Below are 144179 nucleotides of genomic sequence, written 5' to 3'. Positions count from 1 at the left end.
CTTTTAAATATATGGGTTCAATAGTGTTGGCTGACAAGCAATTTTTAAAGAAAACATACACAGAATTTAGTTCAGCACTATAAGGGCTTATATATTTTGTCATGAGTATGTTTCATGATGCACACCAAAATATTTGTTTAATGTACTTCAATTCATATTAGCTTGCCAGAATAATATTAACATTATACTAAACTTTCAAATGTTTCCTTTGTAGGTAAAATTAGAATCTATGGCAACCATTTAAAATATTTTAAAAATTAACTTATTTTTCTACCACTTACCTAAGAGCTATTTGAAATTTAAAATAAAGTATTATAATAATATCTAAGCAACCCCAACTAAATGCCCATTGTTATTTCACAGAGAAAGATAAGATACCAATAGTATGAGAGACAGAAACCACCCACATTAACATCTCGGATATATTGTTTGCTCTCTGAATAGAACACTTAGGCATGCAACTTTTTGATACTATAACTGCAATTGTGTACAGACCCCCTCCACATTGCTCTGAAAATGAACTTTTGTTTTATGTAGATGTAGGTGAATTAGAATGAACAAAGGCCCACAGTTTGAGGCTCTAACAATTAACTCAAAATGGGTTTTTCTTCTCTTAGGACACCTAATGTAAATGTTTTATAGCCAACAGTTTAAGGCAGACTTGGCATCTTTCAGTTGTGTCCCTTTGGAAAGTAGCAAGTACTCTTTGAATACTTCTGTGAAGGGACCTGAGACAAACAGGAAGAAGCCCAAACCTCTTCCTGGTCTCCTGAGGCCCAGTATCATCTGTGAAGGGGACCAATTTCTTCTCACACTCACTACTTTAGTATCTATTGCATTTCGAGGTTTGGCCCACTTGCTTAAGGATTGGACCCATCAAGATTTATCTGATGGAGATGGAAAACTGCCCCAGATCCTTAAACAGATCTCTTATAGGAAAGGAGGTCTTAGACCCTTCTTAGAAGGACTGATGAAAAGATGCTGGTTACTAAGTAGGTTGAAGTCTAGATCCCTGAGCCTGGGCACAGAAGAAACATCAAAGACCATTCCTCCCCATCCCTGCAAGGAGTGTGTGTATGTGCAACATACACACCATGGTATTTATTCTGAAATCCATGAATAGCTCTACTGAGAACTTCACAGCAGTATAACTCCCCTGTGTCTTCCACAGCTGTAATGATTTGGTCACAGCCCAGAATACCCACACTTATACTTTGTCTGACATCATTTCTTTCTCTATACTTACCTTAGCTCACAATGTCCTTATCCACCCCTTAAACATTGATTTGATGAATTTTCCAATTTCCAACCAGATGTATGGTATCCTGTGTCATCCAGGTCACTGAGCATTTCCTCCCAACCATCTTAGCTTCACTTGGGTTTAGTTTACTCCTGCAAGGAATGGCTCTTCAACAGCGGTTATGTTAAGTGCAGCTTGATTTATTCATCACCCAGTCATTGAAAATAATTTGTTAGTAAGAGTTATTGGTTGTAAACAACAACAACAAAAAATACATTCTGGCAAACTTAAGCAGAAAAGAATTTACTGGGAGACTAAGAGGAGTCTATGAACACAGTGGAATAAAAAAGACCAGGTTGGAATGGGCTGGTCATAGAATCCAGAACAGCCCAGAAGCTGTAAGAAGAGTCACACAAGCTGGTCCCACCCACAGTGCCACCCCCACTGGAACACTGCCCTCTGAAAGCGCCATCGTTCCTGTACCACTGCCTTGGGGATCAAAGCTTCTTGGTTTCTGTGAGAGGGAGAGGAAAGCCAAAAACTGCCCTGCCCTCAGAGGGAGAAAGATTATTCCCATAAGAAAACTGGGATTTTATAAGAATGTAGGATAACACTGGACTTTCAAAACCCTGTATATGTCTCCCATAAATAAAATGTACATTGGGCATAATGGTGCCTGTGTGTAATCCCAGCCACTCATGAGAATGAGCCAGGAAGATCACAAATTTTAGAGCAGTCTGGGCAACTCAGCAAGACTCTGTCTCACAGTAAAAAAAAAGAAAATGGCTGGAAATGTAGCTCAGTAGTAGAGCACCCGTGAGTTTAATCCCCAGTAAAGCAAAAAGAATTAATAATATATATGTGTATGTGTATGTGTACATATACACATAATAAGTAGGGTTTATTTAAATTGCAACATATTCTTTAATTAGTCCTTTATAGTTTTTCTAAAATTGGGATAATATTGTATTGGTATTTTTATTATAGTCAACTTTTTTCACTTGACAATGTATTGTAATTAATTTTGCATCCTTCATTATCTGAACCATGATTTTATTTTGTAACAGGATGGTATTCCTCCTCTGTACTTATTTTAAATCACTTTAAGATTTTCTATTCTACTTTTTACCACTGTAAATAATGCTGGGCTGAATTATACTTCTTTTTTCTTTTCTCTTTTGTTCAAATACCTTGAAACCTTCCCATATATAAGGAACTAAGCTAAAGTGCTTTATGTGCACTTTTTCATTAATTCCTATCAATATTCCCATGAGGTAAATGCAATTATTGTCTTCATTTTACAGATGAGGAACATCCTGCCTGTGAATAACTTGCCTAAGATCAGCTGCAGGGCTGGGGAGATAGCTCAGTTGGTAGAGTGCTTGCCTTGTAAGCACAAGGCCCTGGGTTCGATCTCTAGCACCCCCCCCCAAAAAAAAATGATCAGCTGCAGACAGTCGCTAGTTAACCCAAAGTCACACAGCTAGCAGATGGCAGAACTGGATCTAGTCTCAACTGAGGCTGGCCTGACTCCACTGCTCAGGCTGTGAGTCTCTTAGATATCTTCTCAAGCAGAAATCACTGGGTGAGAGAGGGGGATATAGCTCAGTTGGTGGAGTGCTTGCCTCGCAAGCAAAAGGCCCTGGGTTCAATCCCCAGCATGGCAACAAATAAAAATAGAAATAAAAATCACTGGGTGATCCATGAACATTTCCTTAGGATAAGTCTGGAGTAGTGAAAATTGAGGGAGTAAAGGCTTTTGATACACACTGTGACTGTGAACCTGCCTTCTAGAAGGTCTGCACTAATTTACACCAACACCCAGAAATCTATTCAAAGTACCTGTTTGCTATGTGATCTTCAGAAACACTTTGCCAAACTAGATATCGAAAAAAGGTATGTTTCTTGATTTAAAAGTTTTTCATGTTTTATATGATAATACAAACTGCCTTTTATGATTGCCTTCTATGTCCACCATGGAAGGGCAGAGATTATTGTATGTTTTGTTCACTGCTGCTTTCCCAGAATCTGTCTGGCAGATTATGTGGTATACAGTAATCACTCAATAAAAATTTGGTGGCTAAATGGATCAATAAGTGAATGTGCTGGGCACTAGGTTAGCACTTCACACAGATGATCTAATTTAGTCCTCACAACACCTGGATGTGTTAGCTAGTATGAACACCATGCATTCAGGTCTGACTGTCAGGTTTAACTCCTCAAGTAGGCCTGCCCATCTCTCTCGGTTTTCATTAGAGTCCTCCCCATTCCAATAAAAATTCTCTGTACAACAAATAGCCTGTATCTTCAATGTCAAATCAGCCCAAATACATCTCCAAATTTGGTAAAAATTTCTCCATCCATTTTCCCATAATATCATAGCAGACAAGCTATCTTAGTTCATACTATGCTGCTCTAACAAAATACCACAGACTGCGTAATTTATAAACAATAGGATTTTGTTTGGTGCACATTACTGGAGACTAGAAATTCCAGATTGAGTGGCCACATCTGGTGAGGGCCTTCTTGCTGTCATAATATGTTGGAAGTTAACTCATGGTCAGAGAGCAAATTAAAGAGAAAGAGTGGGCACCAAACTCACTTTTACAACCACTCCCTCATAACAACTTTAACTCATTTGTGAACTCTTCATTAGCCCCACCTCCCAACATTCAGGCATTTTAAGTTTTCAACACATGAACCTTGGGGAATGTATTCAAACCACAGCACAAGCCCTTTTTGTTGGTGGTGAGGTGGGATTTTATGTTATGGTTGTTGTTTTGTTTTATGATACTGGGGATAAAATCCAAGGGTGCTCTACCACTAAGCTATATTCCAGTCTTTTTAAGTTTTTAATGTCAAGACAGGATCTTACTAAGTTGCTCAGGATGGCCTCAAACTTACAATTGATCCTCCTTACTCAGTCTACCAAATCACCTGTAATTACATGTGCCATGGTGCTGGAAAGCCCTTTAAGAATTATTCAAAAGGAGCTTCATTTGTAAATTTAGCTTTGTGACTGTGCTTATGCCTTTGATACTTAAACAACAGTTTTTGCTCCTCAATGAGAAAAGCATGCTTCATCTTGTCATGGCCACATTTAGGGCAGATGGAGACACCATTGGCCCTGCTGACATATGGTTTTGTTTTGGACAACCTCATGAGAACTTCAAGTCTCATGACATTGTTACTGAAAGCTTGGTCTTTGTCCCTGATGACAGTCCAATAACAAGAACAGGGTTAAAGAAAAAGGAAAAAGAAGTTTTATTGCTTTGTAAACAAAGAAGACTCCTGTCCCAGAGGCTGTGAATCTGCTCATCAAGGGGAACTGGGAGAAGGGTTAAAGAGGGGATTCAAAAGCTGTGTTCCATATGTTTATGTGTGAAGTTGTCATTCACTTGTTGATTTGGGAGATCCTCATTCCTGAGATCTTCTTGTGCCCTCCCCACGTCTGAATTACTTCTTTTGTGTAGTGGGTATATGCTCAAGGATGGGTAACTTTGCCTAGGATGGGGAAAAAGGTAATCCTGTTTCTCTTCAGATTGGGGGAAGGAGGAGGGAAAGAGAAAAAGAAGCATGTCCTTCTAAAAATAAGTCACACTGGAAGAGTAGCAAGAGATATATTTAAAGCATAAAATGGACCACTACTACAACATGGGCCCTCAGGCTCAGCCTGGGCGCACACCACATCATGGAGGTTAGTGTTGTCCCACTCTCTGTGGTATAAAGGTACAATTCTATTACTAGTTATTCAGGTCAACCTAGTTTTGTTAGCAGCTGTATAGTAAGATAGCCATGATGGTATATCAAACCTGTAATGTAATATAAAGGTGCTCTCTTACCCGTTAGGCTGAATTTATTTCCCTGCCTCCCAACTTCTTGTCACTCCCCTAAGCCCTTTCCACTGCAGCCATTTCCCTGTCTCCCAACTACTATCAGTCTGTGAACATCCTAGCTAGTTATTGGTTCATCAGTCAGCTTGCAAGTATCCTTGTCCGTTATTGGTCTCCTGTTAGCCTGGCGGAATTGAACTGCTTAAGGATAGATTAACTGCCATCTTTTCTTATGCTTTCTCTCTCCTACTAGCTTTCATACTATCTCCTTGCTTTTCCACTCTCTCTAGCACTCACCCTTTCTCTTTTCCTCTCATTTTCTCTCTTACCCTGCAGGGAGACACTTTGTTTCCTTAATAAACTCCTTATGTGATTTCCCATGTCCGGCGTGATTTTTGTGGGTTTCTTACAAAATTCTGGACTATTTTGAATGGCTCTAGACATCATCCTCAGAAGGGGAAAAAAAACAAAACTTAATTTTATTTATAAAGTTGGAAAGAACTCTATATATCAACACTGGCTTTGATCTTTTGTTATATATTTTGCAAATATCTTCCATTATTTTTATTTACTTTTACTTATGGCATTTTTAAACTTGTAGATGTTTTATCTGTTCATAGCAAAATCTATTAGTCTTGCCCTGGATGGTTTCATTCTTTGATATTTTCTTTCCTACTTCAAGTGGGCTAATAAGCATGTAACTGTGCTCCATTTCAACTTTTGAATATAGACTTCACTCCTCAGGCTTATTTTAAAAGGGACATGTTTTCCTTTTCCTCTTCTTCCTCTCCCATTCCCTACCTGGGGGTGGAAAACAAGATTACCTTTTTCCATTCTAGGCAAGTTATCTGTCCTTGAGCACATACCTACCACAGGAAGGAGAAGTCACTGGAAGATGTAGGGAAGGGAGTAGCTCCCAAATTAACAAGTGAATTTCAGCACACCATCAGGGCACTCCTGGGACCCTCTACCATGGCACACCTGGAATGGTAGCCTTTGACAAGCTTCTTTAAAAGTCCTGTTTTCCCTGATGGGGAGAACCACATCTTCTGGGACTGGAGTCCCCTGTGCTTCTCATTTGCTAGCAAAGTAATAAACTTTCTTTTTCCTTTTTCTCAAAACCATGTCTTCATTATTAAATTGGCATGAATTGGCATCAGGGACAAGGACTGAATTTTTGGTAACAAGTACACAAAGTATACATTTGTTTGGGGAATCACCTGGATCTAGAATACACACCTTTATTTTGAGCATATATGAAGATGCAACAACAAATCCCATCAATATACACAACTATAATGTACCAATAAAAATGTGAAAAAATGAATACAAACCTTGACTTCCCAATGTAAAATTGACGTGGTTTATGAAAGCACTCCATTTCCGCACTTCACCAGATAAGCTTTGCAATAGCTCCTGAGTGATGGAATCCACTCTGGCCGGGGACATCAAACTTGGCTCCTGTAGGCTGCTCTGAGGCTCTCTACAGAGCATCTTCTATACAGATACTACCTTAGTCTCTTGCAGCCAAGAACTCTGGGTTTTACCTAGCACTATAGGTAATAAGGACATATTTATGTGCATCTTCATGCAGTTTTTGCTTATGACTTCAAAGAACTATCAATGAAAATAAAAGAGCTTCAAAAGAGTCCTCCAGTTTGGCAAGGTAGTGCACATGTGTAATCCCAGTTACTCAGGAGGCTGAGGGAAGAGGATCACAAGTTTGAGGACAGCCTGGACAGCTGCATGAAATTCTGAACCAAAATAACATCTGAAAAGGGGCAGTGGATGTAGCTCATAGATAATGATAGTAGACCTGGACTCAATCCTTGGTCAAAAAAAAAAAAAAAAAAGGAAGAAAGGAAGAAAAAAAGAAAGAGCCCTGTACTGTAGTAGAAAACATATCAAGAAGGAAAACTAAATTAAAGACTCCAGCTAAAGCTGGAATTCTCTATGTACAGGAGAGAGAATTGGTTAAGATGAAGGAATCTTAATGTATAAGTGAATTAACTGGCAATGAGTATTTACTGAATTGCCAATGAATTCAAAGTAAAAGAAAAAAATCTCTGCTTCCAGTCCCTTGCAAGAAAACCTGGAGCCTACAGAAGGTTGGAGGCATATTTAAAGGCCTTCCTTGAGTTCTACATTGAGCCCACAATCCTGTCTGGACACAGTTATATCCTAGAGAAGTGGTAGCAAAAGTAATATTGCTTCCTGTACTGTATACTTATCAAAAGCACCGTCAGGTCTTGTTGAAGGGCACCACTGTCATATCAGAAGATATAAAGTGACAACAGCAGTGTGAGGGGTGTATGGTGATGAGGTGGAAGAGTAATTAGTTCCTAATTAAACTTTTCTGAAATATGAGGACAATTATCATAGAAAAATTCCACTCACATTACATGTAAGTTAAAAATGCTCCAGGGTATCAATTAATTTCTGAAATAGCAGCCAGGTATGAGCACTTTGGTTGAGGTTAACCAGCATTTCTAATACCCACTCAGGTTTTGGAAGTTACAACTTGAGTTTTATATGAAACTACATCATTCTACTATTTACACTCACATGCTATGATTTATAAATATAAAAATACTTCATTTCATTGTCAAGTTGCTGTCAAAAAAAAGAGAAGAGATTTTAAAGGAAATTGGTTTTAATTCAGGGTTTTCTTATGCAGGATGCAGTCCTCTTTCTTTTTCCCTTGGAGGCTTTTTAAACTCTTCATTAGGAAGCTGTAGTCATGTAACCCACGACCATGGAGACATAAGCAGATTGCAAAGACAAAATCACGTTTTCCTTAAATGGACCTTTACTTCCTGGCCATATGTTTCAGATCTTTAAAGAATTAGTCAGAGTAAACTTGGGACATGAGTCTTAGTTTCAAATTACACTTGAAAAGCCTCATTTGAACCAGTAAAAATTAGAGAAACCATTCTAAACACAGCCATCATGTAGGCTATATTTACCTTGCTACAAATTGCCATAATTGGTATGTCTTTATTTAAAAATTATATTTAGTAAGATGTGATGTAGCTAGTTGGTAATGACTTTACTCAGGGATTAAAATAACACCCAATAATTTCACCTAGGGAGGAAAACTTATATTTTATCACAGTCAATAGAGAAAATATTCAACCTTTGATGCAAGTGATTTCTGACATTTTAACAGATTTGTCTGGTCTTGTATGGATTTATCTGTTTTGGGTCATTTCTACATAAAAATTTATCAAAAAGTAATCAGAAAAGTTTGAGGAAATAGGTTTAACCGTATTAAACATTACAACATTGTATATATGTATTGAAACATCACATCATACCTCATAAATAAATATGATTTTATGTATCAGTTAAAATATATTAGGTTTGAATTTTAAAAACTATAAATATTACCTTACTGTACATGGTTATTTCCAGAGGATTAAAAATATGGTAGCTGACTTTCCCAGGAGTAAACATTTGATGGTGAATATTTGCTGGGCATGGTGGTGCATGCTTATAATCCCAGAAATTCAGGAGGCTGAGGCAGGAATATTGCAAGTTTGAGGCCAGTCTCAGCAATTTAGCAAGGCCCTAAGCAACTCAGTGACACCCTGTCTCAAAATAAAAAACTAAAAAGGGCTGGAGATATAGCTGAGTGGTAAACCACCCTTGGGTCCAATACCTAATACCTCACCCCCCAACAGTGTGAACAGTATTAATAAAGTCAGAAAAGTTAAAAGCATCCAAGACACAATGCAGTCTCTATGACCCAATATCAGAAGTGATATACCATTGTTTTTGCCACATTCTTCTCTTTAGCAGTCCAACTCATATTGAAAAGGAGAGAATTATACAAAGGCATGAACACCAGAGGGCATGCACCATAAGTAGTCATTTTATAAAGTGCCTGCCACAACTGGAAGTCAGTCTAAGACAGCTTTACATAGAGAAAGAAACTCGTTTCTTTCTTTCCTTCCTTCTCTCTTTCTTTCCCCCTCCCCTTCGGAGCACCATCTAGTTGGGGAAGTAACTCCTTTATTCTTGGCTTATGTAGTCCAGGGAGGCTCACTCCCCACCAACAAACACCCAGTCCTGGCTCCTGGAATAGGCAACTGTGGTATCCCAGTAACAATACTTCAACTTTCTGGCTGTTATGGTTTAGATGTGAGATGTCCCCAAAAGCTCACATATGAGACAATGTAAGAAGGTTCAGAGGAGAAATTATTGAGTTTTGAGAGTATTAACCTAATCAGTGAATTAATCCCTGTTGGGATTTACTGAGTGGTAACTGGATGCAAGTAGGGTGTGACTGAAAGAGGCAGGAATTGGGGCATGGCTTTGAGGTATATATATTTGTATCTGGGGAGTGGAGTCTCTCTTTCTGCTTCCTAATGATGGTGCACTGAGCTGCTTCCCTCTGTTACACTCTTCTGCCATGATGTTCAGTGTTCAGACTCACCTAGAGCCCTGAGGAATGGAGCTGGCCTTCTATGGAGTAGAACCTCTAAAACTCTGAACCCTCAATAAAATTTTCCTCCTCTATAATTGTTCTGGTTGGATTTTTTAGTCACAGCAGCAGAAAAGATGACTAAAACACTGGTCAAAGTAAGTAAGGGATGAGTTATTCAGACTCTTTTTGTCAGGAATTAATATGGGGCAGGGAGGATCTCCCAATATCACAGGAGCTATGGAACATAGAAACTGGAATTTCTTCCATTTTCCAAACTTGGCACATAGGCAATCTTTGCTCTTAGATTGAAATCAACATGAAATGAAAAGTTGAAAGATGGAGAGTGAGTGAACTACACCGATTTATTATGTCTTTTGCCTACCTGTGCCCAGTTGTACCTGAAGCTAATCTTACCTTTTTTTTAATCCTTAAATTACTTTTCATTTTTATCACTTAAAACAAAAGTAATCCTTTTAATATATCCAGGTGTTAGAAATATAATACTAATATATCCAGATATTAGGAATATATCCTCAAATATTCTAGTTAATAAAACCATCAGAACAAGGCCTTTTATGAAATTATATAAATATGTTGAGTATATTTATATTTTTTCAGCCTTATCAGTTTAACACTTAAAAAACTAAACTGCATAGATTTCCTACTGTGTAAATAACTTCCTTAAATTTACTTTTCTCAAGATTCATAATAATTTTTTTGTTCCATTTAAGTTACTCAAAAGCAGGGAGAAATGTTGTCTTAATTAAGTCCTCCCCAAATGCAACACACTATGGAATTACAAGGTAGAGCCTCAATAACCATCTGATGAATGAATGAGGAAACGGATCTTCTAAATATAATTTAGGTTACTTTTCTCTAAGTTCAGCACCTTATTTTGCCTACATGAACATCAATTTAATTTTTTCTGCCTGTTCACATAGTGTCATACTAACTGACTCTGGGTTATTCCTGTATACTTGGGCTTTTTCATAACTGGAACTTGGTATCATTATGCCTTCCCTTTTCTAAATAATTCATAAAAATCCTAAACAAGAATAGTCACAGGGAAGGTCAGAGTTGACATGCCTCCCTCCAAGAAGCCCTTTCATTCTAAACCATTGTTTCTTGTCTCTGAGCAACTTCCCCAGGCATGACACCAGTCCCCATCCTACCATGATGTTTCAATCTTGAAAACAGTCTTTTGTGTGGAAATTTATAAAAGGTTTTCTGAAACTCTACATAGATACCATTCATAAGCCTTTGTCTGTATGCACATGAGCCTCCTAAAAGGTCTTTAAAAGATGGATGAATCCAATTTCCTCTTCTAAGACCATACATTCTCTTCTAGTTCCTTCCTCGATTCACCTGCAGTATTGGCACAAAATTTATCATTTTGGGGGGAAAATTGTTCAGCCCTTCCCTGCTGATCTGCTTTGACTGGGTCTTTAATCAGTAGAATAATGTACAGAATCAGTAGAATAATGTAAGATCATGATTACCAAATCCAATCCTGAAAAAGACTAATAACTATAGTTAAGTCAGTATTCTGAAGTTAGAAACAGAGAAATACAGACTCAGATGTGGTACATATTAACAGAAAAAAGAAAGTAAGGTTAGAAGTATATAAAGTTGGTGGTTGCTAATCAAGGTTCTGGAATGTTTTTAGTTCTTTAGGAGTTTGATACTGTTATGAATTTTCTTTTTCTTTAAATTCTCCCATCCTTTGATTTCATAAACATTATGTTCTCTCATCCTGTCTTTGAAGACATTCCTTTCTGGATTCTTTCCCTGGATCCTCTTACTTTTGTCTCTCTAATGTGGCTTTTGTCCAGGCACCATCCTTGACTTTATTTTTGTCTCCATTGTCATATGCCCTCACTGTCAATTTTACATACTCCCTAGGTGGTACCTAGAGATGGAGAGAACAAATGTACATTTGGGGTACATGTATGTTCTATGAACTTCAGATACCTAGTGAACATTTCTACATCAATAAGCCAGAGACACCCCCAATGTATAACTGTGTTCCAAACTAAATGCATTTCTCTATACAAGTTAAATCCTTTTATTTTATGTGAAAAAAAAAAAACTTTATCTCATGGAATTTGAGGAGCAGATTAACAGCACTGGGTTCTGGAAAAGCTGGAACCAAGACCTAGAAAGTTCAATGATTTATCTTTCCAGAATACATGTCTACTATCCTCTGTTTGTCTGGTCTATTTCCCCCTATTACAGACTAATGACTTCTACTTCTCAGTCTTCATGGTAAGAAAACAAAGATTTTTATGTTTCTCCTTCAAGCTCCCACAGCAAAGCTAGTTGATTCTCTCTGGGTCCTAAATTCAAAATCCCAAGGAAGAAATTCACTGAACCATCTATGGTCAGGATGTCTACCCAGAGACCAATGTGCTATGGTTTGATGAGTGTCTCTCAAAGGTCCATATGTGTTAAAGGCTTGACTTCCCAATCTTGGACTTAACCCTCCAAAATTGTGAACTATAAATCTTTTTGGTATGAGTATCCTGTCTCAGGAATTTCATTGTAATGATACAAAGCTGACAAATGAACAATGTGACTTGAAGTTGTCCCATAACTCACTAATACTCTCTTTGTTTTATTTTCAAGATTTTTTTCTCTGTTCATTTTGGATTTTTTCATTGCTATGTGTTCAACATTACTATTAGTTTCTTCTGCTATGTCTAATCTGTTGCTATGGGTCTCTAAAAATAAAAAAAGTAAAGGGCTGAGAATGTGGGTCAGTGGTTTAGTGCTCCTGAGTTCAATCCTCTGGTATAAAAAAAATGAAAGAAAGGAAAATTGTAAGGTGAAATATTGTATATAATAACTTTAAAATAGAGGATAATCTCTACTATTTCAGAATATTTCATAAGTGGTTACCTGCAGAACTTGCCTAATATTCTGTATTGCAACTTCTGATATTCTATTTCTTTGAAACAAGTATGTCATTAGCAAATCATTAGGCATGAGACTGTGGTTGTCGGGGTTTCTAGAGCCCCCAGCCTTAGGCATGGTCAAGATGGCGCCTGACGCTGAGCCAAAAGCGGCCAGCTATACAGTAAACAACCAGCGAATTCCAATGATTGGCTAGTTAACGATGTGACTAGAGCATGCCCCCCTCGTGTACCCATCCTGTGCCTGCAGCTGTCTGCGTTTATCTCGTGTACTCTCCCCTGATTGGTTGAAGTGTATATAAGCCTGGTGGGTGGGAGAGTAGGGGGCGGAAGCTGAGGAAGGGACGGAAGAAGTGGAAGAAGCGGCGGTGGCGGCAGCGGCAGCAGCAGCGGCAGAGGCTGGAGCTGAGCTGGAAGCAGGGAGTACGCGGGAGTGGAAGAAGCTGGGAGAAGGGAAGCTGGGAGTGCGCAGAAGCTAGGGGTAAGAGAAGCGTAGGAGAGGAACTGTGCACAATAAACTTCCAAAGCTTCAGACATTTGTCGTGTCTCTCTCTGCGGCCAGAGGGGACGCGATATGTGGTGATCTTGAACAAACTACTTATGTGGGTGGCCTTTCTTTTAGTACAGTTCTAGATTGTTTGGGCCTATGTTTGTACAGTTTGCTTTGGTTACTTGTGCTGAGGATGAAATCTTTTCAAATCTTTTCAGTGTGTCACAGATTTTGAAAAATGGCTTATGTACTTATAGTCATGCTGAGCAGAATTCAACTATAAACTGCCAAGCAAACATCCTCATCATTTGATTTTCATGTAGTGAAACACTTCCCTCACTCAAAACAAAGTCACAGCACAATGTCTAGCAGTGCATTATATCATGTGTAAGATCAATAACCTGCTCAGGGGAAACTGATGTCAAACTTTTACTTTAAGTTTGCCAGGAGTTAGATCTCTGAGATTCCACTATGCATCCTTTGTGGACTGCATATGTTCTCTTATGCTAAAATGTCTCCCCACAAACCATCTCTGGAACACTTTGTTTATGCAGCTTGTGCTACAACCTACTTGAGGACTCAATGCTTTCCTTTTTTTGACTTATGTAAGAATTGAAGCTGGGCACAGTGACAGGTGCCTGTATTCTCAGCTACTTGAGAGGTTGAGGCAGGAGGATCACTTGAGCCCAGGAATTTGAACTCAGCGAGGGTAACATATCAAGATACAATCTCAAAAAAAAAGGGGGGGGTGGGGTTGGGGTGCAGCTCAGTGGTAGAGTACATGCATAGCATGCATACAGCTCTGGGTTTAACCCCCAGTAGACACACACACACACACACACACACACACACACACACACACATTAACAGCAGAAAAACTCCAAAACACAGGGGTGCATGTGTCATGTCTATGTGTGCATAAGCAAATGAATGTATTTATATTATCTACACTCATACCACTCAGAGAGTCATTACAGCCTTTTGGTGCATGTCTTTTCGAGAATATACCTTCTATTCTTTAAACTGGAATCTGCTCCACCCCATGTCTTTCCAAGTCAATTAATATCTTTTCTAATTCCCCAAAGAAGGTCTTAAAATGTAAAATATAATCTTTCATAAACATTACTTTTTGTCATGTTTCCCCCCACTCTGTTCTATCTACCTTTTAATAAAGAATTTTTGAAGACATAATGCCTAACCCAAACAAATTATTGTCAATTGCTAGGATTTCAGCTATAATGGAGATAAACATTTTGAGTGTTTCTAAGATGCCACACACTGTTTCACTCATGCATAAGGTTAGCCCTGTCATATTAGGAACAACATTGATAGTGTCACAACATAGGAAGAGGAGGACTGGAAGAGATCATTAAAAAGGTTCCAAATGTGATGTTTCAGTGGTCTTCTACCAGTGAGCTATATCCCCAGCCTATTTTATATTTTGACACAGGGTTGTGTTAAGTTGCCAAGGTCAGCCTCACACTTGGGATCTTCTTTCCTCAGCTTTCTAAGTAGCTGGATTAGGCATGTGCCACGGTGCCTGCCTTTGCTTCATTGCATTTTGTATTTGTATCTTGATTAAGCCAATTTCTTTCCCCATTTTTATTGAAAACAATCACATTCTGAAGTAGTCTGATTTAGTCTATATGTCAGTCAGCTTTTCCATTGCTGTGACAAAAAACACCTGAGACAAACAGCCAGGCATGTTAACTCACACCTGTAATCCCAGTGATTTGGGAGGCTAAGGAAGAAAGATTGCAAATTGGTGACCAGCCTCAGCAATTGAGCAACATTCTGTCACAAAACAAAAATTGAAAAGGCTGGGGCAGTAGCCCAGTCATAGAGTACTTGTCTAGCATGCATGACACTCTCAGGTCAATCCCTGGTACCAAACAAAATTAATATTCCTTGATAATGACAGTCTTGTTTTCTTAACCATGAAGTGTGCATGCTTAAGGGGTCACACATGGATCCTGAATCTACAATGACTAGTCATGTGATCTTGTTTATCCACTCAAGGGAACTTTCATTCTTTTCTTTTCTGTACTGGGGATAGAACCCAAAGATGCTTTACTGCTTAGCCACAACCCCAGCCTTATTTATTTATTTATTTATTTATTTAGAGACAGGATGTCACTAAGTTGCTGAGGCTGTCCTTGAACTTGTGATTATCCTGCCTCTACCTTCTGGGTGGCTAGGAATTACAGGTATGCATCACAGTACCTGGCTTTCAGTTTATTCATCTGCCAAATGAAGATTATATTTGAATCTACTTTAGATGTGTTTTTAACACCAACTGATCCGTTCTTTTATTTCATTTTCACACATCGTTTTGGTGATTCTATTCCACCACATTATACTAAGTGAAGTAAGATAATTTGAGGATTAATTAACATAAAATATAATAGGGCACACACAGCTGTCTCAGTTTTCCATTTATAAATTCTTCTTGTTAGTATAAGTGAAATTTGACCTGTATGCAATTCATATCTGTTAATATAAGTGAAAAGTCAAGGATTCTTGAGAAGAGAATGATTCTAATAAATTTATTTTTATTTTATTTTTTGGTATTCAGGTTTGAACTGAAGGGCACTTGACCACTGAGCCACATCCCCGGTCCTATTTTATATTTTATTTAGAGACAGTGTTTCACTGAATTGCTTAGGATCTTGCATTTGCTGAGACTGGCTTTGAACTTGTGATCCTCCTGCCTTAGCCTCTTAATCTGCTAGGATTACAGGAGAGTGCCACTACACCTGGCTGATTTTAATAAATTCTTAACTTTATCCCCACATTAAAAATCTATTTTTTGGGTGCATCTCACAGATATATTTATTCATACCATGAAGCAAACAGATGTCATGCAAATGGACAGCAACATTCCAGTCTAGCAAAGTTTCCCAACTGACATAACTTGCTTAAATTGATAGGTACAGTGACATCTTATTTCATATGCACTCCAAGTAAGCAGGTGCAATACGCAAACATTTCAAAGCTTTAATTCTTCTCTCAGTACTCCTAATATTACAAATGAATAAACTCATTAGCCAACTTACTGCACATTTTCTGGTAAATTGGGATACAGCATGACATCATGGGGTTCCAAATTTATTTATTTTTCAGTGGCAGATCAAACCCAGGGTCTAACACCTGTAGGAAAACATTCCACCTGTAAGCTATAACCCCAGCAGGATTCAAACTTTTCATTTTCCTGTTACTGAAATGGAACTCATGGTTGCTTTGTCACTGAGATTACATTCTCAATGCTTTGTATTTTTTATTTTGAGACAGGTTCTTGCTATGTTGTTGAGGCTGGTCTCAAACTTTCAATACTGTAAAAGATAGATTATATCAGAAAGGTCATAGAAGGAAACCCTCGACTAGGTGAAAGTTTTTGTAATAGGAATTCATAATGTCATTTACAATTTAAAATACCTCTGTTTGATTCCTCAGTTTTTAAAGATTTTTGGAGTATGAATTGCAAATATACTATGAAATATTTTAAAAGTTGCCTCAAGGAATGTTGAAATAAAGCAATTCTTGTGCACTTATTTTATCATGGAAAAAATCTAAATAGCATCTTCTAATTTAAAAAATACTTTCCCTGATTAGAAATTATACAGATTCTTTTTCTACTTGTAATAAACTTTGAGCTCCCACATACCCTAGGTCCAGGATCCTTAACAAATTACTTAACCTGCCTTTGCTTCAGTTTCTTTATCAGTTGAAACAGGATAATAATACCCTAAAAATCTATCTTTGATTCATGATTTTTTTTCTGTATGAATCACATCAACAACAATAACAAGTACTTACACATATTTATCTCTGGCAGGCACTATTTTAAGGAAATCACTTAATCCTCAAACTTAAATGTTGGTAATTTTATTATCTCTATATTAAAGGTCAGACTACATTCAACTAATAAGCAATAGAGCTTGGATAAGAGCAAGATAGTCTGGAACTAAGGTTGTTCTTAGAAGACTGAGTGTAAAACAGCAACAGCAACAAAAACAAACAGGACTAAGAACTCTATCCCCTTGGATTTTTCTTTCTTTCTTCCTTTTATGTGGGGTGTTGGGGTGAACTGAACTCAGGAGTACTTTACCTCTAAGCTACATCCCCAGTCCTTTCTATATTTTATTTTCTGACAAGGTCTTGCTCTGTTGTGTGTTTCAAACTTGTGATCCACCGACCTCAAGTTCCAAAGCAGCTGGGATTACAGGTATGCACTACTGTACCCAGTTTCCCTTGAATTTTCTTTCTCTATTTTTTGGTACCAGGTATTTAACTCAGGGTGCTTAAACACTGAGCCACATCCCCAGCCCTTTATTTATATTTTATTTAGAGACAGGGTCTCACTAGTTTGCTTAGGACCTTGCTAAATTGTTTAGACTGGTTTTGAACTCATGATCTTCTGCCTCACCCTCCCCAGCTGCTGGGATTACAGGCATGTGCCACTACACCTGGCCTGAATTTTCTTAATGTCTTTTGGGTATTAAAATCAGGATTTCCCATTATCACCATGAAGTTGAATAATAACATCTCAATTCAGTTACTCTCTGGCAATTGAGATAGTTAAGTAGGCTTTGAGTTGCAGCAAAGTTAGCAAAATATACTCAATCTAGAAGAGTGTGTTGCATTCTATTTAAAAATAAGGTTTGCTGGGCATGGTGGTACATACCTTTAATCCCCATGGCTCAGGAGACTGAGGCAGGAGAACCTTGAGTTCAAAACCAGCCTCAGAAATTTAGGGAGGTCTCAAGCAACTCAGTGAGACCCCCTCTCAAAATAAAAGGTTAAAAGGGGTGGGGTGTGGCTCATTGGTTACTACCCCTGAGTTCAATTTCCAGTACCAAAATAAAGATTTAGAAGGTGGGATATTAGCAAGATGATGGAATAGGGCTTCCTAGTTCCTGTTCTCTCATGGAGACACTTACTTCGCAACAATGAAACAGTTCAAAATGCCTCTGTGAAAATTCCACAAATCAGTCAAGAGTTTGCAGCACAGAATCAAGTGCCAACTCAAAAAAGAGCTCCAGGAAAATGTGTTGCAGTTTGGCAGCTTTAACTTTTCAATGCAATGTAGTATGATTGGAAGGAAATTCCCAACTCCTGGCTATTTCCTCAGAGGAAAATAAAAAAGTCAAATATACATCTAATATTATGGGCCTTCCCAAGTGAATGGTGTCTCTTTTCTTGGCTCAAAACCCTGAGTTGCAGCAGAATAGTTTGGCTGTGGTGTGGGAAGCCATCCTTATCTAGCAGAATCAGACAGTTCCCTGCCTAATTCCCCTAAGAGAATGGCTCCCCTAACTCCACCGTATCCTGTCCATCACATTAGAAGCTCCTCCTTGCGTTGGCCCGCTTTACCTCTGAGTCTATAAATAAAAGCTTTGGCCTCTAATAAACTCCATTTGTAAGAGGCCAGAGCTGGTATGGCCAGACCAGTCATGTCCCCTCTCATTTAAAAGGAATATTAGCTCTTGTGTGTTTATTAAGTTAATAAGTTTATGGATAATTGATTGATGAAGAGCCAACATAATAAGCAGTTAACCCTTATTATGGGGTGCAACTTAAGAACAGACCAATCACCACTGAGAAGTTCGAATTTGAGAGTCTATTAAGCAGCCAGCTTGAGTGTCTCACACAATGCCCAAAAATGGTTTTTTGGGAGAACAGCCCTGACCATAGTTTTGTAGGGGTTTTTATACCAAAAATAACATCAATCGTAAGTGTCTGTTGCTATGATTTGAAATTACAAACTAACATCATGAGATCATCAACAGAGGGGAAGTGAGTCAAAACAACCCTTACCTAGGTACAAACTAAAGAATGGTTACTAACATCCACACAAGTCACCATTCACATGGTGCATTGTTCAGGAGCAATTGGAATCAAAAGAGAGCAAGTTTCATTACATAAGAATTGCCATTTTGTATTGCTAAACATGTCATGCTAAGTAACTGATGATGGGCACAGAGGTGGGGTGCTCTCATGGGAGAAGCTTATTTGTTACATAACATGGAGTGTCAGTTCAAAGTGGAGTCTGTTTAGTCATTTTCCTTATTGTTTGGCCTAAACATTCTCATGGAGCCAGATCTGTCAGCCCATCACAACCCTTTTCTCATCTACATAGGACATGGCTGAGAGACCCCCATATTTGGTGCCTGAACAGCAACTATTGGAGAGGATTTTAGAAGAAAAAAGAAATGTAAGGTGTTGGCCCCTTTCCCATGGGAAGCATGCACATATGAATAAGTTTAGTAGTAAAAAGGAAAGGGAATTTAATTGTGTGAGGTTAAGCCTGAGGAATTCGCTCTCTCTAGAGAGAGAAATAAAAATAAATTCAGCTCTATTCAATACTTAGAGTGAAAATTCAATGGGAAGAACACAACTCCTACAGTCCTTGAAATGTAAATGGAGACCTGATCACTTTATATACTCCAGACTCCATCAGACAGGGCTGCCTGCCTCTGTGTGACCTGTATGAAACGGAGAACAAACTTGGTTGAGATAGGTGCAAAAGTTTAGAATCCTGGGAAGAAAAGATCCTAATCAGGAATTCAGAGAAAAACTCTAACTTAAGAAGGGGAAATTACTTGTCAAGTTTCCTAGTTTAAATATGTTTGTTCCCTCCATAGCCCTCAGCCCTCCAGAAACAGCATGCTCCATGATTCTGGGTGGGTAGGATGGGAAAGCCTACTAAAGAACATGGCTGCTCAGGCAGAGGCCCTCATGGTCAGGCCACCAAGATGAAAGGAGAAATAGCAGGGAATTGGAAGCACAATGGCACAGGGTATAGCATTAAAAAAAAATGCCTAGGAGCACAATTGAAAATGCAGAGAGTTTGGACTATAATAGAAACTTGCTTTTATTTGAACCAAGATGTTGATTTATGGAGTTGAGGAGGTTTAATCACAGGGCTTAGAAATGTTATTAAGAATTTTAATCTAAGAGTCAGAAATATTCATCCTTGTGGATCTCTTTCTGTTCTGGGAACATATTTACAATGTTCCCAAAGAAAACTAGAAAACATTGAAGAAAGAAATTGAGGAAGATCTTAGAAGATAGAAATATCTCCCATGTTCTTGGATAGGCAGATTTAATATTGTCAAAATGGCCAAACTACCTAAAGTGCTACACAGATTCAATGCAATTCTAATTAAAATCCCAATGATGTACCTTACAGAAATAGAGCAAGCAATCATGAAATTCATCTGGAAGAATAAGAAACCCAGAATAGCTAAAGCAATCCTTAGCAAGAAGAATGAAACAGGGGGTATCACAATACCAGAACTTCAACTAAACTACAAAGCAATAGTAACAAAAATGACATGGTATTAACACCAAAATAGACAGGAAGATCAATGGTACAGAATAGAGGACACGGACACAAACCCAAATAAATACAATTTTCTCATATTAGACAAAAGTGCCAAATATGCAATGGAGAAAGATGCCATCTTCAAAAAATGGTGCTGGGAAAACTGGAAATCCATATGCAACACAATGAAACTAAACCCCTATCCCTCACCCTGCACAAAAATCAACTCACAATGGATCAAGGACCTTGAAAATAGACCAGAGACCCTGCATCTTATAGAAGAAAAAGTAGGTCCAAATCTTCAACTTGTTGACTTAGGATCAGACTTCCTTAACAGGACTCCCATAGCACAAGAAATAAAAGCAAGAATCAATAACTGGGATAGATTCAAACTAAATAGCTTTCTCTCAGCAAAGGAAACTATCAGCAATGAGAAGAGAGAGCCTAGAGAGTGGGAGAAAATCTTTCCCACTCATACTTCAGATAGAGCACTAATTTCCAGAATATATAAAGAACTCAAAAATCTCTACATGAAGAATACAAATAGCCCAATCAACAAATGGTCTAAGGATATGAACAGATGCTTCACAGAAGAAGATCTACAAGCAATCAACAAACATATGAAAAAGTGTTCACCATCTTATTAATAAGAGAAATGCAAATCAAAACTACACTAAGATTCCATCTCACCCCAATTAGAATGGTGATTATCAAGGATACAAGCAACAATAGGTATTGGAGAGGATGTGGGGCAAAAGATACACACATACATTGCTGGTGGGGCTGCAAATTAGTGCAGCCACTGTGGAAAGCAGTGTGGAGATTCCTTAGGAATCTTGGAAAGAACCCACCGTTTGACCCAGCTATCCCACTCCTCGGCCTATACCCAAAGGACTTAAAATCAGCATACTACAGAGATACAGCCACATCAATGTTCATAGCTGCTGAATTCACAATAGCCAGATTGTGGAACCAACCTAGATGTCCTTCAATAGATGAATGGATAAAGAATCAGTGATATACAAACAATGGAATATTATTCAGCTATAAAGAATAATAAAATTATGGCATTTGCAGGCAAATGGATGAAATTGGAGAATATCATGCTAAGTGAGATAAACAAATCTCAAAAAAACAAAGGACAAATGATCTTGCTGATAAGGGGATGATGACACATACTGGGGGTAGGAGGGGGGCAAGAATGGAGAAACAAGGGACTGTATAGAGGGAAAAGAGGAGTGGGAGTGGTGGGAGGAAGGAAAGAATAACAGAATGAATCAAATATCATTACCCTATGTAAATGTATGATTACACAAATGGTATGCTCTTACTCCATGTACAAACAGAAACAACATGTATCCCATTTGTTTACAAAAAATAAAAAAAAAAAAAAATGTTCCCAGAACATTTTCCAGTAGTTAAGCAGTACTCCATGGACAAAGAGATACTGAAGGCTGGGGGAAAAATCTCTATTCAGAAGACTGGATAACAAAGTCAAAGGAAGATGAGTTAGCACAGATCTATGTAATTTGCTTTGAACTGTTCTGCTCTAGTTGAAGCCAGAATTGAGGACAGGCAGTTAGTGTAGAATAGAGAATCTGGTCAAATCAAGAAATGGAGGTCATCAGAATCTGGGAAGTTGGAGAATGCCCCTGGGAGATTGGAATGTCAGTGTTTCCAGAACCCTTTTGATCAACGAAGTTACCTACCTAAATACCCCTCCCAAAATGTTGCAGGCAGGGAATTGCTAAAGAATCTCTCCTGGACCCCTATCTGACTTTCCATTTGGCCCTTACCCCTGCAATCAACTTCTCACCTTTTTTCCATGTCACTGGCATCTCCTGGGTCTAGTTGTGGAGACAGGAAGGAGAGAGATAAAGGGGGAGAGAACATAACAAAGGAGACCCTAAACTATGGGAGATGTAGGGCGTGCTCACTTCTTGGTATTCTAAATCATTCAGTCAGCCCCAAACATTTGGAGAAAATTACAAAATTGGCATATGAACATGATCAATCCTTAGATGATCTCCTCCAGTTTGCATCTTCCTTTTTTTTTTTTTAATTAACGAGATCAAGAGGAAAAGAAAGAAAGGGAACATAAAGACAAGAAAAAGGGTTTATTAAACGTCATTCAAAACTTCAAATGACAGAAACTTTTAATGCCTTGCAACAGCCCATGCAATTCATCCATTTTAGGAGTTCAAGTCAACTACCTAGTCCAAAACCTTAGAATAATTAATGAAGCAGTAACTTCCCTCCACATGGTAGTTCTTAATCCAGGTACTCTGTTATCTGAAATTCCAGCTGCTGCTTGGTTTACTCTATTAGATTAAAAAGATGCCTTTTTCTATGTACCCTAGACTCTTAATTGCAATATCTGTTTGCCTTTGAGAAACCAGATAGTGGATCTCAACTAACCTGGACAGTGTTGCCTCAAGGATTTGGAGCTACTCCTCACCTGTTCAGACAAGCCCCAGTTAAGGATGTAAAAAACTTTAGAGATAAAACATCTGTAATTGTTCTCCAATATGTAGATGATATCCTTTACGTGCTACCACATAGGAGAAATATCAAGGCCATTACAGAGCTCCTAAACTTCTTAGCTGATAGGGATTATAAGATTTCAAAGGCTTAATTATGCCATCGACAGGTTCAGTACTTAGAATTGCAACTGTCTCAAGGAACCCACAAGCTAGGACAGGAAAAATAACCACCATAGGACAATATCCTCTACCACAGACCATAAAGCAAATCAGAGGCTTCCTAGGGAAAACTGGATACTGCAGGATTTGGATTTCTGGGTATGGGGAATTATCTAAATCTCTTTACAGTCTCCTTAAAAAACTCTACACCATGGAACAACTGCCCTGATGTGAAACAAAAACATACTAAAGTTTTCTAAAATATCAAAAAAGGGCCTTACTTCAAGCCCCTGTTTTCAGCTTACCTATGGAACAAGATTTAACCTGTTTGTCCCTGAGAGGAAAATAACTCTAAAAATATTTACCCAAAACTACTGGATAGACAGCTATGGATGAACCAGGTCAATAGCCAATGGCATATCTCAGTAAGGAGTTTAGCATACTAGCTTCATTCTCAAAAGTAGTGAAAAATACAGTCTCATTATATTCTTTGACATCCAAACCTGTCCTGAAAATAAGAAATGGTTAAAATGCCCTCAGCATCAGGTTTTTGCTGGAACCAGTAATCTCTCTCTTAGCTCCTTGCAGAACTCAGTGAAGATTTACATTGATATGTAAATGGAAGAAGACTGCAGGCTCAGTAGGTGACTATTCTCAAACCCAATAAAAAGGGAACTCCCAGTAATCTAAACTAAACAGTAAATTGTATGATGCTTTACTAAAATAATTAATGACCATATCATTTTTCCAGGACTTCTTTTTCCCCTTCAATTCTATATTTTTTGAGCTCATGACTTTTTTTGATCAGTTCTATTTTTATTGACCTAGAGTTCTTGAACATCTGTTACACTGCAATGGAGATTCACCTATAAAAAGCCACAAGGCCTTTGCTTTTGTGTTATGTGTATATCATGTTGTGTGATATCATGTTGTCTGTCTATATATTTGTGTCCAAAAATCATGTACACATCAAAATTGACATAAAATGAGTGCTCATGAATTCAACTTTAAAAATGGATCCAGATACCTTTAATTCACATGATTTTAAGGTTCAATTTAAATTGGGTAAATAAATAAATGTCTTTAAAATTACTTAACACAAAAGTCTCTAGGTGGTCAAACTAATACAATGTTGCTCTCTATAAAATGGCTAATATCAACTGTTTCTAGAATGTTTCTTCAATGAGAAATAGACGGCAAATACTGTTCAAATACATATCTTGGTTTTTATAGTAAAATAAGTAAATTAGATTTGACATGTTTGGGATTACTCAAACGTGTTAGAGACATTTGGATAATTTACAAAAGTTAAAATGCTAACTATTAAATAACATTGAGTACTCTTAACTCCTTAAATTCCATGGGATAACATACTTAAACATTATTGGCATTTTCATAGCTTAATAAATAAAAAGGGTTTAAATTTGCTTTGTGTCATCACTAAATACAATGTTACAAAGAGTTGAGTCCTAACAGGTACAATTCTATATACAGAGGGATCCAAAAGTTTCAACTGTGTTTCAGATAGAGTACTATAAATAACATAAACTATTTCATCTCATCAAAATAGAGTAGTTTATCTAAAATAAAAAATTTTATAAGAGTTGTTTCAGCATGTGAACAACAAAGGGTCAACAGAGAGGAAAGAGAAAAATAAAAGGTTCTAGGTATGGAAATATATTTAGTAGAAGGAAAAAATATATCTGGGTAGGGAAGTCTTTGTGTGATAAAATACATGAGGGTCTAAGTAAGTGCTGAGAAAGTCTGTGTGTAAATAAAGGGAAAAATTCAATGAGTTCATGTGTAACTAAGTTGGTTATATATATGTGAGATAATCAGTTAAAGTTATTTAAAGATTTTCCTAAGGTCAAATACTAATGTACTGATATAAACCAATGTTTAATCCATATGTTAATATGACAAGGATATCTTTACAACACTAATTTACTCTTTACTCTTAACGTTGTGTCTGTTAACTTTTATTCTTTAGAACAATTAGTCTTAAAAATTAGAGTTTGTACAATAATGGTTAAACAACTGTTAGAGTATTATACTGTTATGAAGTGTAAATTTTTCTTTAAAAGGTAAACTTGGTTAATGTTAAATATGTTCATATCTTCCAGGTTTACAAGTCTTTAAAGCAGAAAATTTATCAAGTTGTTGTTCTCCATACTAAACTTATCTGTAATGGTAACTTTAAACTTATAAGAATAGTGAATTCTACTGGGGATTTATTTGTATCATTTAATGTTCTCTAATAGGACCTGTTATCAATAGGATATATGTAAAATTTTATGTTACCTTCAATGCTCCGATAAAAATGTAAATGTATTTCTAAAATTTAGATTGTGATTTGTTTAAAGGTTAATAATGTGAAACATGAAAGCATTTTGACACTTTGCTACACAAAAGGAAAGTTAAAAACTCTCTCAGTCTGTCCTTGATTCATGTTTTAGATGTAATGTCATTTTGTGTTGACTCATGCTCATGTAGACTCAGGAAACAATGTATGTAAACTTTGTAAAATGATGTTTAAAGAGGAGGAAGGGATCTGTCGGGGTTTTCAGGACCCCCAGCCTTGGGCATGGTCAAGATGGCGCCTGACGCTGAGCCAAGAGCGGCCAGCTATACAGTAAACAACCAGCGAATTCCAATGATTGGCTAGTTAACGATGTGACTAGAGCATGCCCCCCTCGTGTACCTATCCTATGCTTGCAGCTGTCCGCGTTTACCTCGTGTACTCTCCCCTGATTGGTTGAAGTGTATATAAGCCTGGTGGGTGGGAGAGTAGGGGAGGCAGAAGCGGAAGAAGCGGCGGAGGCGGAGGCTGAAGCTGAGCTGGAAGCTGAGAGTGCGCGGAAGCTGGGAGAAGCTGAGAGAAGAGAAGCTGAGAGTGCGCGGAAGCTAGGAGTAAGGGAAGTGTAGGAGAGGGACTGTACATAATAAACTTCCAAAGCTTCAGACGTTTGTCGTGTCTCTCTCTGCGGGCAGAGGGAGCGCGATAACTGGTGCCGAAACCCGGGACATGAAGGGAAGATGAAGGCCTTATTAAAGAAAACAAGGTAAGATATTTGAAAAAAAAATTTTTTATACAAGTTAAACCGGTTATAAAAAAGTTAAAGGGTATCAGGATACGCTATCAGCGGTCCTGGGGACACGCGGAGTGCGGTCCTGTTGAAAGGTATCGGGACACGCCATCAGCGGTCCTGACGCGTAGAACGCGGGTTAAAAGGTATCGGGATCCTGACGCGTAGAACGCGGGTCAAAAGGTATCGGGATGCGCCGTCGGCGGTCCTGACGCGTGGAACGTGGTCTAATTAAAGTGAAAGTAGAAACGCGTTTGAAGCGGTCCAATTAGGGTGTAGGTAGTACGTGAAAAGCCGCTATAAAAATTCTAATGCACACTTGATAGTTTTCCTTTCAGTAATCTCGTTGCTCCTGGCAGCTAGGCCACTGTTTGTTATTGTAACTGCCATAACTAAAGCTATTCAAATTAGTAACAATGGGGTCTGAGTGCAGTAACCCCTCAGGGAACTATTAAAAAACCATGAGACGCCATTATTCAGAATGCAGCAACCCCTCAGGGAGAAACACTGCGGAAGGACTAGAAAATAAGGAAACCACTGTATGATCATATGTTCAAACCCTAGTAGAAATAAGCCCAGGGTTTATAGAAGAAAGGCTGCTCAGTGTGCCACAAGGGGGATCTTCATGAACAGGGTCTAATAGTAACAGAAAAGAACGCTTAAAGAGAATGAAGTGAGGAAAAATTGAGTGGTGGTGACCTAGAAAATAATTGCTCAAAAAATCTAACAACAAGGGAAAAAAGGGAACTAAATCTAACATAAAGAACCCCCAAAAAGGAATAACCAAGTGGTAGTGAAAACTTAAGAACAAGGGGAAAAGATAGAAGAAACCTAAGCCTAATAAAAAGAGCTTCAAAATTTGTAGAACCTGCCCGTATTTGAGGAGCAAATGGAGATACCATCAACCATTGAAAAAACTTTAAAGAGGCAGTTAAGACTATTTGGAAACAGGTATGCAGAGCAGTGTTATCTGGAGGACAATGTCTAATTGGAGAGCTCGGTGGCAAGAAATAGCTGTTGAAACTGCTTGCAGAAACATAGTGGCAAGGTTTCCCGATAGAAATGTTGAGATGTTAATAGGAAAAAGATAAGAGATAACTATAGTAAAATCTGTTACACCTTATGCCCCAGGGCTATGTCCAAGATGCAGAAGAGGAAGTCATTGGAATAGTGCCTGTCAGCCTATTAGAGATAGGGAGGATAATTTCCTAGGGTTGAATCCTAAACTTCAAAAAAAATGGGAGACAGGGCCCTCCCCGGGGCCCGCAACAAATATACGGGGTAATTCAACAAGTTCCCCGACGGTGGTATCCTCCCACAGAGAAGGGGAGCGCAGAGCCACCTCAGGAAGTGCCGGATTGGACATCTGTGCCACCTCCAGACTCATACTAACCCCAGATATGGGGGTGCAGATGATTGATACTGATTGGCATGAAAAAATCCCACAGAACAGTGTAGGACTATTACTAGGTAGAGGTTCCTCAACACTAAAAGGACTTATAGTACACCCAGGGGTTATTGATCCTGATTTCACTGGACAAATAAAAGCCTTGGTCTCTTCTCCAAAAGGAATTACGGTCATCTCTCCAGGGGATCGCATTGCACAAATGCTTATATTGCCCAGTCGACATTCTTTGTGGCCCAGTAAAAATACAAATAAAAGACAAGGAGGTTTTGGATCAACAGGAACCACTTTAATAAACCTTACTATGGATATGGGACAGAGGCCCCTCCTAAAATTAAAAGTGGGAAATATGGAATTTACAGGTTTATTAGATACGGGAGCAGACAAAAGTATTATTAGTGCAATGGTCTGGCCAAAGCACTGGCCATTGATCACAGCAGCTCAGAGCTTGAGAGGCTTAGGAGTAGCAGAAAGCCCCAATCAAAGTGCTTCCTCATTATCGTGGAAAGATACAGAGGGACACACAGGAATATTTCAGCCATATGTCTGTAATGTTCCTATTAGCCTATGGGGACGAGACGTCCTGCAGCAAATGGATATGAAACTCACCACTGATCAGACTTACCAAGGGACTCCTGTAAGAAATATGTTACAAAATATGAACTATGATGATAAAAAAGGATTAGGAAGACATAGTCAAGGATCTACCCAACCACTGCCTTTACTTCCACCAAAAAATGATTCTCATGGATTGGGTTTTTCCTAGGGGCCACTGATAAACCATCAATCCCTATAATATGGAAAGATGATAAGCCTCGCTGGATTCCACAGTGGCCCCTAACAAAAGAGAAGCTAGAGGCAGCTCATAAGTTAGTACAAGAGCAGGTACAAGCAGGTCATTTACAACATTCTACCTCTCCTTGGAATACTCCAATATTCTTAACAAAGAAAAAATCAGGAAAATGGAGGTTATTACATGATTTAAGAGCCATAAACGAACAAATGTACCCTATGGGACCCATCCAATGTGGACTCCCTCTTGTCACTGCACTACCAAAAAATTGGCCTACTATTATTCTGGATTTAAAAGATTGCTTTTTCTCTATACCCTTACACAAAAATGATTGTTGGAGATTTGCTTTTACTTTGCCCTCTCTTAATCACACTCAGCCTGACCAGAGATTCGAATGGACCGTGTTGCCTCAAGGTATGGCTAACAGTCCTACTATATGTCAAATATACGTAGATAAAGCGTTAACAACTACTAGACAAAAGTTTAAGAGATTGTTGATTTATCATTATATGGATGACATACTTATTTGCCATCCAGAAAAAGAAGTTTTGTTAGAAGCATTACAATTTATAACTCAAGCATTAGAAAAGAGAGGACTAACGATAGCCCCTGAAAAATTACAATTAGAGGAGATCCAAGAATATCTGGGTACAAGGCTCACTGCTACTACAGTCAGACCAACAAGGTTGACCATCAGGACAGATCAATTGAATACCTTGAACGATTTTCAGAAACTCTTAGGTGACATTAACTGGATCAGATCCTATTTAAAATTATCCACAGGGGAATTAAAACCTTTATTCGATATATTAAAAGGTAATCCTGACTTGAATTCCCCTAGGAAACTTACTCCCGAAGCACGGATATCCTTACAGCTAGTAGAGAATAGACTTCAGCAGTGTTACGTTGATCGTTGTGATCCTACTCAACCATTAAGTTTAATCATAATCTCAGAGAAGCATACCCCTTTTGGCATAGTTTGGCAAGGAGGACCTCTGCAAAGTATAAATCTCCCTAGCTCTCCGGCTAAAACATTGCAATCATATCCCCAAGCTATTGCTCAGGTAATATTCAAGGGAATAGAATCTTGCATTACTGTTTTTGGAATCCATCCATCTATTATTATAACTCCTTATTCCACTCAGCAAATTAAATGGCTAATTAATAATGATGATGATTGTCAGTATTATATTGTTCCACTTCAGCTCAGTTCGATAACCATTATCCCCAACATCCCTGGATTCAATTCTGTAAAAATACTCCCATAGTTTTTCCAAAAGTGACTAGTGTCCAGCCTCTTAAAGACTGTGTAACCATTTTTACTGATGGCTCCAAAAATGGAGTAGGTGCAGTACTTATCAGTAAACAACTTCACACCATAATAGTTCCACCCAACTCCGCACAGGTTACTGAACTTGCAGCTGTAATATTAGCCTTTAAATTAGCAGATAATCAGCCATTCAATCTTCTATCTGATAGCTTATATATCGTTAATGCTTTACAGGTTCTTGAAACGGTACCTCATATTTCTTCCATGTCCACGGTAGCTTCTTATTTTACTACACTACAAAACCTTATCCTACAGCGTAAACATCTATTCTATGTAGGACATATTAGAGCTCATTCTAATTTACCAGGACCTTTGGCCAATGCTAATGACTTGGTAGATATGGCCACCAAATCGATCTTTGTTTTTTCCATAGAGGAACAAGCAAAACTCTTTCATGAAAAATTCCATGTAAATTCCACTACTTTGAGCAGAAAATTTCCTATATCTAAATGTATGGCTCGACAAATAGTAAAAAATTGTCAACATTGTGCTCCTTTAATCCCAGTACAATCCTTTGGAGTTAACCCCAGGGGACTGCTGCCTGGTCATATTTGGCAGATGGATGTAACCCATATTTCTGAATTTGGTACTGTTAAGTATGTACATGTGTCAGTAGACACTGCTTCAGGGGTCATTATGGCTTCCGCTCATTCTGGAGAAAAGGTAAAAGATGTCATTCAACACTGCCTACAAGCATTTGCTGGCTGGGGCATACCTAAAGTTATTAAAACAGATAATGGTCCTGCTTATACTTCCAAAAGCTTCCGGTTGTTTTTACAAACATTTAACATCCAATCAGTCACTGGCATCCCCTATAATCCTCAGGGACAGGGCATTGTGGAAAGAGCACATCTTACTTTAAAAAATTGTCTAAATAAACAAAAAGGGGGAATAGGAGCCTCCTACAAGTCTCCTAAAGATAAACTTAATTTAGTTCTTTTCATTCTAAATTTCTTAACTCTGGATAGGGACGGCCATTCTGCAGCTGATCGACATTATAATCCCCATAATACTCCTCAAGTATGGGCAAAATGGAAAGATATCCTGACAGGTTGTTGGAAAGGACCGGATCCAGTCCTTCGTTGGGTCCGAGGGTCTGTTTGTATTTTCCCACAGGATCAACAGACTCCAGTCTGGATTCCAGAAAGGCTAATCAGAGTTTTACAGCATGCAAGTGATGCTGCTCCTCCTCGCAGTGGCGAGTCTGAGCCTTCCTCCAATAACAAAAACTCAGACGGAAAGGCAAACCCGGAACCTATGGGCCATTGTTAGCCTGGCCATATTTTTCACTTCTAACTAACACATTTTTTATCCTTCCTTTTCTTGTTTTTCACCAATTCCTCTACAAGCCTGTCAATTCTACTGATGATTTTTCAGGTCGTGCTGCTTTTGGTGATAAGGATATCTCTAGCCTTTCTTTGCTTTAACAGGAGGAATTTCTGCACTTTGCTGTTGGAATCATACTACAAATCAGACCCAGAGTAGAGCAACTCGTTCTGCTGACCTTAGCTGTAATATTGCTTTTCCTCCCACATCAGCTTGTGTATTTCCTCCCTTTTATGTTTCTACCAACTAACATTTCTAATAACACCTCTTAACTGTTCACTAACCGTGTGCTATCTCTCACAATACTGGAATGGTTCTTTTGCCACCCGTGCAATTTGCACATTTCTATCTTCCTACCAGTCCTAGTTTCTGTTGCAGATGTAGAATTGCCAGTGCTATTGTCGAGAAACAGAAGAGGCTTTGACATTGCAACAGCCGTGATCATTGTCATCACAGTCTTTACAGTAGCAGCATTGACACAACCACAACAACGATCATTTGGCCGAGAATACAGCTGCAGCCTTACAGACCATAGAGACTCTATCAGAGAGTGGACTCACTATAAGAACAAGTGGATACCTTGCAAGAACTTTTTGGACTGGGATGCGTTTATTCCCTGAGAGCTGTTTGTGTTGCCCGTATTGTAACTCTACTGGGATGTATATTGTTTCTGTATTTAATATGGCTATATGGTTTTTCTTCTGTTTATAGATTTGTCAAACAGCGGGCAGGCTTAGGAGCTATCGTGGTACTCCTCTGCCTTGGCCTCCTTCTCTTCATTCGTTTTGGCATGCATCTACGAGCTAGCCAATAGAGAGATCAAATTATCTTTCATCAGGCCATGACCGCCCTAAAGGCCGACAGCCCCCCATTAGTATGGCTCTTGATGCTGGACCGGTAGTCAAAGACGGGTAATGAAGGAGGTGGCTGTGTACCAACCTAAGACAGGAGCTGCAGCATGCTCTGCAGGCTCTGATGACGGGTAAGGACATATGCTGACCACTCAGCCTAAGACAGACACGGTCCCGAGCCTTAGTTTAATAGTAAAGAAGGGGGATCTGTCGGGGTTTCCAGGACCCCCAGCCTTGGGCATGGTCAAGATGGCGTCTGACGCTGAGCCAAGAGCGGCCAGCTATACAGTAAACAACCAGCGAATTCCAATGATTGGCTAGTTAACGATGTGACTAGAGCATGCCCCCCTCGTGTACCTATCCTATGCTTGCAGCTGTCCGCGTTTACCTCGTGTACTCTCCCCTGATTGGTTGAAGTGTATATAAGCCTGGTGGGTGGGAGAGTAGAGAGGCAGAAGCGGAAGAAGGGCAGAAGCGGAAGAAGCGGCGGAGGCGGAGGCTGAAGCTGAGCTGGAAGCTGAGAGTGCGCGGAAGCTGGGAGAAGCTGAGAGAAGAGAAGCTGAGAGTGCGCGGAAGCTAGGAGTAAGGGAAGTGTAGGAGAGGGACTGTACATAATAAACTTCCAAAGCTTCAGACGTTTGTCGTGTCTCTCTCTGCGGGCAGAGGGAGCGCGATAGGGATCAGCTTCAGAACTAGAACACTTAGGATTAGTGAAGACCCACACCTTACCTGAAATAAGGCTCTGCCTCCCATCTTACTGCATGTTAGAATGCCTCCAAAATAAGCGAGACTTCAGTTTATTTAAAGTTATAATCAAAAGATTTTTTTGTCATTGTTGTAAAATTACTGTGATCAAATACAGGGGATATAACATATAGCTCAGCCAAAATTCAAGAAGGCTATTACACAAACTAAATGTTTTTACTGTTGCTAATTCCATTTTGTATTTCCTTTGTAACCACTATAACTGTTGCCTGATTAATGTTTTGCAGAAGTACTGCTTCAAGAGCAAACAACTTAAATTAATTTGAGATAATAAGGCATCACCTATAGGACAGATAATATAGACCCCAATTAAATAAAAGGGGGCAAATAACTGTAAAGTTATAGACATTGCAGTTAAAGCTCAATACTCTTACTTTATGACTGGTGAGAATGGCTTGCTGAATGTGTAAGATCAAACTTAGAGATGGAGACTAAAATAAAGGGACCAAGAAAACCAGTATTTGGCTCTTACCTTAAGAGCCAGCCTGAATCCAGGGAACAAGAGAACTTCTCTAAGGAGCTTTGTAAGCATGAGTCACACAACCTCCCAATCAGGGATATCGATGAGACCACTAGAGGATGAAAAGCCAATCAGTGCACCTGCTGCAGAGGAGGGTCATTAGATAAGAGAGCCATTCCTGATGCTTATGAGGGAAGCCACCTCATCAAGGAGACCCTACCTAGTGAATGGCACTAAAGGAGCTTAGAAACTGCTCTCAAGTTCCCCACAAGTGACCCCTGTGGGAACTCAGTTGACTTGCAGGAGACAGGAACAGGTCAATTCAACCTGCTTGGTCTTGAACACCTAGCAAAACAGTTAAAACCAAAACAGCCACTCAAGGGCATTTGAAAAAGAAATAATAGTTAAATGTAACTGAAGATGTATACTTGTGTTAGACACTAGAATAAGACTGGAAGCTATAAAAGAGAGAATATTCAACATGTTATTTCTCATTGTCTAGCAGCTTTTGCAATATTAGGCTGTCTATTACAGATCAAAACAGATAATGCTCCATCTTACACTAGTTCTTCTTTTCAACAATTTTGCCACCAATTTCATTTTCCTCAAAATCCTCAAGGTCAAGGCATTGTAGAATGAGCTCATTCATCTATTAAGTTACAATTAGAAAAACAAAAATGGGGAGATAAGACTGCAAAATAATCTTAATCACGCTTTATTTATTTTAAACCTTTTAAATTGTGATTCTGAAGGTCACATGGCAGCTGAGAGACATATGTCTTCTGCCATGACAGGTACATTGGGTCTAGTTTGGTGGAAAGATTTACAAACAGGACAATGGAAAGGACCAGATCCAGTAACAGTGGGGGTATAGGCCATGCTTGTATCTTTTCAGAAGGTGCATTCTGCCCTATTTGGGTACCTGAACATGCCATCAAACATGAAGGATCTGGAGCCAAGTTTCAAACTGTTGAAGATCAAATCAGAGAGATCAGTCCTGACCTCCAGGGAGAACAGGAAGTCAATGAGGAGATGGAAGAGGAAGAACCAAGTGAACCAAACAGTCCACCTGCCATCATGGGGACAAATGAGGAATCTGATTCAACAGACTGAAAGGATGATTGAACAACAAGGAGAAGTTAAATACCTAATCCCAATGATTGTGGCCATGTTAGCTCTATTGAACTGTCAGATTGCCATACCCTCAGAACCAAGAACCGGGACTTCAAAGCAGCTCTCAGAACGAAGATCCAGAACCTCAAAATAACTGCCCATAATTTACATTTTAAAACATTTTAGAAAGGTGAAGATGTGGGAAGCCATCCTTATCTAGCAGAATCAGATGGTTGCCTGTTTAGTTCCACTAAGAGAATGGCTCCCTGAACTCCACCCTATCCTGTGCATGACAGAAAAAGCTCCTCCTGGGCTTGGCCCCCTTTTCCTGTGTACCTATAAATCAAATAGAGATGGACTACTCCAGGTTGTAAGAGGTCAGACCTGGTATGGCCAGTCCCTTTATGCCAACTTTCATTTGAAAGGACTATTGGCTCTAGTGTGTTTATCGAGTAGATACGTTTATGGGTAATTGACTGATGAACAGGCAACATCACCCTCCAGCAGTCAATCCTTTTCTCATCCATGTGGGACATGGGTGAGAGACCTCCACACTGAGGGGCTTTGAAAACAAAGCTGAGCTCTATAGCATTCTATAGCACCAGGGAGACCAAAGTAGTGCAGAGAGGCACCCAAAGGAGGAAGAGATTTTATGATCAAGAAAACAAATGGGCAATCCTCTCTAATTGGGAAGTTACATGCACAAACTCAGAAAACATGCATACCAAGAAAACATTTAAGAGGGCCTAGAATCTCTAGGGCTAATTAGTGAAGATCTATTCCTGTATGAAGCCAGACTGTAAAGAAAAAGAGATGACTATTTTCCAAATGTCCAAAGGTTACCAAAAGATCACAAGCATACAAAGAAATAGGAACACATGGAAAATTAACAAAACAAAATAAATCTCCAGAAATTCAACCTAAGGAAATTATATCTATGATTTATCCAAATAAGAATTTTAAATAACTAACTTAAAGATACACAATGACTGCCAGGCATGGTGGCACATACCTGTAACATCAGCTAACTTGGGAACCTGAGGCAGGAGAATTGCAAGTTTGAGGTAATTCTGGGCAACTTAGACAGACCCGGACTCAAAATCAAAAATTTCAGAAGGGCTGAGGATGAGTTCAATGGTACAGTACCCTTGGTTTCAATTCCCAGTACCATAAAAAAGATAGCCAGTGACCTAAGGGAGAACAGAATATTAAACAAAGTCAGGAAAATAATTAAAATTATGATTATTAAAATTATTAAACAATTACAGTGTCAACAGAGAGAAAACAAAGAACCAAACAGAAATTCTGGAAATGAAGAATATAATAACTGAATTGAAAAATTCAGTATAAGGGCTCAAGAGCAAACTTATCAAGCAGAAAAATCAGTAAAGTTGAAAACAGATCACTTGAAATTATGAAATTGGAAGAGCAAAAAAGAAAAATTTAATAAATGAAAGTGAGTGGACCCTAAGGGACTTAGGGAACATAATTAGACAGACCAATGTATGCATTATTAGAATCAAGAAAGGAGAAGGAAAAGACAAAGGGGTAGAGAAGTTATATAAAGAAAAACATCCAAACTATTTATTCCCAAATTTAAGAAAAGACCATATAAATTCAAGAGACTTGATAAATTCCAAGAATGAACCCAAGTAGGGTCACATTGAGATACATTATAATAGAATTAAAAAATGTCATAGATGAAGATAATTTGAAAGCAGTAAAGAAAATGATTTGTTCATGCAATGGAGTGTCTATCAGATTATCAGATTATCAGAAACACTGTAGACTGGAAGGAAGTGAGATAATATATCCAAAGAACAGAAAGGAAAAAAAAAATAAGAAAACTGTATATGGCAAAATTATCTTATGAAAATGAAGATGAAATTAACTTTCCCATATAAAAATCTGAGGGAAGCATTACCATTAGAGTTGCCTTGTTAGAAAGGTGTAGAGTCTTTTAAACTGAAATGAAGGACTATAGAGTAACATGAAACCAAATGAAAATATAAAGCTTCCTGGTAATATATAGAATTCTATAATATTGTAATGTTGTACACAAATTGTATATAAATCACTTTTAATTCTCAAGTAGAATTCATAGAACAAAAGACTATAAAATAACTACAAATCTGTTGTATATATGTGTATATATATATAATATATATATAACATAAATACATGAATGTGTGACAACTACAGAAAGTGAATGGGGTAGAGATGTAAAGGAATAAAGTTTTTGTATGTGACTGAAGTGAAATGGCTGTTTAAATTGGTGTTTATACTGCATGGGGTTACAAAAAAAATAAAATTGGCTTTTGTGACATTAAAATGATTTCTGTAATCTGTTTATGTTTGGATATGAAGTATACCCAAAAGCAGGTGACATGTTTAGATTATGAAAGATGTGAACTAATCACTGAACCCATTTGATGTGTTAGTAATTTGAATGGATTACTGGGTGGTAACTGTAGGCAGGCGAGGTGTGCCTAGGGGATTATATATTTTGTTACTATCTCCTTTTGTTCTTTCTTTCTGTTTCCCAGCTGCCATAAACTGAGAGCTTTCCTTTCTACACCCTTCCACCATGATTTTCTACCTCACCTCAGGCCCAGAATAATGGATCAGCTAATGACGGACTAAATCTCTGAAACTGTGAGCCAAAGTAAACTTTTTCTCCACTGAGCTGTTCTTGTTGGATATTTTGGTCATAGTGATGAAAAAGCTGACCAATACATAATCCCAATGGTAACCCCAGAAAATATTTATAGGCATAAAAGGAAATGAGAGTCTTTTGATTTCTAATGAAAAATTTAAGAACCTTAAAAGTCATCACTCTAGCCTAAAAATGAATAAAATAGCTGAGAAAATTTGTTTTTTCCCAAGTTCTGGGGTTGAACTCAGAGAAACTGTACGACTGAGCTACACCTTTTTAATTTTTTTATTTTGGTATAGAGTTTCACTAAGTTGCCCTGGCTGGCCTCAACCTTATGCTCCTCCTGCCTCAGCCTCTCAGGTAGCTGGTGTTTCAGGCATATGCCACTGTGCCAGCCTGAGAAAACTAAATCAGTGAGTTTTAAATCTGTCAGAGTAATGAGGCTATCAGGCAAAATGGTGTCACCAAAACTGAAGTGACAGGGACATACAGAGAGGTACAACTTAATAGAACAAAATCATACAAACTCATGAGCAGAAACATTATCAGGAACCAAAGCTGGTGTAAGAAACCAGAAATATAATTATAATTGATCAGTTGAGGTCAAGAGATGCAATGTTGACCAGTCTGAGAGTTATAAACCCCACAGTGATCAAACCATAGAGGGGTCTCAGGTTTTTGTGAGTTCTATCTTCAGGAGCTCTACCAGGTTTTCACAGTGAATATAAGACTAAATAAATGACAAAAATGCTAACAACAAAAGTGTTTTAGTTCTTGCAAGGAGAGGGAAAAGGTAACCATTTACAATACATCAGAGCATTCTGTTCTTTACAAACCTGTGCTCAGGAGAAACTATTTTAGTTTCTGGGGTTTTATCAGACCCTAATTAACCTGGGAATGGGAAATACCTAATTCCAGGCAGCTCTAACCTTCCATGGTGTATAAAAGAAATATCCAGCTTGAGCCACCTCTAATCATCCTGTCTCACCATAGTGGATGGAGAACTCATAGAGGATAACATGGGGAGAAAACAGATGATCTTGGGTGTGAAAATGATTTTTAGACACAATACCAAAGGCATCTCTGAAATAAATTAGACTTCATTAAAAAAAAGTCTCCTCTGCAAAAGACAACATCCAGAAAAATATTTCAGTTGAGAAAAAATACTTGGAAAACATACATCTGATGAAGAATTACTATAGAAAATATTTTAAAAAACACTGCAAATTGAATAATAAGGAAATGAAACCAGGCATGGTGGCACCAGCATGTAATGCCAGTGACTCAGGAGGCTGAGACAGGAGGATTGCAAGTTCAGCAACATAAGGCAGTCTCAGCAACTTAAGGAGGCACCAAGCAACTTAGCAAGACCCTGCCTCAAAATAAAAAATAAAAAGTGCTGGGGATGTGACTAGTGATTAAGAGCCCTGGGTTTCATCTCTGGTACAGAAAAAAGGAAAGGAAGGGAGGGAGGGAACAACCCAATTAAAAATGGACTAAAAATATACAACTCACCAAAAGAGTTATACAGATAGAAAGTAGCCTATGACAAGATGTTGAACATCATATGTCATTAAGGAATTGCATATACAACAATGAATCTCACAGCATACCTTTGAATTGTCAAAATCCAAAATGTTGACACTACCAAATACTGGTGATTATGTAGAGGATCAGGGACTCCAAGTGTATATGGTTAGGTAAGTGTCCCTGAAGGCCCATGTGATAAAGACCTCGTCCCAGCCTGTGGTGCTGTTGGGAGAAGGTGAGGTCTAATAGAAGGAGGTTTTCCTCCCAGCTGCCATGAGGTGGGCCATTTTCTCAGTCATGCCTTCCCACCCTGATTCACTACTGCCTTGTCCCATGCACAAAAGCAAAGGAGAAAACTGAGCAAAAATTGAAACCTAAGAAACCAAGAGCCAAAAGAAAACTTTGCTCCTTATACATTGTTTAGCTCAGATATTTTGTCACAGTGACACAAAGCTGACTACCTTTGTCACTTTTATTCAACTGAGTACTAGAAGTCCTTGCCAGTGTGGGTGTAGTGATGCACACATGTAATCTCAGCCACTTGAGGGGCTGAGGCAGGAAGATCTCAAGTTTAAGTGCAGCCTCAGCAACTTAGTGATACCCTGTCTCAAAAAAAAAAAAAAAAAAAAAATAGAAAAGGGGATGTAGCTCAGTGCCCCAAGTTTATTCTTGTCTCATAGTTTTGGAGGTTCTAGTTCATGATTGGTTGGTCCTGTTGCTTTGGACCTTTGGTGAGTCAGCAGCACATCATGGTGGGAATATATGGCAAAACAAAACTGCTCACCTTATGGCCATGAAGCATATAGGAGAAAGGTAAAGGGAATAATCTCCTTCAGTGATCCCTCCTCCCCCTGATGACCTAAAAGTCTCAAACTAGTCCTCACCTCTCAAAGGTTCTTCCCACCTCCTGGGTACCAAATCTTTTATAAGAATATTTGGGGATTACTTATCCAAACCATAGCACTGTAAGAACTACCTTATCATTCCTTGTGTGTGGAAATGTCTCTTGGGGATAAATCCTAGAAGTGAAATTGGAGACTGAGTATACATGCATTTATAATTTTGATAGATACTGCCAAATTCCTGTTTCCCTAAAGCCTAGCCAAAGTAGTGATGCCAGATATCAAGTAATGCTTTTCCATTTAGAAATACAGAATAAAAAGTAGGTGACCTAATAAAGAATTGGGTAGAAAGTGCGACAAGTTTATTTGACAACCTACAAAGTTCATTTTCACTCAAACATACATTCAACAAAATTTCTTGTGCCTCTACCCTGTGCCAAGAGCTTTTAGGCATTTGGGATATACTCACAAACAAATCAGACTCACGTTCCTACCTGTATGTGGAACTTACATTTCAGTTCTACATTTTGGAACTTTCTGGTCTTCCTGAGAATCCAGTTAAATGTCAAAATCCTGAAAATGATCCGTTGAGATCCTGAGCACTGGTGCCAGACATATGCTACAAGTATTATTGAAAAACTAGAAGCACTGTTGCATATGATTTTGTAAGTCTCCATCAGGTCCTTTTAAACAACACACTGGTGAGAGAGCTCTTTTTATCTGACTCCATCTGCTGTTGGTAGTGATGGGTAGTGCCCATCAGCATACTGTGGGCATTGTGGTATCCTCTGAGATTCGGTTGTGAAATAGGAAATGGAGTTACAAGCAGATTTGCAAGTGTATGCAAACTGTTTGGTACTATCTCTTGCTGAAACTAAGGGCACCCAATTCAGGTTTGGGGAGTAGTCAAGACAAGGTTAGCAGCACATTCCTATCAGGGCACAGTTTCCTTTTTGCAGTCTGTCCTTGTTTAGGTTATAGAAAGAGATCACAAGAAGATTCCATGGACAATAGTTCAGAAACAGACGGCAGCAATCCTCTATTATGCTGAACAAGGGCATGGAAAAGTGAATATGTTAGAAACGAAGAAGAGATGGTAAGTCCAAAGGAATAGCAAAGTGCACTTACTATACTATAGTCTAGTCTCAGGGTTATTTTTAAAAAATTCTCATTTTAAGCATCTAAGAGGAGAATATCTTGAAAAGTTAGCACCCACTAGATTTAGAAGGCTGTTGGCTATAGCTGTCAAAGTCTTGTGAATACTCCAGTGGATTTTTTTCCCCTGTAATAATAGGGATTGAACCCAGGATCTACCACTGAGGTACATCCCCAGTCTTATCTCAGTGGATTTTTTTTTTTTGCATCCTTTGAAGGACAATTTGGGCCTGGTGCAAAGGCATATGCCTATCATCCCAGTTATATGTGTGTCTCTTTCTGTTCTTGTTGAAACACAGGGAAGAAATGGTTGAAATAAGGGAGGAAGAGGACTTGAAAGAGACATGATAAACCTGTGTAGGTATTTTTGAAACCTCTAAGAAAATCAGTGGGGTGTACTGTGCAATAGATACACAAAAATTTTATGTATACTGGTGATTGCCTGCTTAGTAGTTGAAAGTGCGTGGGATGAATATGGTTGAAGGAATATGGTGATAATTACAGCATAGATTTCAGTTAGAGGAGTGTTCTGATCAAAGAGTCTTACAGTCGAATAAGCAAGATCCTACCAAAATACTTGAGAGAATAAGATACTAGGATAAACAATCTTCAACTTCATTTAAAGAGGAGAATTCACATGTTGCAGAAATAGATGAAGAAATAATCAACTCAGTCTAAACCTTGTTTTAATAGAGCTTCTTTTAAAAAATAAAAATAGAATATTCACACATTTGCAGATGATTTTCACTTAGATCTAATTTTATAGAGCTATCCCATAATGATTTTTCTTTTAATCCATCATTTATTATCGGGGATTCCCCTGCCCGCAGGAAAGAACTCCCCGACAACATGGAGCTTTCCAAGATTCTTTATTGTTCTATTGTTCCCGCTCAGGGGAGCACACAAAGAATATATATAGTAAGGCAGCCAATCAGAAAGCTATACAGACAAGGCATGAGCTACATGCATGATCCCAATGTGTAAGTGTGTAGGGCACGAGCAGATCACGTGCTGCACACGAGAAACAGGAGCCAGTAGTTAAGTACTTCCTCATGCGGCGTCAGCACGACTCCTGCTTATCGCGTCATAAGTATGTGCCATGGACCATACGTTGGCAAACTGCCAGCTGCCATCCTGCTTAGCCTGGGGCTGGGGGTCCCGGGTACCCCGACAGCTCCCCCTTTTTATTATTTTTATAAGTGGCTTGGGACCGTGCCTGTCTTAGGTTGAGGGGTCAGCCCGTATCCTTACCCGTCATCAAAGACTGTAGATCATGCTACAGCTTCTGTCTTAGGTTGGTATACGGCCACCTCCTACATTACCCGTCTTTGACTACCGGTCCAGCATACTCAGCCATACATGAGGGGAACTGCCGGCCTCTAAGGCTGTCATGACTTGTTGAAGGATGATTCGATCTCTGTTGGGTGGCTCGTAATTGATAAATTAAGCGAATGAGATATAAAACACCTAAAATATTAGTCCTAGGGAGCCAAGGCCTGCCCATTGTTTTATAAAACCTAGAGCAGTAGAGAACCATTTGACCATTTCAGATACAGGTGCCACATTTACCCTGGTGGTATTGACTCTCATAATTTCAGCTCTTAGTTGAGAGGTTAAATTGTCAAACCCATATGACCAAGTACAAGTAAGATAGTGAGAAAGATTTCTAGACAACATAGCTGCATGGCTATCATTATAAAAAGTGATAGGGGTAACACACACTGCTCTTAAAGAGTAAATACACCCAAGTCCCAAAAGTTCTTGTAAAATGTCCACTTGTTCTTGCAGTAGGTCCACCCGTTGGTTAACCAGCAGAATTCCAGCTTTAAATGACCATTTAGAGTCTCTTGAGTTTGCAGGGCAGTGGCTGTATTTTCAGCTAGGTTATTGAGTTCTTTTGCTGTGGGTATTGATGTAGCTAATGAAACCGCTGCTGCAGTCATGGCTGTTGCAGAGAGTGCCACTGCAGTGATTATTGCTGTGGTGATGCCAAAATCTCTTTTGTTTTTGGATAGTAGAACTGGTAGTTCTGTATCTGTAACAGAGACTGGGACTGGTAGGAAGGTAGGAATATGCATTAAGACTGCCCATGAGAACCTAGAAGCATTCCAACATTGAGAGAGAAGTTTGGAGAATAGCAGCTTGATAAATACCCTGCTTTAAAACTTGTATACTTGGAAAATATGAATACATTTAATATACAAGGAGTGACCATTTCACAATTACCTTGACACTTTAATCTTACTAAATTTAGTTTTTAAAGAAAAATTTAGACTCTGTAACATAGTATAATACTCTTAACAGTTGTTTAACCATAATTGTATAAACCCCAATTTTTAAGACTAATTGTTTTAAAGAATAAAACTTAATAGACACAAAGTTAAGAGTAAATTAGTGTTTCTAAGAAATCCTTGTTATTTTACCATGTCATTTTACCATATAGATTAAACTTTGGCTTATATCAGAACATTAGTATTTCACCTTAGGAAAAACCTTAAATAGCTTTAGCTGTTTTACATACATACAACCAACTTAGTTACACACAGACTTGTTGAAACTTGTCCTTCACTTACACACAGACTTTTTTAGCACTTACTTAGACCCTCATGTATTTCATTATATAACACTTTCTTATACAGAAAGATTTTCTTCTTCACTATAGTTGTATTTTTAGAACCTTTTATTTTTCTCTTTTATGTGTTGACCCCTTTTGTTCACATTCTGAAACAAATCTTATGAAATTTCTGAATTTAGATAAATTACACCATTTTAACAAGATAAAATACTTTGTTGTTTATAGTACTCTAACTGAAACACAGTTGAAACCTTTAGAACCCTTTGTATATAGAATTGTACTTGTTAAGACATAACTCTTAGTAACCTTGTTTTTAGTCAAGATATTAGACAAGTGTCCTGAACAGTATTTGCTGTCTCTTTCCTGTTGAAGAAAAGTCCTAGAAACAATTGATATTAGACATTGTTTAACATCCACATTCCATTAGTTTGACCACCTAGAGACTTGCAAGTTATTTTTAAAGACATTTCACTTTTATTAGTTTACTCAATTTAAATTGAACCTTTTTAAATCACGTGAATAAAAGTATTTGATCCATTTTTAAATTTTAATTTTAGGAGCGCTCAGTTTTGATACAGACAAAACATGACATTAGACAGCACAACATACACATAACACAAAATCAAAGGCCTTGTAATTTATAGGTGAATCTCCATTGCAATGTAACAGATGTTCAAAAACTTTAGTTGAGTAAAAAATAGAACTGATCAAAAAGAAAAAAAAATCATTAACCTAGGTATGCAGGATCAAAATTATGAGCTCAAAAATCAGCATTAAGAAAAACAAAACAAAACAAGAATCCTGGAAAATGAGTTAGTTCTGTGTAGCAACCCAGAAGTTAAAACAGACACTTTTTTTTTTTTTCTTATCTTCAGGTTACCCCCCTTTCCCGCTGAGACCGCTGCAGTTTACATTCCAATGCAGGCTTCAGCAAGGCCAGGCAGGGGGGAGGGAGGATCACCCAGGACTTTTTAACTCTTTTTCTTCCTGGTTGAGAAATCAGGTTAGGTTTGAATGCAGAAAATCACAAAACATTATTTCTTTCTACTTTTGAGGAATGGAGCTGCTGAGATCTCTGCCTAGGGGGAGGACTGCTTCAAGGACACGGGTGTTCCCTCCCTAGGTGGCCATGGAGCTGCGTGGAAGGGATCAGGAGGGGGGCCTTTTTCTGTCTCTTGTGATAGTTTCTCTTGATCCAACAATCCCGCATTTAAAAACCAAGGGGCTTTGTCTTCTACAGTTTTTAAAAACTTCCTAGCTGAGGAAACCTTTAAAGGTGTTCCATTAGCCTTTAATAAAGCCTTTAATAGACCTTCCATGCGAACTCTAGACACCTCAGAACCCATGATTAATTTGCCCCCTTTCCAGTGCCACTTTCACTTTAATACTTTTAAGGTGGACCGCTTTTCGCTTAGTCCAGGGTGTAGCCGCCTTTCGCGTGCTACTTTCACTTTAATACTTTTAAGGTGGACCGCTTTCCGCTTAGTCCACCCCTAGCCGCGTTTCGCTTGGCTCTGTCTCCGGACTGCCTTTCGCTAGTCCGCTCCGAGCCGCGTTCCGCTTGGCTCTGTCTCCGAACTGCCTTTCGCTAGTCCGCTCCGAGCTGCGTTCCGCTTGGCTCTGTCTCCGGACTGCCTTTCGCTAGTCCGATTAGTTGCATATTGCGAACTTTGAGGCTGCCTCCCACGTCACTCACCCTTATCCGTCTCCCGGGTTTTGGCGCCACTTATCGGGGATTCCCCTGCCCCCAGGAAAGAACTCCCCGACAACATGGAGCTTTCCAAGATTCTTTATTGTTCTATTGTTCCCGCTCAGGGGAGCACACAAAGAATATATATAGTAAGGCAGCCAATCAGAAAGCTATACAGACAAGGCATGAGCTACATGCATGATCCCAATGTGTAAGTGTATGGGGCACGAGCAGATCACGTGCTGCACATGAGAAACAGGAGCCAGTAGTTAAGTACTTCCTCATGCGGCGTCAGCATGACTCCTGCTTATCGCGTCATAAGTATGTGCCATGGACCATACATTGGCAAACTGCCAGCCGCCATCCTGCTTAGCCTGGGGCTAGGGGTCCCGGGTACCCCGACAATTTATAATAAGGCTTTTCATTTTATCCAACTTTTTCTAGACTTAGGTTGTAATACCTAATTCCTGGTATGTGGCTTTCTAGACATTTATAATTTTCTTTTTTTTCCCTCTTTTCCCATTGGGGATTGAATCTGGAGTCTCATACTTGCCTGCTAGTCAGCCACTCTGCCTCTGAGCTACCTCCCTAGGCTTAGACGTTAATAATAATTTTAGTGGTTTCCTTTATGGGTTTTCAGCTTCAATACCCACTCCTTGTTTTTCTATTCCACTGTGTAGTCTGGCTTATTTGATCTGCCTTGTTATCTAACTGCCTTTCTCTACAGGTATCTTCTTTTTTAATTGTTTTTGGTCCTGGGAATTGAAGAACCCAAGGGCATTTTAGCACTGAACTACACCCCCAGCTCTTTTTATTTTGAAACAGGGTCTCACTAAGTTGCTTAGGGCCTTGCTAACTTGCTGAGGCTGACTTTGAACTCATGATCCTCCTGCCTCAGCTTCCCAAGCCTGTGGGATTACAGGTGTGAGCCACCAGGCCTTGCTGCAGATGTCTTTTAACATCTATAGATGTCTCTCTTACCCTTCCACTTCTCTTTGCTTTAACTAAAACTGCGATTGAATATCTCATGTTGAACATAGTGAAACTGACTTCCTTATTGTTCTTTCTAACTTGTCCTTTATACTTCCCTTTGTATTCATTATGAAAGATGTAAAGCCTGACAGTGAAAAAGCTTAAACATAGACTGGCCTTTAACCTGTTGTTGTTTACCAGCCCCAATGTCCCTCTCACACCAGCATGAAATCATATAGCTTACATTCTTCTTCGTGTTCTTTCCTTTTCTTCATTCTTATGGATACTCGTCCAGTTGATATGTCTAAACTACAGTAACCTGCATTACCTTCATATTCCCTTATTCATCTCTGTATCTTCAGATATTTCATGTTATTTTATTACTTTCCTGAAAAATGGCAAAGAAAAAACACGTCATCCAAAGATAAGTACAGTCATGTGTCTCTTAACAGCAGGATACATTGTAAGAGATCCTTCACTGGATGATTCCTCATTGTTTGGACCATCACATATTGTACTTACACAAACCTAGGTGGTCAGTCAGTTCATGCAGCCTCTTCATGCAACCCAGAGATACGGTAGTCAGGCTTTACGGTAGGTTTTTCAAAAATAATAAAAGGTGTGCACTCTACAATAAAAGTACAGCATATTAAACATAGGCAAGTAGCATAGTCATTGTTCTCACCAAGTATTATGTAGTGTACATAGTTAAATGTGCTAGACTTCTTATGCTGTTCACAGCGAGGTAAGTTTTTGTATACTGGCATTACCAAACATGCCTTGTGCTATGATATTTGGATGCTATGATAGATATATCTCAGCTCATTATAATCTTTTCTTTTATTTTTGGTGCTGGGTATCAAACCCAGGGCCTTGCACATACTAGGCAAGCACTCTACCACTGAATTATACCACCCCTATGATCGTTTGTTGTATTGGGGTTTGAACATTGAACTGCATCCCCAGCCCTTTTCCTTTTTTTTTGAGACAGGATCTTACTGTGGGGCTTCTCTAAGTTACTTAAGCTGACCTCGAACTTGGGATTCTTGTGTCTCAGCCTCCTGAGTCACTGGGATATCAGGCATGTGCCACCAACCCCAGCCCACCAGGATAAATTTATGGGACCATCATTGTATACATCAGGCTGTTTTTGAATGAAATAGCATTATGCAGTGCATGACTGTATTTCAGTAACCATTTTGAAAAGTTGTAATGAAAAATTTATGTCTTTCTTTCTGGATTTGTATATTTCCTAAAAATCGCTCAGGTTAAATGCTTTTGTCAAGAATACAAAATAGGTGACATTGTATGTGTTTTATTGTATCACTTTTGGGTGACTGTATCATCAGATTGTCCGACTGTATCAGATTGTCCCACTCTTGGTATTGCTAAGTTAGATCATTTGGTTAAGTTCAGAACTCTTCATTGTAAAAGCCAGTGTCTATATAACTAGTAAGTAATTGGGGAGGGGATGGATGTTGGATTCCTAATAATTTTATTGGGGATTTAATTGGTGTGCTAGGGATTGAACCGAGGACCACTCAAGGCAAGTGCTGTAGACACTGAGCCACACCCCCAGCTCTTCCAATAGCTTTTAACATGTTTTTATTCTCTTTGCCCTCTTAATACCATAGTCTTAAAATGTGTTCTGTCATCTTAACAGTTTATCAGAGCTGTTCCTCATAAAACCAGAAGTTTAAAAATATTTTCTCATCTGCCAGAATGAAACATGAAGAATAGAAATGAATTTGGAACAGTGGAAGTAAAGCAGGAGAGGTCAGTGGTAAAGCAGACCTCAATGACTCTTAGTGATTATACGTGTTTGGAAGGTGGTTCTAAACACAATTCAAAATATAAAATTGTTCTTTGTTCCTTTTAACTATTATAAAGAAGCTATTTTAAAACTTTGAGCTAATAATGCTTTGCTGCCTTTAAGGGATCTTGGTTAGAGTTAATAAGCTTTTTTATTTTATAGGTTTAAATGTAATGCTGGGTTTTTATATCTCCTTTTAAGGTAATTTTCATTATTTCTTTTGAAACTACATTATTGCATTATACTTGCTACTCAAGTAGTTTGAATAGGAAGTGAATTTTACTTATTGAAATTCTGCTACTAATTAATTTATTTACCAGCTGAGGTTATAGACTTTCCACATAAGAAAGTTATCCTCAGGATCTTTTCTGCACGTACAGTGTATAATAATACACCTGATACTTGAGTGTTGAGGGAAATTGGTGGGTTGTCCTGGAACCTGGGGTTTATACATTTTTTTTGTTAAATCTCAATTTGCTTTAGCTTTGGCATACTTGAGATTTGGGTTGAATATGTTAATTTCTTAGGGCTAATATAAAAAAAAAAGGTTGAATATTCCTTATTTGAAAGGAATCAGAAATGTATCAGATTTTGGATTTTTTTTTTTACTTTGTAATATTTGCATTTATATAATATCTTGGAGATGAGACCCAAGTCTAAATATGAAAATCATTTGTTTCAGGTATACTTAAACACATAGACTGACAGTAATTTCATATGACATTTTTAATATACCAGCAGGTTGACTGTGATCTATCACATGAGGACAGGTGTGGATTTTTTCCTTTGTTTTCTTCGTGTTGGTGCTCAGGAAGTTTCAGATTTTGGGATTAGGTATGCTCCATCTGTACTGCAAACAGGGTCACTTAACACAGCGAAATAATTCTCTCAAAGATCCAAAAGCTAGAAGTCCAAAAATCAGTGTTGGCAGAGTGTATGCCCTCCAAAGACCTCCTTACCCCTTATAGTGGTTCTTAGTTTCCACTCATTTCTTCCTCTGTTTTCACTTGGTCTTCTGTCTTTTCTCTATCTCCAAATCTTTTTTTCCTTATAAAGATACAGTTATTGGGTTTTGGGGCCCACCTTAATCAAGTATGACCACATACTAACTTTTATGTCTGCAGATCCCCTATTTCCAAATACAATTACATTTTCAGATCCTGGGGTTAGAATTTGAATGTATCTTTTTGGAGAACATAGTTCATCCCATAACAGTTGGGGGTTGAGATACTCAAGTTGTAGCAATATTGAAATGCTGTGCCGATTTTGAATCTTGAGACCTATGGTTCTATGAGATACCAAAATATTTTGGAATTGGTATGGAAATAAAAGTGAATGCTACATTTATCAAGCCAGTTGATGGCTATTTCTTTTCTTTTTTCTCTTTTTATGGCACTGGCTATTAAACCCAGGGTCACATGCATGTTAGGAAGCACTCTACCACTGAATTACATATTTTGAGACAGGGTCTCACCAAGTTGCCCAGGCTGGCCTCAAATTTTCATCCTCCTGCTTCAGCTGCTCAAGTAGCTGGGATTACAGGTGTGATATACCGTGCACCCACAGGGCCATTCCTAATAGACTTTGAATTAAAGGAGCAAAAAGATTTTTTAGCATTTACAAATAAAAAGACTGGTTATCTGTTAACCATTTGTGAGATGCAGTCTAAAATGGATTGTGGCCCTACTGAGTAGAAGTAAGAGAGAAATCAAGTAAACTGGCAGTTTCTTTTGGTGGTCTATTGTGTATGTTTTGCCTAGTAATAGCAGTACTGTTCTTTTAAAAATTTTTGTATTAGGAACATACAGTTTTTAATTGGGTAACTTAAAATTTTTAAAACTTACTAATAATGTTCTTAATATTTCTGAAAAATAAGTAAAATATTAATGTGGGGGATTGTTGAAGTCCAGGTCCACTTTCCAAAAATGTCTTGGGTGTTGTCTATAGTGAACCTAGCTCAGTGCCTGGCCATTGACAGATGCCTGAAACATATTAATTACTGTTAATTAGCGAACCTTTCTAGGAAAGCGAAGAAGGTCTGAGGTAGCCATGAAAATGAGGAAGGTTCTTTCCAACTCTGACTTTTGTTAGTGTTGTATTGGACTGGTTACTATGTTCACTGTAGCAGTCACTAGTTTTAGTTTGGGTCATGAATTACTCAAAAATTTATACTATAATTCAAATGAAAGTATTTTTAAAATGCAGGATAATACATATTATGTGTCATTTCTTTTCTGGGGACTTGAGATTTGAAGGTAATGTTCTTTCAGTTGACCTATAGTATGTGATGTTTGTGAATAAATAGCAAATCCAGATTACATTAAATCTTTTCTTCTCTTCTTCCATTTAAATAATATAGCTATATTAATGCAGCAAGTCCTAAAGCCATCATGTGGCATGCTATCCCTTTTGAGAGGTGAATAATATTGAATAAAAATGACTGACAGAAGTGGGAAGATGGTTCCAGGACAAGTGTATATTGGAGTGGAATATGATTATGAATATGAAGCCAAGGACCGAAAGATTGTGATGAAACAAGGGGAGCAGTACATCTTGGTGAAAAAGACCAATGATGGCTGGTGGCAAGTTAAACTGGATGAGAATTCCAAAACCTTTTATGTGCCAGCCCAGTATGTCACGGAGGTCACCCTCAAAGCTCTAATGCCACCTGTTAAAGCAGCTAGTTGGACTGCCAAATAATTCTTTGAAAATGATGCAGAGTCCACACCTTCAGAGATCGACAGAAAATGTGAACAAATTGCCTGAGCTTTCAAGGTTTGGAAAGCCATCATCGTCTGTTCAAGGAACAGGTCTTATTTGTGATGCCAATCAGAATTTTGGACCCAATTTTAATCCAGGTCAGGCTCTCAATCTAAGCCTGAACCTGACCTATAATAATGAAAAGTTTAACAGTGACTCACATTCTCCTAAAATTTGTAGCCAGAACAGGACATGCTTATTTGGTCACTTTCCTGGTCTGGAGTTCTTGGACATTGAGAAAACTAGCTTTTCCCAGGAACAGTCTTGTGATTCAGCAGGAGAAGGCTGGGAAAGAATCCATCAAGATTCTGAATCTGGAGATGAGCTTCGCAGCAGCTCCACTGAACAGGTAAGGGTAAGATTTAGAATGGAATGGTGGATCATGTTTCCCACTTTAATTAAAAACTAATTTTCTTTTTCTTTTATTTAAAATCTTTGTGTAAGATTTAGGACTTGTTTTCCTTTGTATTTTGAGAATACATGGATTCTGTCCTGATATAGAGTTAGAAAATATGTAAAATAATTTGTGCAGTTCATGAAGGGCCACTGTATGATTTTCATAATTCTTTGCCTTTCAGAACTAGAACTACTTTAAATTTGGAAAAAAAATTTTTTTCTCTCTATGGGTTAAGCATAAGGCAGAAGAGATTTACTTGTTTTACCCAGTGATGATTTTTATTTTTACCATTTTCTTGTATCTGGAGATCAAACCCAGGACTTCACATATTCTATGCAAGTGCTCTGCCATGGAGCCACATCTGTGGCCCTTTTTACTTCTGTTTTGAGACAAGGTCTTGTTTAGTTATGCAGATTGACCTTAAACTTGTGATCTTCTTGCTGCCTCAGCTTGCCAAGTAGCTGGGCTTGCAGTTGTACACCACCACATCTGGAAGGATGTTTCTTTCCTTTTTTTTTTTTTTTTGTTTTAATATTTGTTTGTTTTTGTTACTGGCCTTTGAACCCAGAGATGCTTAACCACTGAGCCACATTCCCTGCCCTTTCTGTTTTTAATTTTGAGACAGGGTCTCACTGAGTTGCTTAGGGCTCACTAAGTTGATGAGGCTGGCTTTGAACTTGTGATCCTCCTGCCTCAACTTTCTGAGTTGCTGGGATTACAGGCATGTGCCACCGTGCCTTTCTTGATATATCTTGGAAAAGAAAAAGTTTTACTGTTTTCTAGCTGTGCACATTTTGACTTGTTTCTACTAAATCTTCAGGCAATAGTAGATACACGAAGAAATGTCACTGGAGTATTAACCACTAACTGTTGCCTATTGCAACTTGTTTACTAACCTTGAATATCAAAAACTATAGAGCGCAGAAATGTTTACTCCCACTAATGTACTTTTGAGGATATTTAGACTTAAGTGTCTAAATATCCTCATTTGACTGCACTGAATTTTAGCCTATAAAAAAATTTCACGTGCTCGTGTGTTGATTTTTTAATTTTTTTCCCTCTCTTACGTAATTTTGTTTTGCAGTTAGGTCTGTGCCAGTTTATTTCTCCTGTGAAGTAAAACCATTTTTAAAAGCATATGCATGGAACTGGGGATGTGGCTTAGTGGTAGAGTGCTTGCTCAGCATGTTCAATCCCCAGCACTGCCAAGAAAATAAAAGCATATGTATGGCCGGGAGCGGTGGCGCATACCTGTAATCTCAGCTACTTGGGAGGTTGAGGCAAGAAGATCACAGGCTGGAGGCGAGTCTCAGCATCTGAGCAAGGCCTTATCTCAAACATTTAAAAAAATAAAAGGGAATGGGATTCATTCAGTGGTACAGTTCAATCTGCAGTACTTCCTCACTCCCAAGTATAGATGAAATTGAATCTTGGGTGCATTTGGGAGAGTCTAATTTTAAGTAAATTTTAAAAGTATTAAGTTTTAGGGATGAAGTTCAGTTGTAAGGGGATTCATCAAGTTAAGTCAGTGTATAATTAGGAGGTTGGTTTTAGTTGTTGTCTCATTGTCATGGAAGTACATTCTTTCTGTAGGTTTTAACTTTTGTAGTAAGAAAAGGGAAGATTCTCTAGAAAAAATTCTGGTGTTTGAGATCAGTTTATCATTGTGCATCTTAGTATTCTTTTCTTCAGTCATCATGTGACATTCTGACATAGAATATATAGTGTTTCCTGACATTTTTCTTTGCTAGCTCCTTGTCAAGCTAATGGACTTTGGGAGAGACATGTTTTCTCTTCCCCCCAGCTATCAGCATAGTTTGTCCATTATATTTATGTGCATGAACAATCCTGTGTTCTTTTTATTGTGATCATCTTAAGTTCACTGCACTGAAAATTCATGGTTCCCAGTCTCTCCTCAGCCACAGCACGGTTTAGAAATACTACTAGATTTCTCTGGCCAGCCTTGTTCCTAACTTGGAGACAATTGTTTGAAACCTTTTCCATTTTCTTTATTTCACTGATTCACTTGCTTTTTCCTTTGTTCTTACTAGATAACCTTGCCTTCTACTTCATAGCAAACAATAAAAGCTGTGATATCAGAACTTCTTCAGCTTTGGTGAGCACATTTTGCATAGTAGTTAATAGTGTTGGCCTTAGATTTGAATCTGGTTCCACATTACTTGCCATCCATGTGTTAATCAGGGGAAATTACTATTCTTTTTCTTTGTGGTGTTAGTGTGGAATTCAGGGTGTCACACACGTGAGGCCAGCATTCTTCCACTGATTTTCACCCCAACTCAGGGAAAAGTTACTTAACCTCTGTGTGACAATTAGCATCATCTTACAATGGGTATCACAGGGTTGTTGAGTACATAGTAAATGCATTCGGTATCTATTGATGCTTAATAAACTACCCCCAAAGATAGTGACTTAACACAGTAAACTTTCATTATCTCTCAGTTTCTATGGAGCAGTAAATCAGCAGCTTAGCTGGGTGGTTCCAAAGGCTTGGGGTTTCTCATGGGGTTGCTCTCATGTTATACAGGGTTGGCTGGGTTGGGGAAGCTGCTTCTGAAGATGGTTCAGTCCCATAGTTTGGGTATGCCTCTTCATGGCTGCTCTAGTGTTGTGACTGACTTTACCCAGAAGAAGCAATCAAAGAGAGAGAACCTGGCAGAAGCTGTGCTGTCTCTTAAGTCCTCATCTCGGAAATCTTGCCGTCATATCCTATTGGTTATGTAGTTCAGCCTCCTCCTCTGTTGGGGGAGACTCACAGGAATGTTAATACCAGGATTCAAAGATCATTGGGGGTCACCTTAAGAACTGCCTACCACAATAAGTATTCGATAAAATATACCTGCCATTCTGATACCTGGGATTGAATTCAGGGTCACATAACCACTGAGCTAGAGTCCCAGCCCTTTTTATTTATTTTTTTTATTTTTGAGAGAAGGTCTTGCTAAGTTACTTAGGACCTCTCTAAATTGTTGAGGTTTGCTTTGAACTCCTCCTGCCTCAGCCTCCTGAGCCACTGGGATTATAGGCTTTTCACCTTTATATCTGTAATCATCTTTCACTGCGTCTTATCAAAGGACCATATCTTCATATTTTCTTTGTACTTTTCAAAGTATTACACCCCATACAGCTCTAGACTCAGTGTTTGTGAAGACTTTTCCATCAATATTTAAATCTACTATCCTATATTCCATCTTAATAAAGCCCTTCTTCATCTCTACCTTCTGCTGAGCATCATTATGTTGCCTTTTTCTTTTTTGGCAACTTCTGAAAATAGTTCTGTGTGTTTGCTTCTTTGCGTATCCACATTTCCCACTATTCCATTACTCTTTCTAGCGTGTCTTCTGGCTCCACCATGCCACCCAGACTGCTTCAGCTACAGGTGATTATGATTTCACTGTTGATAATTGTATAGATAGTATAAACAAATTTTATATAATTAATTCCATTATCACAGTTAAAAGATTAATAGCCAAGTGGCAATTTTAATAATTTTTTAAGGTACTGCATTTAATCAAGTATGTAAATTGTACTAATCTCATATATATGATTTGATGAATATTTTACTTATGTAATACGTACTCTGTAATCAACCTCAACACCCTTGCCAGTCGATATTCCTACCCTAACCACTGGGTACCTGCTAGGAGATTTTCATTGTTTGAACTTCTGTCAATCACTATTGATTAGTCTTCCTAAATTAAGCTACTCATTTTGAGATAATTACAGATCCATAAGCAGTTATAAGAAATAATACTGAGTTCCCATGTCCCCTAGAGTTGCCTCCAGTAGTAACATCTTGGAAACTGTACTTAAATATCACAATGAGAATATTAATATTGGTCTAGTGAATATATTGAATGTTTTTACATCCTCAAATATTTCTTATATTACTCTTTTACAGCCATACCCACCCTAGTCCCAACTCATCTTTTCTTTGTTGTTGTTGTTTTTCTTCTTCTTTATTTATTTATATTTTTGGTACCAGGGATTGAACCCCAGGGTGCTGAACCCACTGAGTCACATCCCCAGCCCTTTTTATTTACTGTTTTAAATTTTGAGAGAGGATTTCACTAAGTTGCAGAGGCTGGCTTTGAACTTGAGATTCTCCTTCCTCAGTCTCCCCAGCCCAACTCATTTTTTTTACCCTGGCTACTACTAATTTGTTCACCATTTCAATACTTCTGTCATTACAAAAAATGGAATCATACGTGATTTAGTGTTTGTGACTTGGCTTTGTTATTCACTGTAATTCTCCGGAGATTGATCCAGGTTTGTATGTGTATCAACTTTCATTCTTTTTATTGCTGAGTAGTCTTCTGTGGTATGGATATACCATAGTTTGTTCAACTGTTTACCCATTTAAGAATATCTAGGGTTTCTTTTTTCCAGTTTTTGGTTTCATTAACAAAATTGTTCTTAACATTTTTGTACAGGTTGGTGTGTGAAGATAACTATTTCTCTGGGATAAATGCTGGTGAATATATTTGTATAGTAGTTTCATGTTTTTATTTCTAATTAATTAATTAATTTGTACAGGGGATTGAACCCAGGGGTTAACCACTGAATTGCATCCCCAACCCTTTTAATTTTTCATTTTGAGACAGGGTCTTGCTAAGTTGCTGAGGCTGGCCTCAAACTTGTGATCCTCCTGCCTGAGCCTCCCAAGTTGCTGGGATTACAGGGCTGCACCACCATGCCCAGCTTGTGTGTGCGGTGTTTCAGGAACCTACCGGATTGTTTTGCAGAGTGTCTCTACCATGTTACCTCAGCAGCAGGGATCTTTTTTGTCTCCATGCTCACCAGTATTTGGCAATGTCACTTTTTTTTTATTCCTAACCTGTAGTGATATTTCATTGTGATTTTAATTTACACTTCCCTAATGGCTATTGATGTGGACCTTTTTTTTTTTTTTTTTTTTTTTTTTGGTGCTGGACATTGAGCCCAAGCTCTGTGCATGCCAAGCATGTGCTCTATTACTGAGTCCCTCAGCTTCAGAAATCTTTTTATGTATGTGCATTTGCCATAAATAATGTATCCTTTTTATGGAAAGGTTTTTCATGTTTTTTGTCAATTTTCTAATTGGATTGTTTGATATTTTGGTGTGAAATTTTTAGCTCTTTATATGGTCTGAATACTAGTTATTTGTCAGATAAATAGATTTGCAGATATTTTCTCCCAGTGTATAGTTTGTCTTTTCATCGTCAGGAGGGTCTTTTGCAGAGCAAAAGTTTTTTATTTTGATGAATTCCAATTTATTAATTTTTTCTTTTATTACTCATGCTTTTATTTCATGTCTATGAACTCCTGGGGTAGCTGGTGTAGGCTTTTCTAGAGATCAGAACCAATGGGATGTGTTGTGTACATATTCGTATTTGTATTTATATATATCATGGGGGAGAGTGAATTAATTTAAGCATTTGGTTCATGTAAGTATAGAGACTTACAAGTATAGACTTCATGGAGTGGATCAGCAGGCTGGGACTCAGGAAAGAACAGATGTTGTACTTTAATTCCAAAGGCCATCTGCTGGCATAATTTCTCTTTGATTTTTGAGGAGGTCAGTCTTTTGTTCTATTATTCATGCCTTTTTCTCATTGAATGAGGTCTGCGTCCATTATGGGGATCGACCTGCTTTACTAAAAATTCCCCTTTTAAAATGTTAATCTTTTCTAAATATCAAGAGAAACATCCAGAATAACATTTGACCAAATATATGGTCCCCGTGGCCCCTCCAGATTGACACAAAATGAACTATCACAGAAGTCCTGACTTCTAAATCTTGTTTCCTTCTGTTTTGTTCTCTTAAAAGTTTATAGTTTATTGTTTACATTTGAATGTGTGATCTATTCCAATTTTATTTTTTGTATAAGATTTGAGACTTAGATCCAAGTTCTTTTGTTTTGTCTTATGGCTATCTAGTTATTACAGTAGCATTTGTTGAAAAAGTGGTTTTTCCATTTTCATTAGAAATCAAGTGGGCTGCCAGACCTGGTGGTGCATGCCTATAAGTGACTCAGGAAACTGAGGTAGTAGGATTGCAGGTTCCAAGGCCAGCCTGGGCAACTGAGACGCTGTCTCCCAAATAAAGAGAACTGGGGATGTAGCTTATTGGTAAAGCACCCATAGATTCAATCCCCAGTACCCCTGACCCCTCATAAAAAGTCAGGTGGGCATATTTGTATGAATCTATTTTTGGTTCCTGTGGATTGGCTTCATTCTACCAAGTCCTTTATAACAATGAGGACAATTATTGGAAAAAAGGACTAGAACAAATAGGCTGATCTAAAGACTGATGAAGGAGGTTATGAGGTGAGGTAATCCCATATAGCCTTAATTACATAATAATTAAGGTAGTTATATAGTAAGTCTAGAAATTGGGTATACTTGTCGCGTTCCTTCTGCCCACAGAGAGAAACACGACACCTCAGTTGTTCATCAGAGCTCTTTATCCTCAGATGATGATGATGATGAATGAATTTACAAGGCAGTTACAGTCATATTTATATGAATCATGAGACAATCAGGTTACAGAGTACAATAGTAAGATTACAGTATTACATATCAAAAGGTACATAGTGGGCACAGATACAAGAAGGTACAGAAGAACAATCAGTTATAGAATATGCGGGGAGAGCAAGATTATAATATAATACAATCAGAGTAATTAAAGAGCGCGTGCAAGCATGAGTCACTTTTGTCTAATCAAAGCAGTTCTTCTTGGCCCTGGCTTAATGCCGGGGCCGCTTTCTTAGATAGCATCCGCTGCTGGCTTAGTGCCGGGGCCAGTTCTTACGGTAGTATCAGTCATATGTTGCAAACCAGGCTGCCCCGGCTTAGTGCCAGTCCTTAATGTTGCAGTCTGTGTTGCCCCGGCTCAATGCCAGGGTACAGTCCTTGATGCAATCTATGTTGCCCCGGCTCAATGCCAGGGTACAGTCCTTGATGCAATCTATGTTGCCCCGGCTTAATGCCAGGGTACAATCCTTGATCAGTGTTAGCCAACTGGCTCAGCGCCGGGGCTCCTTCTACAAGCAATGTCAGCTGTCTGTAGCAATTCTTTGTCTCAGCATCAGGGCTACACTGATGTCCTGCATCAGGGCCACACTGAAATCCTCAAGCCAGGCTAGGCTAGGATGGGGTCTGCAGCCCCCGACAGCTCCCCCTTTCTTTTTATTAAAAAAGAAAAGGCTTGAGACCGTGCCTGTCTTAGGTTGAGGGGTCGAGCACATGTCCTTACCCGTCTTTGAATACTGTAGAGCATGCTACAGCACCCGTCTTTGAATACCGTAGAGCATGCTACAGCTTCTGTCTTAGGTTGGTACATGGCCACCTCCTACATTACCCGTTATCGGCTTCCGGTCTAGCACTGCAGGTAGGTTAGGTAACAGATGAAGATGGTGGACAAGGCGATGGTGTAGGTAAGCGTTATTGAAGGCACATAAGTAAAATCGGAGCTTTTCTTTGTGGCTGGAAAAAAGAAGAGGCAAGGCCGTACCTGCAGGAGAGACTGAAGCTGGAAAATAGTTATCAAAAGAAGATTAAACTTTGTGTTGGTGAATTATCATCATGGCCTGAATAGTGTCAAGTCTAAGTCTTATGAAATGGATTAATTTATTAAAAATACATGGCCCGAAAATCAGAATTAAGAGTAGGATGATAAGGGGGCCAGTTATAGTGGATAGGAGGGTGGTGAGCCAAGGAGATTTATAAAACCAATGCTCAAACCATCCTTGTTGGGATTCAAATTCTTTTTGTCTCTTAGCTAATCTTTTATTGACTTTTTTCATGGTTTCTCTGACTACTCCAGTATGGTCTGCATAGAAGCAACATTGTTCTTTTATAGCTACACAAAGGCCGCCTTCACGCAAGAAGAGTAAATCTAAGCCTCTTCTGTTTTGTAAAACAACCTCTGACAGGGAGGTCAGAGATTTTTCTAGTGCAGAAATAGATTTTGTCATAGCTGCTAAGTCTTCATTCATAGCCGTTTGCAGAAGTAACAATTGGTTCTCATGTACAAAGGCGGCAGTTCCAGTCCCTATGCCTGCAGCTATCCCACCTATGCCCAGAAGGAGGGCTATAGTCATACTAATAGGTTCCCTAGGGTATCGATTACGTCCTTCAAGTGACCCTAACACATAGTCGGATGTTAAATAGGAAATACTAGGCCATAATTGGATTAATACACAAAAATCGGGACTAAAGTTTAAAACTGTGGTAGATATGCAAGGAGTTAGTCCTGTACTACAAACCCAATAAGTTCCACTTGGGCCCCAAAGATAATGGTTATCTTTATTATTATTAGCTAAAGTAAAATTAATACTACATAAATGTGAGTGAGAAGGGGGTATATTCCCTATACAAAGTCCTTGTCCGGAGATTTTTGTGATGGTAAGCTTGGAGCTAGGTAAAATGGCACATTTAGGATCAGGTTTACTACTATAATTCCAAAAAATATTTATGGCAATTCCTTCATAATAAGGAGGACTGGAAGTAAGACACAACCAGCATTCTTTGGTTCGGTTAGGATATGTAGGTTAAGAGCATAGAAAGCACTATTGATTAGGTTAAATAAACGATTTTCAGAACTAAGAGTGGCAGGTGTAGTTTTGAGTGAAATATCAGTTTTAGGATAAATAGAAGGAGTGATAATTGGGGCAATTGGTTGTTTAAATAAATGAAGTATAGATTGAGAAGGATGTCTTTGATCTATTAGTACTGTATTAGGTCCTACAGCTACTGGAACAGTATTTTGTTGTAGTTTAATAGTGAACCAAAGGCCAAAATCATATCCGGGAGCATAAAATTGGAGACCCCAAGTTCTTCCTTTAAGCCAGTAGGGTAAATTATTTTCATTTTTTCCTTGATTAGAAAAGGAAATATTTAATGGATTGCAGAGAAAATTAGAGCCGCAAATGGTTTGTGATAATTTGGATGCATAACAATTATCTTTACCTGAAGGGGTAAAATTACGGTGTACCGTAATCCAATCCCAGGTGGACGAAGGGTTCCAATATGCGTCCCCTGTAGTTTCACACCCCCAGGCAGCACAGTAAAAGGACTCTACGTCCCCACATAATTTCTTTTGTTGGGGGTTTCGGCCATCTTTGGGGCAAACATAAAAGTCTGTGTTTCCAAGAAAGCATCTACGTTGTGGGTCTTGACACCCCCTATGGATCCACTCTTCTCCCAAATTATTACGGGGATAATTTTTTATCCTAATATTGGGATTTTTTATTTCTGGTGAATCCCAGGTGTCCACTCCAATAGTTAGTTGACATATGTCTGGGTGTAGAGTTGGCCACCATGTTCCGAGGGCATGTACACCCTCCACTGACCAGACTACTTTACCGGTCTGGGAATAAACTTGCCATGTGAGAGATATAGGGATGTGGGGATTAATTCCTGATGTCAGGAAGGGAAGTAGTAGATGTAGGATTACCCTCCGGAACAGTATCAGAGGTGTCATCTTCAGTGGAGGCTTGTGCAGGCACCGCGGTGATTCGTATCAGTCGTTCTGGGACCCACACTGGAACTTGTTGATCCTGTGGAAAAACACAAACAGACCCTCGGACCCTACGGAGAACAGGGTCTGGACCTTTCCATTGTCCAGTGAGGACATCTTTCCACTTGACCCATGGTTGAGGAGGGGAATTAGGAGAACTATGACGGTCAGCAGCTGAACGCCCATTGTCATCTGATGTTAAAAAATTTAAAATGAAGAGAACTATGTTAAGTTTATCCCTGGGGGATCTATAGGAGACTCCAATGCCTCCTTTTTTGTTTTAATAATTGATTTTTGAGAGTAAGGTGGGCGCGTTCAATGATACCTTGGCCTTGAGGGTTGTAGGGAATTCCAGTTACCAATTGTATGGCAAATGTATCAGCAAAATGTTTAAAACTTTTAGAGGTATAAGCAGGTCCATTATCTGTCTTAATAATTTTTGGAATGCCCCAACAAGCAAATGTTTGTAAACAATGTTGAATAACATTGTTTACTTTCTCTCCGGTTAAAGGAGAGGCCATAATAACTCCTGAATATGTGTCAATAGACACATGGACATACTTTAGATTCCCAAATTCAGGGATATGAGTGACATCCATTTGCCAAATATGATTAGGCAAAAGACCACGTGGATTTACTCCAAGTGATTGAACTGGAATAAGAGGTGCACAGTTTTGACAATTTTTGACTATTTGTCTAGCAATATCTTTTGAAATAGGAAATTTTCTGTGTAGGGTAGTGGAATTTACATGAAATTTATCATGGAAAAATTTGGCCTGTTCTGTAACAGAGAATACATAGGTTGCTTTAGTGGCTATATCAGCTAAGTTATTGCCTTTTGTTAAAGGTCCAGGCAGTTTGGTATGAGCTCTAATATGACCTACATAAAAGGGATGGGATCGCTCATGGATCAATTGTTGTAAGTTATTAAAATAGGAGGTAATGGTAGAGTGTTGAGAAATATAAGGCACTGTTTCTAACACAGCTAATGAATTTTTAACATAACAGCTATCAGTAAGTAAATTAAATGGTTTATCTTTTAATAATTTAAAAGCTAGTATAACTGCAGCTAATTCAGCAATTTGGGCAGAAGAGGCTGGAATAATAGTAGTATGTACTTCTTTATTAATTATTACAACTCCAGATCCATTTTTAGATCCATCAGTAAACACTATAACACCTTCTATTATGGGATTAACCTTCGTTATTTTTGGGAAAATAACAGGAGTGTTTAAACAAAATTGAATCCAGGGATGTTTAGGATAATGATTATCAAATTTTGCATTTGTAGTACATTGAAGTATAGCCCAGTCTGTATCATTATTAATCAACCATAGTAATTGTTTAACAGTATAGGGAGTAATAATAAACCTTGGATGTGTCCCAAACGTAGAAATACAGCTTTCTATGCCTTTAAATATTAGCTGGGACACAGCATTGGGGTAGGATTGAAGCACCTTAGAGGGAGAACTAGGTAAATTAAGGGTACATAAAGGACCCCCTTGCCAGATAATACCTGATGGACTGTGTGCTTCCAGAATGACAATAAATGACAGAGGTTGAGTTAAATCACAGCGAGATACCTGACAAGATTTTAGACGTTCTTGAACTAGCTGAATCGCCTGTCTGGCTTTAGGTGTGAGAACTCTTATAGAATTTAAGTTAGGATCTCCCTTGAGCAAATCAAAGAGAGGCTTTAGTTCTCCTGTAGATAGTTTCAGATAAGGCCTAATCCAATTGATGTCTCCCAATAACTTTTGAAAATCATTAAGCGTCTTTAAGTGATCTATTCTTATGGTAAGTTTTAAAGGTTGTACTGTAGTAGCTGATAATTTAGTTCCCAAATAGTCTTGTAAATTTCCTGTTTGTATTTTGTTTGGGGCAATAATTAGACTCCATGATGCCAATTCTTTGGTTATAAATATTAAAGATTCTTTTAAAAGGGCTATTTCTTTATGGCATAAGAGGATATCATCCATGTAATGATAAATTAAAAGTTGTTTAAATCTTTCTCGGGTAGATTTTAAAGCTTTATCCACATAAATTTGGCACAAGGTAGGACTATTAGCCATACCTTGGGGCAATACAACCCATTCAAATCTTTGATCAGGTTGAGCATGATTGATAGAGGGTAAGGTGAAAGCAAATCTCCAGCAATCATTTTATGTAAAGATATGGAGAAAAAACAATCTTTTATATCAATAATAATAGTAGGCCATCCTTTGGGCAGAGCAGAAACTAAAGGTAGGCTACATTGGATGGGCCCCATTGGGTACATCTGATCATTAATTGCTCTGAGATCATGAAGCAGTCTCCATTTCCCTGATTTCTTTTTAATAACAAAAATAGGTGTATTCCAAGGAGAGGTAGAAGGTTGGACATGACCAGCATCAAGCTGTTCTCTGACTAGATTTTGGGCAGCCTCTAATTTTTCTTTGGTCAGGGGCCACTGAGGTATCCATCGAGGCTTATCATCTTTCCAAATTATTGGAATTTTATCTGTTTCAGTGGCCCCTAGGAAAAACCCAGTCCTGTGGTATTAGTTTTTGGAATAGGTATACTTGGAGGGGAAGTATTACCTTGATTGTGCTTGCCTAATCCTTTTCCTTCTTTATACCCCATATGTTGTAACATATTTTTAATTGGGGTACCTTTATAGATTTGATCAGTAGTTAATTTAACATCCATTTGTTGTAAAATATCCCTTCCCCATAGGGAGATGGGTAAATTACATACATATGGCTGAAATATTCCAGAATGACCTTCATTATCTTTCCATTGTAAGGAAGCTGCACTCTGGTCGGGACTGGAAGCTACGCCCAGTCCTCTTAGGGTCTGGTTGGCTGTAACAAGTGGCCAGCCTTTTGGCCAGTCATTGGAAGAGATAATGCTTTTATCTGCTCCTGTATCTAATAATCCTGTAAATTCCTTTCCCCCTATGGTAAGTTTTAATAATGGACGGTCCCCAAGATTCATAGTGAAACAAGCAAAAGGATCCCCAGTAGATTTAAATTCTTGAGATCCCCTAATTTTATCGTTTCTGGACCATAGGGTGTGATTACTTGGTAGAATTAACATTTGAGCAATTTGATCTCCCGGAGATATTACTGTAATTCCTCTAGGAGATGAAACCATAATTTTTACTTTTCCCTCAAAATTAGAATCAATAACCCCTGGATGAACTATAAGTCCTTTTAGGGTAGGTGAACTTTTACCTAATAAAAGTTCAACCGAATTTTGTGGTATTTTGTCATTCCAATCTGAATCTATCATTTGAACTCCCATATCAGGAGTTAAGACCAGTCTGGAGGTGGCACAGATGTCCAGTCCTGCGTTCCCTTTAGTAGCTCTGGATTCCCTCCTTTCTCCGTAGGGGGGTACCATTGCCTTAGAACCTGTTGAATTACCCTGTAAATTTGTTGTGGGCCCCAGGGTAGGCCCTGCTTCCCGTTTTTTGTCAGTCTTGGGTTAGGTCCTAAATAATTACCATTTTTATCCTTAACTGATTGGCATACACTTGTCCAATGATTACCCTTTTTACATCTAGGACATAGCCCTGGTTTTAGATTTTTATTTGGAGTTTTATTTGGACAATTAGTTTTGTAATGTCCAAATTGTCCACAAAGAAAGCAAGTTCTGGAGGTTATTTTATATGATGGGTTGGTATTATAAGGTTTTTGTAACCCTTGTACAATGGCTGAAGCCAACACTTGTCCCTGAATAGTAGAATCATTTATATCTCTGCAAACCTTTAAATAGGCAGATAAATCTTTAGTTTTCCAGGGTCTAATGGCTTCCTTACACCATTTATTAGCTTGTTCATATGCTAATTGCTTGATCAAAGGCATAGCTTGATCAGCTTCCCCAAATATTCGACCAGCTGTTTGTATTAACCTGTCTACAAAATCTGCATATGGTTCATTAGAACCTTGTATTACTTTAGATAACTGACCTTGTAAATCCCCTGAGCCTTGAAGAGTTCTCCAGGCTCTTACTGCGGCAGTAGCAATTTGTTGATACACCGCGGGAGGATATTGAATTTGAGTCTGAATATCATCATATTGTCCTTGCCCTGTGAGCATTTCTATATTCCATGCAGGATTGCCTGCTGCTGCATTCCTTCTGGCTGTATCTAAACAAATCTCTTGGTGAGTTGTTTTCCACATTAAATATTGCCCACCAGTCAAAGTAGCCCTAGCTAAATTCTCCCAATCTCTAGGGATCAAGTTTGAAGATGAAATAGTCTCTACAAGTGACATAGTGAATGCAGCTTGAGGACCATAAGTACTAGCTGCTTCTTTTAATTGCTTTATTAATTTAAAATCTAATGGTTGATGATACCTCTGATTTTGTGGATTTTCAAATACAGGAAAACAAGAATTAGTATTGGGTTCATGTTTCCACCAAGGTTGCTTTGAGGGGTTTTCTGGGTAATATGGATTATATTCAGGAAGAGGTACCTTAGGAGGTTCCTCAGGTCCCGAGGGGGCAGGAGGAAAGAAATTGGGCTGTATATTAGAACCATAGGATGGTGGAACTAATTGTGGCACTTTAAAACTAAAGTCTTTAAGTGAAGGATACAATTTCTTACCACTAGGTGGTGCCGACTGTATATTGTCGGCTCTTGGTTTAGGTTCCTCATCTGATAGTTCCTCCCCTGACTCAGAATGGTTAGATTTAATGGGAGGAAAGGAACACAATGACCTTTGTTCTTTTACTTCCTCTAGGATATTATTTCCTTCATCTAGAGGGGGTTGAAATTTCTCTTTTTTCTTTGAAGTTAAACAGTCTTTTACAAGAGACCATATAGCTAAAGTGCCAGCAGGTAATTTTTCTTGTTGATCAATTTTAAATAATTCTTCACCCAATTGTTCCCATTGTGGGATATCTAATAATCCTGTATCTAAAAACCAAGGAGATATAATTTCTACTGTTTGTAAAAATTTCCTTGCCATTGAGGCTTTTAAAGGTGTACCATTAATTTTTAAAAGAGCATTTAAAGGCCCTTCCATACGAGCTCTAGACATTTCTGAACCCATATTCTAGTTGTTTTGTCTAATTGAATCGGTGCAAAGAAAAGAGACACCAGTTTTATAAATCAGTTTTATTGCGTCCTTCCTATTTTTTGTCCCTTTATTCTATAGCTATTATGGCCGCCTTTTGCGTGCCCTTGGACTTTTTAATAAGTCCTGATCACTTTTTTGCGATTGTAATCACTTATTATTACTTTTAATTGGACCGTTTTACACGTGTCCTTTTTTAATTATTATAATGTCCCTGGACTACCTTTTTCTGTTTAATTGCTTTGTGATGTAGTGTAATGTTCCCGGACCACCCTCCGTGTGTCCTAATTGTCGCGAACTTTCACTTTAATTGGACTACTTTTCGTATGTCCTGATAATTATAATGTAATGTTAAGGCTGCCTTTATTTCTTTATATCATTAATCTATAAAACTTATTATAACATTAATCTTAAAAATTTAATCTTAAAAACTATTTAAAACTTTAATCTTAAAACTTTATTATAACTTTAACCTTAAAAATATTTAATCTTAAAAACCTACTATATTAATCTTAAAAAACTTAAACTTAAAAACTTTATTATAACTTTAACCTTAAAATATTTATTCTTAAAAACTTACTATAATATTAATCTTAAAAAACTTAAACTTAAAAACTATTTTAAAAACTTTAACCTTAAAAACATTTAATCTTAAAAACTTATAATATTAGTTCTAAAAAACTTAATCTTAAAAACTTACCTAGGTAGTTGCTTCATTCCCGGGTTTCGGCACCAGAATGTCGTGTTCCTTCTGCCCGCAGAGAGAAACACGACACCTCAGTTGTTCATCAGAGCTCTTTATCCTCAGATGATGATGATGATGAATGAATTTACAAGGCAGTTACAGTCATATTTATATGAATCATGAGACAATCAGGTTACAGAGTACAATAGTAAGATTACAGTATTACATATCAAAAGGTACATAGTGGGCACAGATACAAGAAGGTACAGAAGAACAATCAGTTATAGAATATGCGGGGAGAGCAAGATTATAATATAATACAATCAGAGTAATTAAAGAGCGCGTGCAAGCATGAGTCACTTTTGTCTAATCAAAGCAGTTCTTCTTGGCCCTGGCTTAATGCCGGGGCCGCTTTCTTAGATAGCATCTGCTGCTGGCTTAGTGCCGGGGCCAGTTCTTACGGTAGTATCAGTCATATGTTGCAAACCAGGCTGCCCCGGCTTAGTGCCAGTCCTTAATGTTGCAGTCTGTGTTGCCCCGGCTCAATGCCAGGGTACAGTCCTTGATGCAATCTATGTTGCCCCGGCTCAATGCCAGGGTACAGTCCTTGATGCAATCTATGTTGCCCCGGCTTAATGCCAGGGTACAATCCTTGATCAGTGTTAGCCAACTGGCTCAGCGCCGGGGCTCCTTCTACAAGCAATGTCAGCTGTCTGTAGCAATTCTTTGTCTCAGCATCAGGGCTACACTGATGTCCTGCATCAGGGCCACACTGAAATCCTCAAGCCAGGCTAGGCTAGGATGGGGTCTGCAGCCCCCGACATATACTGATTTCTACCACTATTCCTTTTCATAATTGTTTTAGCAGTTGTAGTATCCTGATTTACATCCACCCCAAATATGAGATCCTGCTCCTTGGAACCTATCAATGTTACCTCAGTTGGAAAAGAGGTCTTTACAAGTGTGATTAAGTGAAGAATCTTAAGATGAAGAGATTATTCTGGTCACTTACATGTAGTCACTCAATGTCATCACAACAGAGAAAGTGATATGAAGATACAGCAGGGAGATATTTGAAGATAGTCTCCCTGAATACTAGAGTGATGTGTCTACAAGCCAAAGAATGCCAGTAGCCAGCAGAAGCTAGAAGAGACAAAGAAGGAATACTCTCCTAGGGCCTCTGGTGTACATATCAGAACCTGTTAATTGTACTCCAGTGAGATACAGCTTTAGGGCTGTGTAGATATAGCTCAGTTTGGTAGAGTGCCTTTCCTGCAAACACAAGGTCCTAGGTTCAATAACCAGTACCGCAAAAAGAAGAAAAAAAAAAAGAGAGAGAGATACAACTTTATTCCAAAGAACACAATGCTTAGTGCAGTTCTTTTTGTTTTTAATTTTCAGGATCATCCTCCTTTTGTCAATTATGAATAGGAGTGCTATAACAATTCATGTGTTTTAAGTTTTTTTTTTCCTTTTCTTTTTATGTGTGGGGGTACCGATGATTGAACCCATAGGCACTCTACCACTGAGCTGTATCCTCACCCCTTTTACTTTTATTTTGAGACAGGGTCTCACTAAGGCTTCAAACCTTGAATTCTGCTGCCTTAGCCTCCTGAGTAACTGGGATTACCGCTGTGTGTCTTCACATCTGACATGTGTAGGTTTTTGTGTGGGTGTGACTTTCAGATCAGTTAGCTAGATAACCTATGAGCATTTTTAATGCTCCTGAATTTATTTGTTCATTTAATACTACCTTCAATTGGGTACTGTATTATCATGAGAAATAAACAAGTATATTTTTCATTTCTGGAAACTTCTCCTGAGTGAGGATAAATTATATAATTATATAATATCATACATGGAAAGAATTTAAGAGCAATCCCAATGGATATGATTTAGAGTTTGCACTCAAGGTAAAGCTAATAGACAAGAACCCTCCCTAAGAGAGTCATATCTAAGAATCTATTGCTAAATCTCAGATCATGAAGATTTACTCCTATTCTTTTTCCTCTCAGTTTTGTAGTTTTAATTTAGGTTTTTGATCCATTTTGAATTAGCGTTGTATGTGTAGTGTGAAATGAGCATCCAATTTGTGTGTATGTGTTTGTGGCTCTCCAATTAGTCCAGCACCATTTGTTGAAAAGACTTACTTTCTTGAATGATGGTGGCACCCTGTTGAAAATCAGTTGATGATAGATGCATTGGTTTATTTCTGGTTTATATTTGGACTCTCAGTTCTAGTCCAGTGAAAAATTGATTACTTTTGTTTTGAAGTAAGTTTTAAAATTGTAAAGTGTTAGTCCTATTTTATTCTTTCTGTCTTTCTTTCTTTATTTATTTATTTTTGTTTTTGTTTTTGTTGTGTACCAGGGACTGAACTCAGGGGCACTTAACCTACTGAGCCAAATCCCCAGCCCATTTTTGTATTTTATTTAGAGACAGGGTCTCACTGAGTTGCTTAACTCCTTGCTAAATTGCTAAGGCTGGCTTTGACTGGTGATTCTCCTACCTCAGCGTTCTGAGCCATTGGGATTACAGGTGTGCACCACTGTATATGGCTGTATTTTATCCTTTTTCAAGAGTATGTTTATTTATTCTCAGTCCTTTGAATTCCATATGAACTTTAGAATTAGCTTTTCGATTTCTACAAAGAAACCAGCTAGAATTGTGTTAGGTATTGTTTTAAGTATATAGATCAATTGGGGAGTAAGGTTTCCTTAGCAGTTTTTAAATTTTTACATTCCAAGTGGTTGAACCTAGGATCTTTTGCATGTTAGGCGAGTGTCCTACCACTAAGCTGTAATCTCAGCTCCACCTTAACAATATTAACATTTCTTGCAGGGAAGGTCTGGTCTGGTAGCACTGAATTCCCTCATTTTTTTGGTCCAAATATTTCTGCCTCATTTAATGTATAATTTTGTAAATACAAAATTCTAGTTGGTGATTTTTTTCTTTCAACACACCTTTACACTTTTTCCTCCTTTCTCTTTGCTTGGTTTCTGATGAGAAGGTTGTTTAAATTCTCATCCTCATTCCTCTGTAAAGATGGCCCACCCTTCCTAGTTCTTTCAGAATCTTGTTTCATCTTTGGTTTTCTGCAGTTCAAGTGTTTTGTGCTGATGGTGATATAGTTTGGAGTGGGGTGATGTATAGTTTGGAAAGTTTGTACTGGCATATCATCAGGCTCACTGATTCTCCACCATGTCCAGTCTATTGCTCATAGCATCAAAGAAATTTTCTGTTTCTGTTACAGTGTTTTTATTTCTGGCATGTAGTTTTGATTCTTGGAATTAAAAAAAAATTCTCTGCTTATATTCTTCATTTGTTTTTGTATATTGTATCCTTTTTCCTTTATAAACTTAACCTGTTAATAAGTTCTTTAAAATTCCCTATCCTATAATTCCAGTATCTATTCTGTGTCCAGTTTCTGATGCTTGCTTTGTTCCTTCAAGTATTTTCCTACCTTTTTTTTTTAAATTTATTTTTATTGTAAACAAATGGGATACATGTTGTTTCTCTATTTGTACATGGAGTAAAAGAATGCCATTTGTATAATGATATATTTACATGGGTAATGGTGTTTGATTCATTCTGTTATTTTTTCCTTCCTCACCACCCCTCCATATTTTCCTACCTTTTGGCATGCCTTGTAATTGTGGTTGAAAGCCAGATGTGTTTTATCAGGTAACAGGAATTGAATTAAATAGACCTTTCATGTGAGATGTCAGGTTAATCTGGCTAAAGATTGGATTGGTTAATGTTTGCTGTAGTTGCAGATACCAGAATCTTTAAATTCCTTAAGTAACTGTGTTTTTGTCTCTGTTTTGGGGCTTCTCAAAGAGCTCCTACTTCTTAGGTGTTTCTTGGAGATCTTTCCCCTGTAATTGACTGTTGTTACCCTAAAGCCCTGTTGGTGTGATGATACAGAAGTGTGGGGGAGGGATAGTGTTCTGTCTGTGATTAAATTTCAAGTCTTTTAGTGTGTCCTTAGACTGTGAACTTCACAATGCTTCTTTCCTCCCCTTTCCATTCTGGAGAGAGGAAGTCTAGAGAGGACTGCAATCTGGGAAATGCCCTTTCTCTAGGTTGGGTAAGGCTTTGATAATATCTTACAGTGTGGAAAGCAGATCTTTGTTGTGAGAACTCTGAGCTTTTTTCACTTGGTTACTTTCCCTTCTGTCTGTTAGAGCTGTGGGAGTAGCTTTCTTGGCTCTTCATGGAAAGAATCAGGTGTGTTTTGGAAACAAAGTCCAGAAAATGTAGGGTCCCTCTTCAGATGGTTCCCAGAAGTTAGTTAGTTATTCTTACCCTAGTCTCTATTCAGTCTCCAGAGTTAACCAAAATTACTATTTAAATGTTCTTACTAGTTTGTTAGCTCTAGTCGTTTCTGCTTCAGATGGGTGAATGTCTGTGTCAGAATTTGCCCCACTTTTAAAATTTTGGGATAATGGTTTGCCATGAGACCTTTGTTCTCTGATGGATTCACAAATGATTGATTTTTAGTTTGTTCAGCTTTTGTCTTCATATTAGAATGTTGATGATTTCTAAGCTTTCTGCATGTCAGAGCTCAAGTTGGAAGTTCTGCAGTTGGTTTTTATTTTGTATCCTATTACCTGACCAAACTCAATTTATTGATTTCAGGGGAGTTTTGCTTTGTTTTCATTTTAATTCTTGGTGATTTTCCTTGTAGACAGTGATGTCGCCTGCAAATAGGGATAGCATTGTTTGTTTCTTTTTGTTCTATATGCTGTGTATTTCCTTTTTCTTTTTTCTTTATTGCACTTGCTGGAGCGTTCAGCACCATGTAATAGGAAAGTGTGAACACACATCCTTGTTTTGTTCCTGATTTTAATGGGAAAACATTGCCTTTCACCATTAAATATCCTTTTATGTATATTTTTTGTAGATCCCCTTCCTGAAGTTGAGGAAGTTTTCCTCTATTCCTGTGTTTTAAATATATAATATGTATTTTTTTCTAGTTATAGATGGACACAATACCTTTATTTTATTTATTTTTATGTAGGTGCTGAGGATCAAACCCAGCACCTCACAGATGCAAGAGGAGCACTCTGTCACGGAGCCACAATCCCAGCCCTTTTCCTGTTTTTGGAGAGTTTTTTTTTCCTTAAATCATGAGTAAATGTTGATTTTGTCAAATGGTATTTCTGCACCCATTGATATGATCGTGTATTTCTTTTTTTTAAAATTTAGCCTAAATGTGGTGGTTTAAATTGATTTTGAGCATTGAGCTTTCCTGGAATGTACTTCATTTGGTCATGGTCACATTAACGACCTAATTTGGTCATCCTTTTACGTTTTACTGAATTTCATTTTCTTTCTTTTTTCATTTTCTTTTGTATTTGTATTTAGGAGAAATGTTGATTTGCTTTGTTTTTTGTACTTATATGTTATTGATCCACCAGAGCACTAACAGGACACTAGCTTCACAGAATGAATGAGGAAACCAGGCATGATGGCACATGCCTATAAATCCAAGGGACTTGGTAGACTGAGGCAGGAGTATTGAAAGTTCAAAGCCAACGTCAGCAAGTTAGTAAATAGCCCTAAATGTCTTAGCAAATTCTGTCTCAAAATAAATAAAAAGGGCTGGGATGTGGCTCAGTGGTAAAGCACCTTGGGTTTAATCTCTGATATCAAAAAAGGGCTGTGGGAGAGAAGTGTTTCCTTATCTTCTGTTTTATGGGAGAAAATGTGTAGAAATGGTGGTACTTATTCTTTAAACTTTTGGTAGTGTTTTCCCATGAGTCCTTCTGGGCATGGATTTTTCTTTTTGAGAGTTGGACGTTTTTATTTATTTATTTTTTGCTGTGTTGGGGATTTAGCTCAGGTACTCATGTAGGTGTAGCACTCTTCACTGAGCTACAGCCTCAACCTTCTCCCTTTTTTTGGAACTGGGGATTGAACCCAGAGGCACTTTACCTTACCACTGAGCTACCTCTCTAGTCTTTTTAACTTTTGATTTTGAGTCAGGGTCTTGCTCAATTTCTTAGGGCCTCACTAAAGTTTGTGAGTCTGACCTGGAACTTGGAATCCTCCTGCCTCACCCTCCCAAGTTGCTGGGTTTACAGGTGTGCCAGCCCTTAGCTCCTTTTGAGAAGTTTTTATATCACCAGATTGCTTTCTTTGATAGTTATTGGGCTGTTCAAACAGTCTATTTCTTATTGTGGGAATTAAGATACTTCGGGTTTTTTTGTGGGGGGAGGGTAGGGGTAAGAGGAATTGAACTCAGGGGCACTCAACCACTGAACCATATCCCCAACCCTGTTTTGTATTTTGTTTAGAGACAGGTTCTCACTGAGTTGCTTAGTGCCTCCCTTTTGCAGAGGCTGGCTTTGAACTTGTTATCCTCTTTCCTCAGCCTCCCAAGCTGCTGGGATTACAGGTATACACCACCACACTTAGCTGACACTTTGGTTTTAAGGTATTGGTACATTTGATTGAAGTCATCAAATTTATGTAGAAAGAATTACTGGTTGTTAGTCTTTTCTTTTTCTTTCAATGTCTACAGTGTTTGTGATGACATTCTCTGTGCCCTTCCCCATATTTGTAATTTATATTTTTCTCTCTTTTTTTTTTTTTTTTTGGTCAGTGTTGCTAAAAGTTTGTCAATTTTATAAATTTTTTCAAATAGCCAATTTTTTTATTGATTTTCTTTATTTCTCTGTATTAGTTTCATTGATTTTTCTTCATTATTATGTTTCCTTCTGTTTGGCTGGAGTATTAGTCTTTTTGCCTGCCTCCCACCCTCCCCTCCAGGTTCTTGGGGTAGCTTAGATTTTTGGAAACCACCACTTCTTTTGAAACTCCCTTTTTTCTAATGTGAGCACTTATGTGCTATAAATTTCCCCCTCAGAAAAAGTTCAATATGCTGTAACTTCATTTTTATTGATTTTGGAGTATTTATTTGTTTATTTAGTTTTGTGGTACTGGGAGTTGAACCCAGGGACATTCTGCCAACTAGGCGACATACCCAGCCCTTTTAAAGTTAAATTTTTATGAAGACAGGGTCTTGATAAGTTACCCAGGCCGTCCTCAAATGTGGAATCCTCCTGCCTTAGGCTCCCAAGCACCTGGGATTATAGGCCTGTGTTAGTATGCCCAACTCAAATTCAGTGTATTTTAAAATTCCACTCAAGACTTCCTTTTTTGATGCGTGGAATTTTTTGAAATGCCTTATTTTATAGATAGTCCTACCTTTTTATTTAAATAATGTTTTCATGATACCTTTTCTCTGCATTTTTGCTTTATCCTGCTTACATTATCATATTATAAATGTATCTGGAGATTTTCTTTTTATCTACTTGCTATTGAGTTCTACTTTGATTTCATTGTGGTTGGAGAACAATCTATGATTTTAAAATTTTTAAATTTTTTGAGCATTGTTTAGGACTTGCTTTATCTTAGTATATGTTCTGTAGACTTGTAAAAATAATGTGTATGCTGAGGGAAAAGGTGTTTGTCTGTAATCCCAGAGACTCTGGAGGCTCAGGCAGGAGGATTAAAAATTCAAGACCAAACTGGGCAACTTAGTGAGATTTTCAGCAATTTAGTGAGACCTTGTCTCTAAATAACAACATTAGATGAACCGATGAAGTAGCTCAGTGACAAAATGCCTGGTATTGTTAAACGACAACAACAAAAAAGTTTAATTACATTTTTCTTGGGTATAGTGACTACAATTGAATGAGACCCTTTTGGTTGATGGTATTGTTGAGTTCTTTTATACCCTTGCTGGTTTTTAGATCTGCTTATTCTGTCACTTTGTTGAGAATTGTGTTGAAGTCTCTAAGTATAATTGTTTCTGAGTGTACTTCTGTCACAAGTTATATCCACTGTTGCTTTACATATTTTCAACTGTCATTTTTGGTGCACAAACATGTAAGATTGTATTTTCTTGGAGGATTGACCTCTTAATAAAATGACTACCTTTTTATTTCAGTAATGTTTTCATGATATCTTTTTCATTATTTTTACTTGTATCCTACCTATATTATCATATTTCAAGTGAATTTTATACCAGCATACTGTTGGCTTTTTAAAAAGATATTTTGTTTTAGTTGTAGGTGGACACAGTACCTTTATTTTATTTTTATGTAGTGCTAAAGATCGAATGCAGAGCCTTACGCATGCTAGGCGAGCATTCTACCACTGAGCCACAAGCCCAGCCCACTGTTGGCTTTTTCTTTTTAATATATTTTGCCAATCTTTGTCTTTTAAGTAGCATTTTTAGTGTGTTAAACTTCAGTAACTGGTATGTAACACTTAAAAGTCTACTATTTTACTTCTTGTTTTTTTTTTTTTTTCTTTTCTCCTTTTTTTTTCTTGTCGGACATTTTTCAGAATTCCCATTTGCAATCATCACATTTTTGATATTATAGTGTTTGCTCCAGGCATAATGATATATGCATAGCTTGGTCTGCTGGTGTCATTTTGCCAATTTAAGTGAACTATAGAATGACCTTACCTCCCTCTACTTTCTTTTACTGTCTAGCATTTACAGTTATTTTAGCCCTTCATAACGTTAGAGAACTTATGATAAAGTATAATAATTTTGATTCCACTATCATATATGATTTAGAAAACTCAAGAGGAGATGGGCCGTTTATGGTATGCACACATTTTTGTTTTCTGTGTTCTTTCCTTCTTCTTGCTGTTCCCCGGTTCCTCCTTCTGTTATTTCTTCTGCTTAGAGAAGTAGGATCCTTTAGCCAATTTTTTATAGCATACACAGTTTCTTCATTATCTGTCATGTGAGAATCTCTCTATTGTTTTCCTTTATTCTTGACCAATATTTTCACTGAATATAGAATTCTGAGTGACTTTTTTTTTTTTTTTCTATCAGCACTTTAAAAGTACTGTTCTAGTTCCTCTGGCTTCCCTAGTTTCTGAGGAGAAACCAGCTGTTGTTTAAATTGTTATTCCCTTATATGTAAGTCTTCTCTTTTAACGGCTTTCATGATACTTGTCTTTGGGTTTGAGAAGGTTGATTATGTGTTTTGGTGTGGATTTCACTTGATTTATCCTGTTTGAGGTTGGCCCAGTCTCTTGAATCTATAGGCTAGCCATTTATGTTTTACCAAATCTGGTAGGTTTCTGACATTTCTTCAAAAATTGCTCAGCCTTTTTCTCTTTTCTCCTTCTGGGATTATGATGGTATGAATGTTAGGTCATTGATTATAGTCCCATAGGTACCTGGAACTTATTTTTACCTTCACTCTGTTTTCTTTCTGTTGATGAGATTGGGTGATTTCTATTAATAATTCATCTGTTTCCTCACTCTATTCTGATATTCAGTGTACGTACTGAGGTGGGTTTCTTTTGGGGTGTCGGGGATACTTGGAAATGAACCCAGAGGCGCTTACTACTGAGCTACGTCCCCAGCCCCTCTCCCCTTTTTTAAGACAGGGTCTCACTAAGTTGTTTAGGACCTCTCCAAGTTGCTGAGGCTGACCTCAAACTTGCAATCCTCCTGCTTCAGCCATTGGAGCCCATGGAATTACAGGCATGTGTCATTATGCCCAGGCCCACCTATTGAGTTTTTGTGTGTTAAATATTTTTGGTGGTGCTGGGGATGGAACCCAGGGCCTTGCACATGCTAGGTAAGTGCTCTACCACTGAGTCACATTTCAGTCCCTTTGAATTTTTTTTTTTTTTTTTTTTTTTTTTTTTTTTTTTTTTTTTTTGCGGTGCTGGGGATTGAACCCCAGGGCCTTGTGCTTTCGAGGCAGGTACTCTACCAACTGAGCTATATCCCAAGCCCTATATTTTTAAATATACCTTTTCCAGTTTTAAAATTTTCATTTGTTTCTTCTTTATTATATCATTTTTTTTCTGTGACTTCTTATTTTTTATGGAGATTTTCTATTCGTTCATTTCAAATAAATTTATGTATTGATTTTAGTATATGTCATCTTGAAATTGGCATGTATTGATGATTTGTTCATTCATTTTGAGATTTTTTTTTGTTCATGATATAAGTTAGTCTAAATAGAAATAGGCATTTTTACCATGTTATAAAACTAAACCTTATAGTGTAGCAGCTGTTCCATGAGGAACCTGGATGGGGGCTGGGAGTGGCAACTTTGTTACTGTTAGGTTGTTTGACAGCAGAGAGGGAAGTTCCCCCTTTACTGTTGGATGAGTGAGTTGGTCCTAACTTAGTTCCTGGATGGCAGGAGCTGAAGTGCTTCATTAAATGGTGACATGACTTTCACTGACATCATGGATGGGGTGGTGACAATAGTTCTGACTTCTCATTAGTGCTTCTTTGACACTACCCCAGTGAGAAGAGGGGCTGTGCTTCCCTGCCCAATTGGGGAAGTCTAAGCTTCTACCATGGTCACCACCTGTCGCACTCCCCGCCCGCAGAGAGACACGACACCTGGTTCTTTTCAGCCCTTTTATTGCGCGCACCCCCATCCTCTCAGTTCTTTCTTTGTCCTCCTCTTTGAGGAACTTACACTCCAATATATACAGTACTTGTAACCAATCAGCATTTTCGCACGAGGGGAGAGCATAACAGATACAGGCAGCAAAGGCAGGCATATAGTGGACCTGTACTGTCCATCAGGGAGCTTAGCCAATCCCTGGAACTTCCTCAAAATAATGTCAGTTGTTTGTGCAAAAGTTAACTGCTCTGGCTCACTGCCAGGCGCCATCTTAGCCTTGCCACACCTAGGGCCAGGGGTCCGGCCGAAACCCCGACAGTTCCCCCTTTTCTCTTTTAAAAAGAAAAGGAAAGCTCAGGGACCGTGCCTGTCTTAGGCGGAGTGGTCAACCACCGTCCTTACCCGTCATTGGATAACTGCAGAGCATGCTACAGCTCCTATCTTAGGTCAGTACGGTGGTCACCTCCTTCCTCACCCGTCTGGCTAGCGATCCAGCATCGTGAGCCATACTTGTGGGGAACTGCCGGCCTCTAGGGCAGTCATGGCCTGATGGAAAATGATACGATCTCTAGCTTGATCTCGGCGCATGCGCATGATAAAGCGTGTGAGGAAGACAACAGCAACAACCATGAACATACAAAAGGCTCCCATACCTGCCCATTGTTTTACAAAACTGAAAGAAGAGGATAGCCAACTTAGCACGTCGGACATAGGGGCTACATTAACTCTAGTAGCATTGAGACTAACAATTTGAGATCTAAGAATAGCAGTAAGATTATCAAATTCATAAGACCAGTTGGTACGTAGCTGAACAAACAAGATTCTAGACAAATTTGCTGCATAGCTGAAGTTATGATAAGCTATGGGTGTAACACAAAGTCCTCTTAGGTGATAAATGCATCCTACGCTTAACAGTTCCTGCAAAATGTCCATTTGTTCCTGGAGTAAGTCCACCCTCTGGTTCACCAAGAGAATTACTGATGTCGTCAAGGCTACAGCTGCTGCGGCTGCTGCTGCTGCTGATGCAACTATGGTGGTAATGACTGCTGTGGTGATTCCAAAGTCTCTCTTGTTTCTAGAAAGCAATACTGGCAATTCATCATCTGTAACAGAAACTGGTATGGGCAAGAAAGTAGGAACACACATTAAGTCTGCCAGCAGGAACCTAGAAGCATTTTAACATTGAGAGCACAAATCTGAAGTACAATTGAGAGAAGCAGTTGTTTTGTTACATAGTTGAACTGTTCCTCCTAAGAGACTAAAAAGAGGTAGTAAGTAGTTTATTCCGTGGAAACACACAAACTGAGCCGCAGCTCCAGTAAAGCACCGAGTTACCCTTATTTCCCAGAGTTAAAAAACCCCAAACAAAGAGACAAAGAGAAAGTTTATCTTTAGGGGACCTGAAGGTCTCCTCTATTCCCCCTTTTTGTTTATAAAGAGCATTTTTGAGGGTGAGATGTGTATGTTCAACAATACCTTGTTTTAGTGGGTTATAAGGTACATTTGTGGTTAGAGTTATTTTAATTTTAGTGAGGAATTGGTTCTTACCAATTTTAGTTTTTAAAGAAAAATTTAGACTTTATAATGTAGTACAATCTTTAACAGTTGCTTAACCATAATTGTATAAACCCCTATTTTAATAAAACTTAAGAGACACAAAGTTAAGAATGAATTGGTGTTTTTAAGAAAACTTTGTTATTTTACCATATAGATTAAACTTTGGCTTATATCAACACATTAGTATTTCACCTTAGGAAAAACCTTAAATAGCTTTAGCTGTTTTACATACACACAACCAACTTAGTTACACACAGACTTGTTGAAACTTGCCCTTTGTTACACACAGATTTTCTTATCCAGAAACATTTTCTTTTCCTTTTTATTAAATATATTTCCAAACCCAGAACCTTTTATTTTCTCTTTCCTATTTGTTGACCCCTTTTTGTTCACATTCTGAAACAACTCTTATGAAATTTTTGAATTCAGATACTCTAATTGAAACACAGTTGAAACTTTTGGGACCCTTTGTATATAGAATTCCACTTGTTAGGACATAACTCTTAGTAACCTTGTTTTTAGTTTAGTGATGACACAAAGCAATTTTAAACCCTTTTATTTACCATCCTATGAGAACACCAATAAGGTTTAAGTATGATACCCCATGGAATTAAAGGAGTTAAGAGTACCTGATGTTATTTAACAATTAGCATTTTAACTTTGTAAATTAACCAGACGTCTCTACAAACACATTTGAGTAATCCCATACATGTTAACTCCAATTTATTTATTTTATAAAACCAAGATATCAGACAAGTGTCCTGAACAGGATCTGCTGCCTCTTTCCTGTTAAAGAAAAGTCCTAGAAGCAATTGATATTAGACATTGTTTAACATTAACATTTCATTAGTTTGACCACCTGGAGACTTGTAAGTTATTTTTAAAGACATTTCACTTTTATTAGTTTACTCAATTTGAATTGAACCTTTAAATCACGTGAATTAAAAGTATTTGGATCTATTTTAAATTTTAATTTTAAGAGCTCTCAGTTTTGACGCAGACAAAACATGACATTAGACAGCACAACATAACATATAACACAAAATTAAAGGCCTTGTAACTTTATAGGTAAATGTTCATTGCAATGAAACAGCTGTTCAAAAACTTCAGTTGAATAAAAAATAGAACTGATCAAAAATAAAATCATTAACCTAGGTATGTAGGATTAAAATTATGAGCTCAAAAATACAGCATTAAAGAAAAAACAAAACAAAACAAGAATCCTGAAGAATAAGTCAGTTTTATGCAGCGGCCCAGGAATTTAAAACGGACACTTTTTTTCTTCTTTTCTTCTTATCTTTAGGTTACCCCCCTTTTCTCCTTGAGACGCTGTAGTTACATTCCAATGTGGCAGGGGGAGGGAGGATCACCTAGGACTTTTTAACCCTTTTTTTCCTGGTTGAGAAATCAGGTTAGGTTTGAATGCAGAAAATCACAAAACATTATTTTTTACTACTTTCAAGGAATGGAGCTGCTGAGCTCTCTGCCTAGGGGGACCCTCCCCTAAACTGATTTCCCTCTTTCTAACAAGTTATTCCTTACACCCACTTTTATTTTTATTTTTGTTTGTCCCTGATCTTATTGACGCCCTTTTTGATGTTTTAGACCTTTTCTCTTATATTTTCTCCAAAACCTGACTGCCCTCAGTCAGAGGCTCCACAAAAGAGTGTTTTTTAACTATTGCCCACAGGTCTCGAGTCTTTACCGGTGTCAATGTCCGTGATTCCCCAACAACTCCCTAAGAGGCTGCTACATTCCAGTCCCAGACAGTTCTGTTCCTATGATTAAATCTTACAGCACTAAGAGCTCCAAGCACACAAACAAGCCACACAACAAACACAAAAATAACACACCACACACACAGTTTGGTACCACTTCATAAATTGAAACTAACTAATTTTACCGGGCAACGAACCTGCCTTCTGTGAACTTTTACCGGGCTTAAAGCCTATTAATTTTTTCTCTGTTACCGGGCTTAAAGCCTATTAATATTTCTCTGTTACCGGGCTTAAAGCCTATTAATATTTCTCTGTTACCGGGCTTAAAGCCTATTAATATTTCTCTGTTACCGGGCTTAAAGCCTATTAATATTTCTCTGTTACCGGGCTTAAAGCCTATTAATATTTCTCTGTTACCGGGCTTAAAGCCTATTAATATTTCTCTGTTACCGGGCTTAAAGCCTATTAATATTTCTCTGTTACCGGGCTTAAAGCCTATTAATATTTCTCTGTTACCGGGCTTAAAGCCTATTAATATTTCTCTGTTACCGGGCTTAAAGCCTATTAATATTTCTCTGTTACCGGGCTTAAAGCCTATTAATATTTCTCTGTTACCGGGCTTAAAGCCTATTAATATTTCTCTGTTACCGGGCTTAAAGCCTATTAATATTTCTCTGTTACCGGGCTTTCTAGCCTTACATACTTTATTACTTTATTGCTTTATTATTTTATTACTTTATTACTTACCACTTAACTTACCCTTGTCTGTGAAAAATTATTGCTCTTTGGCTCCCGGGTTTCGGCGCCATTTGTCGCACTCCCCGCCCGCAGAGAGACACGACACCTGGTTCTTTTCAGCCCTTTTATTGCGCGCACCCCCATCCTCTCAGTTCTTTCTTTGTCCTCCTCTTTGAGGAACTTACACTCCAATATATACAGTACTTGTAACCAATCAGCATTTTCGCACGAGGGGAGAGCATAACAGATACAGGCAGCAAAGGCAGGCATATAGTGGACCTGTACTGTCCATCAGGGAGCTTAGCCAATCCCTGGAACTTCCTCAAAATAATGTCAGTTGTTTGTGCAAAAGTTAACTGCTCTGGCTCACTGCCAGGCGCCATCTTAGCCTTGCCACACCTAGGGCCAGGGGTCCGGCCGAAACCCCGACAACCACCTGCTGTGTGGGTTAGGGTTAGGGTTGGGGTTAGTGTTGGGGGAAATGTTTCACTCACTGTTAGTGACTCTCCTGGTTCCTTCTGACACTATCCTGGTAGGGGTGTGGTGGGCAGTATCTTGTCATAGGATAATGAGTGTAGAAATCTAGGTTCCCACTCAGCCTTTGTTGGTGGGGTGTGACTCAGGCCTTTGTGGTATTCCATCGCATTGGCCTGGAGTAGAGTGGTTCTAGGTAAAAGCTTTCATTCATTAGGCTGCCCCTTCTGATTCTTTGGCTAAGTAGAACAGTGACTTTAGGGGGCTTTTTGGGTCTATTCCTATTGGTGTTTTTGTGTTGCTGACGTCGTCTTCTCCAAATCTGAGGTATATGAAGTCAAAAAGTAAATTCACAGAACTCATATTCATGTTATCCATTGAGTCCTAAGATCACTAGTCAATCTGCCTTCCCTCTGCCTTTCAGAGGATTCTCATGTTTGTTTCATATATTAAGTCCAACTTTTTTACTTGAACTTGGTGAGAAGAATAGACAAAAGTATACCTACTCCTTCTTCTGGAGTTGGAAGTGTATAGTAAGTATTTAATAGCAGTTTTTTAGTATTATTATATTTTTGATCTCTTAACAGGTTTATTTGTTCTTGGCTTCTATGAGGTATCTTCCCATAGTAAGCTTCAATTGCACTCTGTAGTTTTCCTTTATTATCCCAGCGGCTCTGGAAGGCTGAGGCAGGAGGATTGCAAGCCTCAGCAACTTAGTGAGGCTCTGTCTCTAAATAAAATGTAAAAAGGTCTGGGAATGTGACTCAGTGGTTAAGCCACACTCTGAATTCAATCCCTGGTGTACACACACACACACACACACACACACACACACACACAAAGAAGGCCAAACACTAAAACTTAAAAACATATTTTTTTAAGTGTAATGAGTGCTTATGATGATGAACATAAATCAAGAAATGTTTAGTCAAAGTATTTGGGGAGTATTGATGCTTGAATCCGGGGTGCTTAAACATTGAGCCACAGCACCAGCATTTGTATTTTTTATTTGGAGATAGGGTTTCTCTAGGTTGCTGAGGCTGGCCCTGAGCTTGCAATCTTGCCTCAGCCTCCCAAGTTACTGACATTATAGGTGAGCACCACTATACCCGACTGGAAATTTTATTTATGGACATCTCACCACATGACATTTTAAAGTACTGTTATAGTATAATGGTCTCACAAAATGAATTCTCTGATTTGTTACAGATTTAAGCTTTGATTCTAATTGAAGTCATTCAAATATGCCCTTTTAGTCTTTCAAATTGTATGTGTTGTTAATATACATGTTTGTTGTGTTTAAAAATAAAAATTTTAAGTACTCATATAAACATTCATATATTTACAAAGTAGGATCATCCTGTGTATGTAGTTTCATTACAAGGAATAGTGAAAAAATATCTATTATACAAATCAGATTTCAGCCAAAAGAATGCTTGAGGGATATGATTTTTTTCAGATTAGCTGGACTTTCTGGTTAATGCAGGATAAAGTATTAAGTCCCTTTTTGTTTTAGAATTTGTTAGAGCTTTTCCCACATCTCTTTCCTCCTAGATTGTGCTGAATTTAGAACCAAGTATAAATGGATTTTCTCTGATAAGCAGATGCTGATCCATAGTTGGGGGGGATAGAGAAGAATGAAGGAACTTTAAATTGTATAGAGGGGACAGGAGGGTCTGCTGGGGATGGGAAAGATGGTAGATTGAGACAGATATTATTACCCTGTATACATGTATGAAAAGAATTTTTTTAAAAAAAATCACTGTCAATAAAAGTTAATGAAAATAAATAAATGGAAGTTAAAAAAAAAGTATAAATGGGCTTCATGTATTTATAGCTTAGTGATATCCTCTCTATCCAAACTGTCACTCAGTGCTGATAGATCTTTTTGTGAGCTCCTTTCCTTTCATGGTCTTGGAAACAGTGGAGTGATTACTTAGCTTTTGTAAAACTTTCTGTAGTGTATGTATTATTTGCACAGAGCTGGTGAAATCACTCAGGAAGGTGATCTTGAGACTAGCAGAATATTAGTTAAAGCAACGATAAAGGTAATGTTCACTGGCTTTGCTTTTAGAAAACTGTCTAGCTAAATTACTCCCAGATGCGGAATTTTTAAATCCCCATGCCCAGAATACATTAGCTAGTATTATCAGTACTTGGTTCTTTAAAAAAAAAAAAAAAAAAAAAAAAATTATTTGCTGAACATGGCTCAAGACTGTAATCTAAGCCATTCAGGAGTTTGAGGCAGAGGTCAACTTCAGCAACTCAGCAATACCCTGTCTCAAAATAAAATTAAAAAGGGGGAAATGTATCTCAGTGGTAAAGCGTCCTGGATTCAATTCCCAGTAACTAACAAATAAAAACCAATCGACTATTTTGCAACAACCACTGTGTGTGTATCTGGAGACTTAATCTTTAGAAAATAAGTGAAAAACTGGTGTTATAATTGGCATTTACTTTAACTAAAGAGGCAAAAAAAGACAATATGAGAATAGATGTGTATGAGGTTGAATTTTTTTTTGAGTGAATACTTAATATATGCCTGCCTGTGTACAGATGTTTTAATGTGAAATCTGCAGGTAGGATAATGAAGTAGCTGTTAGTACTTGACCCTTTCCTCATCAGTCTTTTTATTGTTCTTTAGTGTTACCTTAGTATTAATATGGATAGATTGGCAATTTAGTTCCATTCCATTCTTTTGATTATCCTTTGGTTTGTGCTTAGAAAATACTAAAGAAGGAAAGAAAAAGACTTGTACTAATCCACAAAATTGATCATCATCTCTGAATAGTAAAGAGTCGGTTATATTAAAATTTAATCCTATTTCAATAATATGTTAATGAGTAAAATCCCTGGGAGTAAAAAAACTAACAACACTTATTTTTTGTTATTTTTAATTTGACTGCTTTTGGTTTTTAAGTTAACCTAAATATATATAGGCATAATCTAAGCTCGCCTTGTGTAGCAAGGCAAGCCACATTTAGGCAAAATTGTGAAGTTTTTAAACTTAACTTGTTATTGATTTTCTTTCCCTGAATAATGTAGGAGATTCTGTTTTCTGTTGTTGCATCCTGGGGTAATCTTCCTGTCAAATTTTCCTACTTAACTAAAGTGGGAAAGAAAAATGATTGTTGGATTTTGTTTGTGTATTCAGAATGTCACAGGACCCTTGGAATTTGGTGAATATGGTGAAGCCTTTTCTCAAAATGCACATTTGTATCATTTTAATACAATTTGAAGGCATTGAGATACCCAGATTGTCATAGAGTAGTCTAGGCACAGTAATTCTAGAATAAAAAATAATAAAACTTCCGAAAACTTAGGCATAAAGAATCAAGTAGAAGAAAATTTAGAAGAGAAGATGGGTGAGTTAGAAATTGTGTTTGCATCAATCTTAAAGGCGAAATCGTTTGAGTCCTTTTGGGTTGAGGGTCTTAACTACCTTTAGCATGCTTCTTGTTCTCCAAGGAAAGAACACAGGGTTAAAATGACTGGGGGTCTTTTCTCAGAAACTGCTGATATTAGAAAGTAAGTAAGTACTTTATTTTAATTAGCTTCCTTCTGGAACGAGGAAGCTCCTTTATTTTAGCATAGATTGGACCATCAGTTCCCACCTTTACCTTATTGGGTTGTGACTTTTATAAGAATTTTGTGGAAGCTCTGGACTATTGTTGTAAGAGAATGCCTCTGAATATTCATGCATAGAATTTCATTGGGTTATAGTCTACATAAAAGTCCTTTTATTTACCTCTTCTTCAAGTTGCAGAATCCTTGCTTTGACTCTCACCTCCTTTTCTGAGTCAAGCTGGTCTCTTCTTTACCTTTCTTTTAAACTCTGCCTTTTTACCTCCTGTTTCCTAGATGCATTGACTTCATTTTATTTTACATTTTTGACTTTTTTCCTGTTCTAATCCGTGTTTATTAGGTAGAAATCTTAGGTGTAAGTCCCAGAAACACAATTGTGATTGGCTTAGACAATAGGAAATTTATAGGCCTCTGAAACCAAACTACAGGATGATGGATTCATTCATCTGGGCATTAGAAGTAATTAGAAGTAGGTCCTATTTACTCTCAGGATTCATTTCAGTCTCTTTAGTCTCTCATCTCTGATTCTCTCTCCATGATTTTGTCATTCTTCCAAATATGTCTTCTACATGTCTGTAGACAAGATGCTGGCAACTGCCAGGATCACACTCTTAGCTTTTCTGTTAGAGAATCTCTTTCTTCCCTTGGTTGTGATTGAGAAAATCCTGAAGGAGTCTGGCTTGGGTTGTGTTGAGATCTGCCTACATTGATGGCTAGGGGCATGATTGGATCTCATCCAAACTTCATTGTTGAAATTTGAGGAGAAATAGTTCCTTTAAAAAGTGGTAGATACTCTGAAGTGCTAGGCAGACACAGTAGCTGTTTGCCAAATACTCTGACTTTTCAAGGCTGCGTCTTCTTACATGATACTTATTCTGTAGCAGTCCAGTCATTGACACCAGTTACTATGAAGGCCAGTGAGTGAGCTGGCAAAGAAGAGATTTCCCAAGCTTATTCTGGTTCACCGTAGGAGGTTTGAAGATCCAGGAGACCTGCGTGCTCTAAAGTAAGATCAAGAAAATAATATTCTCTTTGGTGGTGTGTATGTCTTTCCTCAGATTATGAAGTCCTTAATGCCAAAGATTCTACCTGCTCCATTAACCTTTTGACAGCAAATAATGTAACAGATCATCTATTCTATAGTGAAAGCAACACCCATTTTTAAAAACAGCCTTAATATGATATCTACAGTTGACAAGAGATAAACTTGGTAATGGTTAATTTTTAGGTCACCTTGGCTAAGAATGTTTGGTACATTATTTTGGATGTTTCTGGGATGCGATTAACATATACATCAGTGGGTTTTGAGTAAATCACATTAATCTACCTAATGTGGGTGGATCTCATCCAGTTAGTTGAAAGCCTTGATGAACAAAACTTGACCTCCTCTGGGTAAGGAGGAATTCTGCTGGCTGACAACCTTTGGACTCAAATGGCATATCTTCCCTGAATCTCATCCTGCTGACTGCCCTGCAGATTTTGGATTTGTCAATCATGTGAGCCAGTTCCTTAAAATAAATGTAAATTAATCAGGATACATTACTTTCTCTGTCCTTCTGTTCTCCCATCCTTTCCTTCCTCCCTCCCTTTGTCCTTTTGTTGGATCTGTTTGTCTTGAGAACTGTAACATACAGGGTATAGCCACTGAAGTGTCTAGGTTTGTGTAATCACAGTAAACTACTCCAAGAAAGGCCTGTAATTTCTATGTGAAATCCTTTGCAGGGACTTCTCATCTTGGCTTAGATGTTGGTCATCATCTTTGGTTCATTTACTCTGGTAGATAGGTCTAGTGATTAGATTTGTCAAAATGGTATTTTGTGACAGTCTTCTTAACAAAGAGGTTGTGAGGTAATGTGACTGGGAATCATATCAGTTTGGGGGGCATAGCAAGAAGAAGTGGTGGTGATGCTAGTACATGAAAAAGGGGAATACTAGGCAGGCAAAAACAGTCCATGTTTGCTTGACATTGCGGTTCATGCCTGTAAACCCAACAACTTGGGAGCTTGAGGCAGGAGGGGATTGCAAAGTTCAAGGCCAGCCTCAGCAAATTTAGTGAGACCCTAAGCAACTTATTGAGACCTTGTGTCAAAATAAAAAAAAATGAAAAGGGTTGAGACTCAATGTTTAACTCAGTGGTTAAACAAACTTGGGTTCAATCCCTGGTACCCACCACCCCACCAAAAAAAGAAAAAAAGAAAAGAAAAAACAGTATGTGTTCATATAGTGCAATTATATATTGGGATATATTTATCTTGTAGAGTATGGAATGACTATACTGTTTATATCTTAGGATTCTTTGTAGATATAAAGCTAATTGCATATAAATTTCCTTCACATTCTGATAGACTGGAATACTCATGTACTAAAACCTATGATTTAAAAAAATGCCTGCGATAGCATTTAAAGACTAAAGTCACAGTGTCATTTGACTTGGAGTATCAGAAATTTCTCACTGTATTTATGTGTATACATGTATTGTATACATTTGCGTTCATATATGTATATATACAAACATGCATATATAAGTACAGACTAGCAATTGAAAAGATGGTGCAATCTTCAATAGAGTCATTAAAAAATGTGTACATCAAAAATGTGTCGTATCAACAAAAACAACAGATGTGGAAACATTTTTGTTGAGAAAAATCTCATCTGTATGCATAGAATATCTTTAGCAATTGCTTCAGTAAATGCCATACAGATAGTTTAAACTCAGAATGACTACACAAATTATTTTATCACAATTATTTTGAATCCTAGGGTATATGACACATAAAGTCATATTTTTGGAAAACAATGTAACTTTATGTACATTAAAGAAGTTACAAGAACAGGCTTCTAAATCAGAGAAATTGATGTCACAGACCTTTCTACAAAAGAGCTGGGGATGTAGTGCAGTGGTAAAGTGCCCCTGGGTTAAATCCCCAGTGACCCCCCTTACTCCCTCGCCCCCCCCCCAAGAAAAGGGCCGCAATGGGTGTTTACATGTGATTGCTTCATAACTGCTTTGTGAGTTAAGGAGGGATAATTTTTTTTTTTTTGTAATTGAAGAAAACTGTTTTACATTCCTAGTTTAAGAGGGGAAGTGCTTATACCTTTTTAATTGTACTTAAAAACAATTTTGACATTCTTGTTTGATTCTTGTTTGACTGGACCAGTCACTTTTTACATAGAACACCAATTTTTCTTGAAAGCACAACAAACTGGTTATTCATATGAGAACATTTAACCTTTTCCCAAAAAAAGAACAAATAAGTCCATCACTTTAAAGAAAACAATCAGCTTTTGTTACAAATAATAAAATTTGCTACCGTGAGCTTGCAATTTTTCTGATGAAAGCAGTGGTGATATTAAGGGTTGTTTTCTTTCAGTTTTGGTTTTTGATAAGGTATATTGTGTAGTAAAATGTTTCAGCATTTGGAAGATAAGCAGAATTCAGTGAATGAATGTTTCTTAAATGACCAGTGCATGGATTTTAATCTGCCAAAGTAAATATGATTTTAGATTCCACATTGCAACTAATCTTTAAGAAACTACCAATTTTGGTAGTTTTCTGTCAAGTTTGATGGCATTTCAGAGAAGACAAACATAATTATATGAAAAGGCAATTAGAATACCTTTCCCCTCTCTATGTACATATCATCATAAGGCTATTGTTTCTTTATGTACTTCAACTCAAACAGCATATTGCAACAGATTGAATGTAGACAAAGAGAATCCAGGCAATAAAGAGATCTGTAAAATACAAGTAATGCCATGTATGTCAGTAATATTTGGGGGGAATTATCATTTTTCTAAATATGTGTTAAATGTAATGGGTTTATAAATTAATAATTTTATGATTTCTTAATTTCTAATCTAAGGCACAGTAGATCTAACCTACAAGGACAAAAGCTCATCGGGGTTCTAAGTAATTTTTAAGAGTCAAAGGTGGGGCTGGGTGTGTAGCTCAGTGGTAAAATGAGTGCCTGGCATGTGCAAGGTCCCCAGCACCTCTCCCTCAAAGGCGGGGTCATGGAGCACCTCTGGGACCAAGAAGAATTGCTATACTGGTTGAAAGGGTTATGCATTTGATGAGGTAAAGTGGCATTTTATTGGGGCCTTGCAAAATGGTTCTCCTTAGAATCTAATCCCTTCATGTAGTATGTTTGGAGTAAAATATCAGTGACTTACTTGTTGATCATAATAAAATTTTTGGTTGTGTGGTTCATGCCCGTATTCTCAGTGACTTGGGAGGCTGAGGCAGGAGGATCATAAGTTTGAGGCTAGCCTGAGCTACTTAGCAAGATCCTGTCTCAGGAAAAAAAAAAAAAAAAAAAAAGAGGAGGAAGAGGACTGAGGATGTAGTTCAGTGGTAGTGTACCCCTGGGTCAAATCCTCCCCAGTATATAAATATGTATATGTACATATGTTAATACATAAATTAATTTTTAAATTTAAATAGAATATTTTAAAGACTGGTGAAATACTTTGATATTTAACAGAATGACTCTTTACAGTTATAGAGGCAGGTGAATGTTTTTAAAAAAATCTATGTCAGTTAATATAGTAAGTGGTCTTTTAACCAATCTAATTTTTTTGGTTGTAAACATAGTAATATTTTGAACTATGGTAATATCCAAGTATTATAGATTTTCTGATTTAGAAATAGGTTGTTATATCAAAAGTTATTATACATAAAGGCACATTCCCACAATCAAGATGTGAAAATGAGTTGGGAATGGTGGCATAGACCTGTAATCCCAGAGACTTGGGAGGCTGAGGTAGGAGGATCTTGAGTTCAAAGCCAGCCTCAGCAACTCAGCAAGACCCTGTCTCTAATAAAATACAAATGGGGCTGGGGGTGTGGCTCAGTGGTTAAGTGCCCTTGGGTCAGGTTCAATGCCTGGTACCAAAAAAAAAAAGTGAAAACCCTGAATATGCAAAAATAGAATGACAAGAAGTGAAAGACCTTGTCTCCAGTAGGGATGGAAAGAGGAAGAAAAGATTTCCTGTAATTTTGGGTCAGACTGTTTTAAACGTTTGTGTGTGTGTGCTGACGCTGGAAAATGAAAAGTTTGAAAACGGCTTACTGTTTTGGTTCTTCCTCCAGCATAATGGACACTGTGAGAGACGTTAACCTTAATTAGTAATAGAACTTTTCTAGCCTTCTTGACATGAGATGAATTGGCCCCATTTCTCCTCATTTGTGTAGCCTGTTGAACTAAAATGTGAAGCAAGTTTGGGCAAGGTTATAATTCATGTAAGTCTTAGGTAAATAAATATTCTTTTAGTTCTTTTTTTACCTAATTGGCCCATAAAATTGTACATATATATGAATTACGGTGGTGTTTGTGTATAGTATAATATTCACGTCAGGTAAACATGTCTACTTAAACATTCATCATTTCTTTGTGGTGAAAACATTCAAAAAATCCTATCTTCTTGCTTTTTTGAAATGCGCAGTACATTGTTATCTGTAGTCTCCATTACTACTGTTTAATAGAATAGCAAAACTTATTTTCTCTTAACTATAGCTTAATGCCCATTGATTAACCTTCACTCATGCTTCTCACCCCGTACTCATCCCAGCCTCTGGTAACCACTGTTCTACTCTCCATTCCTGTTTTGTTGTTGTTCTTTTAATTTCCTTCCTCCCTCTCATTGTCTTGCTTTGTTGCCCAGGCTGGTCTGGAACTCTGGGACTAGCAGGGTCCTCCCTCCTCAGATTCCTTAGTGTTGGGACTACAGATTTGCATTACAGCACCCAGATGTCTACTCTCAACTTCTATGAGATCATTTCTTTTAAGATTCCACACACAAGTTAGTTCATGTGGTAATTTTCCTTCTGCAATTGGTTTATTTCACTTAACGTAATGTCATCTAGGTTCATCCTTGTAGCTACATATAGCAGGCTGTCCTTTTTATGGCTGAAGTAGTATTCTGTTGTGTATGTATATCCCACATTTTCTTTAGCTATTTTATCTGTTGGTTTACATTTCTGTTCAGTATGTTGAACATTGTGACTAATATTAAGCATGGGAGTGCAGATATGTCTTCAATATACTGATTTCAGTATGTACTTTGGGTATGTACCCGGAGTGCAATTGCCAGATCATATTGTAGTTTTATTTTTAATTTTTTGAGAAACCTCCATGTTGCTTTCAATATAGCTGTACTTATTTGTATTCCTAGCAACAGTGCATAAGGGTTCTCTCTACTCATCCTCAACACCACTTGCTCTTTTCTTTTTTTTTTGTGATTCTTGGGATTGAACCCAGGGATGCTTAAATAGTGAGCCATATCCCCTGCTCTTTTTTTTTTTTTCTTTTTTCTTTTTGGAAACAGTCTCACTGAATTGTTGAGGCTAGCCTCAAACTTGAGATGCTCCCACCTCAGCCTCCTGAGTTGCCAGGGTTACAGGCATATGCCACAAGGCTGGCTGTTATCTCTCTCTCTCTCTCTCTCTCTCTCTCTCTCTCTCTCTGTGTGTCTTTCCACTTTTTCTCTTCTCTTTTTGACAAGAGTTATTCTATTGGAAGTGAGGTTATATCTTATTGTGTTTTTATTTTGCATTTCCCTGGCCATTAGTGATGTTGACTTACTTTTATATACCTATTTGCCATTTGTACATCTTACTTTGGGAAATATTTAGGTCTATTGCCTATTTTAAATTGTTTTATTTGGGATTTTTTCCCCTTTGTATATTTCTCGATATTGACCTCTTATAAGGTGTATAGTTTGCAAATATTTTCTCCCATTCTGTAGGTTATCTCTTCTCACTTGATCGATTGTTTTCCTTGCTATGCAGAGACTTTTTAATATGATGTAGTTCCGGTTGCCATTTTTGCTTTTGGGGGTCTTATCTTTAAATTCTTTCCCATTCCAATATCCTGAAGCATTTTTCCTGTGCTTTCTTTTTTCTAGTTTTGTAGTTTTCCTTTTTTTTTTTTCTTCTTCTTTTTTTTTTTTTTTTGGTACTAGTGGTCAAACCAGAGCATCACACATGCTAGGCAAGCATTTGAGCACTGAGCTACTCCCCAGTCTCAGTTTTAATTCTGATATTTAAGTCCTTACTCCATTTTGAGTTTTGAACCCAGGGGGCACTGAGCCACATCCCGAGCCCATTTTTTTTTTATGTTTTATGTTTGAGACAGGTTCTAAGTTGTCTTGAACTTGGAATCCTGGTTGCTGGGATTGTAGGCATGCACCAGTGTGACTAGCTGAATTGCTTTCTTTGAAACTGGGAGATAGAGGTCTAGTTTCATTTTTCTGGATGTGAATATCCAGTTTTCCATCACCATGTATTGAAGTGTGTATTCTTAGCACCTTTGTCAAAGATTTGTTAGCTGTGGATGTGTGGGTTTATTTCTGGGCTCTGTTTTGTTCCATTGGACTTTGTGTCTATTTTAATAGCAATGCCCTGCTGTTTTGATTACTGCAACTTTATTATATCTTTTGAAATCAGTGTAAAACTCCTGCTTTATTCTTGTGTGTTTTGTGGTCCCTTATGAAATTTTGATTTCCCCCTAGTTCTATGTAGAATGTCTGGTATTTTTATAGATATTACATCAGGTCTGTGGATCACTTTGGGTAATACAGATATTTTAGCAATATTGATTTTTTTCAATCATTAACATGGGAGGTCTCTCCATTTTGTGTGAGTGTCCTAGTAAATTTCTTTCATCAGTATTGTATAGTTTTCATTGTAGAAGGGAGTAAATATTTCTTAGTGCAGTGAAACTTCCTCAAGCAGTTTTCCTAGGGGACAGAATTTTTTGCCTATTTGAATTTCTCTTAATAAGACATATCCAAGATCTATTTTTTTTCACTATTTCTTAAGGGTTTATTAGTTTATTCCTAGTAGAGCACACCTTTGCTGTGTTAGTCATCCTGTATTTATTTTGTACAGCAAACTTAGTTGGAGAGTTAGAAATATTTTGACCTGGTATTTTTGTTACTCTGCCAGATAAGTTCCAAAGCCTTCCCTAATTTCTGCCCCCAAAGAGCTCATAGTTTCATGTATTTTAGTCTGCTCTCTGCTCTTAGCAAAAGTAAGATTATGGAGTCAGTTTGAGAAATCAGGGTTTTGTAGTCTTCATTATTTTTTACCATTAGTTCTCTTTGTATAAAAGTGTTGTTATTTGTAGTGTCTTCAAAGAAATATTAATGTTACTTTTGGAGGAAAAAATTATGCTAAGGGACTGGGGTTGTGACTCAGTGGTAGAGCACTTACCTAGCATATGTGAGGCACTGTGTTCAATTCTCAGCACCATATACAAATAAGGTTTACCAACAACAAAGAAAAATATTTAAACAAAAAATTATACTAAGATGTATAATTTTCCCCAGTTCCCCTAAAATGAAAACAAATGTTGAAAAAGTGTAAGTAGCAGTTTTGGTTACATAGACTCTGACTAGTAAGTATTTTGAATATAGATGTTTACCTTTATTTTCATCTGATAAAAAAATACATCTGAACAAAAATCTTGTTTTCCTTACACTTGTTTCTCTGATTCTGTGAACTCTTAATTAAGAATGTTTCTTATTGATGTTTATTTCAAATCCCATAATTGCAAACTCAATCATATTTTATGGTACTCTACCTTCTGAATTTTACCTTTCTTTTTGTGCCACCTTGTTTGAACTGAGAACTTCCATCTGGCCTTTATCTTTCTATGTAGTAGCCTTTTCTTATGTAAGTAGTAACTCTTTAAAATCTCGTAAACAACTAAGCATGAAGTCTAGCTGAAAGGTGCTTAGTGGACAATTCATTCTGCTTCCCCCTTGTTTTAGAAATTGTAATTGAACCACTATTGATGGGAAGGGATCCTGCCCCTCACCTTGGGAGCAGAGAGAAGTGAGAAATGTGTTTACAATTCAGTTTTAAAAAGAAATTGGTGGTGGGGGTGTGTGTCTTGGTAGCTAATTTTATAATTCCCCAGTGATGCTTTTTATGCTTTGAAATACTGAAGAACCATGAAAATTAATGTGCAGAATTATTGCTGTGTTTTACTGAGAACTACCGATTGCCTCATACTGGTAATAAGTTGGATGACTCCACGTATAGAGTCATCTTTTTACTGGCAGTTCTCAGTTTTGCAAGCTAATCATTTTGCTTTTAATTTGCATAGTACTATAGGTTGGAAAGGTAGGGCAATGATGTTTATTTTTTCCTTCCCCCCCACCCCTCCCACCCCTCTTTTTCCCTCTATACAGTCCTTCTTTCCTTCATTCTTACCGCTATCCTTATCCCTAACCCTAAACCTAACCCTAAACCTAATGCTAACCCCTCCCACCCCCCATTATATGTCCTCATCCGCTTATCAGCGAGATCATTCATCCTTTAGTTTTTTGAGATTGGCTTATCTCACTTAGCATGATATTCTCCAATTTCATCCATTTGCCTACAAATGCCATAATTTTATCATTCTTCATTGCGGAGTAATATTCCATTGTATATATATGCCACAGTTTCTTTATCCATTCATCAACTGAAGGGCATCTAGGTTGGTTCCACATCTGGCTATGGTGAATTGAGCAGCAATGAACATTGATGTGGCTGTATCTCTGTAGTATGCTGATTTTAAGTCCTTTGGGTATAGGCCAAGGAGTGGGATAGCTGGGTAAATGGTGTTTCCATTCCAGGCTTTCTGAGGAATCTCCACACTGCTTTCCAGAGTGGCTGCACTAATTTGCAAACCCACCAGCAATGTATGAGTGTTTCTTTTTCACCACATCCTTGCCAACACCTATTGTTGCTTGTATTCTTGATAATCGCCATTCTAATTGGGGTGAGATGAAATCTTAGGGTGGTTTTGATTTGCATTTACCTTATTACTAGGGATGTTGAACATTTTTTCATATATCTGTTGATTACTTGTACATCTTCTGTGAAGTGTCTGTTCATTTCCTTAGCCCATTTGTTGATTGGATTATTTGTATTCTTCGTGTAGAGTTTTTTGAGTTCTTTATAGATTCTGGAAATTAGCGCTCTATCTGAGGTATGGTTGGCAAAGATATTCTCCCACTCTGTAGTCTCTCTCTTCACATTGCTGATAGTTTCCTTTGCTGAGAGAAAGTTTTTAGTTTGACTCTATCCCAGTTGTTGATTCTTGCTTTTATTTCTTGTGCTATGGGAGTCCTGTTAAGGAAGTCTGATCCTAAGCCAACAAGTTGAAGATTTGGACCTACTTTTTCTTCTATAAGATGCAGGGTCTCTGGTCTGATTCCGAGGTCCTTGATCCATTTTGAGTTGAGTTTTGCGTAGGGTGAGAGATAGGGGTTTAATTTCATTCTATTGCATATGGTTTTCCAGTTTTCCCAGCACCATTTGTTGAAGAGGCTATCTTTTCTCCATTGCATATTTTTGGAACCTTTTTCTAGTATGAGAAAATTGTATTTATTTGGGTTTGTGTCCATGTCCTCTATTCTGTACCATTGATCTACCTGTCTATTTTGGTACCAATACCATGCCGTTTTTGTTACTATTGCTTTTAATTTGCATAGTACTATAGGTTGGAAAGGTAGAAACATTTTGAGCTTGGATTTTTGGTAGTGCTGTGGATGTGGCAACCATGTTTTCCAAAATCAAAAATAAGAACATTAATTCTGCTGGGTAGGAGAAGTGAGAATGTATTTCTGGGGGCAGTAGGAGAGAATATTTGAAATTTGAACTGGCCATATGATTGCCATGCTCAGGGAGGAGAGCATTATTTATTTGAAATACTTATTGATTACTTCATGCCTTGCGAGACATTTTTTGTAAAGAAAAATTAAAAGTCTTCTCAGGTGTTTTACTAAAAGGTAAGCAAACTTAAAATTAAGTGAAAAGATGTAGTAGCACGTAGTGGGTTTTTTAAAAACATTTTTTAGTTGTAGATGGACACAATAAGTTGATTTTATTTATTTATTTATTTTTTAATGTGTGGTGAGGATTGAACCCAGTGCCTCACATGTGCCAGGCAAGCTCTCTATTACTGAGCTATAATCCCAACCCCAGTGTTTCTTTTTAATTAATTAAATTTTGTGGTACTGGGGATTGAACCAGAAGCCTCACAGATCTGTTAGGCAAGCAGTTTACCACTAAACAACATCCCTAACCCAGTAATCAGTGTTTCCTTTCTTTTTTTTTTTTTTTTTTGCCTATCCTGGGGATTGAACCCAGGGCCTCCTACTTGCAAGTCAAGCTCTCTACCAACTGAGCTATCTCTGCAGCCCAATCAATGTTTCTTGATAGCATTTTTCTGTTTTGCAGCTATAGGGAGAGAGTATGTCCCAGTTCTTAGTTATGAAAAAATTTTGCCCTATGGTACCAAGAGCTCTTGTTGTTCTTATTATTACAGTGCTGGGGATCAACCCCAGGGGCATTTTAGCAATGAGCTAACTGCCTGCCCCGCCCCAACACATACACACCCTTTTTATTTTGAGACAGGGTCTTAGTTGCTGAGGCTGGCCTTTGATTTGTGAAATTCCTGCCTCAGCCTCCTGAGTTGCTAGGATTACAGGTGTGTACCACCACACCCAGATCAAAAGCAGTTTTTAAACAACTCTAAGAAATGATTACTCACACTTCTGATCTTGATGGAACAATACAGGTAGTGAGTAATAGACTGGACTTTGGAATCAAATAGACCTGGCTTCAATCTTGGTTTAGCAACTTCCTCATGAAAAGGCATTATTTAAATTCTAGAACTTTGAGAGAGTTAACAAGATTAATAAGTGCTTTGGCAAATGTTTAATAAATGTTGTTTTTGTTATTGCTAAAGGAACTCTCATTGCAAGAAAAACTTGGTGGATTTCTATTTGAGATCTGTCTTTCAGAACCTACAAAAATTTTAAGGAAGTAAGGAAAAAGTCTTAAAATCAGCCTGGTGTGGAGGCACACACCTGTAATTCCAGCTGCTTGGGATGAGGAAGCAGGAGGATCACAAGTTTGAGGTCAGCCTTCGCATTTTGGTGAGACCCTGTCTCAAAACAGAAGGTCTGGAATTGTGCCTCAGTGGTAGGAAGCCCTCAGATTCAATCCCCAGTATACGATCTAATAGACCCATGGGCCCAGCACAATTATTTCTGTTTTTCAGTCAAAAGATAGAATATTACTGGTTATTACAATTTTACATCAGTTTTTATTTTTTTTAAATTTTCTTTTAGTTATAGGTGGACACAGTACTTTTATTTATTTTTACTAGGTGCTGAGGTTTGAACCCAGTGCCTCACGCATGCAAGATGAGCGCTCTATCACTGAGCCACAACTCTAGCCCAAGTTTTTGTTTTTTAAATATGATATGGCATGTTAAATTATATTATTAATTTATATTATATTTGATGATTATTCCTTTGTCAGTTTTAATATTCTTATGGAAACTGATATGATATACATTTTTGAGTCTTGCTTCCATACCCAAGTTGTAAAGCTTCCAAGGAAAGGGATTTCATCTTTTACTTCTTTTTTTTTTTCCATAGTACTAAGGCTTGAGCCCATTGGTGCTTTATGCCCTCACCCCTTTTTATTTTGAGGCAGGTTGATTTAGTCAACTTCTTCCCTTTTGTGACTGTAGGCCTATTTTGGAGGAGGAAAAGTTTATTTGGGGGCTCATGGTTTTATAGGTCTCAGTCCTTAGACAGCCAGCTCCACTCCTTGGGGCTGGAGGTGAGGCAGAATGTCATGGCAGAATATCATGCTCACATGATGATCAGTAATCAGAGAGAGACAGACACTGGCTTCACTTGCCCGATACAAAATATATACCTCAAAGTTATGTCCCCCACCTCCCAGCCACCTCCTCCAGCCTCACCCTACCTACCTTCAGTTACCAGTTAATCCCATGGGGGATTAATTCACCAATTGGGTTAAGGCCTCTCACAACCCCCTCATTCACCTTCAAATGTCTTTCATTGTCTCATACATGAGCTATTAAGGAATACCTCACATCCAAACCATAGGACAGGTTCCCACGAAGTTGCTAAGTCTGGTCTTAAGCTTGTGATCCTCTGGTTTCAGTCTCCCAAGTAGCTGGGACTATGAGCATGTGCCACCACACCTCTGTTACTTTATTCTATCTGGGTATTAGAGAGTATGACTTCTTAATACTCCTTCCTAATTGTTATATATGTGCTCAAATGGGAATAATTTATTCACTAACTCAAGTTCTTTTCTTGTTTTCTAGTCCAGTCTGCAGAGGTTTGAATTTTGGTATAGTTTACTTTTTATAGCTTACAACTGCTAACCATTTGTAAACATTAAATTTTAAACTTTATGGTATATTTAGAGTTTTGATAATTTTTTTAACATCTTAGTAGAGCATAGAGGTGAAATAGTACAAGAGAGACTGAAAGCAGAGATTCTGAAGTCAGGTAGCCTGGGTTCAAAGTCCAGATTGATAACTTTCTATTGTCTGATCTTCGTCAAATAACTGAACGTTTCCGAAACTATTTTCCCATTTGTAAAATGGGGAAAATAGTAGTATCTATTTCATATAGTTTTAATGACGATTAAATTAATTAACATAATTCCTTAAAACAGTGCCCAGTTCATAAAATGTACTGTATAAATGCTTTCTATTGCTACATATACATGTTTTCTTGTTACTTTGTTCTCATATAGATAGAGCTGTTTTTGAAATTTTCATCAAAAAAAGAAGAAAATTGGTTAAAACCTATTTTTGTATTTATTTAGGAAGTATAATTTACTTAGCAGTTCAGTATAGAAATGTAAAAGTTATAGAATTATGTGTCTGAAGTAGTAAAGGTGAAATTTAATTACATGAAATGATGTGAGGCTATGTTGTCTCTGTAAGCACTTTTTCTGAGGCCATAACAAGGCAGGATGTTTGCAAATAGAAGCTTCAGAGTCTTCCCTGTGTTTTAGAAAAGTTTACACCCATCAAATGAAAGAAAAGTTTTGAATACCCAACATGAACAAACAATTCTTTATTTATACATATTGATTAAATATTTTAATCATTTTTTATTTGGACCAGAAGAAGAAACACTGAAGGAAAAGAAGAAAATGCAAAAACTATAATTTCAGGTTTATTTAATTCATGTACTTCTTAGGCATTAGCTAAGTACCATGTATTGTGCAAGCTTGTATGTGTGTGGTGAGCAAGGAGCATATCTTTTGACAGAAGCATAATTAGGAATCAATATTAGATATCTAAAGAGAAGAGTGTATTATTTTCATTGCTTTCCCTTACCTGCCGTAAGAAAGTTTTTATTCAAGTAGACATTTTTGACTTCCGGGTTACTAAGATACCAGCAGAGAATGACTCACCTTGTGGAAGCATGTAGGAGGCATCATGGAACTATGTAGTGTGTTCCAGCAGGATTTAGGTAATGCAGGCAGTGACAAGTGTTACTTAGGGACTTATTTGATTTAAAAACTGGTTACTTAAATAATTGGGATTATGAAGAGATAACCTACAATATGGGAGAAAAATTTTGCTAGCTATTTTTCTGATCAAGAATTAATATCTGGAATATATAAAGAACTCAAAAGTTTGCACCAAAAAATCAAATAAGTGGGCAAATGAATTAAACAGACTGTTCTCAAAAGAGGAAGTACAAATGCCAAAAAGTGTATGAAAAAATATTCACCTTTATTAGCAATTAGGGAAATGCAAATCAAAACTACACTGAGATTTCATCTCACAAATCAGAATGGCATTTGACAAGAATAATAAGAAAAAAGAACACTTTTACAGTGTAAATTAGGAACTGTAAATTAGCATGACCACTGTGGAAATCAGCATGGAGATTCCTTAGAAGGACTAGGCATGGAACCACCATAACAACCCAGCTATTCTGGTCCTTGTTATTTATCCTAAAGAATTAAAGCCAAACTTTGGGACCAACCTAGGTGTCTTATAACAGATAAATGGATAAACAAAATGTGGTATATATACACAATTGAGTCTTACTCAATCCTAAACAAAAATTACTAGTCTTTTTGAGGAACCTCCATAATGATTTCCAAAGTGGTTATTAATTTTACAATTCCACCAATAGTGTAAAATGTTCATTTTTCTCCACATTCTTTCCAGCATTTATTATTATGCCATTGGCAGGAAAATGAATGGAACTAGCGACCATTGTGTTACGATAAATAAGCCAAACTTATTTGGGACATGTTTTCTCTCCTGTGCAGAAGCTAGAGAAGAAAAAGACAAAGGTGGGTTGTGAACTTATTTGAAATCAAAGGGGGATCAGTAGAGGACAGGGACCAAAGGATGGGAGGAAGGATAGGAGGGGGAAGTGCTGGAGAGTGATGTCAAATTATACTGTTATATTGTGTGCATGTACAGATATGTAACAATAAGTCCCTCATTATGTACAACTATAATACGCCAGAAAAAATGATTGCATAATACCTATTAATCTACATTGGCCTTTTTAGAATATAATATACCTTGAGCCAAGAGTGAGCATATTAGGGAATTTTGGGGAAGCAGATTGAAGTTAGAAATTCTGTACTCAGTTTTTGTGTCTCCGTCTTGGGCCAGGAATAAACATAAAGTTGTGTTTCTAAAGTGAAATTTTCCATTTCTAAAGAAAACCACACAGATTTTTTGTGATATTTTTTCCATAGTTAAAAGAATAGTTTTGTCCTTTAAATAAGTATTAAAAGTTACATGTAAAAGTTTAAAAATGATTTGAAATACTGAGAATGTAAAAATGACACTTTGATCAATGTTCTGCTTCTGCACAATTGAAAATTTCTGTTCATCTTTTCTGAGGTTAGTGATTATAGAAGGAGGATGTTAGCCAAGTGTGGTGGTGCATACCTGTACTCCTAGGGACTTGGAAAGCTGAGGGAAGAGGATCACAAGTTCAAGGCCAGCCTCAACCACTTAGTGAGGCCCTAAATAGACCTTAGCAAGACCTGGTGTCAAAATAAGAATGACTTGGGCTGTAGCTCAGTGGTAAAGCACATGTGTATTTAATCCCCGGAACCAAAAAATAAAAGTAAAAGGAGACTGTTAATGTTGAAGAGATGTACATTAAAGTATTCAGCTCTGCCATAGTAACATAACAGTTTTATCAATTTATGAATGTAGGAACATGGCTACATTTGAATAAAACTTTACCAAGACAGACACCCTACCTCGAGCCCACCCAGGCACAAAGGCTGCTTTCCCCAAGGCGCAAGCCTGTCCTGAGAATGTCTGGAACACTCAGGACAACTGCCAATGAAGTTTGACATTTGAAAGAAAACTGTGCAGGTGCTGGCCCCGCCCAAGGCCTCGCACATGCACGTGCTGAGGAACCATCCACAGCCCAGCCAATCAGAATGGTGTAAGGGGGCGCGCTCTGGCATCTGGAATGAGCCTGGCAACAACTGTTTCCTAGTGGCCAGCTGGCGAACTGTGGAGCTTTTCCCTTTGGGGTGCTGTGAGCAGACTCGCTTGGCTGACTTGGTTGGAATTGTTGTAGATTGAAGGGGAGACTTTCATTGAGTCTGGAGGAAGGGCGTCTCAACTCTGAGTCCCTCCCTGGCGCTTGCAGACTCGGGAGCAGGGGCCTTAGGGCTCCTCTCCTGGCACTAAAATGGAGTGCCTGGGCTTTGGGCGACGGTGTCACAGAGGTCACTCCAGGAGGTACCAGTCGGGGTATGTCCCTGGAAATAGTGTCCTGAAGGCTGTGACTGTCGGTAACGTGTCAAAAGTGGAGCGAATGCTCCGTCGTGGAGACAGTGGAATCAGTGGAATCAATGAGAGGGATGAGAAGAACCGGTAGGTCAATTGGGCTGGAACCCACTTTCAAGGGGCCAGAGTAGCTGGCAGGGGAATATGTGGACCAGGTGAGCAACTTCCAGGCTGTGCCCAGGGGGAGAACACGGAGAATGGGGATCTCCCCTCCCTGAGATATTTGACTTTCTTGCCCTTTGACCTCCTCAGCCTCTGGGTGCTGCAGTTTTTGGAAGGGGTACTGCCTCACCATGCTGTTGAGTAGCCAAATCCTTTGTTTTCTCTTCTTTTTGGAAAAGGGAGGATTGACCCAAGGGAGCGCCTTGCTAGACTCACAGGTGGAGCCAAACCTCAAGGCTAAGAGGAAGCATTCTGAAGTTCAGTTCACCAAAATAAAAATCAAAATGCCCTGTATGTCAGCAAATTGCAGCTAAATCAATGCACTTTCAAAATATTTACAATGTATTTGTCTACAAAGCTTCAAATACCAATGTATTATGAAAATCCATTAGACTTAATAACCTATTTGGAGTGCATCTGTCAGAAGCAAAAATAGGTGATGTTTGAAGGTGCCATAGACATGGACTGAAGTGGGACTATGTATTTTGTGTATCAATTGAGAAAAAAATCAGTTTTTTTCATGTACACACTAATTGACTGTGGTCTCATGTTACCAAAAATACATACAGAATGTTTAATGAATCATCATTTGCAGACATTTGAATTATAACTGAAAATTTCATTTCCTTTTCGTAATGGGGAAGCATTTCTTGATTGTTTCCAGAATGTGTGGGTATTCAGTATCTTTCTCTTTGTTTTACATTTTGATTTTGCCTCCAGAAATTATAGTAATTCAGCATGTTAACATTTTTGGAGGTCATGTTTTTGGACTTTCCCTATGGTAAACTGTGATCAAAAGTTTCTGGGTACTTCTGCTTAGTTCAGGAGCTGTAGTAGAAGAATATTACTAATGAAATAACCCTCAGGAAGAGCAGGTGTATGTATCTTGCATGTATCAGATTTTGCTTTCTAAATTTTGTGTTTTCACGTGTGTGGTTGCACTTTGGTATGTACTACCAACTTTTAACCTCTGAAATAAAAGAAATCGCCTTATCTCTACTTCCATATTTTAATATGGGTATATTTTATCATATTTGTATGCTTTTACTTTGTACCAATTTAATACACACGTGAAGATAATATGTGAATCACTTATGTGCATCACTATGGACATTGAAGAAAACAAATACAAGTCAATTTTCATTAGTATTTCAAACATTTTATTTTGAAAATTTTATTGTCAAAAATATTGAGCTCACATATTCTCTTTGATTTTTTTCAATCCATTTATTCACCAGACATAATCTGACCATGTGTTAGGTAGCAGACAGATTGTCCTGTTTCTCAGGACCCTTCCATCATTAAAACTATCATGTCACTCTGCCCAGTCTAGCAAAGTGAGATACTAAAGTGAAGTGATATAACTCAATTGCACTTGAAATGTTTCCTCACTCCTTTCAAAACAAGGCATTTCTGAAAGTAGTTAATTGTAAAAGAAAACTGACACATTTTGTTAATACATAACAGTCTTAAAGATGGTCATTAAAAGTTTGCAATATCAAGTTTTCATGTATTCAATAACTATCAAATAAAATAAGTTACATTTTTATTTTAATCCCGAGTTATATTCACTTTAACATTTCCTGAAACTCAAAGGAAAATTTCTATTTTTGTCCTTGTTATTCAGTCCTTTCCATACACTGTGATTTTACCAAACTTAGTCAAATGCCAAGCTTATGAGGGGAGGTCTCATGGATGTTTTCTTTGTATCAGTTTCACTTAACATAAGGCACCATGGATTGTGATGATCTTTTGAATTTGAAGAATATTTCATGAATGCTGCCAAATATAACAGTAGAATATCATGAATTCCAAGTGAAATTCCAATAGTGATGATATTCAAATATAAGAAGAGCCTCTTGTACTGATTGCAATACTTTATTCAAATTATCTGCACAGTGGGTCTACTTTTATTATTTTACTTCATGGAGACATTATCATTGTGAAGTAGGAGACAGCATGATAACCACAATAGATGCAGTTATTTAACTCTCAATTCTGCTGGAATTTCTAAATCATTGTCCTAAATTCTCTCCTATGCATCACTTTGGTATCCTATTAGGTAACTACTCTTGATTCCCAGTTGATGGGTGAGGAAAGAGAAAGAGAAAGGCTAGGTAATAGCCAATCAGTAACAGAACTTAAAGTAAGACCCCAAGTGAGGTTCTACCGACAGTGAAGGCCATGTTCTTTTATTTCTGTTAGAGTAAGCTGGGTATGTACCTCAAGGATGCCATGCCGCTTAGCATGAGTGAGGTCCTGGGTTGTATCCTCAGCACAATAGCTCCAGCCCCTCACTCAGTCCCTTCAATAGGTGATATTTTCTGTACTAAAACCTAAGAAAGAGTATAGTTTCTGCAGAAAATAATTGAATACTTTTTGGGAAGTGGAGGAAGTATGTGACATTCAACATACTTTAATTTCCAATTTATGACTGATTTTTAATTGTGTGATAGTGTGTACATCTTCCTGAAAAGTCCTTTCATTTTCATAGGACTGCTCTGCATTATGCCTGTGTCTATGACCAGCCCAAAGTGGTGACACTCCTGATAAAGATGAATTCTGATGTCAACATCTGTGACGATGACAAGAGCACAGCACTCATTAAGGTAGATAGTAGCTGAAGATGGGTTTGAATAGAATTCTAGAATGAAGGTGCATTTTGTTTTTCACTCAAATGTGATTAGTTGGTAAACCTGTGGCATGTTAAACTTGAATTCTTGGAACTGACGATCCTTTCCTTGGTGCAATCCTGACAGGCTGTACAATTCCAGGCGGAGGAGTGTGCCATGATTTTGCTGCAGTCTGATGCAGATCCAAATGTGATGGACGCCAGTGGCAACACTGCCCTGCACTATGCCGTCTACAGTAAGAACACGTGCACAGCAGCAAACCTGCTTAGGCACAAGGCGATGATTGAAGCAAAAAACAAGGTATATTTAGATCAACTTTATTTACAATTATTTGACATTCATTTCTTTTAACAGTGATACACATGGGCAATTTCAATATTTATCCTTTAAAAGAAGTACTGCAAGTTACAGTTTCCTTTAAAGTTAAATACTTAATAAAAGAAGAGAAATTTTAGATGTAATTTTTTCCAATAACCTTATGAACCGATTTTTTCCAATAAGTGTAAAACAGTGCAGGAGAGCCAGAATGTGCCTTGGAAATACGCTTCAACTCTGTGTGTGTGTGTGTGTGTGTGTGTGTGTGTGTGTGTGTGGTGCTGGGGATAGAACACAGGGGTGTTGTTACCATTGTGCACATGGCCAGTCATTTTTTTCATGGTTTTTAATTCTTTTTTTATTTGTTTTTTAAATTTGTTCTTTGTAGTGATACATGAGAGTGAAATGAATTTTGACATATTGTGTGTACTGGAGAGCAGTCCTCTCTTAGTTTTATTTGAGGCAAAGTCTTGCTAAAATCCCCAGAGAGGTTTTCAATTTTTATTCTCCTACCCAAAGCTACTCAGCAGCTGGTACTTCAGGAGTGTACCTCTGCACCCAGTCTGGAATTGGGCTTGATCTTAAAATGCAAACCATAAAAAGACTTTGATAAGCAAGCAGAATTTTGTTACTGTTGACAAGTACTATAAACATGACTTATCTCTCAGTGGTTAGTCTCAATTAGGGAAAAAGGCAAGTAAAAGAAATGAGAAATATTATGAAAAAGAAAGTTATGTAGTTGGGGAAAGAGGAAAAATGTCTGGTTGACTTTTGAAAACCAATTCCGTTTGCATATAAACAGGGTCTTTTCACATTTGTGAAAATATGAATTCCTTGTTTGTGAATTAAACTTTCAGACTTGGAAACATGCACAGGGATTCATTTTAGGAGGAGTCAGATGTGAGGTTGAGGAGGTGCTACAGAAGAGGGACAGATAGATAATTGACTGTCAAGTTGACTATTTGTGGCAGAGGGAGCTGCCTGTAGAAGAGTTGAAGCCCTTCTATGAAATCTGTAATGCCTTACTGGGAAGGGGGAGAGATTTTCATTTTTATTTTTGATAGCATGACACTTAGGCATTATTACTCGACAGGTCTCCCACTTTTCCCCTGCCTGGGAAAATCATGGAGTATTTTCTGTACATGCCTATCTTATTTATAACTGAAATGAAAATGATCATTTAAGAGCTCCCAGACATTAGAGCTCCTTGACACTCTAATTCTTAATGTATTAGTGATTCCCACCAATGATTGTTGCCCCATAGTCATTAAGAAATGTTTGATTTCTTTCTCACTGGCCGTAGAATATACCATTTTATAATATTTCAGAAAGAGGTATTCAAATAATCTTTCTGTTCTGGTACAGTGCTTCTGGGAAAGTAAGTATACTTCAGAGTATAGAATGAGAAACTCTGCTGTGAAGATGAGCATCTAACTCTTCCATTCAATAGAAATACTTTAACATTTTATTACTAAATGTTATGTTCCTCTCTCTCCAAGTCAAAGATAGAGCCCCTGCCCTCAAACAGGTCTTGGTCAGGTGTGGAGCGATCCTATTAGTGCATAGTACCATGGTAAAAGGAAGTTTTCTGGAGTCAGTCAGTGTTTCCAGTGAGTCGCAGAGATGACTGAATGTCCTTGTGGCACCTTAGGCAAGGAAGGGCCACCTGAGAGGGAAGGAGCAGCACTTGTCAAAGTGCAGGGTCTAAGAGGAGGAGCTACTGTGTGTTTTCTCTCTTTATTATAAATTCATTTTCCTATGGTCCTTTATACGATTTCCAGTTCAGTTGTCACAATCTACACCTGTGTGACTCTGAAGTGTTCCTGTTTTCTTATAGGACAGCCTCACGCCACTATTACTTGCGCTGAAAGAAAACAATCAGCAAATGACAGAATTTCTAGTGGACATGGGAGCGAGCATCCACACAATGGATCATCATGGAAGGTACAGGCTTTTACTTTTCTTCTGCTCCTTTTGACCTTAGTGTGGTGTAAAATGGTAAGAATACATGAGTCAGAAATGTTCCATTAATGGGAAAAAGTGGATTATCTTACATGTTTAGGACATCGAAAGCACTTTCAGCATAAACCATCAGTCATCAATTATTAAGGGTGGGAAACACAACAACACCACACAACATTATTCTTTTACCATTGTAGTGAAGAGTGATGTTTTGTTATTCGTCATCAGATTTTGTTGCAACTATGCTTTTCTAATTAGTTAATGGTATTTCATAGTATTTCAATTAGCTTTTAAAATTGGTACTTTTCATTGGCATTTGAATATTGAATTTCCCATTCTTATCATCTGATTTTTAAACCTCTGCTTCTTTTATACTTGCCTTTAGCATTCTGAGGTTTAAAGCAGTGTTCCCAATCATTTTGTCTTTTGGATGCTGTTTGAATTTAATTGCTTTTCATGAAAAAGATTGATACTCGTGTGTCTTTATAGGACATTTGATTGCTGTTATCTGCTGGTGTTCCTGTTTTTCTTTTTTGAATCTTAACAAATTTTGATGTTATTCTTAATTGGAATGGTGATATTTAAGAACAACAGCCTAAACAGGTTAATCTTTGGCTTCCCTGAAAAAAAGTCAGACTTTTTTAACAAAGGGAATAGTTATAGTTGACTATTCAGTTTACACAAGACTGTGTTTACTTACTTGTTACTTTTTACATGAGAGTTGTACTACCTTGGTAATAGTACCTTTCAACAAATATGTTTCCTGTTGTGAGAAGAATAATATAGCCCTGTGAAGTGGCTGTAAGTTTTATACAATAGCACATTGTTTGTAGCCTACAATATTTTATCACCATCATTACATGAAAAACCTATGACCAGCATTAGGAAGACTATTTTCACATGAACATTGTAATACTGTATTTTTAATAAACATACTCTCATTCTTATAAACATATTGTCAGTGTATTACTACTATCATTACTTATTCCAATTTTAATCCTGAAGTTCAGTTTTATTTCTTAGATTTTCAGCTGTTTATGAATTACAGCACAAGACTGTATTCTAGGCAAATAGTAGAGACTCATTCTCTTCAGTTCATCCCTATTTCAAATAAATGACTTCAGCATAGAGCACCAAAGGACATTAAATTAGTAAATTCTACACTGTATGACCCGAGTGGGTCAAGACACTTCCTGTATCCTCCTTTTATCCCTGAAGTTCTTGTACATAGATGAACCCTGAAGCGCTCTAGAGGTTTGTTTCTGTTTGCATGTGCAAATGGTTAATGTTACAGGGACAGGCAAGATATGAAACTGGTAGTATAGATCAGGTGAGCTGTTGGAATAACTTCATTAGGGTTCCTGAGGTGAAGTTCTTTCTCTACTCTTTTAGAACATCACTGATGCTCGCAGCAGGACACAAAAGCAAAGGAACAGTCAGGCTGCTGCTGCAAAAAGGAGTTGATGTGTGTTTGAAAGATCACTCTGGTAGGACTGCATTGTCCTATGCAGTCAATTGCAGCGATAACCTGTAAGTGTTTACATGAAATGCTACTTTATATTGAAAGGAGAATTGAAGTCATTACAAGAATTGCACCTTCTACATGAGGTTTCAGCTGAATTCTGGTAGTTCTGGTAATTTGGCAAAGCAGCCATGAAACCAAGATTACTAAACAAAGTTAGAGAAGTCAGGCGTTGCAAAGGTTGTAGTTTTCTTTCAGAACTTTGTTCCAAGCAAGAGCTGGGGTTTGACACTAGGGACTCAGGCATGTTAGGCAGGTTCTCTTCTTCTTGCAAGACACCCAAGCCCTACCTCAGGACTTAGAAGAGCTTATTGTTATGAATCCTGATATCATCCAGAACCCCTGTGCATGGGGTTCCAAGAGTGTCACCTATTTGATGTTGAATTAGATACATTTAGTAATAAATCTTGTGAATTTCCTGTTAAGAGCTGGTACCTTCAACCATACCCCCCCTAATTTTTTCAAGAAGCTAAGGCTGTCCTTTAGTCAAGGAAAACAACCCACTTTCACAAGTAGGGTAGAGGAAAAGGACATCATTATCACTCCTTTGATACTACTGTTACAGTGATGCTCTTGAAAGTTTCTCTTGCATTTAGGTAAAAAATAACCTCTACTGCCAGATTGCACTAACTGATCCTGACCCCCTCACTGTTCATGGTAATGCATGCATAGACTTAAAAGTTAGACACTTTTTGAATTCATGTTTGTTTATGCTTCCTCACTATTCCCAAAGTGGAATCACAGGCACTGGCATCTGGAGCTCTTATTTTAGCCACATACAGTGAGGAAACTGACCTTTCCCACTTAGTGTCAGAGTTACGTGGAGCTGACAAATTATTTGGGACTTTGATGCTGAGTTATGCTATGAGGCATCATTGTAAACCTTCAGATAGGTTCCATTAATGTTGCAGGAGGTGATCACTCCTGTGTTTCTTCTGTGCCCCCAGATCTGCACCCAACGAGCCTTTGCATGTGTTGAGAACTTTTTCTTTAGTCATGGGAGGAGCAATATCTTCTTTCCCTGGGTTGGGTTCCATCATTCTAATTGTCCCTCAAGCGATCATTTTCCTGTAGTAATGAAACTCTCCCAATGGTATATATCCCTCAGATTTTTTCAAATATTTTAAAATTATCCTCATGAGGAGGACATGAAGCACAATTTTATGAAATTGAAGAAAACTTGAATTTAAGAGAGCTAAACTTCATCATGTTTCAGTACTCTTTCCACATATAGCCGAGTTTTGCATTCCAAGTCACTGGATGTAAATGCGAAGATGAAGCATTATTCTAAAAAAGAGCTCCTGGTACAGAGTTTGAATAGGTAGGGAAAGAGTAGGAATAGTCCAAGTCATGTGTGAACATTTATTATTTTTCTGCCCTGGGTATGACTGATTGATTCAATCACAGGTGACAATTATATTGTTTAATGGGATGATACCTTTATAAATTGATTTACCAATTATTACATAGCTGACTTCTCTGAAATTCTAGTATCAAAGAATAACTGATGACCCAAGTTAGGACTTTTTCCTTTCTGAGTACATCAGTATTGGAACATGAGGGAAAACACAGCTTGATTTGTGTTTGCAATTCCTATATACTTCAGAATAGGGAACAAATTATTATTTTGCTTTCCTCTTTCTCTGAGCATGGTTTTATAACATCCCATTAAATCTCCAGCCTGTGAACTGAAGCAGTAAAATCCATATTGTTGAAAGAAAACTTAGGGAAATGACTTGTTTAACAACAATAGGCTGATGCTTAGAAGCTGGAGCTTCTAAGTTCAGGGTACTTTCTGGCCCGGGAGGTCATGGATAGCATGACCTCATTGAAAGTGCCAGTATCATGTGCAAAACCATAAGATCTTTGATTTATGTCTGCCACACTTTCCCTTTTTGTCCTCTCACTACTATCTTTTTTTTTCTTTTTCTTTTTTTGTGGTGCTGGGGATTGAACCCAGGTCCTTGTGCCTGCGAGGCAGGCACTCTACCAACTGAGGTATCTCCCCAGCCCTCTCATTACTATCTTAAAAAATATTTCTTGATGTTTAAACTTGAAGTGTGTGTGATAAAGTTCTGTTAATAGATCTGACTATGTGATCTGGTCTTATTCATTTGATATATTTGCTAAATGTTTTCCAGATCAGTATTAAAATAGTAATTTTATTTATTACTTTTTTGCACATATCAGTAAAGAAATAGCTGTTGCATATGAAGAAAAGCAACGTGAAATGTTTCAAAATAAATACCCAGGTAAGACTGTTCAGGAATTACTCTTAATAACTTTTTTTTTTCATCTTAATAATACAGTATTTATTTGTCTTCCCTCTGCCAAACCCTGAGCCAACCACTTTCCCCAGACTGCCCAGAGAGGTATGGGAAAAGGGAAATACAGGGTAGACAAGATATGGGAGAAAGAATTCAAGGTGGAGACTGCTCCTTCACATGGCGAAGAGGATGAGAAAGGCCACCATCAGGCAAAAGAGCCCCATGGCCTCTGAGAGGGCAAAGCTCAGAATGGCGTAGGAGAAGAGCTGTTGCTTCAGAGAGGGGTTCCTGGCATAACCAATGATAAGACTTCCAAATACAGTCCCAATCCCAGCCCCAAAGCCAGCCACCCCAACTGTGGCAGCGCCAGCCCCAATGAACTTGGCTGCTGTGTCGATGTCCCTTGAAATGGTGCTGGTTTGGAAACTGCAGCTAGGGATAAGTGAAATCAGGGGACATGGGACTGCCAAGCTGCTGAAGCTCTCATATGTTAGTGTCTCTGGTCTGTTCAGCACCACTGCACATAGTGGTATGTATGTATGTATGTATGTATGTGTGTGTGTGTGTGGTGATGAGGATTGTGAACCCAGTGCTTCACATGTGCTAGGCAAGCACTGTGCCACTGAGCCACAATCCTAGCCCTGTAAATTACTCTTGGTTCTACTGACCTAGATAAAAATGGAAGTGTAGCAATATTATAACCACAAAAGAGCAAACTAAAATATCACAGAATGAATTCTATTCTTGTAAATATGAATCAGTGGTTTTTTTCAATGTTTTTAAATTCAGTTTGACCTAAGAATGTAAGGTTTAAAATTTGTAAGATGAAACAATATTTTCTATAGTAAATATCCAAATTTTCATTCTAGTCCTGAAATCCTGTATGTTTTCAGATCAGTAAGAAAGAGTTTTATGAGTTGTGTTGTCTCATTAATTTCATTTTAGCCAATTATAGTCCATGGAAAATCAAAAGTTTCTTTTAGTTTTCACAGTATATATATTAAAATTAGTGAAGAGATACTGTGACACCACTATCTATGCTACAGGCCAAGTGATTTGTGTCATCACAATAGGATGAAGTATTCTATGAATCTTATGGATTCTTCTCTTCAGAATAGAATCAAACTTTGTTTAGTGTATTTTCAAGATGTTTAAATTAGGAACTAATATACATATCCTGTTGCATTCAACTTTAGTTGTTTCCGATGTTATGGCAACTAGGTCTTGCTGTAATATACAGTGACTTTAGCATCAGTAGGTGTATTTTTAAAAATTAATTACTTCTTTGTGTATCTTAAACATCAAAAATTTAGGTGATGGTTAAAGTTAAATTCTTTGAGAAAATAAAAGTACACCTTTATCTGGAAACTCTTTTTATAGTTTTATAAAGACTCAGTTTATAAGTATTCTAAGTTGCTTCTTTTAACTAAAAGTATATGGATTTGTCAGCAGAAGTACTTGCAGGAAAGACATCAGAGGAAGAACAGGCAAGACTTGATGTGTGTGAAGTTAACGAACTAAAGGTATATTTTCAATGAATGTTCTGCTTTAATCATGTTTTCTTTGTTTTCATAATGAAGATAAGGCCAAGGGAAATTACTGTTGAGCCTTGCCCTTTAGAATCAAAAGATCATAGTTTGATATTTAATATTAAAACAGTTTTAGCTGGTTGTCATGTTAAAATATTCTTAAAATCTACAATAACTTGTAGCCAAAGTCCATCCTTGGAATGGAGGCATTAATTCCTCTGTATATTGGATGGACTTCCATTTGTCTAACATTGTTACAAACTGCAGAGGGCCCCTGGGAATTTGAGTCTCAGGTTGTGGGAAATATTCTCGTAATCTCATAATCTGTGCTCCTTAATCATCTGAAGGCGTTCTGTCATTTGTTCAAGTGGCCTGTGAACAGAGAAACGAATGCAGTAGAGGTGGTTGGTAAAGAGTTGTTACTTGCTCAAAGTATCTTTCTGTGTTGATTTAGAGAAAAACTGTTTTCATTCAAGTGAACAATCAAGAGAATATTGGGAAGAGAGTGAGAAAGTGAGACAAGAGTGAGTAGGGATACAAAAATGTATTTCAGTTTGAGCAGCCCAGCTAATATTCTGAATGTTTGTTGTGCTTCAAGGTTATAGGTTTTTTAATGTTTTGTCAAAATATTGAAAGCATAGTTTCAGGATGACTTTAGATACTTAAAACTAGTGGGGGTCTATGGGCCAGGTGTGAAGGTGCTGGGGTTGGTAGTAAAGTGGCATGCGGGACAAGCTGGATTGCGGGAAGGTGGCCAAGCTATTTTTCAAGTCAGGAGGACCAGGCTGACCATGTCCAGGGGACCCAGCTTTCCTGGGCTAATGGATCAGGGCCAGGTGCTGGGTCCTACTGGTTGATGCTGAACCTTTGTGCCAGGCCAGGTGGGTCTCTTGGCCAAGTGACAGCTTGACATGCAGGGCTGTGGGCTGATAGTGAAGCTAAGGGTCTAGTAGGCAGAGTAGTGGGCTTGGTTGGGGGACTGGAGGGTTGGGAGATTGGGGGGAGGGGGCTACTGGTGATGAAATTGGCAGGTCCTGAAGACCCTGGGACCAGTGGGTGTTGGACTGAGGTGGGAGTCAGGGAAACAAATGTTTATGCTGCCACACTTTTCAGAAATCACCAGTCTCATGAGTTTTGTGGGTTTTTTTGATTCATCTGTGTACATGATTTTGTTACAACATGTAAATGTATTTCCATTTGAGCATTCCAACTCATTTTGTATACATTTGTTGTGCTTTCATAGTTATAGATTTTCAGTGTTTGTCAAAATTTTGAAAGCATAGTTCCAACATGACTTTAAAGATTTAGAAACAACTGTATATGCTTCCACACTTTAAAAAACAAACCAGTCTCCTGCATTTTTTGAATCAGCTGTTTACATGGTGGTGTTATGAAAAGATGGGTAAATTTAGACATGTGTGGTTTCATCACATTAGGAGCACACACCCCCAGCCAAACACTTGGTACATGACTTCCACGTTTAGAAGACAAGGTTTAAGGTACACTGAGTTTTATAGATAGAAACACAAAAACAAAGAACACCCATTCAGAGATATTATGTAAGAGATAACTAGATGAGGCTTCCTATTGTTCTCCAATACATCCAATTACTTTAACTAAATTACACATGTAATGTATCTGATGGGATGAAATTTATCTGAATGATTTGATGAAATTTCTGACCCAGCACAGTGGAATCAATGGAATCATTCCCTTGGGGTTTTTCCCATAAAATGGTAGGTCACGACACTAGGAGTGTGGATGGGATCATTTAAACTTTCTTGATTTTTCCCATATTATAAGTAGAATATCAAGCTAGATATTTCCACATCCTCAGGCTGTGTGATTTTATTGATGGTTATTGATTGTGAAATCAGAAAACAAGCTCATTTTCCAGTGTTGTGTATTAGCAACTCTGCAGTTTCAGTCTGTCCCTCATTCTGTGGTAACTTTGGCCTTAACTTCAGTGACAACTATTCCCATTTTTAAAACCCCAGAAGCCAAATGAGAAAAGTGTTAAAGGCAGTGGTGGAAAGAGTAGCTTAGTGCAGAAACGGGAAAGCTGCCTATGGCTCCTGAAGCCCCATGAAGTCTGTGCTCTAATCTGCTTGTCGAATGTTAGATCAGGTACTAAAGACAGAAGAGGACAACAATCGTGTTCTTCTTTTTCCTCCTGCCAGTCACATGGGGACTGAAAACTTTAGGTGCCAAGAGAGGATGAAATTAAAGCATAGTATGCACAATGTCCCTTTTTATCTTTTGGAACATGGTTTCTTTCACTCTAAGAGAAATGAAACAGAATCTATAAATATTTAATTGGAGGGTATTAGAAAATTAAAGTAAGCACCTATTTCCCTTTTACGTAACGAAGACATGACAATTCCACAAAGCCAGGTTCTAATCTCAAGGAAAACAAAAATGTGCCTTTTGTTGAAAAGTATTATCTCTCACTCTCAATCTTTCCTGAAAGGATAAACAACACTGCAGGGGACCTGAAATAGAGAAAATTGAAACCCCAGCGATGTGTGAAGGTGGTGGTGCTGCTTCTGCCTCTAGTCATGATGAACTTCCAAAACCCAATAAACAGCAGTTGGCTCTTGAGAAGGAACACCATGATCAGTAAGACTATGGAAATATATCCCAGTAGATAATAGTTATTAATTTTTAAAATGAATTCTACATTGGGCTATATTTATGATTGTCAAATTTTATGCCTTCGTTAGGGCTATTCATCCTTGCATGAGTCTCAGAACAAGTAGCCAAACAGGGAGGTACCAGTTCTTTAATTATATTAAGCCATAGTTCAACTACATTAATAAGTTTGTCATTCAGTAGTTGTCTCACATGTTGGCAAATGTGAGGAAAATGATGTTCTTAACACTGTTGTAAATGGAACTTGAAAAACCTGTTTGAAGGGTGATTTTTGAGCATGTATCAAAATCTCAAGTATATCATTCTTTTCTTTTAGAAAGCTTCATTTCTAGAACTGAATCCTTCCAGGTCAGATAAATGTGACTTCAAATCATTACATGCATGCATATGATAAGGGTGACTGCATTTAGATATACCATATGTCCATGAAGGATAATATATATGCTAAGGATATTTATATAAACATGTTGGGGGAAACCTATCAATTTTTCATAAAGGGTTTGTCATACTATCAATCAGAAATTGGAAATCCTTTTTTGGCAAAAACTCAGGTAATTGCTATTTTCTGCTCTGTGGATAATTGGGTCCTATGGGTGTGGCTACATTCCTCCCAACCTGCATGTATAGGGACTGGGCTGTTCCTCAGCAGCAGAGTGCTTGGACAGCATACAGGTTGCCCCCAGTTGGATCACCAGCACCACAAAAACCCTCTCCCCAACCACAAATCTTTACCTATATAGGCAATGTGCTGCATTTGGCCCACAGACAGTAGTTTCTTGACCCCTTTCTCTATTGTAATGGTCATATGATTCCTGTTCTTAATTCTGTTTAAGTGATGAATCACATTTGTTGATTTTCCTTAGGTCAAACCATCTGTGCATCTCTGGGAGGAAGCTCACTTGCACATGGTGTATTATCTTCTTACTGGGCTTTTGCATGCATTTTGCATTGAAAATATGAATTTTTGCATCTGTCTTCTTTATCAGGGATTTTGATTTGTAGTTGTCTTTCCTTGGTGTGTCTTTGTCAGGTTGTGGTATCAGGTTATGGATTTGTGCAGTGTTTCTGGGAGTGTGCCCTCCCTTTGAATTTCAGGGAATAATTTGAGAAAGACTGATGTTATTACTCTTTTAAAGATCTGGTAGAAGTCATCTGAAAATCCACTGGTCCTGTCTTTTCTTTGCTGTTAGGCCTTTAAATGTGGTTTCAAGCTCATTAATCGATATCGGTCTGTTGAGGTTTTCTGCCTCTTCGTGGCTCAACATGGGCAGGTCATATGTGTCTAGAAATTCATCAATGTCTTCTAGATTTTCCAGTTTTTTAGTCACCATTTCCACATAGTTTCTAATGATCCTCTGGATTTCAAAAGCATCTGTGCTATTATCCCCTTTCTCATCTCTGTTGTTGTGGATTTGTACTTCTCTCTCTCCTTTGGTTAGTTTGGCTATGTGTTTACCAATCCTCTTGATCATTTCAAGTGTCCAACTCACTGTTTTTTCATTTCTTTGTGTTTTTTCCCAATTTCATTAATTTTTGCTCCAGTCATTTTGATCCCTGTCTTCTATTGGTTTTGCAGTTAGTTTTTCCTTTGTAAGGCTTTGAGGTGTAGCATGTATGTTTACATATTTGGACCTACTTTTTAAAAATGTAGGTACTCAGTGGTAAACACTTTCCAGTAATTGTTTTCATACTGTCTCAGGTGTATTGATTGGGGTCTGGGGATGTGGCTCAGTTAGGTAAAGTGCTTGCCTGGCAAGTATGAGGCCCTGGGTTCAAATCCCCCAGCACCAAAAAAAAAAAAAAGAACACTCTAGAAATACTGGTAGTTTTATGTTTTCTCTTATTTCTTCAAAATATATCTTTCTTCTTTGGTCCATTCTTTACTTCAAAGAGTATTGTTCAAAATCCTTATGTTCACATTGTTTTCATTATTTTTCTTGATGTTGAATTCTAAGTTAATTTCATTAAGGTTCGATAGGATGTGTGGGATTATATTGACTTTTCGTGTTAGCTGAGACTTACATTGTGAGATATGAAGGAGAGTTTGGTTGGTTACAGGAATCTTGGCTGGGAATTGTTTTCCTTTAGATCTTGAAACATCTCATTCCAGGCCCTCATTCATTTTAGGGTTTGAGTTGAGAAGTCCGAAGTGAGCCTTGTTGAGTTGTCCATCAATATGAGTTGGTGTCATGATTTTTGTTTTGGGGATTGGATGCAGGGGAGTTACCCACTAAGCCACATCCCCAGCACTTCTTAGTTTGGTCTCACTAAGTTCCTTAGGGCCTCATTAAAGTGCTGAGTCTGGTCTGGATCTTGTAATCCTCTTGCCCCCGCCTCCCAAGGTACTAGGATAACAGGCGTGTTGCTACCATGTCTGACAGAATATCCTAATTTAAAAAACATTTTGAAGTGCTTGTTTTCTACTGGTGATACTGAGGGGAAGTTTTGCAATTACTGACTTAAATTCTGTCACTTCACAGGGCAAAAATCGAGATGGACAATGAGAGGGACATTGTCGAAGAGATTCTGCGCAATCAAATTTTCTATGAAAAGGAGGTGAGTGTGGCAATAAAGAAAAAGAATTCTCAGGTATTTTCTCTATTCCTCTTCAAATATTTGGAAGTCTATTTATATGAATACATATTGTGAAATTTCAGTATATATGTCATGAAAAGTATTGAAGAGATGAGTTTTAATATGTATTTGTATGCATTCCATATTTTAATATACTCATGAGATTGAGTGTACATGTATTTGGGAAATGGTGGTGGTATTTTCTAAATAAGATTGAATTCCCAATGAGAACTCTTTTCCAGGGATATCCCATATTGAATTATTTGACTTTCTGATCATCCTGGGAGGTTTTTATCTCATACTCAATTATGTAGGATTGTTTGGGTGGATACAATAAACTTGGTTTTCACCCGATTTTTTTTTTTTTTTTGAGGACATTAGAGAACGTTTCAAAGCCCTCCTGTCTTTTAATGTCAGCACTAATAAATTAGTTGAAATTTTAATTGGCTTACCTCAAAATGAGACCTCCTGTTTTCTCTTCCAGGTTTTCAAACTTCCATCCTCATTGTGTACATTAGATGTTTTCATTTTAATGTATTCTGAAGAGCATTGTATTCCTAACGTTTAGGCAATTTTCTGATACTTTTTTAAAAACCTTGTTCATTCCGTTAGTCTGTGCTTAGGTGCCTTTGTCCACACCAGGCATTCTTAGATGTGTTCTCTTAATGTTATCCCAGATTTCTATTGTATTCTGTGCATGGTAACTTAATGTCTATTCTATGTTGAAAGCATTACTTTGCAGATAATAAATTTTACCTTCAGGGCTTGAGAATGAATGTGTTTTCTGTGTGAACTAATTTTCCTTTTCTAGGCATACTCTTTGTTTCTTTTTTAGACTGACTTTCTTTATTGAAATATTTCTCATTCCATATTTTTCTCTATAGTTCATTCCTTACTCTTCTTTCACAGTTCATTGATTATTTTAAATATAAATTTTAAAATTCCTTGTCCAACATTTTCTTCTCATTGTTGTCAGCGAGGTCAGTTGTTGAAATTTCTGGACTGTTGGGGTAGCTTGCCCCGCTTTTCCTCTTGTCTGCATGTCTCTCCATGTTCTGGGATGATTATCTCTTTTACTTTTATGTAAGGAATTATTTAGTGAGCTTCTTCCTCTTAAGTGCCCCAGACAGGGCAAATAGCCAGGTATTGTTCTCCTGTACCATGTGTATACTTAGCTGTTCCCAGTATCAGCACCACTTTGTGATCAGAAATTAAACTCTTGGTACTACAGTCACATGAGATCAACACAATCTACCAGGAGAACTTTGGGGAGAACATGTAGAAAATGCTTCCATGCTTCCTTTCATCCAGGTATAAAATTGTAGTAGTCTGCAATAAGTCAATAAATATGTTATTAAAGATAGTAAAATTACTTTTATAATATAGCTGCTGAAAAGGGAAGGAAATGATTTGGAAAAGTAAAGCAGAGAGAGAAAAGTTGGAAAAGTGTAATAGAAACCAAGGTATAAAAAAGGAAAGATGGGAAGGGTGGATGTAAGGCAGGAACAGCTAACTCAAGAAGAAAAAGAGGGAGTGAGGAGAAAGTGTAATAGACCTGAGCTAGAAAAACAAAGATAGAGTTATTTCAAGTAGAGACAAAAGTCTAGGAGACCCTCTCTTGTCCTTGGTGTATCTGCATACCTACTATGTTTCTGCTCAGTTACAGGGATGGTGCCTGATTTTCTGTGACTTCACTGCCTGTTTAATATTTTTCTGTAAGGGAGTGTATTTTGTGAGCTCTCCTGAAGAAGAGCTGTGTGAGTCCTGTGAGTTCAGTGCAGTCACATCCAGAATGGGCTCCCCGTGCCTATTTTGATGTGTGTGGGGGGTGTGGTGGTCTAAATTAGAGGCATATCAGCCTCTTTGCTGTGGTGCTGGGTGTGTCATGGTGGGTACATAAGGATCTGCTGCAATCAGGTCACAGGTCAGTGGGTTTCTATTAGGGTCCACTGGGAGGTAGCTAACACACATGGGGTTCACTTTTATAAGCCACTTTGTGGCTTTTACTGGCACTATGTATGCCCCCGGTTCTCTGCTGACTGCTTGGTGTTATCCTCAAGAGCTGCCTTCTGTGAGTCTGAATGAGAGTTGAGTTAACCGGCAACTCTGGGACTTAGAACTTTGTGTCATCCTTGTGCTGGTGGGGCACATGCACTGTTTTCCAGGTTGCTATGTTTTTCTCACCAGCTGTTTTTTGTTGTTCAACCCAGGGGCCTGAGCTTGGGTGCTTGGAGTGTGTTATGCTGCATCATCTGGCTGCTTCTCCTGGAAGGAGGAGTGCAGGATGCAGGGTTCATGTCTATCACTGATGGCGTGGAATGCTGAGCACCCACTCCTCTGCACAGGGTCGTCTTTCAAATAGCACAGAATGTTGTGGCTGTGCTCAAGTGTGGGACTTGTGTTTGAAGGCTTTTTGTGTGTGATGTGTGGCACAGCAGGCTTCATCCTGGTTGATGTTGAACACAGGGGTACCACCCTGAGTCTGGGGCAGAGCATCGATTCACCTGTCTGTGTTTGAGTTCCTGTTGTCACTGGTGGTAATCCTTTGGAGCCAAGTCGCCTTTGCTGGGACTTGTGTAGAGTTGGTAAAATTACTTGCTGGATTTCTGCCTCTGTGGAACCCCTGGCTGTGCAATCTCTGTGGGCTGTGGATGTCTCAGAAGCCTCTACCTGACTAGGACATCCCTCCATGTATTTTCCAGTCACCATGATTGGGGATTGCATGCCAGTCGATCCCTCCTGTACTAAGCTCCTGCAAGATCTGAGTTGGATTTAATAATCCTTTGGTTTTACATCTTGAGATTTATTAGTCTTTATAAGAAAATCAGAGTCTTCCCCAATATGTTGGAATGTGGAACTTATATATCGTTCTAGCAGTTGCTCTCTCATTCCTAGGTCTTTGATCCACTTTGATTTCAATTTTGTGTGGGATGAAAGATCTAATTTCATTGTTTTCTTTGAGTGGACAAATATGGTATAATCTTTACATCTATGAACATTATTGCGGGAAAAACAAGTCATAAAACTATGGACAGAATAATATAAACATATATAAAGAAAAAGTTATCTCTAAAACATACAAATGTGTATAATTTAGAATTATTCTTCTTATACTATATATGAAGAAACATATACTTTAATATACAAAACATATATGAAGACCTAGACAGAGAGGAGGTAAATTACCACAAGATTCGTAGTCATTATTCAGTGTGTGGGGTCAAGAAGGGAATGCACACATGGGCGCACAAAAGGGAAACGAAAAATTTCAACCTATTCTATACTTTAAGGTGCACAGAGGACTGCTTTTGTTTTCCTTATCTGTGCATATGAGATAGATTCACTTTTGTGTATGCTAATTAGAAATGTAAAATTAAAAAAAAAATGGATCTCACTCCAAAGGAAATACATCAAATGGCTTTTCGCCCAGATAAAGGTACACAAATTGGCAATAGAACAATTCATGATTCCCCAAACGTGGAATAGGATAAGTACACTTGTACTCAAAATTTCTAACAATAACATGAGTAATTAATGTTTGAAATGTGATATACAACAATATTCTAAGAGAAAGAGTCCCCTCCTCCAAACTGTATTCTATTGTATCCTAACTGATGTCATTAACTGAGTAAATTGAGATGTTGATTAAGAGAACCCATCAACTCAAGTGTCCATCTCTTTGCATGAGAGCTGTATTTCTCATAAACGAGTATTGTCATGGGTCCTTTATTGTTTTAAAAGAAATATAACCTTTTATGAGGTTTGATTTACACATAATGTCTTTCATATTCTCAGTACAATTTAGAATGTCACAAAATATATATGTCATGTAACTGTCACCACAAAACTTACAACATTTTCCTTATTCTTCAAAGATTTCAACCTGTTCATTTGCCATCAATTCCCACATTTCCTTCTAGGCCAAGGCAAGCATCGAATTTCCTTTTTATAAATGGTTTTTCTTGTTCAAGAATGTATCAATAAATCATAAAGCATGTATACTCCGTGTCTGATTTCTTTCACTTGAAACTTTTTAAAGATCCATTCATGCTGTCACAGTTATCGGTTTTTAATTTCTTTTCATTACTGTTTATAAATTGCTTATACGGATATACCAAAATTTGTTTATTCTCCTGTTTGTGGACATTTGAGATCTTCCCAGTTCGAGCTCGTATGTAGAAAGCCATAAACATTTGTGTACAAGTTTCTGTGTCCATCAATGTTTTCCGATCCCTGGGATAAATACCTTGGGTACATGAATTTTTAACTGCATATTCATGCCTGTGTTCTAAAATTGTTGTGCTATTTTACATTCTCATTAGCAATAGCAGAGAATTCTATCTGTTCTCTACATCTTTTCCTATTCTCCTTGTAGTTTTAATTTGCATTTCCCTGGTGATTAGTAATGCTGACCATATTTTCTTTTTCAAAAATTTTTAATTTTTTTTCCATTGTATACAAATGAGGTCCAACTTTTCATTTCTCTGGTTGTAAACAAAGTAGTCACACGGTTTGTGTAATCATACATGTACATAGGGTAATGATGTTTGTCTCATTTCCCTATCCTTCCTTCCCCCCAACCCCTCCTCAACCCTCATTTCCCTCTACGTACTCCATCTTTCCTCCTTTCTTCCCTTATCCCCTCTGCCCCGTTATGTATCATCATCCACTTATCAGAGATAAGAATTTGGCATTTGTCTTTTTAGGATTGACTTATCTCACTCAGCATGATATTCTCCAGCTCCATCCATTTACCTGCAAATACTGTAATTTTATTCCTTATGACTGAATAATGTTCCATTGTGTATGTATACCACAGTTTCTTTTTCCATTCATCTATTGGAGGACATCTAGGTTGGTTCCACAATCTACTAAACATTGATATGGCCGTGTCACTGTATTATACTGATTTCAAGTCCTTTGGGTATAGGCCAAGGAGTGGAGTAGGTGGGTCAAATGGTGTTCCATTCCAAGTTTTCTAAGGATCTCCATACTGCTTTCCAGAGTGGCTGCACCAATTTGCAGTCCCACCAGCAGTAAGTGTACCTTTTCTCCCACGTCCTCGCCAAGACCTTTTGTTGCTTTTATTATTCATAATAGCCATTGTGATTGGAGTGAGATGAAATCTTAGGGTAGTTTTGATTTGCATTTCTCTTATCACTAAAGATGTTTTACATTTTTTCATATATCTGTTGATCAGTTGCATTTCTTTGTAAGTTATGGAGATTAGTGCTATATCTGAAGTGCATGTAGAAAATATTTTCTCCCACGCTGTAGACTCTCTTTTCACATTACTGATTGCATCCTTTGCTGAGATAAAGCTTTTCAGTTTGAATCTATCTCATTTATTGATTCTTGCTTTTCTTTTGTACCAAAAACCCTAAAGAAAGAAATTAAAGAAAACCTCAGAGGACAGAATGATCTCCCATGTCCTTGGATAGGCAGAATTAATATTGTCAAAATGACTGTACTACTGAAAGTCTATACAGATTCAGTGCAATTCCAGTTAAAACCCCAATGACGTACCTAATAGAAATAGAGAAAGTACTCGAGAAATTCATTTCAAAGAATAAGAGACCCAGAATAGCTAAAGCAGTCCTTAGCAGGAAGAGTGATGCAGGAGGTATCACAATACCAGACCTTGGACAATACTACAGAGCCATAGTAACAAAAACGGCATGCTATCAGCACCAAACTAGATAGATAGGGCAGTGGTACAGAATAGAGGAGACAGAGACAAATCCACACGCATACAGTTATCACATACTAGATAAAGGTGCCGAAAGCACACAGTGGAGAAAGATAGTCTCTTCAACAAATCATGCTGGTGAAACTGGAAATCCATATGCAGTAAAATGAAATTAAACCCTTATCTGTCACCCAGTACAAAGCTCAACTCAAAATGGATCAAGGACCTAGGAATTAGAACAGATACCCTGCACCAAATAGCAGGAAACAGTAGGCCCAAATCATCATCATGTTGGCTTAGGACCAGACTTCCAGAACAAGACTGCTCATATTTTCAATAGCCATTCATGTGTCTGTGACAGCCAGTCCAAATCCTTTTTACCTTCTTTGTTGAGTTGTCTTATTACTGAGTTTAAAAATTCTTTCTCTTGATGTTACTCCTTTGTCAGACGTAGGCTACGTAAGTATTGTCTCTTCTCTGAGCTTGTTTTTTCTTTCATTATACTGTTATCCAAAGAAAGTTTTTCATTTTTTTTTCATTTGTTGTTTTTCGACAGACGTGATAGTAGAGTGTATTTTGCCATACTCTACATACATGGAATATTTGAATTAGGATCCCATTCTGTGGTTTTACGTAATGTGGCATTACGCTGGCTGTGTAATCATTTATGGGCAAAGAAGTCATGTACACTTCATTCTAGAGCCCTTTCTATTTGCAACACCCCAACCTTCCCTTTTAGACAAAGGATTAGTCACCCTTTGTGTAGTCTCCCAGAGTTCTATTCTTCCCCTACCTACCCTTATTTGTTGTGGTTTAGCATCCATTTATCAGAGAGAATATTCAGCCTTTGGCAAAGTATCTGGCCATGTCCTGGAGGCCCAGTTAGCCTGGCCAGGTGGATTAGGGCCTAGTTCTGTGTCATGCCAGCCAGCACCACAGCTGATAGCGAAGCGGCAGCATGGCATGCAAGGCAGTGGATCAGCAGCAAAGCTGTGGGCATAGTAGTTCCTACTTTCATTCTCCTACTTAGAGATATTGTTTTCCCAGTGCCATTTATTAAGGAGGATATCTATTTATCAAGATACATTTTTGTCACCTTTTTCAGTATCAGATGAATATACTTGTGTGGTATCCTCTCTCTGTCTTCTCTTCTGTGCCACTGGTCTCCTGTCTTGATGTCAAACAATGTTGTTTTTTAATGATAGTTCTGTAGCATAATTTAACCTGGGGTATCAGGTTGCCTCCAGCATCGCTGTTCTTGCACCCACTTCCACAAAACATGGCCATTACTTACTGGGTTATGAGTTTTTAACTCCTTATAATTCATACAACCGTCTGTAGATTTTGGCTAACAAAACAAGGAAAATGATGGCTGGATTGTCAGCTTTCCACTTTGGAAATCAAGTTATGTCATCTTAGAATTTGCAGTGAGATCCTCTTTCCACCTGGCAGCTTAATCCTCTGCGTAATCCTCTGACTGGTCTTACACCTGGCACAGATCCCACCTTCTCAGAAACCAGAGTTCTCTCTATTCACCTCTTTTTCCTTCCACACATAGAGATGCAGATGTATAGTTTATAGTATTCATTAGGTAACTATGTCATCACGTAAAGAGAAAAATATTTCAGGGTGTAGCCCTTAAAAATCAGGTAGTGTTCAGGCCACCTGTGAAAGATAAAATCAAAGTAGTAATTTGAATTTCAAAGTGTAGAATACACTTGGTGTGCTCTGTAGTGGCTTTGTGATATAATTTTGAGAAGACTTGTGCATTCATAGGAGCTCAAAGTAAGATCTTTGAGATTGTGCATTCAGTTCATTTACTGTCAAAGACACTACGTTTGCTTCATGGCTGCAATGATTGAAACTCGTTCCCTAATTTTCTCCTCTTTGAAGACACAAAAGAAGATTTAATACTAGCTTGACTAATGAATATTCAAAGCTGCCCCTCTCCCTCAGAATCAGCCAAAGAAAATCAAGTAAAAATATTTGACTTGGATAACTAAAAAATATATTTACAGCTTTTCATAAACAGTGATGCTTCTCATCATAAATTTTTTGCTTCTCATTTTTCCTTTTCCCTTAACTTGATAGCAGTGCTTTCTAAAGTGGTACAGATATGTACTTGTATGTGCACATGCCTGAGTGTTCATGTGCATGGAAAGAAGTATCCTTAATCCAAACACGTCACGTAGGAGGAATTTTTGGTGTATGCATTTTTCTGTTTGCAACAACCTAGGCAAGTTAGTACAGGTAATACAGAATAAAGAATCACGGAAAGAGTCACTTGATTATCTCAATAGATATAGAAGCAATCTGTGACGAGAATCCACATGAGCTTCATGAAAGAATTTCTTGAAGAAAGTAGGCATAGAGGAATGAGCATCAACATCATAAATGCTACACTCAACAGACTTAGAGCCAACATGTTACTGAAGGTGCACAAATTGAGAGTATTCCCTCTACAGTGAGAAACAATGGGTGTCCACTCTGCACACCACTATTCAATTTATGGCTCCAGAGTTTAGCCAGAGCACAGAGAAAGGAATGTAATGCAGTTGGGAAAGAAGGAGTCACAAGTGCCCAGCTTGCAGGTTAAATTGTTCCATACTTGGAAAACCAAAGAGACTCCACCAAAATACTCAGAATTGGTAAACAAATTCAACAAACAACAGGATACACAGTGAATAGCTTTCCTGTACACCAATGATGAACTCCCATAGCAACAAATATGGAAAACCATCCCATTCACATTAACATCACAAGAAAATGAAATAAATGAATTACCAAGGAATAATCTTAACTAAGAGGCGAAAGTATCTAGGATGAAAATTGGAAAACACTGGAGAGAAATAAAGAAGACACTGAACTTGTACAGAACTCCCATGTGCATGAGGCAGACAATGTACAAGGGACAGTTGTATCAAAGTCAAAATCAATTACAGATTCCATGCAATCCTCCACAAAGCATCAATGTCATGTTCCCCTGACCTGGAGAAAACAATGCTTAAAAAAACTTTGGACCACAAAGGACTCTGAAGAGTTCAAGCATCTAGAACAAAATTACTATGAGAGAGGCATCACAACACCTGACTGACTTCACATTATATTACACAAACATGCTAAAAACCAGAAAGCATGTGGCATTAAAAAAATCACACTGGGCAGAGGAATAGAAGAATGGAGCCAGAAGTAGAGTCCTACATACACAGACATGGAATAAAGGTGCTGAAAACTTTAGCTGGCTGAAAGAGAGCTTTGTGAACAAATGGTGCTTGGGAATCTGGACATGCAAATTGAGATAACTGGGACAATTATTCCTTTTATCTCACTTTGAAAAAACTCAATACAAAAGGCATCGGAGATATTAAAGACTGAAGACTTTGAAATTTTGCAACAGTTTTTGAAGGGTACTCCAATGGCTCAGGAAATAACAGGAAGAGTTTATAAGTGGGAGTACATCAATTGAAAACTTCTGCACAACAAAGCTCTGTGTTGGATCTCACGGAGTGAAGAGAAGACTCAGAGTGGGAGAAAATACTTGCCAGGTAATCATCTCCTGATGATTACTATCCAGAATATATGAAATATGGAAAACAACTTAAATCAAGTAATCCAATAAAAAAACTGGGGGTATGATCTGAGCAGACACTTCTCCCAAGAAGAATTACAAATGTACAGTAAATTCTTGATGGAAGACTCAGTATCTTTACCCTGAGGGAAATTAGGTTGATTCCCTCTCACCCCAGTCAGAATGGCTCTTTTTCAAAAAGCCAAAAACTTTGGAGACAAAGAAATTTGGACACTGTTGGTATAAATATCAAGTGGTATAACCACTGTGCAAAATTATAGGTGATTCCTGAAAAAATCAAAATGGGAATGACTCTGTGATTCAGCTGTAGCACTTCCAAATGGACACCTGAAAGAAATTCAGCATACAAAGGAGATCCCTGCAATACTGTCACTATTGTGCCACTGTTCACGTAAGCCAAGTAAAGAAATGAGACCAAGAGACAGTGAAAAAACAAATTTATAAGAATGAGTGGAACATATGTACCCATGGAGTATTATGCAGCCATAAAAATGGATGAAATTCTGTCATTTTTAAGCCTATGATTATACTCAAGATTATTTTAAAAAAAATAGGAAAATAAAGGAAGGAAATGATTGAATGTTCATCTTCATATGTGGGAGTTTAAAAGGTGATAGAAAATAGAAAGGTGACCTAACAGTAGAAGTAGTAATATGCAATGGGGATGAGACTAGGGGAAGTGGAAGAGAGTGTGGAAGGGATGGTGGTTATGATTAGCACAGTTTATATGTATGTACAGAAATCATAAGAGTGAGTCATTAACTTGTAAATGAGTGTGAGTTTCTAATTATTATAGAAGGTTTTTTTTTTTTAAGTTTTTATACCCTACAGACCTTGAAGGGAATTTGAGGCAACACCTCATTTTTTCTGAAGGCCTAACAAGGGGTTTTAGAGTCATAATGTCAGCTTCAACTACAGACCATGTTCCAAGAAGTTCCTGGATTTGAACTTACCCTAGAATGCTTTTCTTCAGCAATATTTGGCAAATTGACAAGTAGAGTGGATACCAATGGGAAAGAGGCCCTTGAATTCAGTAACTGCTAGTTTCTTTAAATTTTGTAGTCTCTTCCCCTTAGCTCTGCTCCAGTGGTACTTCCTGCTGCTCCATAGCAGGAGCCCCCTTTTTTCCACATTACCATTTCATTTAGATCACAGACCTTGAAACCCTTCCTGTCAGTCTAGTTAAGGACCTCCCAAATTCCTCTCAGAGTTCCATTGACTGCCTTTTGATTTTATTTAATCAAAATTATTTGGCTTCCTCTTAACTCTAGTTCAAAGGTATCCTAAAGATGGTTGTATGTTTTAATAGAATGTCAGCAAATAAGTATTTCTAACAATACCACTGACAGTATTACTGTATGATGAACCACTTGAAAATCCGTTCTTTGAAAGCAGTGTTTATTGTGCTCACAGTCTGCAGTTTAGGCATGGGTGGGTGAGGTCAGTCACAGTCTCGTCTTCTAGAAATTGTCTGTGTGAGTGCAAGTTGGCTTTGGGGACCAGAACATTCTATCGTCTCCTAAATCCACACGTCTGTCTGTTGAAGCTGCTCTGATCTGGTCCATCAGCATGGCTGTCACCTAGAACATGTTATAGGAGGTCTCCCTGAGCTCAGAATATGGTTTATGATGTTTGAATCCATATTTACAAAATTGATTAGCCAAGAGCGTTCTGTTCAGACTCATGGGAACCATTTATTGGTGCAGGTCTGAATAAGTCAGTGTGAGGTCCATAAAATGACTTTAGAAAGTAAGAGAAGTGAAGATGGACTTAAGAGGCAAAGGTCTTCCACTAAGAGGTGACATTCAGTTTTGGGTGAAGAAAAATGAAAATGAGTCCTAGAAAAATAAAGGTCCATGGTCAGCTGTGATGGGTTGTGAAAAAGTGGTGCATGTTAGGAACTGGTTTCTGTGCCTATGTATGGTTTTCACTTCACTGATTTTAAGAGTGATTGACTGGAACACATTTTCAGAGACCAGATTACATTGTATTTCATTGCAACTGAGTGCAAGTCAAACTTTGTTATTCCATTTCTGTGAGACTGTTCTAAGCCTACCATGTTCGTTAATATGTTATTTTATTTATGCAGTTGGATGATCTTAATGAACAACTGCAATATTCCTGTTCACAACATGCATATCTAAATATGGAAAATGAATTCCTGAGACAGGAGGTTCTGTCTCTGGAAGAATTAAAAATTTTGTATGGAAAACTGGAGGAGGAGAAGAAGGAATTAGAAGAAAAAATAGTAACCTTTCAATCGAGGGAAAATGATTCGGTGGAAATTGATCCAAGAGGACAGTATGAAGCAGCAAGTGAAAGGACAGAGAGGGAGAAAACATTGGAGGAAACGGTGCAGTCTTTACAGGTGAATTTTTCTGTGATGTGCTTTAGTTCATTCACTGCAACATGTATCTTGAATGTCTATGTGGTATGTGGTTCCTCTGTTCCCTTACAGAAATTTGCTTTCAAGGTGTCTAGAGAAATAGTGCAGAGCTCATCATTACTAGAACTAAGTTGATCCTTCAGAAAAGTGATTTTCATGCAAGAAAATCATTGGTGGCATAAAGTAAGAATAGTACAAGGAAAAGAAAGGAGAGTGATATAGAATAGGTATTTGCTGACAACCTTATATTGTTAAAATTTTGAACCAATCGTATTATTCTCTGACATCTGATTACAAAGTGATTCACAGCTGAGGATGTATCTCAGGTAGAGTACTTAGTTGCCTATCAGGAGCAAGGAAGGGCCTGTGTTTGATGCCAAGCAGCACACAATATAATAACATAAATGAAACAACTAAAAGGTGACTAGAAGAATGGTTAAAATCATTTAATTTTGCACATTTAATACAGTTGATACCAATGGCTTAGTTTTTTTAAAAAAAAATCTTTTTCACATTTAAAAAAATGCTTATTCACTGCCAAAAGAAAAAAATGCACAGTAAATTTTTGTATGATACTTAATGTCTAAAATATATCCTTTTAAATGGATTCAGGCAAAGATCTATTTACACCAATTACGAGAACATCATGACGTTTCCATGAGGAGTCAGATGAGGCTGAACATCCAAGACATGAAGGCCAGACTTTTTGACATGAACAATCAAGTTTACGCTTATAAAATAGAGCTGGAACAGTGCAAACAGCTCTATTTAGAAGAATTGGACAGGACAATGTCATTGTCTGATGAACTTAGCATGTGAGTGAATTAGTATCATAGGAAGTACATTAAGCTGATATATTTGTCTGTAAAGAATAACATTTCATGAGTCACGGTCATGAGATGATTAGAACGTGCAACTCGGCAGGCTAAGTTTGAACCATATTGGTGGTAAATAAACTTAATTTTAGAATATGAGTGCAGGGCCCTTTCTATATCTCCCCCCATTTGGGGTTTATGTCATTTGCATCTTTCTCAGTAATGTAGTTTTATTGCTTAAATTATCACTTAATCTTTAAGTATTTATCTAATATCATGTTTAACATCTTACGAGTGACATGGTTACAAATTCTCTTGATAGCATTCTGTCCAAGAAATCTATCAGTAAGTAACTACATGAGAAAGATTGTAACTGAAACCCAAAGAATTGCTATCTGTAATCCTCCTCTGGGGGCATTCTGGTACTTGGTCAATGAATTTTCCTTGTTAGAGATCTTTCATATTATCCCTAGAGGGTCGCTGGAGACCATCTGTCCTTTCGAGTTTTTCAGGTCTACATAAACTCATACTTGTGATATAGGAAGTGATAAACGTGATGAAGAATAGAATAAATTGCAAAGTGGTTGAAACAAATTCCTTGGTCCAGTGAAAGGGTCTGAGTGGAACACAAAGAGTTGGTCCCCCCTCCAGTGCCTTGCTAAGGATGTTGTAAGCTAACCGTCTTGCAGGCTGCTTGAGTTCTTCTGATCACCAAGTGAGTTTTCTGGTTCTCCCCTGGAGGATGCTGCTCTGAATTACTCTGGAGGACCCAGTGCTCGTTTTCTTCCATCTAATGTGTGGACTCTGCAGATCGTGAGAGCATATGTTTGACAATGTCTTTGAGGGGTACCTCTTCAAAGGCATAAACTGTTTTCACTAAATACAAGTATTACTGCCTTGACTTTTTGAGTATTTTTTTGCATTTATTTAGGCAGCATATCATGGTGTTTTAATATACACAGTATTAGAATAGGCCATTAGAATCACCTGAATCGGTGTTTGCATCATCTCACAGTTACCCTCTGAATAGTGTACTGCTCATAGCATCTTGCAGGGTCTTAGGAGTGGAGAAGTTCCGGAGGGCAGAGGTGTCACCTGTTGACCACACTTCATTGATAGCGATTTCTCCTTCCTCCTCTGTTTGAGCTGTGAGTTAGTTTGAACTATTAGTTTTTCCCCCTAGGAATATATGTAGCTCATTCCAGCCATTTGAGACTTAAAACTAACTATACGCGGTAGGTCTGCTCTGACAGGTTTAGGATTAAAACACTGTTGAGTGGAAAACTCCATTTACTCTCATGGCACTTTCTGAAGAATGCAGTTCATTTAGGGGAAATGAGAAACTAATGATTTTGTTTTTCAATCTTTGCAGGACGAAGGAAAGGCTAGCGGAAGTGAGTAATGAGCTTGGAAGACATCGTAATGTTCAGGAAACATCAATGATCCTACTGCACACCAGTCGTGTTGAAATAACAGCATGCAGAACTGTGGCTGCAAGGTGAGTTGCATTCTCTATTTTCCTTCAGGTCTCAGGTGTGTGATAGAATTTTTTTTTTGTTTCATTTAGTAAATAACAGTCATTCCATTGACTTGGGCATATGAAGTGAAGGTCACAATAACCCATGAGAATGAAGAAAGAACAGAGAAATTTGTCAGATGTGCCAACATACTGTGTAAAAAGATAGACAAGGGTGGGTTATAGGGTGAGATGTTACAAAACAAGAGACTTGTAAAGATTTTTAGCCATGATCCAGAAAGTAAAATAATTTTGTTTACCATCTCCTTTTTTTGCAAGGTTAATCATTCTGGACTACTTCCATTATGAAGTGCTATGTTAAAATCATTTTGTTGTAATGTTAAGGAAAATGAGTATAATGATTATGGTTCTAGTCTGTGATTTCAACCCCACTGTTTATTAACACAGTTTTTCTCCATGTTCATAGCATGAAGTATTTATTTCATCTCTTAGCATTACATGAAATTTACCCACGTCATTTAACAACTTTTTTGTATTACTAGATTACCACATATAGGTTTTGTTCATTTGTACTATAAGGATGTACATTATTGAATAATTCTGGGATGCTCTGTTTTATCGATGGGGAGGTATTGTAGAGCTCTCTTGGTGCCTTATTGATTTTTATGATAATATGTAAAAATAAAAATTAGCAGGAAAGATATAGCTCTCATAATTTTATTGCAGATAGAATTGTTTTCTCATAATATACTGTTTTGAAAATGGTTATATAAAGTTGAGAATTGAACCTGGGGTGTTGTTCGCACAGGCTGCCACCGATATACATACCAATTCTCTGTTAACTCAAATCTTTCTAAAAGTACTCCAATTTCATGAAAGGTTACATTTGATGGTTTAACTAATTTTATGTTCTAGTGCTTTGTGCCTAACAAATTAGAAGAAAAAAAGCAGTACAGATGAAGTCAATGTTTAACTCATGTTCTTTGTGCTGGGGAGGGAGCCCAGGTCCTCAAGCTGGGTAGTGAAGCTCTCAAGTGCTGAGACACATCCCAGGCCCACGAGTACATTTGATAGTCGTCGTTTTTGGAATGGCATTACAAACACTCACATAAATTTTGGTGTTTCATTTCAGTAATTTTTTTCCGTGTTCTCAAATATCATTTTTGGTTCTATTTTCTACCCTAAAGGTGACAAATTAGGTGCAACACAGTCAAAGCCAGATGCCACAGACTTTAACAATTTTCATGATGAAACATTGTATACAACAGACTTATGATTGGTACTTTTCCTCAACTGAACAGACTGGTTTGCATCTCCAAGGCAGTGCCTGTCTTATCTGAATTGTAGTTCTTACCACATTATCCTAGCATAACACTTACTACTCAGACATCAAACATTGATCTGAAAAGCTTTCTTATTCTCCAAGTTAAATGCTCTGTCTTCTTTCTGTCTTCTGGAACTTGGAGATAATTCTCCACTTCCTCCAATTCTTTTCATTTTCATTTAGTATTTTCCCAAGTTGTTTAAATATACATTCATTCTTTGCCTTCGCTTTCCAAAAACTGTTCCTTGGGCCTTTGAGATAAAATACGTATATTTTATAATTATATACTAACTGGTGTAGAGTTCTTTTATGCATAAGCCATTTGCAGTTTAACATTGAAATTCACACATGACAAACTTCTTTAATTTTATTATATGTGAGTGTATATGTATTTCCTTATAACAATTGAGTGCTCCAGAAAAAGAAGGAATGATATCAAATTTTTCTTTACACCATGAAGAGTTACCAAATATATGTAAAGTGTGGAAAGTGTGTATGTATTAGTTAAATTTTTTTGAAGGAATGCTTTTCTAACACATCATTTAGAGTAAGATCCAGTGGACTTTCAGTGTACCCTCTTGAAGTGAGTGAGATTATATTTGTATTTGATATGCCTTACTCTTGTCAATTTCACTATATTTCTGTTTTTAACATCTCCCTTTCAGCTCTATCTCTCTTTCAAGTGAGCAGTATTTTCAAGAAGAAACATCATAAAGCCAAGGAAGAAGAAAACCTTTCCGTAAGTCTCTGCAATCAACCATCCATTTGCTGGGTTGTGGTGTGGTGTGGTAGGCAGTAAAGGACACTTTATTCCCCCCACCCCACATCAGAAGCCAAAAGGCAGAGGGATAGAGACCAACCTACTAGCTGCACTGCTCAAACCTAATACTTAAGAGGAAGACGGGCTTAGCCATGAAGCCACAGTGGGCTTCCAGATCCTCCATCTCAGATTGGACACTTAGTTTCCAGTGGAAGAAGCCACTACTTGACTGGTGTCCCAGAAACAGGATGCTCCCTGCAGACATGGGAGCAGAGCCACACATTACCATAGGCAGATATGTCTTTCAAAGAGAGATGGAGAGGCAAGCCAGGGCATTCAGTGTGATCCATCCAGCCACTAGGTAAATCTCTCCTCTCATGAAGAAGGTGGAGAGTCCAAGTCCTTACATGGAAGCTTGAGGCTAGGGAAATGAGTTTTCTGCTACCATTTCTGCCTGGATTTAAATTATATTTGAAATGAAGGCCTTGTCTGTATATATCTGAACACATGACTAGAAGTATGGTAGATGGTAAAGAGAAATTTTTGTTTTCTGCTTTGAATTTTGCTATCATTGATTTTCACCACATGGATAATTCCTTTGTGGATTCATTTTGGGAAACTAAGTCTTACCTTGAATAAATAAAGAAGTTGTTTAAAAAGAGAGCTTTCTCATTTTAAGCTTGTGTGGTTCAACAGTAGGGGTTCATCCTTCAACAGATACCTTAAAGTATCTGTGCTTGATGAATAGAGAATAAATGATTGCTGCTACTAGAGTTCATGGTATTTATTTGTATTCCTTTATTTTATTCAAAATACTAAAACATTTTACATTGGAGAGTTACCCTTTTATATCTCATGACTGAACATTTTGACCCTCAAGAAAAACTTTTACGTATGCATTATCTTAGAACTATGTCTAAAAATCCTTTTTCTTTACTGAGTATGACATTAGTGACACCCTGGAACTCTAGGCCAGAGTCTACAGCCATTTGGCTTTGTGTCCTGTCAAGCTATCATCTCTCTCCTTTGGCTCTCGTATGTAAAGAGATCTGAACAAAATGCTTTTTTTACAGCCTAATCATTTTGGTGTTCTGTTTAGGTGCTGTATTTCAATTGTGGAGTCTCATTTTAAGTGTTGATTCTTTAAGATTTAATGCTTGTTTTTTTCTTTTTATAGGTAATAGTGAAATCTACGAACCAAAACAAGAACTTGTAAATCTGGGATATAAGTTTAAGATCATTTGCAGAAAACCGTCTGTTTTCTGGTGATATAATGAACCTATTGGAAATTGACATTTGTGGTAGCATTTTATTTGGCTTACTCTAAAGATGCTTCTAGTAGGCCTTAGTAAGATCAACTTTTCCAAATGAGAATATTGTGTTCCCAAATTCTATTCTGAGTATATATAAATTTAATATCATTAGGGAACTCCAGGGTGAGTTTATCAATTACCCAAGCTGCATTTTGCTGATAAATATGCATGGGATGCTTAATTACTTGAAGAAAAGCATAAAGTTAGGACTTGAAACAGCTCATGAAAGTGGACATTTGAAAACTTGTCACAGTGACACCAATTTAATTGCCCTTTTGTTTTTGCTTGTAGGAGATAGTAAAGAAACCCACCTTGCAGGATGACATTGAAGATTGGTCTTCTGATTATATAAGATGATTGTTTTATAAAAGACTTTCTAGTGTATAAGACACAGTAGTTTTCAACTGTATATAGTGGCCAGTTTTCTTCATTTTTACTTTGTTATCTGTGTTATAGCTCAATATGGATTTGTGTTTATACAGATTTTATTTGTATGATTTCCTGTTAAAACTCATATCTATGTGCATGCTTATGTGAAAAAAGAGGCACTATGAGTTTGATACCTTTCTAAATTAAAAACAAATAGAACAGTGCTTTCAATGTTTTGCTAAATATGTTCATTCCTTTTAACAACGTTGAGTGTCCCTTAAGCTTGTGTGTTTTTCACTACTCATGCTTTGGTGAAACCTTTATCTAACAGAATAGGACAGTGATGAATGTTGCGAGACTTTTTTTCTCATTTTTTCCTGCCTAATCTGTCTCAGGAACTGTATTAAACCATTCCAGAGAGAAAACTTCTGAATTTCTGTTAAAGAAGTAGTTTGATTCAATGGGATAGCAAAAATTGAATGAAAGGGACTTTCAAATACTCTTTTCATGTTTTTAAATTGCCCTGATGAGACCAACCACTCTACGCTCCCACCAAGCAGGTGAAAACTACAGCTTTCAGTGCCCAGGACCTTTAGATAGACTCTTGGGTGTCCCTTGGCAGAGCAGCCCCTCCCTTAGCTTGTCCCCGCTCCCTGCTTACTCCAGGGTTGAGTGTGTCTATATTTCAGTGTAGATTTCATAGTTAGCACTTAATAGATCAATTAGAATTGTCGATTCAATCAAAATTATCTTAGTAGCTCTCCATATTACGTGTCTATTCTATTCTGTAAATAGTGTGCATAGCTCAGTGTAGATTTCATAGTTAGCATTTAATAGATCAATTAGAATTGTCCATTGAATCAAAGTTATCTTCGTAGTTTTCCATATTACATGTCTATTCTATTACCTACATATAACTAGTTCTAGGCTCTAAAACTCTTCTTTTAAGGTCTCATTTTAAAATGATATTCCCAGAGTTATAACTCCCTTTTCAATTTAGCATTACAAATAATATTTTTATTCCTTACACTGTGACAGGTGTTGCAATGAGGTATAAGTCAGAGAACTGAAACCAAGGTAGTTTATAAACACAGTGGAGCAAATTTAGATTAATGTATTAATGTATCATTTTCTGAAATGATCTATAAATAGCAAATGTCCCTTTTTTGGTTAATATATTTTATGTAAAATACGTTTGTTAAATATGTTTTGCTCATTTCATCAAATGAGAAATAGGATAATATAAACATTCTTAGTGAAATAAACATCCTTATTTATTTATGCTCTCTTACATGGCTTCATAGTCTCATTCCTTCTGCTATTGCTGTATGTCGTCCACCTGCGTATAGTGTTAGAAAACATAGGTGTCCTCCAGTTCCGTTTTGTGGCACCAAAATGCACACTCCTGCATTTTGTAGTAGAGTCTAGCCAATGCACTTCATCAGTTGTCTCCTGACTTGTACCAGGTTAACATATTGTCATTTACTATGCCAAGGGACTACCTTTTATCCTCAGGAATACTCCAAATAACTTCTCCTAGAATAAAAAAAAATTTATCTGTTTGAAATTAATTCATTCTTTCCTCTTACCACTTACCCTCCTCAGTCCCTTGCTCTGGCTTCTTGCCACCTTCACCACTTACAATTCCTTAAGAGCTCTTCCTTGCCTCTGACTCTTTGCATGTGCTTCTTTGTTCTGGCTACTGTCTCCTTACACTTGCGGTATCCACATACACATTACCTCCACCAGAAAAGACTGCAAAAGGTTTCATCTGAGTGTTCCAGTTCTGCTCTTTTCAGATGTTTCCATAGTGTCTATGACTTAGTGTGAAATTTGCTGATAGGACACTTCTGTTGTAATATGGATTCTTAAGCAGTGGACCCTATCACCTCCAGGTAGTAACTCCAGCTCCTGTCACACTGCCTTCCCATGTGCTTGTTGAATTAATGTACTAAGAATGGGGAACAGAAGCTCAGGTACAGAGCCAGAATGATGACAAATCCAGTGAGCAAACATGGGCAAATTATTTTTAATCATAATATTGCATTTTTTCAAACATGTGTTTTCATTCTTATTCTTTCACCTTTGTCATTGCCTTGCAGAGGTGAATTTAGGGAAGGGGGAGGGAAGGTGCCTCTGAGCCTCTGGCCTCTACCAAGAGGACATTTGTGTTGTGTGGATACAGGACCAGGAGCCCTTGGGATCCTCCACTATCCTGAGGATGCAGTTCCTGTGCTTTGGGCAGTGGAGTTCTTGTAGGTCCAACTCCAGTAGATACACCACCTGGTATCAGGATATTGCTCACAATTGAGAAAGCTGTAAGGGGGGTAATGTAGTCAAAGGTCAGCAATTGCACACTCCTGGCAAGAGTGGCATGAACAACAGAGATGGAAGAAAGGCAACAGGCCTAGACCTAGAGGCAAGGGGCCTGAGATGCTGGCAGGGGGGATGTGGGAGAAGCAAGCAACTTCCAGGCTGTGCCCAGCGGAGGACACACACAGGATGGATCTGCCCTCACCAAGGTACTTGGCTTTAGTGCCTTTAGAACAGCCTGATTCCTAGGAGATAAAAAGTTTGGAAGGGGCTACTGCCTAGCCCATCTTGATGATGAGCCAAATAAAAACTGGGTTCCCACCTACTGATCATTCATCTGAATAGGGCACTTTATTGATACTTGAAAGTATGCTACCTAGTAAAATGAAGTACAGCATCTTACTCTCCATGTCTTCATTTAAAAAAATATGTTCTATATATAGTAGAAAAGTGTCTGAAAAAATATTTTCCATAATGCAACAAGTGCATGACTATAATTTCCATGATTCAAACCAATATCTGTTAGTGTACACCCATGTATGTATGTTGTTCACTGTAGAAACTTACAAGTCTCTGGGAAACTTGCGTTTGTTTATGTACAATTTGCTTTCCATCTAATTAATTAGGGGCTACCTTTTCTGTCCTCAGTTGATTCTCTTTTATATTAGATGCTTTTTCTCAGGATTGATCAATGGGGCCCTTTATCACTTCACAACATCCCAGCCCTTTTTGAGACAGGGCCTTGGTAATTTTCCCAGGCTGGCCTTGAACTTCCCAACCGCCTGCATCAGCATCCCGGTGTCTGGGATCATAGATCTCTGCCACCATGGCCACAAGCCACCTGACTTTCTATGTCACAAACCCAAAGTGCTTGATGAAATACAGACTGAAAATTTTCAGTAAGGGAAAGGAGAAAAGTGCCAGAGCCAGTCACAAATGCCTTCTTGTTTTTGTTAGCAGGACCTTTGGTAACAGGACCTGAAAAGCAAGTTGGCCGTTATTTTTGTCTTCTTTTTGGGAAATGGAGGATTGAACCGAGGAACTGGCATGCTAAATCCATATGTGGAGCTGCACCCTAAGGATAAGGGCAAGTATTCTGAAATTCAGTTTACCAAAATAAAAATCAGAATACCCTGTGTACCAGCAAAATTTAGCTACATCAAAGTACTTTCAAAATATTTACAGTGTTGGACTGAGATTGTGGCTCTGTGGTGGAGCATTTGCCTTGTGTGCTTGAGGCACTGTGCTCAATCCTCAGCACCACATACAAAACTAAATTAAAAAATAATTATAAAAAATACACTTTTAAAACACTTTACAACGTAGAACAGCAGCGGAAGACTATATTTTGTCGCAGTCTGCATGAGAGTTCATGAAATCAAATGAGGGGCGATGGGGGATTAGAAAAGACAGACACACAAGTAAAAACTATGGGACCCAGTGGATATTACAGTCTGGAGGAGTGCAGTGACCATGAGCCAGCTCAGTACATTTATTATATAGGTTATATCATTGAGGGATATATTCAAGAGAAAATTTCTTCAAGCCGAATGAAGGACATAGGTATGAGCATTTTATTATTATTATTATTATTATTATTATTATTATTATTAGCTTGTGCCCATAATTTTCTACCCCCAGGAAGCTGGCATGGGAATTTCAAGGTCAAGAACTTGACAGCTCCATAGCTTCCTTTTGAGCAGGGTACCACCATAGCAACGGGGCAATCTTAAACAGTAGTTTAGCACTGAATGTTCCTGGGTGAGGCATCACCTCTGGCACAGGACGTTGAAGAACTGTAATTCAGTCACCTCTCCTGAAATCTCCCCCCTTTTTAATGTTTTCAGTGCAAGTGATGTGCTATCATTTGATGTTCTCAGATTTCTTCTCCGAAGACACAGCATCCTACTGTTATAACAAAAGAGAATTAGTAGTAAAACATGATGCCAAAAAGTGACATATGGAATGTTTTAACATATCTTCAGGATTGAATCATTTAAATCATTAAGTATTTGTTCAGCAAGCCATGCAGGATCCACAAGATCATTCCTGCTTTCCTGAATATCCTGAGTGATATGTTTTTTATAACTCTATAAGATCCAGACTGTCATCATTTCTCTGACCAATTTCTCTGACCAATGTCCATTAAAAGATTTTTAACTTTTTCCCAATCCCATAGGGAAGTGTAATTTGCAGCTGCAACACATTTATAGCCAGTAGGGCAATAAAGCCTTTGTCTAAATTTAAGTGTGGCATATACTATATTTTTGCGGTAGCTTACAAAGCATTTCATTTAATCTTTAGCTTTTCATCAAAGTTTTCCTGATTTTGTAGGACTTTGGAAGTATTTGGGGTAAATTAAGAAAATGAGCATTTTTGAATGCTTTTGGATAACAATATCACAATGTCATGGCAGAGACAAACAGATCGATGCCCCAACAGAAAAGGACGATCAGGCATATACTCTAATCCATGCTGTCCCTTTTTGAGAGGATTGTGCACAGGTGAACACCTTCCTCGTTGGTTTTCCCAACCCCTTAGTGGGGATAAATCTTTGAATATGTGATATCTAGCCTTTGTCAATAATTACTCTCAATATTCTTTTGTATACCCCAAAACTTGACATGAACTGGTTTGTTAAGTTTGTATTGAAATGTGGAACTTCAAACTTATCAGTGAACTTCTTCAGCTCTGTTGCATTAACCTATTGGTCTAAAATGCTCTTTGAATAATTCTTTTACTTAAGTCTGATTTTATAACCTCAAACATCCATTGTCTTATTGAATTGTGCAGATAGATATTCAATATGTTGACATATTTATAGTATGCAAAAAATCAATCATTAATATCACCATCATTCTCATCAGAAGATTAAAGATATCTTCTTTAATAACAAGATTTCAAGTTACTGGTGTCTGAAAAAATTTTTCAAAATTCTAATATTTTCTTGAAAGTTTGGAATTCTTATTCCAAATACTGTTGGTTGATTTCCTTGAAGTAACAAGCTCATTTTACTAAAATTTGAAAAATTTTCCCCTCAATAAATACCCATGATGGACTAACCAGTCTGTCTTTTCATTAGAAAATGTTGCATGAAATATGGTGGTCAATGGTGCTCAGTTTGGTTGCACAAGTGCTTTTATCTCAAAATAGTCTTTGTGCAGCAGAACATTATGCATGCTTCTCAGTCATAGTAAATCGTAAAAGATACCTATTTGAGTTAATATTTAATAAGAGTAAGAATTTTTACTGCTGTACTGCTATGTCAAGATTCTCTCTCTCTCTCTCTTTCTTTCTCTTGTTAGGTCTTGCTATGTGTCCCAGGCTGGTGTCAAACTCCTGGGTTCAAGCAATCCTCGTGCCTCAACCTCCCAAGTAGGTGGGACTATAGGTATACATCTCCATGTCTCACTAGAGAGCATTCTTAAGTGAAAATGATGATTTTTTTTTCCTGTGATTGCCTGGCAAAAGAATATGACAACCAGCACAGTTGGATAACTCACTACCACGGGTGCTCAGAGCCGGCAGTTTGACCCGTCATTGTTTTTGTGTCATCGCGGTCAATGGCACAAAAGCCATCTCAGTATCATTGAACAGAATATGTGTCCAGACCTCTTATGGACTAAAGTGTAAGTGCCTTGATTCTTACTCTTCATTTCTCTAAGATCTGTGTTTGGTGCACAATAGGTGGTCAAGAAATATAATGGATTGAACTAAACTGAATGAGGAAGATAACTAAATCAAGCAATAGTTAATGTGGAAAAGTAGTGTGTAAATTAATGCTAAGGCCAGAGATGAACTCTTGAAAAACAAATCAAAATTTCTATAAGGTACTACTGTGTGTACTGCTCTTGAAACTCATTTTCCTCTCCAACCCCACCTGCCCCAACTGGCACCATATTGGCCCATGGAATAAAATAACATAAAGCTAAGTCTTGCATTCATGCTCTGGCACCTAGCCAGCACCAACATCTCTACCCACCTCCTGAATTCTTCGTCTGGTCCTTAAAATAGCTGTTGATCCAGTTCCCATCCCTAGGTAGCATCTTTTCATTATTCCTTAGTCTATTTTTCACCTGCCTGTAACAGTCAATTAAAATCCAACATTTTCATGACCTAGCTATCTCCTGGTGACCTGATTCCCTAGTGATATATTACATTTCTGGACAACTCTTTAGGAAAGTTTAGGTCACACACCTTAACTTTTTCTAAGCAGATAATCATCAATTGTGTGATAGTTGATTCATATGTGTGATAATCATCTCCCTAGGCTTCAATTTTTTGGAGTGTAGAAATTATCTCTTCCATGATGAGTCTAAGAAGGAAACAAGTTCTATGTGTAGGTTGTGAATCAATAATTAAAATAAAATCTCATTTATTTTTCTTGCAGAATCTGTAGTGTTTAATATGAAAGAATCTCAGTGTCAGTCTTCAATACACCTTCAATCAATTTGTGGATTAGTTGAATGCAGAAAACAAGGAGTCTTATCTGGAAGAATGATTACTTACAAAGTAGTTAGAAGACTTCAAAGTATATATCTGTTAATTTTGCAAAAAGCAAAGCCATGACAAGTTTGCCACATTCCAATTTTCCAACTGATTTTCATTATCTCTTATTTACCCATCATAATAGACACAGGAGAAAGGTACAAACAGTGTGCAGTTAAGAAGAAGTTTTGTTCCCACAGACAAACCTACTTCCCATTTCATAACTTTTTAAATAATATAAAATCAGATTTTCTCAGGATCAATCATTTTAATACCCTGAAAAGAGGATTTTATGAAACAATTCTTTGAGGCACTTGCTGAAAACTGAGATTTTTGTCATTAGTTATACAAAATAATCCTGCTCTTAAGGAAAAACAAACCTCCCATAAGAACTTGAAATGAAAATATTTATTGTACACTTATTATTTGTCAGACATGTTGATTGTATCACTCATTTAATCCTGCCAACAAATCTCCAACATAGATATTAGTATCTCCATTTGAATAAAAAGGAACTGAAAATTTGAAAGAATAAAAAAACTTTTCCAAAATACAGAGCCTCTGTGTTGTGAGTTCTGCACTGGGAACTATTGTGGTTTGAATGTCAGAGCCACTTTCTTTCTTGCTCCACTTTGCAAAGCAGCTTCTTGATATAATAAGATAAATTGTCTAATGAAAAATTGAATAATTAAATGTGTAATAAGCTACTGTGTGAATATTAAGTAGAATTGTAAGCTTCTTGGTAGTGCTAAGATTCTTCACACAAAAGAAAGACATGAAACATTCTCTGGATGAATTGTGTATTTTGGGCGTTGTGGTTATTTGGAAGATAGGTGATGCAATTGCCAGCTTATTCCTGACTCGGAAATGTCCAGCAATGACAACTATAAACAGATGGTCCCAAAGCTCTATTCCTTTTGGGAACTCTCTGACCTCAACTCAACCGATCTACTGTCATGTCATTGGATGCCCTTTTACCTTGTCAGCCTAAATTTTGCAATTACTGCAATTAAAAAAAGAATCAGGATCACTTGTAAACTTTACAAGCAGTCCTGCCTCTGGGATACAATCATTCTGTGCTCCCAGGGATTACGATTCCTACGCTAACAGGTGGTGTCAGAGCTCCAGACCTGATCCTTCAGGTGCTGCCTGGTGTTCAGTTTCCCCTTGCACTGTAGGTGTAATCCACACCATTAGTTCAATATTTCTATGTGAGAAAGACATCAAGAGACAGGATCCTGGGTAATGTCCTGGGATTTCCAATATCTCTAGAGGAAATTATTTATATGTGACATAGGGCTTTCCTTTCAGGATTTACTCTAGAGACATTTGGGAAATTATATGTGTTTGCATGCATAGAAGCATTTCTTTTTAATTTAATGAGTCTCTACACATACACTGCAGGGTACTTAAAATCACAAGATTCATGTGTTTGTGGAGAACACAGTACTCAGGCTAAATTCAGGGTGGATTGATTCATGTCTGTTGCATATTAAAGGGTAGAAATAAGTTAGCAAAAATCACTCTATGAACACACTCTGTAACATCAAGGCATAACAAATTGATTCAGAGAAGAACAGAATAGTTGAGGATGGAAAAAGTGTTTCTGTGCGGAGCTATTAATCCAAGTACCTTTTGTCTGAGTTTCCCAGGATGTTAGTTGAGGGGACCCATGTGAAACATAGGTGCTCTCCATAGCAACTGCTTAGGTGCTTGATGACTGACCAACAGTGGATAAAGCTCACATGCCCGGGTAGACCTGGGATCCTAGGTCATTTAGCAAATCTCTGTGTTTAGCAGAAACAAATTTCTTGATTATTTTTTTCAGCCCACCTATCCATATCTGGTTGATTTGCTTCCTTTAACCAACCTTCCTTTGTACGTTCCTGGATTAAAATGACTTAAGGTCAGACAGCAGATTTTCATCATTTATGGATATATTAAAGGTAAGATCTCCATGAGTACCAGTGTTGAGGTTTAGAGAGTTACTTGTTTGGAGAAAGGTGGAGATGTGAAGATTTTAATGGCCCTTGTACTTCCACCACTTCCCCTCCCTTTCTTTTCAGAGATGGATTTGGGATAAAACTGGTGAAGCTTAACCTCAAGGTTAATACATTAACCTAGGAATACATTGACATAATATGTTTTTCTAATACCTATAAAAGTGAGTTGTATTGATTGCAATTGACTAATAATGGACATCTTTGATTCTTATTTGCCCTACTGCACATTTTACTTTGCTTCAGGTAGAGCTCTGGGGCCATGGCCACATTTTGTACTTTTCATCTTAGAGGACTTGAGTGGAGGTGCCCTTGGTTTGGGTTTGGTAGAGTGTATGTATGTGGTTCAGTCAGTCTCGTTCATGAATGAGTTAGCTTTCCAGCATTAGAATGCCTATCAGGAAAACTGTGTTGACTTCTTTTTTGTCAGAGTTATAGACTTGTAGTATTGGATTTTGTACCTCATAAAGGACCCCCAAATTGTATAAGTTTTAGACTCTACCAAATATGAATCTGCCCCTGACTTTCTCTTATATGTTTCTTGGTATTTACCTTGTTAATATTTTATTCTATATACCTGTCTGATTGTGGGATTTGGAGATTAGCTGTATGGCATGTTTTGTCACGTTCACACTTTTTATTATTATTATTTTTTAATTTAAAGACAAAGTTCTATTCAGGAGTTACAGATTGCCTCTATATATTCTGATATCATATTGTCATTCACTTATGAAATGGTAGTAGCATCAAATTAGCAATTTGAGTCACTAAAATTGAGAGCATCTCAATTTGCCAGTATTTGTCAGTAATAACTTTTTGTTGTACTTCTTTTTCACTTACATTTTATAAATGTAAAGTGGTACAAACATTTTGGAAAGCACTTGGGCAATTAAAAAAATTAAATCACCTATCAGATGATCCAGTCATTCCACCTTCAGGCATTTAACCAAGATAAGAGAAGTATTCTCATAACAAGACTTGTACACAAAGTTTTGAAGGAAATTTATGGGTAACAACCCAGGCGTCAATCAGGAGGTAAATGGACAAATAAATTGTAGTAGAATCATACAAATAGAACACTACTTGGGGAAAAAAAGGAATAAATTACAGATACACAACAACATGAATGAATCTCAAAATAATAACCTCCAGTAAAGAAATCAGACATTCTGGATAATTGTACAAAATTCTAGAAAATGCAATGGGTTGAGGGAGGGGATGACAAAGGTAAAAGAGAAAACCTGGGGCGATGGCAATGTTCACTGTCTTAATTT

At 37.7% G+C, this 144179-nt stretch overlaps 2 protein-coding genes and 1 long non-coding RNA gene across 10 annotated transcripts; 2 read left to right on the top strand and 1 right to left on the bottom strand.

Moving 5' to 3' along the window:
* The first annotated feature begins 40489 nt into the window (after positions 1–40489).
* On the top strand, positions 40490–137476 carry LOC124962010 (ankyrin repeat domain-containing protein 26-like). Of its 8 annotated transcripts, none has more exons than XM_047521084.1 (16): positions 40490–40542; positions 49595–50093; positions 50176–50344; positions 103423–103537; positions 103688–103861; positions 105714–105820; positions 107231–107368; positions 109551–109612; positions 111077–111150; positions 113627–113775; positions 116289–116364; positions 127750–128028; positions 128659–128861; positions 130234–130359; positions 132328–132401; positions 137375–137476. In XM_047521084.1, exons 2-15 carry the CDS (start codon positions 49946–49948, stop codon positions 132374–132376), a joined length of 1869 nt encoding a protein of 622 aa, XP_047377040.1. In that variant the 5' UTR covers positions 40490–40542; positions 49595–49945; the 3' UTR covers positions 132377–132401; positions 137375–137476. The 8 variants fall into 8 exon arrangements, 7 of the variants coding, with proteins under 7 accessions (XP_047377040.1, XP_047377041.1, XP_047377039.1 ...); XM_047521085.1 differs by having other exon boundaries at positions 137378–137446; XM_047521083.1 differs by lacking the exon at positions 137375–137476 and adding an exon at positions 134027–135395.
* On the bottom strand, positions 109760–110151 carry LOC124961875 (ATP synthase F(0) complex subunit C2, mitochondrial-like; the record flags this gene model as incomplete). Its single annotated transcript, XM_047520931.1, has 1 exon — positions 109760–110151. A coding segment is annotated over one exon (351 nt), but the record flags the coding sequence as incomplete, so codon positions are not given.
* A 75-nt stretch (positions 137477–137551) lies between the features above and the next one.
* LOC124962013 (uncharacterized) lies at positions 137552–141450 on the top strand. The gene is made up of 3 exons (XR_007104411.1): positions 137552–138921; positions 139723–140046; positions 140808–141450. It is a non-coding gene; the product is annotated as an uncharacterized LOC124962013 (long non-coding RNA).
* The last annotated feature ends 2729 nt before the right edge of the window (positions 141451–144179 follow it).

This window comes from Sciurus carolinensis, chromosome 12 (assembly GCF_902686445.1).
Source record: "Sciurus carolinensis chromosome 12, mSciCar1.2, whole genome shotgun sequence".
Classification (NCBI taxonomy): domain Eukaryota; kingdom Metazoa; phylum Chordata; class Mammalia; order Rodentia; family Sciuridae; genus Sciurus; species Sciurus carolinensis.
The sequence above is the reverse complement of the archived record's forward strand: the minus strand, read 5'-3'. Positions and strand labels throughout refer to the sequence as shown.

What these genes read in the sequence shown, in the direction of transcription:
- LOC124962010 (XM_047521084.1), top strand. Translation starts at nt 49,946, where the DNA reads ATGATGCAGAGTCCACACCTTCAGAGATCGACAGAAAATGTGAACAAA. An exon ending in GCAGCAGCTCCACTGAACAG is followed by an intron (nt 50,345 to 103,422) that starts GTAAGGGTAAGA and finishes TCATTTTCATAG; the next exon opens with GACTGCTCTGCATTATGCCT. An exon ending in AAATTTTCTATGAAAAGGAG is followed by an intron (nt 116,365 to 127,749) that starts GTGAGTGTGGCA and finishes TTATTTATGCAG; the next exon opens with TTGGATGATCTTAATGAACA.